Consider the following 119,623-nt stretch of genomic DNA (forward strand, 5'->3'; position numbering starts at 1 on the left):
CCTGGGCAACAAGAGTGAAACTCCATCTCACACACACACAAAAAGAAAGAACTGCACAATTGACGATTGTCTCCCTGTCAAGAGGGAACTGTGGGGTAGGCTTTTGACTGAGTTCAGTGGTTATTTGACCTCTCAGGTCAAGCCACTCCAGTCCGTTTGCATTTCTGAAATGTTCAGCAGTGGGAGTCTTCCTGCCTGGGTAGGTTGTTGGGTGGGATTTTTGGCTAAGATATGAGTAGATCTTCGGTTTGGCTTCCTGCGTCAAGCTGGTCTGGCTCCTTCTCTCCAATGCATGGAGGTGGGAGTTTCTTTGCTTGAGTAGGATTGTTGGGGTGGGCTCCGAGGCTGGGCACAGAGACTAGCTATCTAGGGACTCAAGCTAGCTTGAAACTCCCACCATGCTTCTGAAGGTGACTAGCTCAGCTTTGTGAGTGGGCTTTGAGACTGGCTGGTATCTCCAGTCTGGTGCCACTGCTGGCAAAAAACACAGAGATATTACCAAGATCCATGTGGTGGTCACTATGAACTCGGCCTCCTTTCATTGTTTCTACCTGGCCCTGAGTGGTCTAGCTATGCCGTTTCCCCAAGTGTTCCCCGTGAGGGGAGACCACAGTGGGCTTCCTCAGAATGTTCCTGAGAAACATCTCAGAATACTAAGGAAGATGAATGACTGCCTTAATTTCTCTTTTTCCCTAGTAGAAACTGTGGGCCAGGAAAATCTCCTCTCTCTGGCATTGTGCTGACTTGGGGAGAAAGGGGTGGCACAGTTGGAATAAGACCATTCTTCTTTGGGCAACAGAGTGAGACACAGTCTCTTAAAAAGAAAAAAAAAAAAGACTGTTCTTCTTACCCTTCTAATTCAGATTTCATTCAGCTCTGTGGACCATGTGTGTGTCTCAAACTTGTTTCCAAGTATTGGGGTTTACAAAAGGATTTTCTGGCCTGTGGATAATTGCTAGCTGAACTTTCTGTTGGTGAGGAGTGGAGCCTGACACTTCCTAAACTGCCATCTTGCTGGCATCATTCCCCTAGATACAGCTATTTGTCTCTATTGAAGTACATTTGGCTTCAACAAACATGGGTTAGGTGAAACAGCACAATAAATATTTATAATTTAAAAAATCATTTTAGACCAGGTAAGGTGGCTCACACCTGTCATTCCAGCACTTTGAGAGGCCAAAGGAAGAGGACTGCTTGAGACCAGGAGTTTGAGACCGGCTTGGGCAACAGAGCAAGACCCCATCTCTAAAAGAAGTAAAAGTAATTTTAAAATATCATTTAAATTCACCATATTAATAGAATAAAGGAGAAAAACCTAATGATCTCAATAGATAATAGAAATAGCATTTGATAAAATTCAGCAATCGTGTATGATTAAGAATTCTCAGCAAATAAACAATAATCAGCCTGATGTGCATCTACAAAAAACACCCTACAACTATCATAGTTAATGGTAAAAAAAAAACACAGTGTTTTTCCCCCAAGACTAAGACCAAGGCTGGGATATCCATTCTCACCACCAATATTCACCACTATACTGTGGGCTTAACAGTGCAATATGACAAGAAAAAGAAATACAAGGCACACAGAATGGAAAACAAGAAATAAAACTATCTTTATTTGCAGATAATAGTCACATACCAAGAAAAGCCTAAGGGATTTACAAAAAAGCTGGTAAAACTAATAAGTAGATTTAACAGTATTGCAGAACACAAAGTATTTCTGTATCCTAACAAAGAATAATCAAAAACTGGAATTTAAAAAATTATTTAGGTTGAGCATGGTGGCTCACACCCCATAATGCCAGCACTTTGGAAGGGTGAGGTGGGAGGATTGCTTGAAGCCAGGAATTTGACACCAGCCTAGGCAACAAAGCCAGACCTTGCCCATACAAAAAACAAACAAAGCCAGGCACATACCACCATGGAAAGAAAGCTACTTGGAAAGTTGAGGCAGGAGGATCACTTGAGCCTAGGAATTCAAGGCTGCAGTGAGCTATCAGCATGCCACTGCACTCTAGAATCAGTGGCAGAAAAAAGAAAACATCTGTGCACTGAGGTACATTATGAAAGCATTACATGACTGTTTGGGGAAAAACTCCAAATTGTGTTTCCTCTGCTCTCATACCAACACAACAATCATCAACACACAAGAAGACTTCCGTGACCAAATGTTTGAGCCTTTTTCCCACACACTGAGCAGTGGACATCAAGTGGGTGTCCTCCAATTTTATTCGGACACTATCTACTTGGAGATAGTGGTCTCACTATGTTGCCCACTATCTACTATCTCCAAGTATACAGATGCCACAGGTCGAGGGCTCAGTCGCCGAAACTGCCCCACTTCCCAGACACCAGTTGTAACTCTGGGTCTCTGGAAATTCTGACCAACTGGCTTCAAGTTGGGGTTCCCACAACCCCAACTTGGGGTTTGATTAATTTGCTGGAGCAGCTCACAGAACTCAGGGAAACACGTTTACCAGTTTATCATAAATAAAATCATAAAGGATACAGATGAAGAGATGCATAGGGTGCAGTATTAGGGAAGAGGCGCAGAGCTCTCCTGCCCTCCCTGGGTGTGTCACCCTCCAGGACACTCCATGTGTTCAGCTATTAAGAAGCTCTTGGAACCCAGTCCTCTTGGGTTTTTATGGAGGCTTCATTAAGTTGGCATTCTTTCCCCCAGCATATGGAGCAGGACCCTCTCTGGAATGAGGATTTATGACCCATAGTCCTATCTTGGGGAGGTGAAAGGAAGGCAAGAGAAGGTCAGAGAGATTCTGTTTCCTGAGGCCTGTTTGCAAGGCCCAACATGCCCAATATTATAACAAAAGCTTATAACAAGGGCTATGGGAATGATAAGCCAGGAACCCAGGATAAAAACATATATATATACCAAACACCACAATGACCCCATCTCATGGCATTTCACTCTTAGATTTTTCTTCTTCTTATTTTTTTTTTTTGAGACAGAGTCTCACTCTGTTGTCCAGGCTGGAATGCAGTGGAGCGATCACTGCAAATTCCACCCCCCAGGCTCAAACAATTCTCGCACCTCAGCCTCCCCATTAGCTGGGATTACAGGCCAAGCTGCCATACCTGGCTAATTTTTGTGTTTTTAGTAGAGATAGGGTTTCACCATGTTGGCTAGGCTGGTCTCGAACTCTTGGCCTCAAGCGATCCGCTGACCTTGGCCTCCCAAAGTGCTGGGATTACAGGCGTGAGCCATCATGCCTGGCTGGCATCCTTAAATTTTTAAAGAGCTGTGTACTTCACCTTCTAGCTATGCTTGCCTTTTACATGTATTAGGGCCCAGAAGCTGTAAATACTTACAAAAATGGTGAAATCTTACTAAAGATAAATTAGAATTATGATGACCATTATATGGAACATTCCCGATGAATAAGACTGTGCTTCTAAGGAGTGAGTTTAAAAATGAGGGCTCCTGAATCAGGCCCTCCCAGGGACACCTATTGATGTGCAAAAGCTTCTAAAAAGATTTCAAAAATGTTTGCCTCTTTAAAAGAACCCATGTAGAAGGCATATGAAAAGTTTAAGCAACTAATTTATAAGAAAATTGAATCTGCCAACCTTTTCACTTAGTTACTATTTTACTCCAAAGGCAAAAAGAAAGCTAGGTAATATTTGTAAAAATTAGGCCCTTGGGTTAAGCAGGTTTGCTTCTTTTTCGGAACTATCCACCTGAGTCCAGAAATAGGAACCCCTTTGCCTGCTCTATTTGCTAATGGGCTCTGCCCTGAACTCAGTAATCTAGTTAAGAAACAGAAGCTAAGTTGAAAAGACTGCCTATTGAATTAAATCAGTCTCCAAAATTTGCCTTTCTGGTATTTAGCCAGTTATTTTGAAACTCTTTGTAAAAATGCATATCTATAAAGGAAAATCAGTAGAAATTCTTACAATAGGTGAAAGCATTAATCCAAATAAACCTTACCTTTGACCATTTTGTCTTATCTGGGCTTCTTAGCTCAGTTGGACTTTCTATCTTGGCAAATACCAATATTTAGGCTTGAAATGTAAGTTCTCTGCCTTTGTGATGTAAATGTTCAACCTTGTGTTACCTAGGAACCATTTCTTTCAAAATGCAATTCAGGGTAGAAAGTTTTTAAATGATTATTAAAAAGGGGATGAATAGTGGACTGTGATGGGTTTAAAACAAAAGTTTAATCTACTCATGAGTGGATGGATCAGAGGAACTCACTGCTGGTCCCCTAACATTCCCAGGCTCAAAACCAGTCAGCGCAATTTACCCCAGTTTGGAATTTTTTTTTTTAATTGTACTTTAAGTTCTGGGGTACATGTGCAGAACTTGCAGGATTATTGCATAGTACACACATGCCATGGTGGTTTGCTGTCTCCATCCTCCCGTCACCTACATCAGGCATTTCTCCAAAAGTTATCTTTCCCTAATCTCCTGATCCCCCGCTGTCCCTCCCCTAGCCCCTATAGACCCCAGTGTGTGACATTCCCCTCCCTGTGCCCATGTGTTCTCATTGTTCAACACCTGCCTATGAGTGAGAACATGTGGTGTTTGGTTTTCTGTTCTTGTGTCAGTTTGCTGAGAATGATGATTTCCAGAAATTTTTTAAAGCCAGAAGCCAGAGATTCCATTGGGCAACCTAACTATCACTTAGGGTAATAATCAACCAGGTCAGTCAAGAAAAGGGCAAGGTCCCTTGACTCAATCCCCCTGTTGGAATGGGTATAATTAGCAAATTCATGTTTTAATGACCAGAACTCAGAGATTCCTACCTCACGGTATTTTCTACTTCTAATTTTCTCAAACCTTTGAGAATGTCAAAGAATAAAATCTCAACAAATTAAATTGTAAAGATCCAATTGGCTTTTATTAGTGATTCATGAACTGGGCAGCATCCAGGCTACAAAATAAACAGGAGCCCTACCAGGTATGACAGAACAGTCTGCATTTGTAAGGCAGCACTGGCAGGAGCAAGGAAACAGCATAGGAGAACTAGCAGACTGGTTAACATCAGGTTACTTTCCTTGTGTGGATTAAAGCAGAGGGGGCTTCCTAATTCTAATCATGCTGACTCAGGTTGACTGGACTCCCTTTGATCAGCTGCTGTGAATCTCCTGACTTTTTGAAACTGTCCTATTTTTAATTCACTTTGATTACACAGACTCCATTCATGGATGGAAAGGTGAGATCCTGAAGTTCCATTCAACATAAATGTATTGGAAAGTTTTTGTTAGATAGGGCTTGTTAATTTTGGCCTTGGGCTAGTCCTTTCCCATCTCTGATCTGCTGCTTCCTAACTTATAAAATACAGCTCAAATGCTCCTAACATTATGATTCTAAGAAATGTCAGGATTAGATAAATTGCTTAATAGCACAATAATATTAGAGAGTGGAAGATGAGAAGCAAAATAATTACACTGAGCAAGTATTTTTAACTGATTGGAATTAAAGATAAGAGCTCTTTTAAAGTTTAGCTTTCCCTCAACCCTCCTACCCTCAAACCACTGTTTGCTAGGGCCGCCATAACAAAATGCCACAGATTGGGTGGCTTTTTAATTTAATTTATTTTGTGAGGGTACAGACAGGGTCTTACTATGTTGTCCAGGCTGGCCTTGAACTCCTGGCCTCAAGCAATCCTCCTGCCTCAGCCTCTCACCATGGATGGCTTAACAACAGACATTTATTTCTCACTATTCTGGAGATTACAAGTCAACGATCAAGGTGCTGGTGATTTTGTTTCTTCTGAGGGCTCTCTCTTTGCTTGCAGATAGCTGCCTTCTCACCATGTCCTCTTCTGGTCTTTGTTCTGTGCACGCATCACCGGTATCTCTTAGGTCCAAGGACACCAAGTTGGGTTAGACTAACAGCCTCCTTGAACTTAGTCACCTCTGTAAAGGCCTCATCTCCAAATAGTCACATTAGAAAGAAATGGCAGTTAGGACTTCAACAAATGAATTGGGAGTTGCACAATCCAGCCCATACCAATGATCTAGTCTAAGGTTCCTGTTTCAAAACACTGCATACTTCTGAGGAGAAAATTATTTTGTTTTAGGACAATTTAAACATATTTTTAAATGGAACACATACTGCAATTTGTTAAATTACATTAGCAATATTTTCCTATGGCTAAGTCCACTTGGAAAGCTAGTTATCAAAATGAAAAATGATTGTTTAGTGCTCACCAGTATTAGTTTTTTGTGGTATTTGTAAAATGTACTATATAAGATTTTCTTTAAAATAAATATATAAAAATCAAATACATCATTAAGATTTTCATTAGTATACAATCCAAAGCTAAAAATTTCAGAACAGACTAGCTTCATTTTACATGACAAAAGGCTTTGAAAGAGCTACTTTTACTGCTTGAGCTGACCGGCTGCCCAAAATACTTTTCTTGGTGGAAGACAGTGAATGAAATGTAAGGCTCAGAGGGTAAAACCTTTGAAATATAAAAACACATACTGTCATAGAATCCCACTTAATGAAGCTTCTGTTTGATTAGCTTGCCATTTTAATTACAATTTCAAGTCTTATAGAGACAGAAATTCTATTTTTTTCAGAACAAATGTACATATCCTTATAATACAACAGGGAAGAAAACAAACATTAGATTTTAATTGTTGAACTTTTTTTACTTTTTGAGCCTAGCAGTCAACATATTTTTTTTCCTTTTCCTTCACAGTCTGGCATTCATCTGACTCATTAGCTTCTCCAATTTGATTGCTAGGGCCATGTTACCTTTAATCTTCAGTCTTCCTGACATGAATGCCATTGTTGGTTTTAGTTTCCCTAAAATGAGAAAATGAGAGAGGGAAAAGCAACCATTAGCACCCTCAGGGATATACTGCTTTAAGAACATGCATTATAAAAAGAACCGCTTTGCGTTCTACAAACCTCAGAAGCATAGAAATTTCTGTTACAGCATTTTATATCATTATCTTGGGAATCCCAATTCCTAGACTTAGATGTTAACAATATCCTATAATACAGAGGTAGCATGAAAACAACAATCAGCAGAAGATTATAGCAAATCTTTTTACGCTAAAAAGATTTTTTTTTTTTTTTGAGACAGAGTTTCACTCTTGCTGCCCAGGCTGGAGTGCAGTGGCATGATCTCAGCTCACCACAACCTCTGCCTCCCAGGTTCAAGGGATTCTCCTGCCTCAGCCTCCAGAGTAGCTGGGATTACAGGCATGTGCCACCACGCCCTGCTAATTTTGTGTATTTTTTTTTTTTTTAGTAGAGACGGGGTTTCTTTATGTTGGTCAGGTTGGTTTCAAACTCCAGACCTCAGGTGATCCGCCTGCCTCAGCCTCACAAAGTGCTGGGATTACAGGCGTGAGCCACCACGCCCAGATACACTAAAAAGATTTTTATACACTAAAGGATACATGGACCTCATATGAATTCTTGTAAACAAACACTGTCTATTTTAGTTAATTTTCCAACTTATTATAGTTCATTAAACTTTTAACATTTCAAGTTTAAGTTCAAAAAACCCAAGAGTATAAATGAACAAAATATTCTTAAGAAATGATCATTAAAAGTATAGTGTATGGACACAAAATATGTGTTAGCATTACTTTAACCATAGAAATGCCAGGGTATAAAAAATGTGAGCATTAAAACAGAATTATAGCTAATAACAGCATGTAATAAATATGAGCTCCATAGAGAGAAGTAAATTTGTTATCTGCTACTCTTATTCCAGTGTTAGCACGGGGTCTGTCACATAGTGGAATTAATGAGGAAACAGATTCATAAAGGATTTTGACTTGCCCAAGGTCACACAGCTTGTATGAGGCAGTGCTGCAACTCAAAGCCAGGTATGTCTGCCTCTCATTTATGACTTTTTTTTTCCTCTTTCTTTCTTTTTCTTCTTTTCTTTTCTGTTATTTTCTTTTTGAGACAGTGTCTCACTCTGTCTCCCAGGCTGGAGTACAGTGGTGTGATCATAGCTCACTGCAGCCTTGACTTCCCAGGCTCAGCTGAACCTCCTACCTCAGCCTCCTGGGACTGGGACTACAGGTGTGCCACACCAAGCTGGGCTCATTTTTTGTAGAGATGGAGTTTCACCATGTTGCCCAGGCTGGTCTCAAGTGATCCACCTGCCTCCCAGAGTGCTGGGATTATAGATGTAACTCACCTGGCCCAGCCTCATTTATGATTTTCTGTCTTACATTATGCTAATTGATATACATGACATATCTCCTAGAAGGCATAATATGTGTTTGTATATTAGTAGCTACCCTCCCTGCCCCTGTGCCCCACATAGGTTATTTGTGAGTTCATGTCTTATATATCTGTATCTGTATCTATATCTATCTATCTATCTATCTATCTATCTATCTATCTATCTATCTATCTATCTATTGAGAGAGAGCACTATTAAATGCCTTTAAATCATTCTAAATAGAGGTTGTAGCAAAGCCTCATAGAGTTATTACAGGTAGAAAGGATCAAGTCTTTTATTTTAATGAATAAACTAAGCTATGTTCTACTTCAAGACAATGTGATGTTAAAAACCCAATACTTACAAATAGTAAATGAAAGGGTAACTTTTATTTACATGGAAAATACTGAAAGCTCTTTATTCTTAAAGGAACAGAACAGCCCCTCCAAAAACACAAATATAGACATCCGGGTGTCCTTCAGCTAAATCAACTGGCTCCTGCTCTGTTAGTCTACAGTGAAGCCTACCATTCCACCCACCCCACTCACACACATCTTTCAATAAGCTTTGCAGAGCCCTGCCCAGAGAGACGAATAGGCATCAAATATAACCAAAACCAAACCAAAGCCAAAACATAAGAGCAACTTGGAGGAAACAGAATGCAGGCTCAGATGAAAGATAAGTAAAATAGAGTATGGAGAACAAATTAAAAATTCCATAATCTGTGTCCTCAGAGATAAAAGAAAATAATACAGCAAGGGATGGAGAAAAGGATGCAAGAGGAAAAAGAGGGGAGAAGAGCACAGGAAGCAGAGAGGAAAGAAGAGAGGATGAAGGGGAGGGAGAGAGGAGATAAAGGGAAAGGGGGAAAGTGATACCAGGGAAAGAGAGGGGATGGGATAAATTGAGAAGGAGGAAGAGAACAGTAAGAAAAGAAAAACCATCAGAAAACAAGATGAGCTCTTAGAGATTATAATTGTAGTCAACAAAATTAAAATGCAATAGGAATGTGGGAAAAAGAAGGTGAGCTGGTCTCCTAGGTGAAAAGAATTATACAAATATATGTGCCACAGGAGAAATGAGTGATTAAATCAGATGATCTTTTTCTTTAGAAAATCAGAAGAGAGAAAACTGAGAGAACTATCCAAGAAATAATATAAGAACTTTTCGGGCCGGGCGCGATGGCTCACGCCTGTAATCCCAGCACTTTGGGAGGCCGAGGCGAGTGGATCACGAGGTCAAGAGATCGAGACCACTCTGGTCAACATAGTGAAACCCCGTCTCTACTAAAAATACAAAAAATTAGCTGGGCATGGTGGTGCATGCCTGTAATCCCAGCTACTCAGGAGGCTGAGGCAGGAGAATTGCCTGAACCCAGGAGGCGGAGGTTGTGGTGAGCCGAGATCGCGCCATTGCACTCCAGCCTGGGTAACAAGAGCAAAACTCCGTCTCAAAAAAAAAAAAGAACTTTTCAAGGGGCTGGGAAAATGACAGAAGAAAAGACCATTTATTTTTTATCACTGTGAAATATCAGACTGCCACAGATAAAGATGTCTCTGATTTCAGAAACTTTCAGAAAGGGCAAGGGTGGATAGAAAAGGTTAAGAAGAACAGCATCAAATTCTCAATGATGATCTTAAGATGATAATGGCTTCAAAATTCTGAAGGAAAATGAATCTCAATCCAGACAATCAAGAGAGTTGATAGAATAATAGTAGTTTCAGATATACACAAAAATTATCCCTAATGTATCCTTTCTCATGAAACTACTGGAGAATGTGTGCCACCAAAATGAAGACGTAAAGCAAGAAAGGAGACATGGGATCCAGGAAAAAGGAGATTCAATGCAGCAGAGAGTTACATTTCTAGGACAATAGCTGTGCAGTAGGCTTAATGAGCTTCAGGTTTTGATTATAACACGAAGACAAAGGGCTCCAGGGAAAAAGCGAACTGACATGAGCTGATACATTTGACAAAGTAGAAAACTGCATCAAGAAGCTGTGGGAAGAGTACAGGAAGACTCTGCTTAGTGTTATGGACTGAATATTGGCATCCCCTCAAACTTCTTATCTCAAAGCTCTTGCCCTCAGTGTGATGGTCTCAGGAAGTGGGGCCTTGAGAAAATAATTTGGTTTAGATGAAATCATGAGGCTAGAGCCAGAATTGATGGGATTAGTGCCCATATAACGAAAGGAAGAGAAACAATTCAATGGCATTTAAGTCCAGGCACAATGTTGTGTACTACCACGCAACACATGTGGTATCTATCTAGTTTCAACACATTTTCATCATCCCAAAATGAAACCCTCAGGGACTCAGCATTAGCAGTTCCCCCTGCCTCCAGACTCTGGCAATCACCAATCAGCTCTCAGTGTCTATGGATGCACCTATTCTATATATTTAATGTAAAAGGATTCCTCCAATATGGGATCTTTTGTGTGTGGCTTTTTGCATTTAGTGTAACATCCCATGTTGTAGCTGTATGAGTACTTCACTCCTTTTTATGGCTGACTACTATTTCATTGTATGTATATACCACACTTTGTTTATTCATGTATTCCTTAATGGACATTTGGGTTGTTTCCATCTTTTGCCTATTGTGAATAGCACTGCTGTGAATATGCATGTACATTTATTTGTTTGAGTGCCTGCTTTCAATTCTTTTGAGTATTTATTTACGAGTAGAAATAGTGAGTTATTTGGTAATTCTATAATTAACTTTACCCATACATCTGTGGGTTTAACTAAACCCATGTCTCTATAGTCAACTGATCTTCAACAAGGGTGTCAAGACCATTTAACACAGGAAAGAACAGTCCATTCCACAAATGGTGCTGGGATAACTGGATATTGGTATATGGAAGAATGAAGTTGGACTCTCCTACTATCTACAAAAATTAACTTAAAATGGATCATAAACCTAAATGTAAGGGGTAAAAGAAAATATAGGGATAAATCTTCCTAACCTTGATTTAGCAAAGGATTCTTAGATATGACACTGGAAGCAAAAACCACAAAAAATAGGTAAGTTGAACTTCAAAACTAAAAACATATGCGTTTCAAAATATATCATCAAGAAAGTGAAAAGACAATCCACAAAAAAATGTGAAAGAGCATTTGCAAATCATATATCTGATGAAACATATCTGAAAATATATGAATAATTTCTTTTCTTTTCTTTTTTTTTTTTTTTTTTGAGACAGTCTCTCTCTGTCGCCCAGGCTAGAGTACAGTTGCTCACTGCAACCTCCACATCCCGGGTTCAAACGATTCTCCTGCTTCAGCCTTCTGAGTAGCTGGGATTACAGGCACCTGCCACCATGCCTGGCTAATTTTTGTATTTTTAGTAGAGACAGGGTTTCGCCATGTTGGCCAGTGTGGTCTTGAACTCCTTGACCTCAGGTGATCTGCCCGCCTCAGCCTCCCAAAGTGCTAGGATTACAGCCGTGACCCACTGTACCCAGGCCAGAATTTTTTTAAACTGAATAATAAAAGACAAATAACCAAATTTTGAAATGGAAAAGGACTTGAATGGACATTTCTCCAAGGAAATACCTTTGATCCATAAGCACATGAAAAAATGTTTGATATCATTTGTCGTTAGAGAAATGCAAATCAAAACAACAAGATGCCATTTCACATCCACTAGGGTGGCAATAACGAAAAAACAAAATAATAAGAAGCGTTGATAAGGACAAGGATATGGAAAAATAGAAATCCTTGTACATTGCTGGTGGGAATGTAAACAATGCAGCCACTATGAAAAACCTTTTGGCAATTCTCTGAGAAGTTAAACATAAAATTATGTTATGACCTAGAATTCTACTCCCACATATATAGCCAAGGGAAATGAAAACATATATCCACATAGAAACATGTATATTAATGTTTATCAAAGCATTATTCATAATAGTCAGACAGCAGAAACCACCTAACTGTCCATCAGCAGATGAATGGGTAAATGAATTGTAGTATATCTGTATAATGGAATAATATTCAGCCGTAAAAAGGAAATGAGGTACTGATACATGCTACAGCTTGGATGAACCTCAAAAACATTATGCTAAGTAAAAGAAGTCAGATGCAAAAGGTCACATATTGTGTGATTCCATTTATATAAAATACTCAGAATATGCAAATCAATAGAGAAAAAGCAGATTAGTGGTTGCCAGGGGAGGTGAGAATGCGAAGTGTTTGCTTATGCTTACATATGGTACAGGTATTCTTCTGAAGTCTCACTCTGTCGCCAAGGCTGCAGTGCAGTGGCATGATCTCGGCTTACTGCAACCTCTGCCTCCCGGGTTCAAGCTATTCTCCTGCCTCAGCATCTCAAGTAGCTGGGACTACAGGTGCATGCCACCATGCCCGGCTAAGTTTTGTGTTTGTAGTAGAGCCAAGGTTTCAGCCTGGGCCAGGCTGGTCTCGAACTCCTGACCTCATGATCCGCCCGCCTCAGCCTCCCAAAGTGCTGGGATTACAGGTGTGAGCCACCATTGGCCAAAAACAGTTTTTTTAAGGGACAACAAGTGTTGATGAGTAGGTAGAGAAAATGGAACCTTAATATATTGCTGATGGGACTGTAAAAATGGTATAGTCATTGTAGCAAATAGTTTGGTAGGTTCTTAAAAAGTTAAATATCAGCTGGGTGCTGGCTCTTGCCTGTAATCCCAGCACTTTGGAATGCTTAAGTGGGAGGATTGCTTTAGCCCAGGAGTTTGAGACCAGCCTGGGCAACAAAGCGAGACCCTATCTCTATTTTAAGTGAAAAAAAAAAAGTTAAATATCAACTTAACATATGACCTAGCAATTCCATTCTTAAAAATCTACCCAAGAAGAATGAAAACAAATATCCACACTGCTACATGAATGAGAATGTTCATAGCAGCAATATTCATAATAGCCAAAAACTTGAAACAATCCAAATGTCCGTCAGCTGGTGAGTAAATAAACAACAGGTGGTATATTCATACAATGGAATACTATTCAGCAATAAAAAGGAACTGAACTACTGATACCAGCTAGAACATATAGATGAATGAATATCAAAAGCCTATCCTAAGTAAAAGGAGCTGGATGCAAAAGACTACATATTGTTTTATTCCATATACATAAAATGTCCAGAAATAGCAAATTTATAGAGACAGAGAGCAAATTAGTATTTGGCTGCCTAGGGGGTTGGGAGTGGAAACAGGATCAACTGCAAAGAGACATGAGAGAATTTTTTGGTGTGATGAAATGTCCTCAAACTGGACTGCAGTGATGGCTGTGCAACTATAGAGTCATTAAAAATCACTTAATTATGATGGTAGATTTTTTTTATGTGAATTATACCTCACAATACTGATTTAACAAAAGTTTTTTAAAAAGCTACTAAGCTCAGTGTTTTAATACACAAACATACATCCCCTCAAAAGTTTTTTAAAAAGCTACTAAGCTCAGTGTTTTATCCACACATACACCCTCCTCGTGTAAAGTAATATTGTTTAATTTACTTTATTTCTATCATACCGCTTTACCATATAGTGGCCTCTATTGGTCAAAAGGAGAGATTCTGATTATTTGGTTACTGATTGCTTTAATTTTTTTTTTTGAGACAGAGTCTTAGTCAATCACCCAGGCTGAAGTGCAGTGGCTCGATCTCAGCTCACTGCAACCTCTGCCTCCAGGGTTCAAGCGATTCTCATGCCTCAGCCTCCCAAGGAGGTGGAATTACAGGCATGTGCTACCATACCCTGCTAATTTTTGTATTTTTGGTAGAAACAGGGTTCTGCCCTGTTGGCCAAGGTGGTCTCAAACTCCTGACCTCAAGTAATCCATCTGCCTTGGCCTCCCAAAGTGCTGGGATCACAGGCATGAGCCACCATGCTTGGCCTAAATTTTTATATTTATAATGTATCCACTGTATAAATTAGGTATAGAAATAGCTATGATTTCTTCAAAGAGAATTCTTATGATATAAAGTCTAAATTGTGCCCATTTAAAGGAAAGCAGATGGGAAAAACAGTTAAGAATAAAAGGACACAGGAAGCACAAGCAAACTCACTTGCTCCCAATCTAAACCATACCTATAAAATATACTTGATAAGAATAACTAATGCTTTTTTAAAAAATGATTCATATAATTGACTGACCTCATCCAGTGAACCCAAGACCACATTCAAAGAAAGATACTAATGGAAAGCCTGTTATTTCAAGTGTATGCTATATAAGTGAAATGTAAATTAAAGAAGTCACGGCCAGGCACAGTGGCTTACGCCTGTAATCCCAGCACTTTGGGAGGCCGAGGTGAGCGGATTGCCTGAGCTCAGGAGTTCGCGACCAGCCTGGGCAACATGGTGAAACCTCGTCTCTACTAAAATACAAAAAATTAGCCCGGCGTGATGGCATGCGCCTGTAGTCCCAGCTACTCAGGAGGCTGAGACAGAAGAATTGTTTGGACCCAGGAGGCGGGGGTTGCAGTGAGCCCAGATTGTGCCAATGCACTCCAGCCTGGGCCACTCCAGCCTGGGCCACTCTCAAAAAAAAAGAAAAAAGAAAAAAAAAGTTACTTGATTTTTTTCACCTTTGGAGGGCAGACTAGCATAATAATTAAGAGCATAAGCTTTGGAGTTTTCAAATCCTAGCTCTATTTTCTCACGCATCAGCTGACCTTGGGCTTATTATTTAACTGATCAAAGCCTCAGTACTTACTGGTATAAAATGGAGAACATATTTTATTGGAAAGGACTATTGGGAGTATTGCTTAACCCACAGCAATCACATAATAAATAAATCATACATAATTATTGTTATTTCTTTTCAGAAGTTGACAATAAATTTTTATTTTAAATGGTCTTCATGTTAAAACAAATATTTATAAGATTCAGATTCACCAAACATTCAGTGAGCATTTATAAAATGTGTCCAAAGCACTGTGTTTAAGCTCTATGGAGAAAAAGTTGTGGGAACACTGAAGAAACACTAAACAAACTATTAAAAATCATTAAAAGGGCTGGGAGTGGTGGCTCACGCTTATAATCCCAAGCACTTTGGGAGGCTGAAGCCAGTGGATCACTTGAGGTCAGGAGTTCGAGACCAGCCTGGCCAGCATGGTGAAACCCTGTGTCTACTGAAAATACAAAAACTTAGCCGGGTGTGGTGGTGGGCGCCTATACTCTCAGCGACTCTGGAAGCTGAGTCAGGAGAATCACTTGAATCCGGCAGGTGGAGGCTGCAGTGAGCCAAGGTCCTGCCACTGCACTCCAGCCTGGGCGACAACAGCAAAACTCCATCTCAAGAAAAAAAAAATCATTAAGGGGATAACCACTGATAAACATTGAAAGGTGTTATAATGTATTAAGTGAAAAAGATTGCCAAACAATAGTAATGGGTATGATCCTATTTTTATAAGTACACGTGTATATTTACATATACTGACACATACACAAATATACGTATGTATGATGCTAAACCAAATTATGCAAACCATAATAAGATGGCCATAATATACCACAATATACATATATAGATGCTAAACCATAATTTGGTTTGGTTATCGTTTAGCATCATACATATGTATATTATGGTCATCTTTCAGTGGTATGGTAAAAATAATGTTATTTTCTTTTTTCTTAAGTTTATTTTCTCTTTTTTTGAGAGAGGGTCTCATTCTGTTGCCCAGGCTGGAGTACAGTGATGTTATCTTGACTTACTGCAGCCTCAACCACCTGGGCTCAGCTAATCCTCCCACCTCAGCCCCTGGAGTAGCTGGGGACTACAGATGCACATCAGCACGCCCAACCAATTTTTGTATTTTCTGTAGAGAGGGGGTTGCCCCATGTTGCCCAGGCTGGTTTCGAACTCCTGGGTGCAAGTGATCCTCCCATCCTTGGCCTCCCAAAGTGTTGGGTTTACAGGCATGAGCCGCCATGCCTGGCCTATATGTTCTAATTTTTATATGAATGTTTAACACTACTATAAAAAAAGGGAAAAGTTGAAGAAATGCTGATTATTAGTATACCACATACAGATTGGCTCAGATGGAATGTAGGCAATTAGCATCCTGGATTAGAAGTGGAAAGAAAGACTTAGAGGGCACAGAATACACTGTGTTCCCGTTTAGAAAGATTAAAACAGAACAAAGTCTGAATAACATTTATAATTCATTCCATGAAAGACTCTTTAGATCAGAGTGTTATGCTTAAAGTGCTGCTTCTAATTTTTTAGAATTTGAGTTAATTAACTTATCATTTGGAGTAGTGTTCTAAGAGTATAAAAGAGAAAATTATCCTTAATTTCTGGCATAGTTAGAGGTAAATGGACAGAATAGAAAATCAAACAAAAGGTTTTCTGGGTTCAGGACTCCACAGAAAGCAGGGTCACGAGGCCATGGCCGAGGGCTGGTATGTGTTTCCTCCCTATTGAAACAGCTGGCAAGACTGAAGCACGAACTTACTCTCAATAAGCGAGTTGCTGCTACTGAGTTCAGTGCCTCCAGCGACTGGGGTGTTAATGGAAACATAATACTTTAGTCCAGCTAATACGATGAAGCCCACCCAGGAGTCCCTTTGAATTATCTCTCTGTTCCCAATATTATATTACTGGCTTCTCAGTAATGAAAGAAAATCAATCTGACGTCTACCTTCCACTTGTGAGAGGAGGGAGAAGTGGCAATGGAGACAACAGTAAGAATAGCCTTCCCAAAACTAAGATCCCACTGCTGCCAACATGTGTAAGTCTTGATCATTTAGGAAGGGATAAAGCAAAATGTCAGAACTAAATTTTCTCTGAACAATAAAGTAAACTAGTAAACTGGAAAACTCACCTGAAAACATTTTTACAAAGTCATCAGTAGACATACTCATCACAACATCTGCCTGATCAGAAGGCTCTCCATATCCGACATTCCCGCCCTTGCTTTTCAGATCAAGAAACCATGTGCCACCATCTTCACCTAGAGAGATAAACATATAGAAATAAATTTCACAGGAGCCCTTGTTCTCCTTAGATTTAATAATTACTACAATTAGAATAATCTTTAAAAATGCTGTTTCCCAAGTTAAAATCCCCAGACCTCCATCAGTCAAATTCAGCAACTATTTATTAAGCACTTCTAGGTATTCTGCTAGTCTCTGAAGATTCTTCGATAAAAAGAAAACCATGGTTCTACTCACAAAAGAGGAAGTAGAGAGTGATGTAGGAGCACATGAAAGGGTCAAGATACCCAGAGTAGGAAAACTCATAAAAACAAAAAGTAGAACAGTGGTTCCTGGGGATTGGGGGATGGGGGAATGCGAGTTATTGTTTAATGGGCACAGAGTTTCACTTGGAATGATGAAAAAGTTCTGGAGATAGATGGTGATGATGGTTAAAAACAATGTGAATGCATTTAATGCTACTAAGCTGTACACTTAGAAGTGGTTAAAATAGGCCGGGCGTGGTGGCTCATGCCTGTAATCCCAGCACTTTGGGAGACTGAGGCAGGCAGATCACTGGAGATCAGGGGTTCGAGACCAGCCTGGCCAACATGGCGAAACTCCGTTTCTACTAAAAATACAGAATTAGCTGGGTGTGGTGGCATGCATCTGTAATCCCAGCGACTCTGGAGGCTGAAGCAGGAGACTCTCTTGAACCCAGGAGGTGGAGGTAGCAGTAAACTAAAATTGCACCACTGCACTCCAGTCTGGGCAACAAAGCCAGACTCCATCTCAAAATAATAATAATAAATTTTTTTAAATAAGAAAAGTTAAAAAAAAGCTGACTACCTTCAGACTGACCTGGTTAATCTGAAAGACAAAAATGGCAAGGTGCCTATTGTTGATAAATTACTGTATCACACTACCTGTTTATGATCCATATGCCCTTCTAAGCAGGATTTTCTATCAAATATGCCAAAGACTTATATATAATGCTGGGAGTATTTGTAATGAAATTTTACTTTACATATGTCCATACGCACTGATCTTAATCTAACAATAAAAATCACTGGGAGGCCGAAGTCAGAGGATCACTTGAGCCTAGGAGGTCGAGGCCAAAGTGAGGCACGATCATGCCATTGCTCTCCAGCCTGGGTGACAAAGAGTCTATCTCAAAGAAACAATAAAACCAATAGTTATATAAGTTATATATGTCTCTTGAACCCAGGAGGTGGGTTATACAGTTATACAGTTATAGTTGACATTCAAGAGTAAGGGTCGTCAATGCAGCCCACTATCCAGGTGATCCCTGTTGGAGGCTGATTTTCTTCCAAAGGAAACACCCCATTTTGTTTCATAAAAACTTCAGATTACCAGATGCAGTCCTTACCGGAGAGTTCAAACAGATAGATTCCTTGAGTGGCTTTAACAACATCATCACTGAGAGAGTCCTTAACAATTCTAAATGTTTCTTCCACAGCTCCCAAACGTGGTTTTGGTTGCGGCTGTGGTTTCTCTTCTTTGAATTCTGGAACAGCACCTGTAAAATATTATTCAAGCAAATGACCTTAATACTTTGGCAGTGAAGGACCACACACAGAATTAATTAATCAGCAGGACAGACTTGCTACCAATTAGACCTATTTGACCAAAATGACTTTAAATGCATTAATTGGCATCTAAAAGCATGAATCAAATTGACAGAATAACAGTCAAACACACATCAATTATGACTACAAATGTAAATGGTTTATACTCTCCAAATAAAAGGCTGACTTTCAGATTAGATGAAAAAATACTACTATACTATAAATATTTATCATAAACAGACCTTCTATAATCTGAGCACTTTGTGACACCAAGACAGGCAGATTGCTTGAGCCCAGGAGTTCAAGACCAGCCTGAGCAACATGGAGAAACACTGCCTCTACAAAAAGTACAAAAATCAGCTGGGCATGGTGGCTGTTGCCTGCAGTCCCAACTAGTTGGGAGGCTGAGGTGAGAGGATCACTTGAGCCTGGGAGGCAGAGTCTGCAGTGAGCTGAGATTACGTCACTGCACTCCAGCCTGGGTGACGGAGGGAGATCCTGTCTCAAAAAAATAAATAAAAATAAATAGACCTAAACGCAACTACTGGAGTATTACGGATGATAACCAATCCCTCCTTTATCAATTTCTCTGAGTTCTAAAGCCAAATAAGCACAAAAAGACATTGGAATCAGAAAAATGAAAATCAAAATATCAATTGTGGAATTAGTGGAGCTAACCTGGAGACTGTAGCTTGAATGAACAGCCAAGTGTACTTTCTAATCACTCTACCTCTAAATTCAATCTATTCACCTAGTCCTTCCACCCACGGATTGACCCCGCATCCTCCCATCAAGGGTTAGAAATGCTCTGTAAGTAGAGATCATGTGAAACCTGAGGACAGCCTGCTCAGAAAGGACAGAATGCTCAGAAGGGTCTGAACCACACAAGCTCAGTTTCTTCTCCCCATCCCACTTATTCAGATTGTCCCTCCCACTAGATGAAAAGGGAGGTTAAACTATTAGTCCCTGACTGACAGGCTGCCTTCTCTGGAAACACTAGGTCACAGGAATGGAGGTTACCTATAACATTTTAAAACTTGTATTCACTTAACCCATTGTCTATAACAACTCAACATATGATCAGCCAGGAGAAAAGAGCAGTTCATAGGACTGCTTTGCTCCCATATCATGATGCTGTCCCCTAATACTGTCTCTGCTCCTTTATTTATTATTATTTTTTATTTTTTGGGGGGGTACAGAGTCTCTCTTTGTCACCCAGGTTGGAGTGCAGTGACTCGTCTTTGGCTCACTGCAACCTCCGTCTACCAGTTCAAGCAATTCTCCTGCTTCAGGCTCCCGAGTAGCTGGGACTACAGGTGCCCACCACCATGTCTGGGTAATTTTTGAATTTTTAGTAGAGACAGGGTTTCACCATGTTGGCCAGGATGGTCTCAAACTCCTGACCTCAGGTGATTCACCCACCTTGGCCTCCCAAAGTGGTGGGATTACAGGCGTGAGCCACAGTCACCAGCCTCTCTGTTCCTTTATTTACCATCCTAGAATCACACGGGAGCCACTGAGTAGTTGCCCCCGAGAAACAGGTAAGAATAATTCATTAATTAAATTAAATCCAAGGCCAACCAATCTGTTCTCTAGGCTGAAAGTTAATCTGTTTCTCAACTCAGATTATACGTAGCCATCTTGTCCAATACAATTCCTCAAAGGTTATTAAATGAAATCGAATTGATGGCGTCAAGATACTCCATAGTACAAAGTAAGCTATTAATTCATAAAGTATACTGAATATAAACTGCCTTCCATTATGATGTTTCCACAAATTAAAAAATCATTTTCCTTTTATAAGTTAAAGTAGAAACAGATATTAGAGATGAAAGCCTTAAGATCCGATGGAACTAATAAGATATAGACCTAAGGAATTTTTTCAGCCTGTTTTATTATTGTTTTAATATTTACTACAGACAGTGTACCCCTTTATTGCCTGAATAGGGGGCAATCCACTTCTCCTGCCTTGCCCTTAGCATGGCACTGCTTTTTATTGACATGTAACATACATTCAGAAACAGCGATCAGACGTATACAGATCAAAATGCATATAAAAAAGTGAAAACATCGTGTCATCACCACTTAGGTCAAGAAAGAGGACATTACAGATATCCCAGAAGCCCACTCCACAACCCCTCCTAATTGCTAACACCATATATTAGTTTTGTCTCATGTTCGTCTTCAAATAAATGGAATCAATCACATGGCATCTATTCTTTTATGCCTGCCTAACCTTCAAAACTCTTCCAAAAAATGCAAGAGGAGGGAACAATTTCTAATTCATTATGTGAGGCCAGTATTACCATGACACCAAGCCAGACACAGACATACAAGAAAACTGACTAATGTAGACAGACAATATGCGAATGCATATACATGCATACATACATAAAATTCAGCCGAGAAGTGATGAGTTCTACTTTAAAAAGAGCAAGAACTGGGATAGAATGTAAGACTGTTTTAGATAAGGTAGTTTTTGAATGGACACTGAATTAAGCAATATAAGGCTGAACATATAAATACATACACACATACATATTTATCTTATCATTTGAAAACATAAATTTGGCCAATAGTTCGTTTTCACCAGTTAAATTTGAAAAAGGTGTCACCCATGCTTCAGCGATAATACCTAATACTTTATAACCTCCATAATACTTATTTGAGCAATGCCACTTCCCAGTTATTTTCCACATGTACACCAGTGTAAGTGAATGAGGCATATTACTATTAATATGAGGTATTATTATTTAGAAGCCAATTTTAAAACTGACCTATGAATTCCAATTTCTTTCTTTCTTTTCTCTTTCCTTTCTCTTTTTCTTTTCTCTCTCTCTCTCACTCCTTTTTTTTTTTGCAGGATCTTGCTCTGCCACCCATGCTGAAGTACAGTGGCACAATCAAGGTTTACTGCAGCCTTGACCTCCTGAGCTCAAGCTTCCTAAGCATCTGGGACCACAGGCATGTGCCACTATGCCCAGCTAATTTTTTTGTATATTTTGTACAGACAAGATTTCACACTGTTGGCCAGGCTGGGCTCAAACTCCTAGACTCAAGTGATTTACCTACCTCAGTCACCCCACCCTGGGATTACAGACATGAGCCACCACATCTAGCCTCAAAAAATTGTTTTTGAAGACATGGAAAACATTCACAATAATTAAGTAATGTCAAATTAAATGGGAGTCTATGTAGTTAAACATAATATGAATAAAGCGTCTTTCTTCAAAATAAATGAACCAACTGGTAAAATATTTATTTCTGGGTATATGTTTTAAGTTATATGTGCAAAAAAAAAGTGGTTGAAAGGAAATAAGCCAAAACATAGATGTATTTATAATTGGATTACAAGTGACTTTTAAATTTTTCTTTGAGCTGTTCTATACCTTTTTATATTTCTGTATTAAGCTTTTCTTTTTAAAATTGTTTTAATTTTTAATTTTTTTAAATTATACTTTAAGTTCTGGGGTACATGTGCAGATCATGCAGGACTGTCACACGTGTATACACATGCCATGGTGGTTTGCTGCATCCATCCCCCCATCACCTACATTAGGTATTTCTCCTCATCTTATCCCTCCCCAATCCCCCCACTCCCTGCTATCCCTCCCCTAGCCCCCCAACCCCCAACAGGCCCCAGTGGGTGATGTTCCCCTCCCTGGTTCCCCACTTATGAGTGAGAACATGCGGTGTTTGGTTTTCTGTTCTTGTGTCAGTTTGCTGAGAATGATGGTTTCCAGCTTCATCCATGTCACTGCAAAGGACATGAACTCATCCTTTTTTGTGGCTGCATAGTATTCCATGGTGTATATGTGCCACATTTTCTTTATCCAGTCTATCACTGATGGGCATTTCGGTTGGTTCCAAGTCTTTGCTATTGTGAATAGTGCTGCAATAAACATACGTGTGCATGTGTCTTTATAATAGAACAATTTATCATCCTTTGGGTATATACCCAGTAATGGGATTGCTGGGTCAAATAGTATTTCTGGTTCTAGATCCTTGAGGAATTGCCACACTGACTTCTACAATGGTTGAACTAGTTTACACTCCCACCAACAGTGTAAAAGCGTTCCTATTTCTCCACATCATCTCCAGCATCTGCTGTCTCCAGATTTTTTAATGAGTGCCATACAAACTGGCATGAGATGGTATCTCAGTGTGGTTTTGATTTGCATTTCTCTAATGTCCAGTGATGATGAGCATTTTTTCATATGTTGGTTGGCTGCATAAATGTCTTCTTTTGAAAAGTGTCTGTTCATATACTTCACCCACTTTTTGATGGGTTTTTTTTTCTTGTAAATTTGTTTTAGTTCCTTGTAGATTCTGGATATTAGCCCTTTGTCAGATGAGTAGATTACAAATATTTTTTCCCATTTTGTTGGTTGCCAATTCACTCTAATCATTGTTTCTTTTGCTGTGCAGAAGCTCTGAAGTTTAATTAGATCCCATTTGTCTATTTTGGCTTTTGTTGCCATTGCTTTTGGTGTTTTAGTCATGAAGTCCTTGCCTATGCCTATGTCTTGAATGGTATTGCCTAGGTTTTCTTCTAGGGCTTTTATGGTGTTAGGTCGTATGTTTAAATCTTTAATCCATCTGGAGTTAATGTTTGTATAAGGTATAAGGAAGGGATCCAGTTTCTGCTTTCTGCACATGGCTATCCAGTTTTCCCAACACCATTTATTAAACAGGGAATCTTTTCCCATTGCTTGTTTTAGTCAGGTTTGTCAAAGATCAGATGGTTGTAGATGTGTGGCATTACTTCCGAGGCCTGTGTTTTGTTCCATTGGTCTATATCTCTGTTTTGGTGCTAGTACCATGCTGTTTTGATTACTGTAGCCTTGTAGTATAGTTTCAAGTCAGGTAGTGTGATGCCTCCAGCTTTGTTCTTTTTGTTTAGGATTGTCTTGGCTATGCAGGCTCTTTTTTGGTTCCATATGACGTTTACGGTGATTTTTTCCAGTTCTGTGAAGAAGGTCAATGGTAGCTTGACGGGGATAGCACTGAATCTATAAATTACTTTGGGCAGTATGGTCATTTTCACTATATTGATTCTTCCTAACCATGAGCATGGAATGTTTTTCCATCTGTTTGTGTCCTCTCTTATTTCCTTGAGCAGTGGTTTCTAGTTCTCCTTGAAGCGGTCCTTCATGTCCCTTGTTAGCTGTATTCCTAGGTATTTTATTCTCTTTGTAGCAGTTGTGAATAGGAGTTCATTCATAATTTGGCTCTCTGTCTGTTATTGGTGTATAGGAATGCTTGTGATTTTTGCACATTGATTTTGTATCCTGAGACTTTGCTGAAGTTGCTTATCATCTTAAGGAGATTTTGGGCTGAGATGATAGGGTGTTCTAAACATACAATCATGTCATCTGCAAATAAAGACAATTTGACTTCCTCTTTTCCTAATTGAATACCCTTTATTTCTTTTTCTTGCCTGATTGCTCTGGCCACAACTTCCAATACTACGTTGAATAGGAGTGGTGAGAGAGGGCACCCTTGTCTAGTGCCAGTTTTCAAAGGGAATGCTTCCAGTTTTTGCCCATTCAGTACAATATTGGCTGTGGGTTTGTCATAAATAGCTTTTATTATTTTGAGATGCATTCCATCAATACCTAGTTTATTGAGAGTTTTTAGCATAAAGAACTGTTGAATTTTGTCAAAGGCCTTCTCTGCATCTATGGAGATAATCATGTGGTTTTTGTCTCTGGTTCTGTTTATGTGATGGATTACGTTTATAGATTTGCGTATGTTGAACCAGCCTTGCATCCCCGGGATGAAGCCGATTTGATCATGATGGATAAGCTTTTTGATGTGCTGTTGGATTCAGTTTGCCAGTATTTTACTGAAGATTTTCACATCAATGTTCATCATGGATACTGGCCTGAAATTTTCTTTTTTAGTTGTGTCTCTGCCAGGTTTTGGTATCAGGATGATGTTGGTCTCATAAAATGAGTTGGGGAGGATTCCCTCTTTTTGTATTGTTTGGAATAGTTTCAGAAGGAATGGTACCAGCTCCTCTTTGTATATCTGGTAGAATTCGGCTGTGAACCCATCTGGACCTGGACTTTTTTTGGTTGGTAGGCTATTAATTGCTGCCTCAACTTCACACCTTGTTATTGGTCTATTCAGGGATTCAACTTCTTCCTGGTTTAGTCTTGGGAGGGTCTAAGTATCCAGGAATTTATCCATTTCTTCTAGATTTACTGGTGTATGTGCATAGAGGTGTTTGTAGTAATCGCTGATGGTCATTTGTATTTCTGTGGAATTGGTGATGATATCCCCTTTATTATTTTTTATTGCATCTATTTGATTCTTCTCTCTTTTCTTTTTTATTAGTCTGGCTAGCAGTCTATCTATGTTGTTGATCTTTAAAAAAAAAAAAAAAAACAGCTCCTGGATTAATTAATTTTTTCAAGAGTTTTTTGTGTCTCTATCTCCTTCGGTTCTGCTCTGATCTTGGTTATTTCTTGTCTTCTGCTAGCTATTGAATTTATTTGATCTTGCTCCTCTAGTTCTTTTAATTGTGACAATAGGGTGTCAATTTTAGATCTTTCCTTGCTTCTCATGTGGGCATTTATTGCTATAAATTTCCCTGTAGACACTGCTATAAATGTGTCCCAGAGATTCTTGTACATTGTGTCTTCATTCTCATTGGTCTCAAAGAACATCTTTATTTCTGCCTTCATTTCATTATTTATCCAGTAGTCATTCAGGAGCATGTTGTTCAGTTTCCATGTAGTTGTGTGGTTTTGAGTGAGTTTATTAATCCTGAGTTGAAATTTGATTGCACTGTGGTCTGAGAGACTGTTTGTTATGATTTCCATTGTTTTGCATTTGCTGAAGAGTGATTTACTTCCAATTATGTGGTTAATTTTAGAGTAAGTGTGATGTGGTGCTGAGAAGAATGTATATTCTGTGGATTTGGGGTGGTGAGTTCTGTAGATATTCTATTAGGTCCGCTTGGTTGAGTTCAAGTCTTGGATATCCTTGTTAATTTTATGTCTTGTTGATCTGTCTAATATTGACAGTAGAGTGTTAAAGTCTCCCACTATTATTGTGTGGGAGTCTAAGTCTCTTTGTAGGTCATTAAGAACTTGCTTTATGTATCTGGGTGCTCCTGTATTGGGTGCATATATATTTAGGATAGTTAGCTCTTCTTGTTGCATTGATCCCTTTACCATTATGTAGTGCCCTTCTTTGTCTCTTTTGATCTTTGTTGGTTTAAAGTCTGTTTTATCAGAGACTAGGATTGTAACTCTTGCTTTTTTTCTCTCCATTTGCTTGGTAAATCTTCCTCCATCCCTTTATTTTGAGTCTGTGTGTGTCTTTGCACATGAGATGGGTTTGCTGGATACAGCACACTGATGGGTCTTGATTGTTTATCCAATTTGCCAGTCTGTGTCTTTTGATTGGTGCATTTAGTGCATTTACATTTAAGGTTGATATTGTTATGTATTTAATCCTGCCATTTTGATACTAGCTGGTTGTTTTGCTCGTTAGTTGATGCAGTTTCTTCATTGTGTCAATGGTCTTTACCATTTAGTATGTTTTTGCAGTGGTTGGTACTAGTTGTTCCTTTTCTTATTTAGTGCTTCCTTCAGGAGCTCTTGTAAGGCAGGCCTGGTGGTGACAAAATCTCTCAGCAATTGCTTGTCAGTAAAGGATGTTATTTCTCCTTCACTTAGGAAGCTTAGTTTGGCTGGATATGAAATTCTAGGTTGAAATTTCTTTTCTTTAAGGATGTTGAATATTGGCCCCCACTCTTCTGGCTTGTAGGGTTTCTGCCCAAGAGATCCGCTGTGAGTCTGATGGGCTTCCCTTTATGGGTTACCCGACCTTTCTCTCTGGCTGCCCTTATCATTTTTTCCTTCATTTCAACCCTGGTGAATCTGATGATTATGTGACCTGGGGTTGCTCTTCTTGAGGAGTATCTTTGTGGTGTTCTCTGTATTTCCTGGATTTGAATGTTGGCCTGCCTTGCTAGGTTGGGAAAGTTCTCCTGGATAATATCCTGAAGAGTGTTTCCCAGCTTGGTTTCATTCTCCCCATCACATTCAGGTACACTGATCAAACATAGATTAGGTCTTTTCACATATTCTCATATTTCTTGGAGGCTTTGTTCATTTCTTTTCACTCTTTTTTCTCTAATCTTGCCTTCTCATTTTATTTCATTGAGTTGATCTTCAATCTCTGATATCCTTTCTTCAACTTGATCAATTTGGCTATTGAACTTGTGTATGCTTTGCGAAGTTCTCGTACTGTGTTTTTCAGCTCCATCAAGTCGTTTATGTTCTTCTCTCAGCTAGTTATTCGAGTTAGCATTTCGTCTAACCTTTTTTCAAAGTTTTTAGTTTCTTTGCATTGGGTTAGAACATGCACCTTTTGCTCAGAGAAGTTTGTTATTACCCATGTTCTGAAGCCTGCTTCTGTCAATTCATCAAATTCATTCTCCATCCAGTTTTGTTCCCTTGCTGGTGAGGAATTGTGATCCCCTGGAGGAGAAGAGGCGTTCTGGTTTTTGGTGACTTCAACCTTTTTGCGCTGGTTTCTTCCCATCTTCGTGGATTTATCTACCTTTGGTCTTTGAAGTTGTTGACTTTTGGATGAGGTCTCTGAGTGGACATCCTTTCTGTTGATGTTGAAGCTATTTCTTTGTTTTTTAGTCTTTCTTCTAAAAGTCAGGTCCCTCTGCTGCAGGACGGCTGGAAGTCCACTTCAGACCCTGCTTGCCTGGGAATCACCCGCAGGAGCTGCAGAACAGCAAGGATTGCTGCCTGTTCCTTCCTCTGGTAGCTTTGTCCCAGGAGGGTATCTGCCAGATAACAGTCAGAGCTCTCCTGTATGAGGTGTCTCTTTGGATATACGGGAGTCAGGGAGCCACTTGAGGAGGCAGTCTGTCCCTTATCAGAGCTCAAGTGCTATGCTGGGACCTCCATAGCTCTCTTCATAGCTGCTGGGCAGAGATGTTTAAGTCTACTGAAGTGGAACTCACAACTGTCCCTTTTCCCAGGTGCTCTGTCCCAGGAAGGTGGGGCTTCATTTATAAGTCCCTGACAGGCTGCTGCCTTTTTTCAGAGATGCCCTGTCCAGCAAGGAGGGAGTCTAGTCACAATGTGCCTGTAGAGGCCTTGCTGAGCTGCTGGGGCTCAGCCTAGCTGCTGTGTGAACTTCCTTGCAATTTTGTTTACACAGGCAAGGTTAGAACTGCCTCAGTAAAGGCAGACTGCTTCGGTAATGGCGGACGCCCCTCCCCACACCCAGCTCCATGGTCCCAGGTTGAGCTCAAACTGCTGTGCTGGCTGTGAAAATCTCAAGCTGTGCTGGCTGCAAAAATCTCAAGTCAGTGGGTTTCAGTTTGCTAGTCTTTATTTGGGTGGGACCCACCAAGCCAGATCACTTGGCTCCCTGCCTTCAGCCCCCCTTTTTTCTTCAGGGGAATGAGCAGTTCTGTCTCACAGGTGGTCCAAGCCCTGACTAAAATGGCCACCCAGTTTTGTGCTGGAAACCTGCGGTGCTGGTGTTGACAGGCGTCAGCGGGAATCTCCTGGTCTGTAGGCTGTAAAGACCATGGGAAAAGCGCAGTATCTGAGCTGGAGTGCCGAAGTGTCTGGAAAAGTCCCTGATGGCCTCCCTTGGGTAGGAGAGGGAATCCTCCAGTCCCTTGCACTTCCCGGCTGAGGCAATGCCCCACCCTGCCTCTGTTCGCCCTCCTTGGGCTATACCCACTGTTCAACCACTCCCATTGAGATGAACCTGGTACCTTGGTTGGAAATGTGGAGCACTTGCCTTCTGTGTCACTCTTGCAGGAACTACGCTCTGGAGCTGTTCCTATTTGGCCATCTTGGTGGAAGTTCCCTAATTTTTAATTTTTTAATTTTTTTCTTATTGTAGAGATGGGGTCTCTCTATGTTGCCCAGGCTGGTCTTGAACGCCTGTCCTCAAGTGATCGTCTTGCCTCTGCATCCCACAGTGTTATGATTACAGGTGTGAGCCCCTACACCCTGACTGTACAAGGCTTTCCATATAGACTAATTTAAAATGCTGTCAAAATGGAGTAAATTATATAACAAAATCTATTGGATGTAGCCAAAACTATAGTAAGGGGATAAATGCACAAAGTTTATTTCATTATTTTAAAAGAAATAAAATAAAGTATTAGCCCAACAAGCAAGAACAGGAACAAAAGCAACCTCAAAGAAAGCAGGAAGGAGAAAATAACAAAGCAAAAGTAAAAAATTAAGGAATCAGATGGTTGCACAATTCTAGGAAGATGCTAAAAATCACTAGACACTTTAAAATGGGGAATTTTTTTTTTTTCCTGAAACAGAGTTTCACTCTGTTGTCCCGGCTGGAGCGCAGTAGTATGATCTCAGCTTAGTGCAGCCTCCACCTCCCAGGCTCAAGTGATCCTCCTGCCTCAGCCTCCCGAGTAGCTGAGATTACAGATGTGTCCCACCACATCTGGCTAATTTTTTGTGTTTTTAGTACAGATGGAGTTTTGCCATGTTGCCCAGGCTGGTCTCAAACTCCTCAACTCAGACAATCTGCCTGTCTTAGCCTCCCAAAGTGCTAGGATTACAGGAATGAGCCACCACACCTGGCCTAAAATGGTGAATTTTTTGGTGTATGTAAGTTATATCTCAAGTTGTTATTAAAAAGATTATGAACCAGAAAACAGAAAAGCAGTAAAATTTAAAATGAAATAAAATTTAAAGTCTGGTGCTTTTGAGAAAAAAATAAGATACCATAAAATCAGCAACTAATCAAGAAAAAAGAAAAATAATTTTTAAAAAAGAGGAAAGAGATAAAATAGTTTGAAAACTTTAAAAAATTTAAGTGAAATACTATATGTCAACCCTTAAATAGGTTTTGAAACTTCAAATGGATAATTTTGGGGTTTTTTTTTAAAAGCCTATAATTGAATAAAATAAAAGTTTTGAAAGAAGTAACTTCAGAAAAGACCCAAATGATTTAGTAGGTATTTCAAACCTTCAAAGAAAAGAGCATAGAAAGAGAAAATTACTCAATTCATTTACCATATTCAAAATGTAACAAGTTTATTACACCAGAAAAAGTAGACACCAATGTAACTTCTCTGATTAAAAAAAAAAAAGTCCATCTTATACAAATGTTAACACCTTACTTATGGTAAAATCTGAAGATTTTATCATTAAAATTAAGAATAAAATAAAGATAATTAAAATAAAATAGTTTTAATGAACTTCTTGGAAGTTCAAGTCAGTGTATTAAGATATATGCCAGAAACAATCCTAGGAAGACATTATTATTAAATGTAGACAAGAAGTTTTACCACGTAGAAAATTCAAGATAATTAATAATAATTGCAGCAACCAATAGTTATAGGGGCTTACTATATCACATGTACAATGTGATGTACTATCCCTCTTATTCCTCACAATAATTACACAAGGGAAGTAAGAGGTGAGAAAGCTGTTACAGAGACCTGAAGTGATATGCCCAAAATGACAGATATAAGTGGCAGGCACCAGATTTGAACCAAGGCCTGTCTTACTCCAAAGTTTATGCTTTCAACGAGTACCCTCTCTGTCTCAGAAACTACCAGAAGTCTTTAAAAACAACAACAACAAGCTCATGATGGTGACAGACACGGAACATACAAAAGTTAATTTTCCCCTTTTTATTTTTAACTTGCCTTGTTCCAGAAAGCATTTCAATTTGTTTAATAAAAACAAATGCAATTCAAGATTAAATCCAGGCAGTCTGACTCCAGAGCCTGCAATTTTATCCACTGAGTAATAAATGTTTCCTCCATATTTTCTTCTATGTTTAGCAATCTAATTTTTATATAGCCAACATAAAAGCTGAGCACAATGCCAAGATGTGAAACTCACCAGAAGTTGACCAAGCAAAGGCTGCTAAAGCAAGGGCAGCGAAGATGCAGGCTTTCTTCATGTTTCCATAGGCAGGTCATGTGTTTCGTTTTAGCAGTTACACCAGAGAGAACTGATTCTGTCATATAAATAACTGCTGGAACCCCTCCCTTCCTAGTGTGTGACTACTTCAGGTGATTTGTGTATTAGTCAAGATAAATCATCTACGTATGAGGTGCCAAGGAGATTGCAGCAAAAACTTTAGTTTATCCCTGAAAGACATTTGCCAAGAGATAAATTGCATAATTTATCACCTGGATTATTGAGACGTAAACATGATGAGTTTGCACAAGAGAAAAACACTTCGGAAGACAAAAAACAAACCTGTGATAGATTTTAAAGGTGCAGCCATCAGACTACAAATATGTAAGCCTGACTGGGAAGGAAACATTTATAGAATTCCAATACCCAAAAGAAGGTAACATATGGCTAGCAGTCCCTGACACAGGCCCTCCTAACTTCATGCTGAAAAAATAAAAAAATGTACACAAACAAAAAAGGGGAAATACTGAACATCACCTAGACTGACACACAATCTACTGTCTGAATTTAGGAAGAGAGGTTCAGCAGCTCTAAGGCACACAGAGTCAGCCTAAGAAAGACAGGTCTCCTGTGCTTTCTCTCATGAAAGATCTCAAAGAAAGAATACCTCTGCCTACCTGAACAAAGAAGAAAGACTCACACTGGATCAGACTCTGGGCTTGTACCAACTAGAAGATCAGGAATTGTCTCTCTGTTTTACAGATGCTACTTTTCAAGACACACTCAATATGATTCCTCATCCTCATCTTTCAAATCCAGTTCCAAAGATTGTAGCTCCCAAATAAGAGAAGCAGGCAGTAGGGGAGCCCTGCAGTGGAATATCCTGGGAAGTACATGCCCCAAGGCATGGCTGACAAGGACGGGGAGGGGAAGAACCTTGGCAGCAGGACATTATCCAGGAGAGAGTAGTTTTTGTGTTTTTGATGTGTTTCATGTTGCTTTTGAGATAAGGTCTTACTCTGTCCTCCAGGCTGGAGTGCAATGGCGTAATCACAGCTCACTGCAACCTTGACCTCCTGGGCTCAAGTGATCCTCCCGCCTCAGCCTCCCAGGTACCTGAGACCATAGGTACGTACCACCATGCCTGGCTGCTGTTAAAATTTTTTTGTAGAAGTGGGATCTTGCTACTGCTACATTGCCCAGGCTCATCTCAAACTCCTGGCCTCAGGCGATCCTCCCACCACAGCCTCCCAGAGTGCTAGGTTTACAGGCATTAGCCACTGAGCCAGGCCTGGAGAGTGGTTTTAAACAGAGGAAGTAAAGGAAGGTCACATGTCAGCCTTGCACACTGGCCTGAGGTGCCCAACAGATGCTAAATCAGAAACTACAGCTCAGAAAAAGGAATTCCTCCAGATGGACAGAGAGTGGAGTCAAAAGCAACCTATACATCCCTGCCTGTTGACTACACTAGCTCTAGAGATATCTCCTAATATGAGGACAAGTTAATGGAAAAAAAAAATAACCTGATGCCTGTGAAAAAAATAATGTGCCACAAGGGCAATGGAGGCTATTCTGAAGAGCAAATAACTAAAAATAATTTACCATGAAACCCACAAGAATTTCTCCACATGAAAACTATATCATTATGATGTGTCAATATAGATTTATCAATTGTAATAAATATACCACTCTGGTAGAGGATGCTGATAACGAAGGAAGTTAGGCATGTGTGAGGCAGGCAAGTATATGGGATGTTTCTATACCTTCCTCTCAGTTTTGCTGTGAATCTAAAATTGCTCTAAAAAATAAAGCCTTGGCTGATCACAGTGGCTCATGCGTGTAATCCTAGCATTTTGGGGGGCCATGGTGGGCAGATCACCTGAGGTCAAGAGTTCAAGACCAGCCTGGCCAACATGGCGAAATTCCATCTCTACTAAAAATACAAATATTAGTCGGGTGTGGTGGCACACACATGTAATCCCAGCTACTAGGGAGGCGGAGGCAGGAGAATTGCTTGCATCTGGGAGGTGGAGGTTACAGTGAACTGAGATCATGCCACTGTACTCCAGCCTGGGCAACAGAGTGAGACTCTGTCTCAAAATAAATAAATAAATAAAGCCTTAAAAAAAACTATATGAAACAGGGATAGAAAGTCACATATAAGATGAAAAGACAATAGGATAAAATTAAAAAGGAAGTGAGAGAAATACAAGCACAATAGCAAATTAAAGTAACCATTTGAGAGAGCGTGGAACAGAAACTAAGCTGTAGGACACCTTATCAGACTGCTCTTTTTAATACAGAGGACAAACTTAAAAAGACTCCAGAATGCAGAAGAGAAAGTCGGAACTAATGAGAAATGGTGCTAACTACAGGGAAAGGGAAAGGGAAGCCAAGGTAAGAATAAGTGTTTCTGAGAATCCAGAACAACTGGAACAGAAGCAATTAAAACTACAACTAAAGGAAAACAGGCCCGGCGCCATGGCTCATGCCTGTAATCCCAGCACACTGGGAGGCCGAGGCAGGATGATTGTTTGAGGCCAGTAGTTTGAGACCAGCCTGGACAATATAACAAGACCTCATCTTAACAAAAAATTTAAAAATTAGCTGGGCGTGGTGGCATGCACCTCTAGTCCCAGCCATTAGGGAGGCTGAGGTGAGAGGATAGTTTGAGTCCAGGACTTTGAGGGCTGCAGTGGGCTGTGATCGAGCTGCTGCACTCCAGCTTGGACAACAGGGCAAGACCCAGTCTCTAAAACAAATAAAAAATAAAAATAAGAATAAACTGGAAGTCAAAAAAAAAAAAAAAAAAGACTAAGTGGGTTCCCTGTGTTCTGGTGGAGAGTAGAGGTGGGGGAATCAATGAAGAAATGATGGTATTGCATTTTTTTTTTTTTTTTTTTTGAGATAGAGTCGCACTCTCTCACCCAGGCTAGAGTTCAGTGGCTTGATCAGAGCTCACTGCAACCTCAAATTCCTGAACTCAAGTGATCTTCCCTCCCACCTCAGCCTCTAACTGGCTGGAATTACAGGCATGCACCATTACATCCAGCTAATTTTTGTATTGTTTTGTAGAGACAAGGTTTCGCCATGTTGCCCAGGCTGGTCTTAAACTCCTGGGCTCAAGCGATCCTCCCACCTCAGCCTCCTCCCAAAGTTCTGGAACTACAGGCATGAGCCACCATGCCTGGTTGATACTGCTTTTAAGATGGTGGGGGGGAACCCATCAATTTAAAACTATATACACAGTCTATAATAATTACATATATATCATATAAGAGCTAACATACACAGGGACGAATACTGGAAAAGGTCCAATGGAATGGTAACAAGGATTATTCTAAGTTGTGGGTGCAGTAGAAAGGTGAACCTTTCCCCCTTTGGAAATGGGGGATACACATGGTTCTCAGAGAAGTGAACTATGAGAGGACATAAGAAATAAGCTGAGTGTGTACCTATGCAACAATCTTGCATGTTCTTCACATGTACCCCAAAACCTAAAATGCAATAAAAATAAAAATAAACATAAAATAAAATAAAATTTAAAAATAAGCTGAAAGAGGTAAGTTATAGCCCAGGCCACTATCTATATGACTATATTAATATATCTACAGAAAATGTAAAGTAAAATTGCTATTAACTGAACCACACAGAATCGAAAAAAGAGAGCTACAGACCTAAATGCTCCTGCAGCATTAGGTGGGGGAAGTTAGCCAAAGGAATTTGAGTCTTCTGACCTTAAGGGTGAGAACACTGCTTATGTGGAGATGGCTAAAGGCAAAGTTATCCCTATCAAAGCCTGATGCCAGGAAACAATGACTTTACATTCTACCTATCTAACCCCCTTGTTCTGATTCCATGGTCATGAAATGACCTTCTGCTTATGATTCTGTTCCACGCATAATTATATCCAAAGGAAGAGAATGTGCTGATCAAGCAACTACATGTTTACCCTATGAGATGGCAACTCCTTGTTATAAATTAATAAACTGGATTATCCGGGGAAAGAATGTGCTAATTTATCTATTTATTTGAGACAGTGTCTTGCTTTGTTGCCCAGGCTGGAGTGCTGTAGCTCAGTCATAGCTCACTGCAGCCTCAAACTCTTGAGCTCAAGGGATCCTCCTGCCTTAGTCTCCTGAGTAGCTGGAACTACAGGCATGTGCTACGCTGCCCAGCTAATTTTTAAAAATATTTTTTGTATGGACAGGATCTCACCATGTTACCCAGACGAAGAATATGCTAAAATTTAAAAGACTAAGTATTTAAGCGTGAGGAAAGCTATTTAAGCTTACTGGTTAAAGACATGAGCTTTGGAATCAGAGAAATACAAGTCTTTTGTTTCATTTTGTTTTGTTTGTTTGAGACAGAGTTTTGCTCTTGTTGCTCAGGTTGGAGTGTAATGGCATGATCTCGGCTCATGACAACCTCCACCTCCCGGGTTCAAGTGATTCACCTGCCTCAGCCTCCCAAGTAGCTGGGATTACAGGTGCCCACCACCACACCTGGCTAATTTTTGTATTTTTAGTAGAGATGGGGTTTCCCCTTATTAGTCAGGCTCATCTCAAACTCGCAACCTCAGGTGATCCACCTGCCTCAGCCTCCCAAAGTGCTGGGATTACAGGCGTGAACCACCATGCATGGCAGAAATATGAGTTTAAATCTTGGCTCTGCCACCTGCTGGCTGTGCAATCGCAGATGCAAAATGAGATTATTATCTGTCTTGAGGGAGCATAGGCATTAAACAGGACAATGCATACAAAGTACTGAGCAGTGTTTGGCACTTAGTAGGTGCCCAGTAAATATCTGTTGAATAAACAAAATGAATATACATGATCAATAAGTGGTTCTTATTATTTAAAATTTGGAATTTAAATGAGCTCAGTTCATGCATGCCTTCCTTTAAAAGACAGATCCAATCTTAGGGCATTGGGCAAAAATCAGAGTTTTGGACTTAACTAACTTGAAGATCAGATTCTTCCAGACTTTGATAAGCTCTCTAGGTATTTTCCACCATCCTGTAAAAGGTCTTTTGAATAAAGACTGACAGTCTTGTTTTTTCTGATTTTAATACCCTGGATAGTAGGATTATGAGTAACTATTTCCTTTCTATTGTTTCAAATTGTCTATAATACAAAAAAGTCTTTTTTATTACCTAAGTATTTTTTTTAATTACCATAAAAATTTGGAAAAAGAGCCGGGAGCAGTGGCTCACGCCTGTAATCCCAGCACTTTGGAAGGCCGAGGCGGGTGGATCACGAGATCAAGACCATCCTGGTCAACATGGTTGAAACCCCGTCTCTACTAAAAATACAAAATTTAGCTGGGCATGGTGGCGCGTGCCTGTAATCCCAGCTACTCAGGAGGCTGAGGCAGGAGAATTGCCTGAACCCAGGAGGTGGAGGCTGCGGTGAGCCGAGATTGCGCCATTGCACTCCAGCCTGGGTAACGAGAGTGAAACTCCGTCTCAAAAAAAGAAAAAAATTTGGAAAAAGAAAAGATAAAGAATAAAGGAAATAAAGCTGGAAATAAGGTTTGGCACTAAAATGCATTGCAATAAGGTGCCACAGATTTGCTAATGATAGCAAGGAAATTCGTCCCTAAATTTTCTATCAGCCTTCTTAAAAAAGAAAAAATCTGTGAGAGTCACAGCATCTATAAGATCAGAATAAGGACCCAGAAAAAGCACAGCCATTCTTATGAGAAAACCATGAGAGAAATTCTTCATCCCACAGTTATTCATTAAAGTGTTTCTTCTTTCAGTAAGCCACTGGAAAAATGCCAGAACACAAAGTCTAAAATGTAAACTCTGGACCAACTCAAGGGAAGTATTGTTTCTGAACTACAGAAACAAAACAAAGTAAAACCCACACCTCCTTTGAAGTTAATTTCTTCCATAAAATAGTCGCATAACACAAACTGTGGAAATTGTGTTAGATGTATTTGATATACAACACATTTTTCCGCAAAATAACATATCAACATGAAATACCTAAAGACAGTGTGAAAGAAAATAAACCTGAAAAAAAGAGTTTTTTTAGACTTTTTTTTAACCAAATGCAAAGAATATATTAATAACTTCTTTTTTTTTTTTTTTTTTTTTGAGATAGGGTCTTGCTCTGTCACACAGGCTCGAGTGCAGTGGCATGATCATGGCTCACTGAAGCTTCAACTTCTTAGGCTCAGGTGATCCTCCCACCTCAGCCTCCTGAGTAGATGGGACTACAGTCTCATGCCACCACGCCCAGCTTATTTTTTTTGTCTTTATTTGTAGAGACAAGGTTTTGCCATGTTGCCCAAGCTGGTCGCGAACTCCTGGACTCAAGTGATCCATTTGCCTCAGCCTCTCAAAGTGCTGGGATTACAGATATGAGCCACTGTGCCCAGCCTTATTATTAACTTCTTACTGGTAGATGAACAAAACAACCTTCTTTACTAGAATTAACTGAGATCTCACATTACTTGTTTAGTTTAAATTACAAAATAGTTTAAAAACAGAAGGCAGAAATGTCACTGTTATAGGATCAATTCCATATTTTGGAAGAAATACGTTAAGTTAGTATCTACATTTTCTAACATAAAATATAGTCTAGATCTTACCAGTTGATTCCATTTTCTTGGTAATTGGTTCTGGGTATTCATCTAAGAAGAAATCTGGTAGCAAAGGATGACCTGAAAATTGACCCCGAACCATTAGGTTAATGTAACTACAATATATTAAGATTTTAACATCTGTTTAATAAACATATGTTTTATTAAAAATCATTCTGGTGTAATAGAAAAGGCCTCCGTGAGAACTATCAAATGACCTCATCATTAAATTAATTTTCTCATAATTCAGTTATCCTCCTCTCCTCTGATAAATTTTATCTTCCAGATTTAATCCTCAAAAGATCACCTGTTCTATAAAGCCTTTCCCTGCTCTCCCAGGGACCTCTGCCCTTCTCATCCTGCACTGCTCTTCTGACCCACATTCTTCCAAAGTGCTCAGGATTCATTTCTTACCTGCCCTTCTAAGAGCACAGGGTCCCTTCTTAAGAAGGACTTTCTTCTCAGCATTAGTGCGTTTGGGCCTTTTCTCTCTTCTTCCTCTCATTCCAACATCATGAAAACTAAGCTATCCTATTCCATCCTACTCCACTGGGTTGTTATTATTATTATTATTATTGAGACAGGGTCTCACTGTCACCCAGGCTGGAGTGCAGTGGCACGATCTCGGCTCACTGCAATCTCTACTTCCTGGGCACAAGTGGTCCTCCTCCCTCAGCCTCCTGAGTAACAGGGACCACAGGCACAAGCCACCATGACCAGCTAATTTTTATTTATTTTTTTGAGACGGAGTCTCGCTCTGTTGCCCAGGCTTGAGTGCAGTGGAGTGATCTTGGCTCACTGTACCCTCTACCTTCCAGGTTCAAGCAATCCTCCTGCCTCAGCCTCTTGAGTAGCTGAGATTACAGGTGCCTGCCACCACACCTGGCTAATTTTTATATTGTTTTAGCAGACAGTGTTTCACCATATTGGTCAGGCTTGTCTCGAACCCCTCACATCATGTGATCCACCTGCCTCGACCTCCCAAAGTGCTGGGATTACAAGTGTGAGCCATCACGCCTGGCCACTAATTTTAATTTTTTGCAGAGATGGGGTTTTGCCATGTTGCCCAGTATGGTCTTGAACTCCTTGGTTCAAGCGATCTGCTGGCCTCAGTCTCCCAAAGTGCTGGGATTTTAGGTGTGAGCCACTGCACACAGCCTCCACTGGGTCTTATTTTCAGCTAATGGTTGTGGTTAGCAAATAGGTTTACTGTTCTAATTACACTGATAACTCTAAGACATAATCACTAGGAGATTAAAAGGCCACAAAGCCTTCAAAACTGTAGTACAATGAGATGTTAACAATCTCAGTTGTTCTCCCTCCCTTCCTCCCTCCCTTTCTTCCTTCCTTCCTTTTTTTTTTTTTTTTTTTGAGATGGGGTCTTGCTGTTTTGCCCAGGCTGGTCTCAAACTCCTGGGCTCAAATCAGCCTCTTGCCTCAGTCTCCTGTCTTTCTCCCTCTTTTTCAGAAGTTTAAGCAAACTTCTGGAGGGCAGGAATGAATTCATCTTTGTTACAGCCTCATATCATAGTATATGGTCATATTAAGTTCTCAATACGTAATAAGATTTTTAATTTAAATAAAAATTTTAAATTTGTGCACAATTACACTGTGCCTTTAAAACTTAAAGTAATAATTACATTCCTGGGCACCAGGACCCAGAAGATCTGAATCTGGTCAGGTTCTGCCACCTACTACCCGTCTGCTCTTAGGCAAAGACTCAATCTCTCTGAGCCTGTTTTTCCACTTGTAAATATTAACTACTAAATATTTTGAGTGTACTATATGCCAGGCACTGTGACAAACACATACATTACCACATTTAGTCTTTACAAAAGTCTTTTATGAAATGTATCGTTTTCTTAAGTTTACCTATACGGAAATTGAGGCTGAGACAGACAAACTGGGTAACATGCTCAAAGCTGCATAGCAGTGAGCAGCAGAGCCGCAGTAGGAACCTGGGTTGTTCCATGTTCCTAATCACTAAACATTACATCCCTTACAGAATTGTTAGGAGGCTAAATAGATAATGCATATAAGAGTGCTTTGTAAAACTATAATCCGCTATTTAATTCAGTTTGAACTGCAGAGATGAGCAGGGATGATACAAATATAAACATGGCTTGTGTCATTTAGAAGCTCAGTTTAATGAATAATATTTAAAATATATTTTAGCACAAATAAATGTAACTCCCATGTATGGCTATATTAGAATACATCATATTCTATATGCTAAAAATCCATTATTATAATCATCATCCACAGTTTCAGAGAGGGAGAGTTATTTAATAAGATGGCTTTCTGGAAGCTTCTCCAATCACTTTACTGTCCATGAGACAGACTCTGCCCACTCATCTACGCCATCTGTCATTAAGCTACTCTAAGAGACTGCACTTAAGAGACAAATACTTGGCTGGGCATGGTGGCTCACGCCTGTAATCCCAGCACTTTGGGAGGCTGAGGCACGTGGATCACAAGGTCAGGAGTTCTAGACAAGCCTGACCAGCATGGTGAAACCCCGTCTCTTCTAAAAATACAAAAATTAGCTGGGCATGGTGGTACATGCCTGTAATCCCAGCTACTTCGGAGGCTGGGACAGGAGAATTGCTTGAACCAGGGAGGCGGAGGTTGCAGTGAGCCAAGATTGTGCCACTGCAATCCAGCCTGGGCAACAGAGCAAGACTCTGTCTCAAAAAAAAAAAAAAAAAGACAAATATTTACAGAGTTCCTCATAAATACTTTTAATCTAAAAAATTCTCTACTGGGCCAGGTGCGGTGACTCACACCTGTAATCCTAGCACTTTAGGAGGCCGAGGCAGGCAGATCACTTGAGCTCAGGAGAGTTCAAGATCAGCCTGGGCAACATGGTAAAACCCCACATCTACAAATACAAAAATTAGCCAGGTGTGGTGGCACACGCCTATAGTCCCAGCTACTTGAGAGGCTGAGGTAGGAGGATTGCTTGCACCAAGGAGGTGGAGGTTGCAGTGAGCTGAGATCACTCCACTACACTCCAACCTGGGTGACTGAGTGAGGCCCTTTCTCAAGTAAATAAATAAATAAATAAATAACCCACTACTGTATCATCTATCATCACATAATCTTAAACAAAATCTTGATTCTGTGATTTTAAGGCCAACTTTAAAAAATAATTTTCATTTCTTATTTTGAGATTTGGAAGTAGCTAGTAGCTGATCTTTCTGTGCTTATATACATCACTTCAAAAGCCCTCAACTCACCTCTATGTTTCATTCATTTCTTTTTTTAAGTTGTGTTGGTATGGGTTTTTTCCTTCATTGTAAAGACAGCTTTTAAAAGAACATATTCATTTTATAATCACACAAACACATACAAAAAACAGATGTGTTCATTCCAGAAAACATGGAAAAACGTATCACTACTTTTAAAAACCAGAATAGTATTACCTGGTTTAATTGCATAGGCATCAAAATTTTTTATTCCTTCTTCTTTTAAGATATTTTCATCAATGACAAAGTTGCCGGTAAAACTTTTCGGCTTTTTGAAGATGGCATATGCTGCATCTGCAATGATATCAACTTTTCTACACTGGCTTTCGATACCAGATCCTCCCAGCATATCCATAGCAGCAGTGTGTATGGCTGGAGAGAAAACACACACACACAGAGACAGACACTCGTAACTCCAAATCAAATAATAAAACAAGCACCATCCTTCACAATTATCAAGGCGAATCCCTTCATTTCTCAGTTGATGAAAACAAGGTCCACAGTGCTTAAGAGATTTGCCAAATGTTCTACAGAGAGAACTGGGTAGAGAACACATGTTCCTGTGCAACACTGCCTTATACTACAGACTCAACCTTAAGACGCAAAGTAAAATTCAATGAACTTTCTGATTTAGAATGCTCAAGAATTTGCATGCCTTTTAAAGGAATAACTGAAGAGACCTCTAATAGCTTCCAATTGATTCTCCTGATAACAGCTGAGTACTGCCTGAAAACAGTCAATACCAACAGTCTTAAGGTGAAAGATTTCCTTTCACATAAACATATGGAGTGCATATGAGGCTGAAAACATCAGCACTGCCTGTGATGACTCCTCCTCTGGGAAGAGAGCCTGTTTTGCTTCTTTGACACCTGTCAACCACCACCAAACACATGCACACACTTGTGTGGGTATCCACTGAACCAACGATCCCACTGATTATAAAGTGCACCATTACTTTAGGGACCACTAAGGAAACTAAAAAGCTGCCAATTAAACTATGACATATCATTCATTGTATGATACAGACAGGTATCAGAGATGTACAAATATGAAACATGGGCATCTCAGAATAAACGAAAATGGTATAAATTGTTTAACCTAGTCAGTAAAAATAGGTTCCTTGAAAAACACTCAATAAATATTGGCTGGATTTCTGGTTTTTTTTTTCAGATTCAGACAATACTGCTTTGTAGAAAATATTAGAAAACAGCCGGAAAAAAAAATAAAACAAATAAACAAAAAAAAACAAACAAACAAAAAAGAAAAGAAACAAACAAACAAACAAAAACAACAACAAGAAAACAGCCGAGTGCAGTGGCTCATGCCTGTAATCCCAGCACTGTGGGAGGCCAAGGTGGGTGGATCACATGAGGTCAGGAGTTTGGGACTGGCCTGGTCAACATGGTGAAACCCCATCTCTACTAAAAATACAGAAATTAGCCAGGCATGGTGGCAAGCACCTGTAGTCCCAGTTACCTGGGAGGCAGAGGCAGGAGAATCATTTGAACCTGGTAGGCGGAGTTTGCAATGAGCTGAAATCACTCCACTGTACTCTAGCCTGGGTTACAGAGCAAGACTCTGTCTCAGGAAAAAAAAAAAAAAAAGGAAATAAAGAGAAGTAAAAGGAAAAATTGCTTAATTAATTATAATTTCCCTATCCAGGGATAACTGCTGTTAATGTTTGCATATAATTTTTTCTGCATTAGGTATACTTTTAAAATTATGTCTCTTATATAAAGTAACTTGAAACTCTACAATTAACAGTACATTATTAATTACACATTCTCAACAGTAACATCTCAATTTGCTTATATATATCCTAGTTTACATCAAACAGGAAAAGTCTATTTATTTATTTTCCAACATAATTCATAGTTCACAGAAAGTCACTTTATGTAAACATACTTTAGGTTTGAGAGTTTCTAGTTCTTTAGATAAAACTTCTTTCCATACATTGTTAAAATATAATTTTAAATTATTACATACTAGAATAACTTACATACTTTTGACTATAAGATGAAATGTCTATAGCTTTTAAGAGCCATTGGCCCTTTTTCATTCATTCAACATAGTTATTGAGCACTTACTATAAGGCAGGTGCTATTCTAGATATTAACGACACAGGAGTTGACAAAATAGACATAAAGCATTACCTTCATGGAACCTACATCCTTATTTTTTTTAATGTTCAATTAATTTAGGGAATTTCTTGAAAGCATTGAGTTAGAAGACACTTTTCTATTTCATAACTAAAAAATCATTTACGAGGAATAATTTTTTTTTTTTTTTTGAGATAAAGTCTCACGCTGTCACCCAGGCTGAAGGCAGTGGTGAGATCATGGCTCTCTGCAGCCTTGATTTCCTGGGCTCTCAAATGATCCTCCTACCTCAGCCTCCCACCACATCCAGCTTATTATTATTATGATTATTTGCAGAAATGAGGTCTTGCTATGTTTCCCAGGCTGGTCTTTAACTCGTGGGCTCAAGCCATCCTCCTGCCTTGGCCTTCCAAAGTGCTAGGATTACAGGTGTGAGCCACTATACCCAGCCCAAGAAATAATTTTTTTCCTTAACCAACAGCTCAAGAGCAAGAGCTCTGGTCTCACTCTTGAGCTGATCCTTTATAAATAAAAAAAATATATAGCAGCTGGGTGTGGTGGCTAGAGCCTATAATCCCAGATATTCTGGAGGCTGATGCAGGAAGATGGCTTGAGCCTAGGTATTTGAGGCTGCAGTTAGCCATCTGCAGTGAGCCACTGCATTCACTTTCTGGGTGACAGAGTGAAACTCCATTTGTTTATCTAAAAAAACAAAAATTAAAAATAATTAAAATAAAATAAAGAATAGCACCTGCCATTCATTAAGTATACCCTGTGCTAGGCATGCTGTTATATATTTTACATACATCATCTTAATTAATTCTTAGAACACTGAGGTAGGTCCTGTTGTTATTCCCATTTTACAGATAGAAGCACTCAAGCACAGAGAAGTTAAGTAACTTGGCCAAGGTCACAGAAGTTAAAATTCAAGCACCCAGCAGCCTGACTTCAGAGCCAGGCTCTTATCCATGATGCAACTAAATGGGTCATACCTTGTTAACCAAAGTTCTTGGAGTTCAGTTATCATCTCACTCCTGAAAACTGCAGAACTTTTCTGTACATAATTGAGCATAATCTATTTTGAGACTATATGCATACATGCACACCCCTAATCTCCATGTAAACTACATGAATTGTACAAGAATCCTTAAAAACTCTAAATTAGAAGTCTAATAAATATATGTATAAGTATACACATGCTGTGTGTATGTGTGAGTGTCTATAGAATAAGAAACGTTCCTCCAACCTATCATTACTTTAACAATCTTTCTAGGAAAGATACAAAGAAGGTACAACTAGACACTCAAAATCAAGAAGTGGGCCATTGAGTATTTCTCAACAAAGATTTTGCAATGCCAACAAGCTAACCCAACAGGTTAGAAAAACTGATAACCATAAAAGCAGGTTAACAGTAGGATCAATCAAATGAAATTCACCGATGATTTCTGCAAAAGAAAATAAGCAAGATTTATAATGAAGGCAGATAAGCCATGGATCACAAGAGTCACAAAATCAACCCTAAAACTTAAGTCTTATTAAGATATAACTGGCCAGGCATGGTGGCTCATGCCTGTAATCCCAGCACTTTGGGAGGCTGAGGCGGGTGGATCACAAGGTCAAGAGTTTGAGACCAGCCCAGCCAAGATGATGAAACCCCATCTCTACTAAAAATACAAAAATTAGCTGGGCATGGTGGCATGTGCCTGTAATCCCAGCTACTTGGGAGGCCGAGGCAGGACAATTGCTTGAACCTGGAAGGCAGAGGTTGCAGTGAGCCAAGATTGTGCCACTGCACTCCGGCCTGACGACAGAGTGAGACTCTGTCTCAAAAAAAAAAAAAGAAAGAGAAATAACTGAGGCTGGGCACAGTGGCTCACGCCTGTAATCCTAGCACTTTGGGAGGCTGAGGTGGGTGGATCACAAGGTTAGGAGTTCAAGACCAGCCTCACCAACATGGTGAAACCCTGTCTCAAAAAAAAAACAAAAACAAAACAAAAGATGAGAAATAACTGAAGAGACATCTAATAGCTTCCAATTGATTCTCCTGATAACAGCTTACAGGTTACTGCCTGAAAACAGACAGTACAACAGTCTTAAGACCAATCAAAGATTTCCTTTCACATAAACATATGGAGTACATATGAGGCTTAAAATATCAGCATTGCCTGTGATGACTCCTCTGGGAAGAGAGCTTGTTTCACCTCTTTGACACCTGTCAGTCATCACCAAACACATGCACACGCTCATGTGTCTATCCACTGAACCAACGATACCACTGATTGTACAGCTCACCATTACCTTAGAAACCATTAAGGAAAGAAAAAAGCTGCCAATTAAACTATGATATATCACCCATCATAAGATACAGACTGATAGCAGAGATGTACAAATATAAAACACAAGCATCTTAGAAACAATGAAAATGGTATAAACTGTTTAACCTAGTCAGTGAATAGGTCCCTTGAAAAATAGGGAAACTAGTTTTGATTTCTAGCACTGGACAGGAAGGAGGTGAGCTGCCACCTTGTTGCCTCACCCTCCCTGGCTTATTTGTAATAAAGTCCAGGTGACAGACATCTGCAGCTGCTCTGTGAAGCTTCTGCTACCTTCCTCTCTGCAGTCATTACCAAATCAGTAGCTGCCATTCCCAGACTCCACACCCCAAGCCCAAATAAAATCCACCCAAAAGTGGACTTTCCTGCTTCTACCACACTTGTCCAGACCAGTCACGAGGTAAGAGGAGTAGGCATTGTGAATAGTAGCCATCATCTCTCTCTCCTTTCCCACCCTCCATTTCAGCAGGAACCATGAAACAGATCTTGTAATAGAAAAACACTGCAATTCTGGAGGTGACCTAGAGGAGACCTGAGATTCCATGTTGTGAAACAACTGGAGGCCGGCCCTCTGATCCCTTCTCTGGATGTGCTGAGTTCAGCAGGGTGAAAGTGCTAAACCCAGGAGGAGCAATGAAGCCGGTGTTGAGAAGGAACACGCAGCTGAGTGAAGCCAAGCAGCAGACCAGGACGCTGCTCTGATTGTGGATAATATATGCTACACTGCATCCCCTCTGTTAACTACCATAAATCTCCTTTTCCTTGAAAGGCAATAATGCTGGGAGATTACTTCTGGTTCCAGCTGACATAAAGAGCATCATCTAAGACGAGGAGATGAGTGTTTTCTTTTAAATAGAGGCCTCTCTAACAGCCAAGAGCCTGGACACCCTCTCAAACCCAGTTTCACTTCTCCATTTGCATCGCCTCACTCATGAATCATGTAATATTCTAGCTAGCTTTCCTGCCTCTTCTCTCAGCAATCTCATAAGCCATCCCATATTCAGATGCCAGATTAAACTCCCTAAACCTCATCAACAACCATATTACTTCACTGCTCCTATTTTTCCCAGTTTATTATTAATCATCTGCTTCCTTTTTGCATTTATGAAATTTATTGTCTAGTGAAGGGAGACAGAAATAAAACAATCACAGAAATAAATATTTGATTCCTTTTCTTTTCTTTTCTTTTTTTTAAAGACGGGGTTTCACCATGTTGGTCAGGCTGGTCTTGAACTCCCGACCTCAGGTGATCCACCCGCCTTGGCCTCCAAAGTGCTTGGATTACAGGTGTGAGCTACTATGCCTGGCAAATTCCGTTTTTTGTTTTTTTTTTCTTTTGAGACAGAGTCTCACTCTGTCACCCAGTTGGGGTACAGTGGCAATATCTCTGCTCACTGCAACCTCCGCCTCCCGGGTTCAAGCGATTCTCCTGCCTCAGCCTCCTGAGTAGCAGGCATGCACCACCATGCCTGGCTAATTTTTGTATTTTTAGTAGAGACAGGGTTTCACCATGTTGGTCAGGCTGGTCTTGAACTCCTGACCTTGTGATCCGCCCGCCTCAGCCTCCCAAAGTGCTGGGACTACAGGCGTGAGCCACTGCACTCAGCCTCGATCCTCTGCTTTTAAGATTCTTCAGTGGCTCTCCACTGAATATAGGTTAAAATTCAAGCTCCTAAACTTGGCAGACAGATCATCCATCTCATCCATCTTCCTCACACCCTCACATCCACCCAACATTCCAGTCAACCTGTATAACTTGAGTTGCTCAAGTTCAGTGGGAAATAAGCCCACACCCTATCATACATACACCACCAACTCCTGTGGTTCCCCAACACAGACAGTATTTTCCCATACTGCAACCTTTGCATGTGTCGCTCCCTCTGCTGAGAAATGTCCTTCCCAGTTCTCTTTTGAAAAATTCCAACATCCCCTTGAGATCTCACTTCAATTGTTTACCTGCTTTTGAAAATCTACTTCTCTGACCCTTTATCCTGAGTTACTTTGTCTCAAAAACACCCTATAGGTCAGCCATGGTGGCTCACACCTGTAATCCCAGCATTTTGGGAGGCTGAGGCGGGTGGATCACTTGAGGTCAGGAATTCCAGACCACCCTGGCCAATGTCATGAAACCCCCATCTGTACTAAAAAAATACAAAAATTAGCCGGGCATGGTGGTGTGTGCCTGTAGTCCCAGCTACTTGGGAAGCTGAGGCAGGATAATCGCTTGAACCAAGGAGGCAGAGGTTGCAGCCAGCAGAGATGGTGCCACTGCATTCCAGCCTGGGTGACAGAGTGAGATTCTGTCTCAAAACAAAACAAAACAAAAACCCAGTACATAGTTCATCATACAATGCACCACAAGGAACGTGACTGTAAATTGGATTTAGTGTGTCATCAAGTCTAGGACCAAATAACTGACCAAATGACTGGCTCCAAGATGTCTAGTAAACCTTCTAAAATGAGTGTCTCCAGGCTAAAGCAAAGATCTCGCAATAAGCTGATTTTTCCTGCTGCTCCTGATAATACCCTCTATATTCCCTGATATATAACATTCTCCATATTATATAAGCTTTGTCCAGAACATATTTTGGAGCTAGGCAGAAGGTAAACATATTGCACATTCATTCACTCATTTACTCATTCATCAAACAGTTACTGAATATCTACAATGAGTATAATAAAACGAACAAAGCAGGCACTGACCCTATCCTCAACAAGTTTTCATTTTAACAAAAAAGACAGGAAACGACCATAATTATAAATTAATAATTACAAACACTGTAAGTGATGTGAAGAGGATGTACAGACTACCAAATTCAATGGTCAGTCCCATTTTGTAAGAACTATCAGTATAATCTGACACAACTGATCACTCCCTGTATTAGTCTGTTCTCGCACTACTATAGAGAAATACCTAGACCGGGCGCAGTGGCTCACACTTGTAATCCCAGCACTTTGGAAGACTGAGGCAGGCAGATCACATGAGGTCAGGGGTTCAAGACCAACCTGGTCAACATGATGAAACCACATCTCTACTAATAATACAAAAAAATTAGCTGGGTGTGGTGGCAGGTGCCTGTAATCCCAGCTACTTGGGAGGTTGAGGCAGGAGAATTGCTTGAACCCGGGAGGCAGAGGTTGTAGTGAGCTGAGATCGCGCCACTGCACTCCAGTCCAGCCTGGGCAACAGAGTGAGACTCCATCTCAAAAAAAAAAACATGAGACTGGGTAATTTATAAAAGAGGTTTAACTGGCTCACGGTTCTGCATGCTGTACAAGCATGGCTCCAATGTCACTTGGCTTCTGGGGAGGCCTTGGGGAGCTTTTACTCACGGTGGAAGGTGAAGCAGGAGCAGGCACGCCACAAGGCAAAATCAGGAACAAGAGAGTTGGGGGAGGGGAGTTGTGCTACACATTTTTAAAAACCAGATCTCTGCAAGGTTTCAGCTTCTTCCTGGTTTAGGCATGGGAGGGTGCAAGTGTCCAGGAATCTATCCATTTCTTCCAGGTTTACTGGTTTATGTGCATAGAGTTGTTTGTATTAATCTCTGATTGTAATTTGTATTTCTGTGGAGTCGGTGGTGATATCCCCTTTATTGTTTTTTATTGCATCTATTTGATTCTTCTCCCTTTTCTTTTTTATTAATCTGACTAGCGGTCTATTTTGCTGATCTTTTCAAAAAACCAGTTCCTGGATTTATTGATTTTTTGAAGGGTTTTTTGTGTCCCTATCTCCTTCAGTTCTGCTCTGATCTTAGTTACTTCTTGTCTTCTGCTAGCTTTTGAGTTTTTCTGATCTTGCTCCTCTAAGCTCTTTCAATTTTGACGATAGGGTGCCGATTTTAAATCTTTCCTCGCTTCTCTGGTGGGCATTTATTGCTATAAATTTCCCTCTAGATACTGCTTTAAATGTGTCCCAGAGATTCTGGGACAGCGCGGGGGTGGGGAGGTCGGGGAGGGATAACATGGAGAGAAATGCCAGATGTAGGTGACGGGGGGATGGAGGCAGCAAACCACATTGCCATGTGTGTACCTATGCAACAATCCTGCATGATCTGCACGTGAACCCCAGAACCTAAAGTACAATACAAATAAATAAATAAATAAATAACAGATCTCACAGGAAGATCACACCTGTAATCACTATGGTGAGGGGAGTACCAAGGAGGATGGTGCTAAACCATTGATGAGAAATCTGCCCCCATGATCCAATCGCCTCCCACCAACATCGGGGATGACATTTTAACATGAGATTTGGGTGGAGAAAACATCCAAACCATATCACTCCCCATGCTCCTTAGAACATGTTCCTCAGTTGGCTTTTATCTCCTCTTTGGATTTCCTCTTAACTTATTCTCCTCTGCGGGTCTTCCTCTTCTTCCCAACCTTTCAATGTTGAAATGGCCAATGGTCCTTTCTCTTCTACTCACTCCCTAGATGGTATCATGTAGTTTTGTGGCGTTTTGTACCCTCTATATGCTGATAACCCAAAGATTTTTATCTCCAGCCCGGACTGCTCTCCTGACCCCCCCATTCACAAGCCCAGCTGCCTGACTGTCCCCACTCAGATGTTCAAATACAATGCCCCACACTGAATTCCTAAGCTTGCCCTCCATCTGCTCAATCTGCAGCTTTACCCATCTCAGTTCCTGGCAACTCCACTGTTCTAGTAACTCAAGCCAGAAATCTGTTTTTTTTGAGCTGGAATTTTACTCTGTCACCCAGGATGGAGTGCAATGGTGCGATCTCGGCTCAATGGAACTTCCACTTCCCGAGTTCAAGTTATTCTCCTGCCTCAGCCTCCCGAATGGATGGGACTACAGGTGTGTGTCACCATGCCAAGCTAATTTTTTGTATTTTTAGTAGACATGGAGCTTCACCATGTTGGCCAGGTTGGTCTCGAACTCTTGACCTCAGGTGATCCACCCGTCTCGGCCTCTCAAAGTGCTGGGATGAGCCACCGAGCCCGGCCCAAGCCAGAAATCTTGGAGCCACCCTTGACTCTTTCTCTCACATCCCAAAGGCAATCCATCAGCAGACACTGTTGGTTCTACCTTGAAAAGACCTCAGAATCTAGCCACTCTCCACCACCTTCACTGCTGTCATCCTGGCCACAGCCACCAAATTCCATGCCTCAGTTACTGCAGTAGCCTCCCAACTGTTTTCCCCCTTTGCCCCTCAAGAATCTAAGTACAGAACAGAACAGCCAGAGAGATATTTTAAATATTTAGGTTTGATCAGGTCCCTTCTCTCCTTGAAAACCTGAAACAGCTCCTCATTTCACCCAGAGTAATCTAAGACCAAGTCTTGGCAAGGGCCTATAACATCTGACCCCCATTTCCTTATGGACATCACCTCATTTCCTACTCCTCTCCCCTCACTCTGGTGACACTGGTCTTCTCCCTGCTCTTGCATCATGCCAGCCATACTAGTCCACAGGACCTATGCACTGGCTACCTCCTCTGCCTTGCATGTTTTCCCTTAGATAACCCATGGCCAACGGATCCCCAAGACTAACCGTATTACCGCCCCCAAGTCTATGCTCAAATATCACCTTCTCAGAAAGGCTGAACCTACCTTCCCTGGTGGTCTGATGGTTAGGACTTGGCACTCTCAGAAAGGCTAAATATTTCTTTTTTTTCTTTCTTTCTTTTTTTTTTTTTTGAGATAGGGTTTTACTCTGTTGCCCAGACTGGAGTGCAGTGGTACGATTATGGCTCACTGCAGCCTTGAACTCCTAAGGCTCGAGTGATCCTCCTGCCTCAGCCCCCTGAGTAGCTGGGACTACAGGCGCACACCACCACACCTGGCTACTTTTTGTATTTTTCGTAGAGATGGAGTTTTGCCATGTTGCTCAGGCTGGTCTCAAACTCCTGGGCTCCAGTGATTGGCCTGCCTCAGCCTCCCAAAGTGTTGGGATTACAGGCATAAGCCACCCCTCCTGGTCTAAGGCCAAACCTTTCTACCCTATTTTAAATTGCCACCTTCCTTCCTCAATGCCTGAGACTACAATCCCCCCTCCTTTGTTCTATTTTTCATAGCATATTACCTCGTAGCATACTATACACTTTGCTATTCATCATGTTGTCTATTGCCTCTCTCCCAATTAGACTACAAGTTCCATAAGGACAGAGATTGTTATCTCTTCTGTTCTCTGATGTTATCTTCAGCAAGCAGAACACAACTTGGCACAAAATAAGTATCCAATGAATATTTATTGTATGAATAAAATTTTAAATTCTTAAGAGTCAAAGCAAGCTTTTTCTGACTCTGTTATCCTGGGATCCCAAAGACCTACAGGCTAGGGAAGTAGAGGAAAGGGACAGGGGAGGACAGAGTACAAACGATGCTAACAAACTCTGAAGTCTGCCACACTAAATAGTTAACTCTGACTGTGTCACATTCATCTTAGTACCCATGTTGCCTTGCACCTAGTAGATAATTAATAAATTATCTGTCAAATGCGTAACAAGCGAATGGTATGGAGAACTGTGGCCTGGCATGTAAGAATGAATGTTTGGAAAATGAATGAATGGAAAATGAGAAGTCAGCTGGGTGCAGTGGCTGGTGCCTGTAATCCCAGCACTTTTGGAGGCCGAGGTGGGCAGATCACCTAAGGTTAGGAGTTCAAGGCCAGCCTGGCCAACGTGGTGAAACCCCATCTCTACTAAAGATACAAAAATCATCCGGGCGTGGTGGTATGCAGCTCTAATCCCAGCTACTTGGGAGGCTGTGGCCTGAGAATCGCTTGAACCCAGGAGGCAGAGGTTGCAGTGAGCCGAGATTGCACCACTGTACTTCAGCCTGGGCAACAGAGTGAGACTCCATTTCAAAAAAAAAAAAAAAGAGAAAGTGACAAGTAACACAAAGGAGGTACAAAGAGGGGAAATAATGTGTTAGAACTTTGTTACCTCAGAGACCTCCCTTTCTAACCAACTTCCTCTCTATATCAACTTTAATGACAATAATGATATGAGGGACGGTGATTGAGAAAGGGTCAGAAAAGGCAAAGAAGTTGAAAAAGAGAGGCACAATAAAGTGTGAGCTTTTAAGTTTTCTGGCTGAGACCCATAATAGGTAACATTTTCATATATAATACTTACATATGAAACAAAAGCTATGAAACAATACTGACACTTCCTCCATGCAATGCACTCTAATATTTTCTATTCAATTCCATCAGAAATAAAACAACAACAAAACAACTCTGGCTGCTGCTCACTAAATCAATTTCACGATCCACTATATTGATTTCATGCCTCACTAAACTGATTTCATGACTCATCAATGAGTCTCGACATACAGTTTGAGAAATATTGAAACGGTGCCTTTTTTACCCTCATCTTTTTTCCCCACTGCAAAGAACATCACTCTTCAGAAAATCTTAAAAGAACTGTTTGCTACAGAAACATAATAGAAACAAAGAAACCATAAAACATGGTTTTGGTCCCACAGTGGGGACCCATCAAATTGCAGAAGAAAGGAATTTAACCAAATTGATTTCTGGAGTCCAGAAGAAAAAGAGAGATGGTGTTGGAAAGCTGGCTGCAGTCATCAAATATTCCAAGAGTTACCTCACCAGCATACCCCAGTACTCAGTAAATTCTACCCAGAATCCCTTGTTTCCCATCATCTATACTACAGGCCATAGAATCTTTCAGTACTGCTTGGAGCTGAGGAATTCCCTTTATCCAGTATATAGCAGATAGGAAGCAGTGATGAAAAGAAATCCTTCATTTGTTCCTAAACTAGAACTCTAGATATGTTTCACACAGCTGTATGTGGCAGTACAGTTCAAAAGTACCACCAGGGGTTTAATAATACTTTGCATAAATGCTGGATTAAATATGCTTTTAAAACCTAACTTCTGGGCCTGGCACGGTGGCTCACACCTGTAATCCCAGCACTTTGGGAGGCCGAGGCGGGCGGATCACAAGGTCAAGAGATTGACTGAGACCATCCTGGTCAACATGGTGAAACCCCGTCTCTACTAAAAATACAAAAAATTAGCTGGGCATGGTGGCGCGTGCCTGTAATCCCAGCTACTCAGGAGGCTGAGGCAGGAGAATTGCCTGAACCCAGGAGGCGGAGGTTGCGGTGAGCTGAGATCGCGCCATTGCACTCCAGCCTGGGTAACAAGACCGAAACTCTCTCTCAAAAAAAAAAAAACAAACCTAACTTCTACCAAGCTAGACATACACTAGGTAAAAAGGCCAAAGAAGTATCCCCAGTGCCCATGTCTGCTGCATGATAACCATCCAATAAATAGTTGTTGGATGATGAATGAATAAATAAAATGCCAGAAGAAAAAAGAGTGGGAATAAACAATATACCAACATGAGGGTCCTTAGAGGATACAGAAAGATGTTAAATGATGCAACTGGGAAAATCAGGAAAATCTGAATGACAGAAATCCTATAAGATAAATGACCTGGTTTTTCAAGAAATAAGTGGTAAGAAAAAAAATCAGTGTAACTGCTTTAGATTAAAAACACTTGAGACATATGAAATGAATGCAATGTATGGAACAATTTAGAACTTGATGTAAATAAACCAACTGCAAAGAAAACATTTATGAGACACGTGAGGGAATTTGAACACCGACTAGTTATTAGATGATATCAAAGTATGTTTCTTAGCTATGATAATAATTTTGTCTTTTTAAAGAGCCCTAATAATTCAAAAATACATATTAAAGTATATACAGATAAAATGATGCTATGATTGAAATCTGCTTAAAAATAATGTGGTGAGGAGGCAGCTGGGCACGGTGGCTCCTGCCTATAATCCCAGCACTTTGGGAGGCCAAGGCGAGTGGATCACTTGAGGTCATGAGTTCGAGACCAGGCTGGCCAACATGGTGAAACACCCTCTCTACTAAAGATACAAAAATTAGCCAGGCATAATGGAGGGTGCCTATAATCCCAGCTACTCAGGAGGCTGAGGCAGGAGAATCACTTGAGCCTGGGAGGCAGTGGTTGCAGTGGGCCAAGATCACGCCACTGCACTCCAGCCTGGGTGACGGAATGAGAAACTGGTAAAACCAGATTGGCCATGCGGCAAAATTGCTGAAGCTGAGTAGTACATGATGTACTACTCTCCCTACTTGTATACATGTTTGTACATATATTTGACTTTTTTCATAATTAAAAGTTTGAAAAATATGCAACAAACGGCTTTAGAGTTTATTTATAATACCTAATTTTATATAAGAGGAAACTAAGTATAGACAGCTACTGCAGCTCACACAGCTAAGAACGACATGGGCAATACAGAAACGGAATTATTTTATTTTTATTTTTTGGAGGGACTGATTCTTTATTTCAAAAAGACACTTGTCAATATTCAGTATCAAAACAGTTGCCTATTGATTTTTCTTTCTCCTAATCGGCCCCAAAGAGACCACATCAAAGGCAAGAACATTTTAAACCAATAAGCTGCAGGATGTACACCTAACAGACCTCATAGAAACCTTACCAGGGCAGGGCATGGTGGCTCACACCTGTAATCCCAGCACTTTGGAAGAGCAAGGCAGGTGGATCACTTGAGGTTAGGAATTCGAGACTAGCCTGGCCAAAATGGTGAAACCCCATCTCTATTAAAAATACAAAAATTAGCCAGGCCTGGTGGCATGCACCTGTAGTTCCAGCTACTCGGGAGGCTAAGGCATGGCAATCGCTTGCATCTGGGAGACAGAGGTTGCAGTGAGTTGAAACTGTGCCACTGCACTTCAGCTTGCACGATAGAGCGAGACTCCGTCTCAAAAAAGAAAGAAAGGAAGAAAGAAACCTCACCAGAAAATGGGAGCTGGTTAGGGAAAGAAACGTTAAAAGATCAGCAAACTGCCAGCCCACGGACTGTAGAGGCTGTCACAGCCAGATACGGGTGCCACAAACCAAAAGAAGCAAAGAGAAACTGAATAATTTTAAATACTGATGTGACATTTGGATGTTTTATAAAAATTAGTTCTGGCAGGGCACAGTAGCTCACGCCTATTATCCCAACAATTTGGGAGGCCAAGGCGCAAGGATTACCTGAGCCCAGGAGTTCGAGACCAGCCTAGGTAACATGGCAAGACCCTGTCTCCACCAAAAAAAAACTAAAAAATTAGCTGGGCATGGTGGGATGTGCCTGTGGTCCTAGCTGTTTAGGAGGTTGAGGCAGGAGGATGGCTTGAGCCCAGGAGGTCAAGGTTGCAGTGAGCTATGATCGTGCCACTGCACTCCAGCCTGGGTAACTGAGCAAGACTTACCTCAAAATAAATAAAAATCAATCCAATCATTTATTTACCTGAACTATATTATATGGTTACTTGAGAATCTGGAATACAGAATAAATGTGCTAATAAGAAAATTAAACAAAATGTGACACTGAGAATAAGAAAGTTCAAAGCTTCTCACAGAAGAAAAGATACAAGCGGAATTCATTTCCATAATTAACAGATTATGGAAACCTATTTGAACTTTACAACCAAGAGTCCACACATTTGAAGAGAGTACCTAGGTAGACTACTTCTCTGGTTGCATTATATTTATACGATTTATCTGCCCTAACAAAATTTGTAAACTACTAAGGGCAGAAACAATATGTTATTGCTTAATTATCTAGTAGTTCCAAGTTTGGGATACCACTAAAAAGTAATATTTCAATTTTAATAAGCATTTAAAAAGCATGTAGATTTTATGGTAGTTTAGTAGGAGTTACCAACTTAACAACTCCACTTAGTAGCTAGGAACATTACAAAAAAATTTCCAGCAAGTTAAGTGAGACCTTACTGCTTTAACGATCATATTTAATACTAATACAGCATTATGCAGTAGAAAGGATGCAAGAACTGAAGTTAAAAAAAAAAAAAGAAGAAGAGGCTGGCACAGTGGCTCATGCCCATAATCCCAACACTTTGGGAAGCTGAGGCAGGTGGATCACGAGGTCCGGAGTTCGACACCAGCCTGGTCAACATGGTGAAACCCCATCTCTACTAAAAATACAAAATTAGCTGGGCATGTAATCCCAGGTACTTAGGAGGCTGAGGCAGAAGAATCACTCGAACCTGGGAGGCAGAGGTTGCAGTGAGCAGAGATCGTGCCATTGCACTCCAGCCTAGTTGACAGAGTAAGACTGTGTCTCAAAAAAAAAAGTAAGAAACTGCATATATTTAATGATGAAAAGAAAAGCATTCCCATTATTGACAAGAACACAACAAATATACCTCCCATCATTGTTACTATTCAACACTATTCTAAAAGGATTAGCTAATCTAATAAGAAATGGAAAAATAATTTAATATATAAGGAAAAGGAGAAACACAATTGTCACTTTTTGTGATAAGACTTCAAACTTAAAAGAATCTAGGAGAATCTACAGAAAATTTTTTAGTATGAATAATACAGTTCAGTTTACTAGTATATTTATAATAAAGATATATAGTTTTTATATTTATACTTTAACAAATTAGAAAACATATTGAAAACAATAAAAATATAAAATATCTAGTAATATATTTAATAAAAAATGGATAGAACTAGTCTTCTGCTTCTAGAAATATGTTTTCTTTTTTTTACTGCTGGGGGCCGGCACCCCTAACATTGCATTGTTCATGGATCAACTATATGATGAATTATATACTCTATAGGGCTGTCTTATTACAATAAAACTATAAATAAGCAATAAATATTTTTTAAAAGCATTGCTGGGCTCTCAAAAAATCAAGAGAAAACTACCGGTGAAGGGCAGAGAGGAGAGAGGAGAGTACAGTAAAGCAAGAAAAAAGAAATTAAGGATGTAAGAATTTGGAAAGGGATCAGAAATAAATGTTATTATAGATCATATGATTACCTGCATAGAAAATGAAGAGACTGTAGATAAATTACTAGACTCAGCAAGAAAGTTTAGAAAGATAGCAATCTATAATGTTTAATTGCAAAAACATTTCTACACCCTAGCACCAAATAGAAAATAATTTTTTTAAAAGATACCATCTAGGCCAGGTACAGTGGCTAACGCCTGTAATCCCAGCACTTTGGGAGGCCAAGACAGGTGGATGATCTGAGGTCAAAGAATTCGAGACTGGCCTGGCCAACATAGTGAGATGCTGTCTTTACTAAAAATACAATAATTAGCTGGGCGTGGTGGTGGGTGCCTATAATCCCAGCTATTTGGGAGGCCGAGGCACAAGAATCGCTTGAGCCTTGGAGGCAGATGTTACAGTGAGCCAAGATCACGCCACTGCACTCCAACCTGGGCAACAGAGTGAGATCCTGTCTCAAAAAACAAACAACAAAGATACCATCTAGAATTGTAGCTGCCTCAAAATGAAATGGGTAGAAAGTGTTCCCTTCCCCAATCTTCCCATGCTCATATGAGTCCTTTAGAATTCAGTGACTTCCCGTCTGGTACAGTGGCTCAGATCTGTAATTCCAGCACTTTGGGAGACTGAGGCAGGTGGATCACCTGAAGTCAGGAGTTTGAGACCAGCCTGGCCAAGATGGTGAAACTCCCTCTCTACTAAAAATACAAAAATGTGATGGTCATGGTGGCACATGTCTGTAATCCCAGCTACTCAGGAGGCTGAGGTATGAAAATCTCTCGAATCCAGGAGGCAGAAGTTGGAGTGAGCCAATCACACCACTGCACTCCAGCCTGGGGGACGAGAGAAACTCTGTCTCAAAAAAAAAAAAAAAAAACAAATTCAATGACTTCCACATTTCCCTCTTCCCCAAATTCTAGGTTTTGAAGACAGTGTAGTGCTTTTGGCTAGAGACTATTATTAAACTTTTATCTTATCCTATCTCTTCAATATAGAGAGTTCTTATTTGGTACCTGTATTTCATATTCCCAGTTATTCTATATGATCCATTTATACTTCACCATATATTAAATATACTACAGGTTATTTGCTAGCCATTATTTCCTCTCCCTTTTATTTTTGCTTCTATCTTGAAAAGTCTCTGCTCTGACAGATTTGCTGCTTGGTTAAGAGCCCTTGCTACAAGACTCTTCTCAAGTGTGGTAGCATATCCACATATCTTCCCTTCATCTTGTCAATAAATAACTATCTTGGCTGAGTCCCTTTCTATTAGTAAGGTACAGATGTTACTCCACTGCTTTCTAGTTTCTGGCATTGAAGATAAAAGACTGCAATCTTTTTCCTTTGTAAGTAACATATATTCTGCCTGAAGGCTTGGAAGATTTTTTTTATCCTTGAAATTCTGAGGTTCTCCCAGATGTCTTTTTCACCCTCATAAATTCTGCCTCGAATCTGGTAAACCTTTCCGTCTACATGCATATCAGTCTTTCTTCTGCTCAAGGGAATTGTTTCTTATTATTCATTCAATTATTGTTTCTCCTCTATTTGTTCTCTTTCCAGACCTCCTTCTAGGACTCCTGAAATTTGCATGTGAAGTTCCCCAGATGTGTCCTCTAAGTCTCTCTCCATTTTCTTTAGGGTGTTTTTGCTCTTCTGAGATATTTCTTGCACCAGAATATTCAAGCTGCTTACTCAGGTGTTACTCAACATCCAACCTTTCAACTACTATATACTAAATATATATATATAATATATATTTAAACACAATCTATTTTTAGTTCCAGAAAGCATTTTTCATATGATAATTCAATCTCTTAGGTCATGACTTTTGTTTTTAAATTGAGGTATTTTCTGTTTTTTTTAGCAGTTTTATTTCACTGAAAAATGCTATTCTGGGTGTTCTATTTATTTTTTTCTATGTCTGGATACTGGGTCCTCTTAGCTGTACTGCAATTTTTCTTTTTACCCTTAGATAGTTTTTTTTTTTTTTTTTTTTGAGACAGAGTCTCACTCTGTCTCCCAGGACAGTTGAAAGGATGCCAGCCGTGCCAGCATAGTAAGTTATCTTATCAGAAGTACCAATCATTGAATCTATTTTGGGACCTGAATTCTCCCAGGTCTCCTCACTTCCACACCTCAGGGATAGGAAATCCTTATCTTGCCTGTTGAGCCACCCTGTTGAGTCCTCAGCTCTCCATGATCTAAGCCCTCTCCAGGAACTTCTGAGTATCTGTTCTCTCTCAAGTTATCTCACCTGGCTCCATTCTGTCCTCTAGCTCAGAGAGAACAAAGTCTTTCACAAGCTTCTCAGTTCCTTCTCTTACAGAATCAAGTCTCACTTACTCCTTCCTAGTCCTGCCTGTCCCCACCCTAGCAGCTGCTCCAATCAGGGGAAAGGGAAGGACAGCAGGGACATGACTTCCAGTAGTTGTCTTCCTAGAAATCCCCCCTGACGGCAAATTCAGTGAAAAAGATTCCAATTTGCCCTCAATAGAAGTGTTTTCAAAAAACGTAATGAGGCCAGTGCAGTGGCTCATGCCTGTAATCCCAGTACTTTGGGAGGCCGAGGAGGATATATCACTTGAGTCAAGGAGTTCAAGACAAGCCTGGCCAACATAGCAAAACCCCCTTTCTACCTAAAAAAAAAAAAAAAAAGAAAAATTAACGTAATGAAGAATATGAAGACATTCCAAAGGAATCCAAAAATATCATGCATTTACAAATATCTGAGTGACTGCTACGGGCAGAGCACTACCCTAGAACAGAAACACCAGTGTTGATCCCTAAGGTGATTCTTTGTACAGGGGCCACACTGATTTTTCTGTTTAAATTCCGATGTGAGTATAATCAAGGTTCTGTTGAATTTTTGTTTGTTTGTTGTTTTTCTGAGACAGGATCTCACTCTGTCCTGTCTCAGAAGGCTGGAGTACAGTGGCATGATCACAGCTCACCACAGTCTTGATCTGCAGGGTTCAAGCCATCCTACAATCTTAGCCTCACAAGAAGCTGGGACCACAGGCATGCTCCACTGTGCCCAGCTAACCTAATTCTTTGTTGCCGAGGCTGGTCTTGAACTCCTAGGCTCAAGAGATCCTCCTGCCTTTGCTTCCCAAAGTGTTGGGATTGCAGGCATGAGCCACTGCATCTGGCCTGTAATCTTTTAAAGAATGAAATAAAAAGGTGATTCCCACTATGCATTCTCTTTTTTCTTGTTGTTTTTTAACCCACTTCCCATTTAGGAAAAAAAAAAAGTACAGCTTACTGCCAGAGCTCATTTAATTTTACATAAACACAGACTTTGAGGCTGAAGCAAATCTGATTTTCAACATGAAAATATAAAAAACTGTTGAGTTATTCTTAAACAGACCTTGTCTTTAACCCTAATGTAACAGAAATGTATATGATGTTACATTAGAATTAGAGACAAGAGTATTCTCGGGTGAGATGGGAAATGGGTTGAGACAGGGTCTCACTCTGTTGCCGAGGCTGAAGTTCAATAGCATGATCATGGCCCACTGTAGCCTTAAACTCCTGGGCTTAAGTGATTCTCCTACCTCAGCTGGGACTATAGGTGTGCGCCACTACATCTAGCTAATTTTTTTTTTTTTAAAGAGTCCTCACTATGTTGCCCAGGCTGGTCTCAGACTGGTAATCATCCCGCCCAATCTCAGCCTCCCAAACTGCTAGGATTACAGGAGTGAGGCACCACACCCAGTCCCTCTGTGTATTCTCTTTATCATTAGGCATACTTTTCGGGGATGTGACTGCCATTTACATATTTTGTTGTTGTTGTTGTTGGGACAGGGTCTTGCTCTGTTGCCCAGGATGGAGTGCAGTGGTGCGATATCAGCTCACTGCAACCTCTGCTTCCTGGGTTCAAGTGATTTTCATGTCTTGGCCTCCCAAGTAGCTGGCTGATTTTTCATATTTTTAGTAGACACGGGGTTTTGCCATGTTGCCTGGGCTGGTCTTAAACTCCTGGCCTCAAGTGATCTGCCCACTCCGGTCTTCCAAAATGCTGGGATGGCGTGAGCCATCTGTAACCACACCTGGCACCATTTACACTTAAGATGAAAAGAAATTAAAGTTTTCATGGGCATTACCCACTAGTACATGGAAAAATGTAGAGTGAAATGTTACCGTCTCTTTTTCTTCCTTTAAGCTACTTTGATATAAGTGGAGAGTAAGAACCTATAAGAAAGATAGGCTTTCCTTTTCTCTAATTTTTGCTGGCTTTCCCTCATTTTAATATATCTTTTTTTTTTTTTTTTTTTTTTTGAGACAGAGTTTCACTCTTGTTACCCAGGCTGGAGTGCAATGGCGCGATCTCGGCTCACCGCAACCTCCGCCTCCTGGGTTCAAGCAATTCTCCTGCCTCAGCCTCCCGAGTAGCTGGGACTACAGGTGTGTGCCACCATGCCCAGCTAATTTTTGTATTTTTTAGTAGAGATGGGGTTTCACCTTGTTGACCAGGATGGTCTCGATCTCTTGACCTCGTGATCCACCCGTCTCGGCCTCCCAAAGTGCTGGGATTACAGGCGTGAGCCACCGCGCCCAGCCTCATTTTAATATATCTTATTGCCCAGCAAGGAAGCCATCAACTTCTGTTATAGCATTTGCACACAAAGCCCAGGCATACGCAGGTTCTTCTGTCCTCTCACAGGGCTCCAGGTATTCTGTGAATTCAGAAGAATTCATGTGAAAGTAAAGATAATCCAGCTTGTTCTAAAGGAAAAAGGCAAGGGCGGTAAGAATACAAAAATGTTAAAAAGCATTTGTTAGAATGTGTGAGGAGAAAATAAAAGTATGAGAATCTGCAGAATTTAGGAAGGTTCCAGAAACAAAGATGGAGAAAGAGTTGGTGAAGTGCAGTATCTCCTGTTGAACTTCAAGACTTTTATAGTGTTCCAGTGGTCAGTGTTCCCACAAAGGCTTTGGCTGAAGAGTCACTCCTGTAGTCTAAGCCAAGACTGGAGGATGATTGAAAAGGATCTTACGTTGTACAATAAAAAGCTGAACTTGTTTCCCAACAAACAGATTAAAGTTAGTGTTGATAGTCTACACACTCCTACCCCATCACACCCAAGGTGCACCTCAAGAGTGTCAAGGACAGACCGGGCGTGGTGGTTCATGCCTGTAATCCCAGCACTTTGGGAGGCTAAGGTGGGCGGATAACTTGAGGCCAGGAGTTTGAAACCAGCCTGGCCAACATGGTGAAACCCCATCTCTGCTAAAAATACAAAAAATTTACTGGGCATGGTTGTGTGCACCCCTAGTCCCAACTGCTTGGGAGGCTAAGGCACAAGAACTGCTTGAACCTGGAGGCAGAGTTTGCAGTGAGCTGAGATCATGCCATTGCACTCCAGCCTGGGTGAATCTGCCTCAAAAAAAAAAAAAAAAAAAGAATGCCAAGGACAATAAGTGAAAATCTTAACAAATGAAGTTTTTTTAAAGTACATACCTGTTTTAGGCCATAGTGCATTGACTGCAATTTCACCTTTAAATTCTTCTGCCATTCCAAGCACACACATAGACATACCATACTTAGCAATGGTATAAGCTGAAAGAATCACAAAAAATAATAATTTAATTATAAAAGAAATTATTTTAACCAATTTCTTTCTATTACTATTTTCTTCCTGATATATGAGTACGTGTGTGTATACATATACATGTGTATATATATGTATATACATACAACACACCCTCGCACACATATATATCAGGAAGAAAATAGTAATACACGCACATGTATATATACATAAGTATATATATATGTATACATATGTTCTTTTTTTTTTTTGAGACAGGGTCTCACTCTGCCACTCAGGCTGGAGTGCAGTGGTGTGATCATGGCTCACCACAGCCTCTACCTCCTGGGCTCAAGCTACCCTCCCACCTCAGCCTCCTGAGTAGCAGGGACTACAGGCGTATGCCACCAAGACTGGCTAATTTTTCAATTTTTGGTAGAGACAAGGTTTTGCCATGTTGCCCAGCCTGGTCTTGAACTCTTGGGCTCAAGCAATCCACCTGCCTCGGCCTCCCAAAGTGCTGAGAATACAGGTATGAGTCACTGCACCCAGAGTCCCTGATATATTTTTAAGAATCCTTTTCAATAATATAATATAATGTATAATTGTATAAATGTACTATTTTCTAATGAAAAGTTTTTATAGATGTGAACTGAGATGAAATAATTTTATATATATTCCCTCCTAATATTTGATTAAAATAAAAGTGACAGTAACATACTTTCATTTTTCTTAATATTATGAGGGTAAATTACATTGTTATCTCTTAATATGTTTTTCCTTTGCTTTCTTTTTTTTTTTTTTTTTTGAGACATAGTTTCACTCTGTCACCCAGGCTGGAGTGCAGTGGTGAGATCTTGGCTCACTGCAAACTCTGCCTCCCGGGTTCAAATGATTCTTGTGCCTCAGCCTCCCAAGTAGCTGGGATTACAGGTGTGTGCCACCATGCCCAGCTAATTTTTGTATTTTTGTAGAGACAGGGTTTCACTGTTGGCCAGGCTGGTCCCAAACTCCTGACCTCAAGTGATCTGCCTGCCTCAGCCTCCCAAAGTGCTGGGATTACAGACATGAGCCAACGCACCTGGACTCTGTTTTTTTTTCTTAGAATGAAAGTGATTATTTTAAGGAAAACTACCGCTAGTAAAACAACAATAATAAAAGGCTGCAGTGCTTGCTTCGGCAGCACAGGTACTAAAACTGGAACGATACAGAGAAGATTAGCATGGCCGCTGCGCGAGGATGACATGCAAATCTGTGAAGGATTCCATTTTAAAAAAAGGCTGCAAATGTATTTAACCTAGTCAATGAAAGTGGAACTTCTTTCAGTTTTGCTTTGTGGATCCCCATTCCAAGTGCCTTTCCAAATGTTAGTGAATTATGCTGAAATAAAAACTAAGTGTTTGATACAACTATTTTAAAGGAGGCACCTATACATACATAAATCTTGTTGCTTAGCATATTTGCTTTAAACCATTAGTTTGCTATGAAAAGTAATAGGGTTTTTTTTTTTTTTGGTCATGTTTTTTGTTTGTTTGTATTTTTAGAGTCAGGGTCTCGCTCTGTCACGAGGCTGGAGTGCAGTGCCATGATCATAGCTCATTGCAGCCTCAAACACCTGGGCTCAAGCGATCCTCCCATCTCAGGCTCCCAAGTAGCTAGGACTACAGGTGCACACCTGGCTAAGAAAAATAAAGTATCTCATAGATAGTTTTTAACCAACTTTACTGAAGAATAAATTATACACAACAAGGCCGGGCGAGGTGGCTCACGCCTGTAATCCCAGAACTTTGGGAGGCCAAGGCGGGAGGATCATGAGGTCAAGAGAGCAAGATCATCCTGGCCAACATGGTGAAACCCCATCTTTACTAAAATACAAAAATTAGCTGAGCATGGTGGAGCGCACCTGTAGTCGCAGCTACTTGGGAGGCCAAGGCAGGAGAATTGCTTGAACCCAGGAGGCAGAGGTTGCAGTGAGCCGAGATCCCGCCACTGCACTCCAGCCTGGCACCTGGCGACAGAGCGAGACTCTGTCTCAAAAAAAAAAAAAAAAAAAAATTACACACAACAAAACACACTCATTGGGAAGTGAAAGAGCTTTCTGAAATGGTAAAAATCTGTATCTTGATATGGGTGTTGGTTACATACATTTGTCAAAACTCATCATATTGAACCATTAAGATCTGTGCATTTTATTGAATGTAAATTATGCCTCAATTATAAAAATTACACATAAAAGATTAAGAATCTACCTTCCAAATGCCACATTATAATTTGGCATAGAAAATTCAATGCTGAATGTTATGTGCAGATGTGATTACATCAGGCATACACAGATTTAATTCAAAACAAATTAAGCACAAACCATCCCCTCACCCTAACACCTACCACAGTGCTGTTTGAACCAAATTGGATTTAGGTTCAGTGGTGGACTGAGATTGAGGATATGAGCAACTTTGCTCTTTTTCAAATAAGGAATACATACTTTAGATCTGAAAGCAAAAGAAAATACAAATCAAGTTAATAGCTTTCTAACCATTTCTCCACTTTTTTTTAAAAAAAGAGCTGGGGCCTTGCTCTGTTGCCCAGGCTGGAGTTCAGGGCTCAATCACAGTTCACTGCAGCCTTGAGCTCTTGCGCTCCTGGGCTCAGGCAATCTTCCCGCCTCGGATTTCTGAGTAGCTGGAACTATAGGTGTGCGCCACTACGCCCAGCTGATTTTTATAATTTTTTTAGAGACAGGGTCTAGCTTTGTTGCCCAGGCTGGTCTTGAACTCCTTGGGCTCAAGCACCTCCTACTTCAGCCTCCCAAAGTGCCAGGATTACAGGTTTACAGGTGTAAACCACAGCGCCCAGCCAACTTCTCCATTTTTTTCTTTTTCTTTTAATTTTAAGACAAGGTCTCTTGGCCAGGCGTGGTGGCTCATGCCTGTAATCACAGCACTTTAGGAGGCTGAGGCAGGCAGATCACAAGGTCAGGAGTTCAAGACCAGCCTGGCCAACATAGTGAAACCACATCTCTACTAAAAATACAAAACAGCTGGGTGTGGTGGCAGGCACCTGTAGTTCCAGCTACTTGGGAGGCTGAGGCAGGAGAATCGCTTGAACCCTAGAGGTGGAGGTTGCAGTGAGCCGAAATCTTGCCACTGCACTCCAGCCTAGGTGACAGAGCGAGATTCCGTCTCAAAGGGAAGAAAAAAAAAAAGACAGGGTCTCCCTGTTGGCAGGCTGGAGTGCAGTGACATGATAACATCTCATTGCAGCCTCTGCCTCCCTGACTCAAGCAAGTCCTCTCACCTCGGTCTCCTGAATAGCTGGGACTATAGGTGTGTGCCAGCATGCCCAGCTACCTGGATAGTTTTTGTATTTTTTTTTTTTTTTTTTTTTAGAAATAGGGTCTTGCTATGTTGCCCAGACTTGTCTCAAACTCCTGGACTCAAGCGGTCCACTCACCTCAGCCTCCCAAAGTGCTGGGATTACAAGTGTGAGCCATCATGCCTGGCCAATCCACTTTTAAAGATATATTTTAAATCACTCCTACAGAGTAGAACTTGCTCAGAAATCTGTAGGGGACTATTTGTTTGCTTTGTTCATAGGGTACTTTTGTTTGCTTTCTAAAATAAAGACAGAAAAAGCAACTAATTTTCATCCTTTGAAATTCTGCTTAATGGCCTGACAACATGATCTGCTTGATGGAAAAAAACAATTCCTTGACATACTAGCCTTAAGCCCCACTTCATCTGCAACCACAACCATCCCAAATTCTGCCTCCCCAACACACACAAGTAATTTTCAGAGACAGTTAATGCACTTGTCGGTCAGCACAGTGGTAAATAACATGAGTGTTCAAGTCAGACAGACCAGTGTCCAAATTCTGCTTCTGCCCTTCATTGTGTGACCTCGGGCAAATTGTGTAGCTCAATTCTCTCCTCTGTAAATGTTGGTAATACTCGATACCTTCTATGATTGAGCAAAAGATTAAAATTAGATGATTTATATAAGATACTTAGGACAATGTATATACTAAACGTGAAATAAACTATCGCTGTTTTTAGTATAACGTATGCTGATTTTTTCCTCTTAATAGGCGTAGTACTTCCACTGCATTGGAACTATAATTTAGTAATATAACACTCACTACATTCCCAAATTTAACTTTCACCAATATAAAATATGCCTTTGGGTCCAATGTATAGCTTTATTTTTAAAAAGTCACTCATTAAGGTAGGTAATTTATTTTATAAAAGATTCAGACCAGTATTTCTAAAATGTTAATTTTTTTTTTTTTTTTTTTTTTTTTTGAGACGGAGTTTCGCTCTTGTTACCCAGGCTGGAGAGCAATGGCGCAATCTCGGCTCACCGCAACCTCCGCCTCCTGAGTTCAAGTAATTCTCCTGCCTCAGCTTCCCGAGTAGCTGGGACTACAGGCGCGCGCCACCATGCCCAGCTAATTTTTGTATTTTTAGTAGAGACAGGGTTTCACCATGTTGACCAGGATGGTCTCGATCTCTTGACCTTGTGATCCACCCGCCTCAGCCTCCCAAAGTGCTGGGATTATAGGCGTGAGCCACCGCGCCCGACCTAAAATGTTAATTTTTATACAATGTCAACAGCTAAAATATTATAGCTTAATTTATAGCTTTATTTTAGCTATAAATTTAGCTTTCATTTACATTCATTGACTTCTAGGACTTCTAGGACTCTGAACTAGTTCTTTCTTTCTTTTTTTTTCCTTTACCCTGAACCAGGAGCTGTGAATGAACTAGTTCATTCTTCTTTCAGGTCAGTTTTTAAATTACCAAATGTACAACACTGGTGTTAACAACAGCAACACCTTACCAAGCTTACTAAACCAAATACAGTCAATACCACAAGAGGGTTTTTGGTAGATGCTGTTTTCATTTCCAAAGATGCTTCACTTTTATGGAGGTGAGGTGAAGTGGGGCAAACAACATTACAGCTGAGTTTCATTCAAACAGTGAAACTGTAACTCGAAGCATCAAGAAGAAACGGATCTATTCCCAGTCAGTAAGATCATATTTTACACTCAAAAGAGAGAGCTCATTTCATTTACATTCTAAACATAAACTTTCCCTTAATCTATGGGATAAAACCTTTCCGTCTGCACTTTGCTGGCCCAGACCTTTATACTGTTAATCCTACATCAGATGCATCTGTCACAGTAGCATGCCTTCTTATAGATTATATTGAAAACACTTAGCACCACACTTAGATACTAATACCTTCAGCCTAATAAAATAGTTACATTTACAGAAAACTTACTATGTGCCAGGTTCTGCTTTTATTACTTTTCGTGAATTATTTTACTTAGTTGGGGTTGCAAACTCAAAGGCCTGTAAGGCATTTGAGTAAACGAATAAAGTGAGCAGGGCATAAGAAAAATCAACTGTTGAGAGATGCAACTGAACCGTACTACGAAGCTTCTATAAGCATTTAACATGGTACAAACAATGTAATACTGGAGTGTATAAAATAAATTAAAATTGAAAAATATAAATTAAAAAAAAGAAATATCCTCTGTGCGTTACCAAGGGAGTAAAAATAAAATAAAATAGAAATATTTCATTATGAATTTTCATTTTATAGCATACCTCTCATGGAAGGCCAAAAATCTGAAACTTTTCTTTGACCCAAAGGTCAGTGTGAGGTCTTTCATTTGGCATTGCAATCTGCTTTTAACTGGGAGCAACATTTAATTTTATTTAGTGGGTTTTTTTTTTAAAGTAGCTGTTTATAAAGGTAGGAACTTTCAATAGTGAATAGAATCTTTGTGCTAAAATTTTAATTTTAACTTTAACTTAAAAAAAAATAGAGACAGGGTTCACTATGTTGCCCAGGTTGGTCTCAAACTCCTAAAACTCAAGTAATCCGCCCACTTTGTCCTCCCAAAGTACTGAGATTATAAGCGTAAGCCACCTCACGTGGTCTGTTTTGTTTTTGACTGAACATTCACATCTAAAAACGTGGGTTAAGACATCACTTTCATTTTTGAAAAATGACCTCAATATAGGAAAGTGGACCAAATTATTCTTGCCAAATGGGCTATCCAAAGACATAATTTCACAAGGAAAAAACAAAGAGAATCATACATTTACGTACACATCAGTCATAATGTCAGTTTAAAAGGTCAAGTCTATAGTTAGGACTACTAATTTTGACAAATCTACATAAAATTCAATGCTTTACTTGTATTGATCATCTCTTGGAAAGAAAACATGTACATTTTTAACTTTGTTAGCAGGGAGCAATTCCTAGTGAACGAGGCAATAAACAATTTCTGTACCCTTGCGTAATATATACCTACATTTGTTTCGATGTTAATAAGTCTAAAGTTAACACTGACCAGTATCTATAGTTATGATTGCTCTTTTGACAAATCTACCTTAAACTTTCCAAGACATGTCAATACCTTAGAAGTCATTTCATGTCATGAATACCCAGTATAAAACCTTTTTAATCACATCAAAATTCTTCTGATGCCATAATATATCTAGGCATGTAGTACAAGTTTAGTAACCCTTATGCTTGGGACCAGAAGAATTTCAGATTTCATTCTGAAATATCTGCATTATACTCAACAAGTTCAACATCCCCACTCCGAAAATCTGAAATCCTTAATGTTCCAGTGAGCATTTCTTTTGAGCGTCAAGTTAGCACTCAAAACGTTTCAGATCTCAGAGCATTTTGGATTGGGGATTTTCAGACTACAGATACTCAGCCTGTATATTTATATCTGTGGCTTCATCATCTATAATAGAAACTGCCACAAAGCATTAAACTTATTCACACAACATGCCCTTAACTAAGCCATAGTTCAATATGCTGAGCAATAGTATTCCTGGTTAGGTTTATATTTTTAAGCATTTGTTTAACAAATACTTACATTCAACTGAAATTCTTTCACAAAGTTGCCAGCTGTAAAAGATTTTGATTCCCAGATAATTTTTTCTAGTACCATGATAGTATCACATAGCAACATTGCCCATTTTATTTGAAAATAAACACAAACTCTTGAAAAATGAATTCTTTTTCTAGTGCAAGTTTTTCATCACAATCTATATGCTTGCCAAAATTCTTTTTTTCTTTTTGAGACAGAGTCTCACTCTGTTGCCCAGGCTGGAGTGCAGTGGTGTGATCTCGGCTCATTGCAGCCTCCGCTCCTGGGTTCAAACAATTCTCCTGCCTCAGCCTCCGGAGTAGCTGGGATTATAGGCGTGTACCACCACGCTCGGCTAATTTTTTATGTTTTTAGTAGAGACAGGATTTCGCCATGTGGGCCTGGCTGGTCTTGAACTCCTGACCTCAGATGATCCACCTGCCTTGGCCTCCCAAAGTGCAGGGATTACAGGCGTGAGCCACCACGCCCAGCCATTTGCCATAATTCTTACTGTGGTATGATTCAATATGGTTTCATTCAATAGAGACATACCTTACATATTGAATTTATAGAAATATGCCTCATATCTACAAACAAGTAAGCTTTCACCCATTTTACTTGAACATACGGCCCTCTTGGCATAAGTCTCATTTTCCCACTTCAGAGAGAGATGTGGTTATGATAAATATTTCACTTTCCTCTTTCATATGAGAAAAACAACAGTGCAAGCACGATGATATGATAACTTGTTAGCCTGTTCTCAGCATCCAGAAGACAATAGAGCTCAGTCCCCATCTAATGAGGCGGTTGATACCCTGTCACTCAGCTGCAGCAACTAATAACTGTTGCCATGTGGTAATGCTGTCTCTATGTGGCCAGATCTTCCCACATTTCAAGAAAAGCCAGAAATCTGAACTTTTGTGTAAATCTTCTAATTTTTTCAACACAAGCAACCAATAAAGTTTTTGAGACAGGGTCTCACACCATTGCCCAGGCTGGGGTGCGGTAGCGTGATCTCAACCAACAGCAACGTCCGCCTCCCAGGTTCAAGCAATCCTCTCACTTCAACTTCCTGAGTAGTTGGAACTACAGGCACGTGTGCCGCCATCCCCAGCTCATTTTTCTATTTTTTGTAGAGACAGGGTTTTGCCATGTTGCCCAGGCTGGCTTTGAACTCCTGGGCTCAAGTGATCCATCTGCCTCAGCCTCCCAAAGTACTGGGAATACAGACATGAGCTGCCACGCCTGGCCCTAACTAATAAAACTTTGTATGTAGGTAACTAATGAAAACAATTTTGTTTTAACACTATCTGGGCCAAGTCTTGCAGACCCAACAAAACACATCTGAGGGCAAAATTCAGGACACTAACTTAACAACTTAAGACATTTAACCCTCATGACCAACCCTGTAACAAACTACTTTATTCCTGCCATTTTAAAAGTAAAGAAACTGAATCTCCAAGAAGTAAAGTTACTTGTCCAAGGTCACAAAATAGAAAGTCATGAGGGGTGGGTGTTAGGATTTGAATCCAAGTAGTCTTACTCCAAAGCCTAGGCTCCTAACCACCTGTTGTACATATAACAAGATACACAGAAGGTACAGAAGCAAGTTCTACGCTATGTATCCACACGGAAAATGATAGAACCAGAGGGCAAATAAACAAATAAATAAATGGAAAACAAGATGGGTTGTCTGACAAATCCAGAACAAATCAGGACCATGTTCTCTTTCCTTCGGTATTATACATTTCCCTGACAATGCCCAAAAAAGTATTAGCCTTTTTATTGGTCACATTAAAGTGTGATTCATAATGAGAATGGCCTTACTGTCATTTATATAACTAAAACCCAAGTCTTTTTTTTTTTTTTAACCCCAGGTCTTTTTGAGAGGAAGGATACTATTGTTGGCTTGAGAAATCAGAAATAATCCTAGGAGAGGACTGTGTCCTATGAAAGACACAGTACACATGTAAGTATTTACACATGCAAATATTTGAGAAAATGCTTGAGCTACACTTTAGTCCTTTTTTTTTTCTTTAGAGACAGAGTCTTTCTCTGTTACCCAGACTGGAGTGCAGTGGCATGATCACAGCTCATTGCAGCCTCAAACTCCTGAGCTCAAGGGATCCTCTTGCCTCATCCTCCCGAGTAGATGAGACCACCACCACGGTCTCAGTAGGCACACTCCACTATGCCTGCCTGATTTTAGAAAAACTTTTTTCTGTAGAGACAGTGTCTTACCATCTTGTGCAGCTCAGTCTCGAACTCCTAGCCTCCAGTGATCCTCCCCTCGCTGGAAGTGCTGAAATTACAGGTGTGAGCTACCATGTTCAACCTACTTTAGTCTTTCCTAAACTTATAGAGAAAAGGAACTCTGCATAAAATGATCTAAAATATTATTGGGCCAGGCATGGTGGGTATACACCTCTAATCCTAGCATTTTGGCAGGCCAAGTCAGGTGGATCACCTGAGGTCAGGAGTTCGAGACCAGCCTGGCCAACATGGTGAAATCCTGTCTTTACTAAAAATACAAAATATTGCTCGGGCATGGTGGTGAGTGCCTGTAATCCCCATTACTCCGAAGGCTGAGGAAGGAGAATCACTTGAACCTGGGAGGCAGAGGTTGCAGTGAGCCAAGATTGCACCATTACACTCTAGCCTGGGCAACAAGAGTGAAACTTTATCTCAAAAAATAAAATAAAATAAAATAAAATAAAATAAAATAAAATAAAATAAAATAAAATAAAAACTATTGACTGAATGGAGGACTTTTAGATCTTTATAAGGATTGACCAGATTTTGAACTACCGTGCTAATTTGGCTCAAATCTGTTTACAACGAAGTAAGTTCCCTGAGAAGACACGGCAACATCCTCCCCCACAACTCTTCTTTATAACTTACGCAAGGTAGGTGCCTCTGGTGTTCACGCTCATCATCAAATCCATTCTCTTGGTAGGTGTTTCCAATGTGTTGGTCAAGCTAATGGCACTGGCATTATTTACCAAAATATCAATTCCTGTTTTCAAAATAATCAATTTCATTTTAAGACTTTTTATCACACACACACAAAAGCACTTACTCTCTTTTGAACTCTTAGTTGATTCACAAATACAGTCACGTACCACACCTAACATTTCAGTCAACAATGAACCATATACATGACATGGTCCCTTAAGATTATAATACTGTATTTTTATTCTATCTTTTTTCTGTCTAGATATGTTCAGATACATACTCACTGTTGTGTTACAAATGCCTACAGTACAGAAACATGTTAGACAGGTTTGTAGACTGGAAGCAACAGACTATCTAGGTTTGTGTAAGTACACTTTATGTTCACACGATCATGAAACCGCCTAACAATGCCTTTCTTAGAACATATCGCCATCATTAAGCAATGTGTGACTATACTTCTTTTAGATAATATGACTGACCACCTACCAGTGCAAGACTGGTAGCTGTTTCAAAATAGCACCTGTATGACTGTCACTAGCACAATGGAGATATAGTCAATCGCCAGAGCTCCATGTGAAACAACACGGAGGCTTAGTTTTTAGCGGTTTGTAACTTCCGTTCTCTTACCTCCTGGTTGTCCCCCTGTCTCCATAAACCTTGGATAAAATTCCTTAAAGTCTTTCTTCCTCTGTAGCATAAAGTTTCAAAGGCCTGTCCTCCTTCCAAGCATTGTAGTCCCCCTTCCCACCAAGACCCCTCACTTAAAAGGAAAGGCTCCTTTCTAGCCTTGGGAACTGGGAAAAGAGAAAGACCTACTGTTTCAATCCTAGGCAAATCATAAAAGTGGATCTATTTTGTTTCAGTGGCTCATACGTACACACACACACAAAGTAAATCTGGAGTAACTACTATTTCTGCAAATTCTATCAGTTTCCACCTATAAGCAACGTGTTTTGTTCATAGTTACATGCTTAGTGAAATAACATTAAAGGAAAATGGTAAAATACAAAAACTATGTCAAACATTTTTCTTTGCTTCTACCTGGTCTTCATTAGTCTTTGTAAAGTGCACTTAATGATGGTTGTATAACAATATAATAAACTTGGTTGTCATTGAACTGTACACTTAAAAATAGTTAGGATGGTAAATTTTACACTATGTGTATTTCAACACAATTTTTAAAAATTAAATACTAAATGCAAGGCTGGGCACAGTGACTCATGCCCGTAATCCCAGCACTTTGGGAAGCTGAGGCAGGTAGATCCCTTGAGGTCAGGAGTTTGAGACCAGCCTGGTCCACATGGTGAAATCCAATCTCTACTAAAAATAGAAAAATTAGCTAGGCCTGGTGGCAGGCGCCTGTAGTCCCAGCTACTCAGGAGGCTGAGGTTGGAGGATCACCTGAGCCCAGGTCAAGGCTACAGTGAGCCACAATCATGCCACTGCACTCCAGTCTGGGTGACAGAGTGAGACTTTGTCTCAAAAAACAAAACAAAACAAAAAAGAAAAGAAAAGAAAGAAAGAACTAAAACTAAATGAACATGGGAGAATGAAAAGCCTCAGCTTTCTCCCCTTAGCTCCTCCCTAAAAACTAGTGGATTAACTAATTATGTCAAATCCTAAGTGGCACCAGTTAACCACTTTTACTACTAGGTGACGTTATTTTAGATAAAATATCCTGCATTTGAATATGGCACACTTTACATTTAGGGCCATATCAGTTCGACAAAACATAATTTTGCATTTTCTCTCCTCTTCTCACACAGGCATTCACATTACTTTGGGAAAGGCTGCTGGCTAGGGGTAAGATTTTGGATTTAAGGGAAGAGGCTCCACTTGAGCCAAAGCTCTATGCTTCAGTCCAGGACCCCACAGCACTGTGTACTGGGATTACAAGCACGGCCTTGCTAACACTGAAGCATTATTACCTCATTTTCCACTGGCCAGTGTCCCTCATATGTACATATGGTCCTCCAGAACATTAGCGGGGAGAGTGGTAATGGTTTAAGCAGGACTTGAACATGCCTAGATGCCCTACTATGATACCATGAAACTTAGCTCAATCCCCAACACCTCCCTTCTAGGAACTTGTGAACTAATTGGGGAGAAAAGAAATACTAAGATCTAAAATACTACAAGATAAGAATCAAACGAATGTTTTAAGAAATCAGAGAAAGAAAAATACACTTCTGATGAGTTGGCATGGTGAGGGAACTGACTTTGTGAAGAATGAGATTTCAGCATATAAAGGAAGAATTTTTTCAAAAATAAATGTATAAGGTACAAGTGTGTTTTCTCACATACATAGATTGTGAAGTGTCTGGGATTTTTTAGGGTATCCATCATCCAAACAGCAAACATCATACCCACTAAGTAATTTCTCTCTTTTTTTTTTTTTTTTTTGAGACTGAGTTTTCGCTCTTGTTACCCAGGCTAGAGTGCAATGGCGTGATCTTGGCTCACCGCAACCTCTGTCTCCTGGGTTCAGGCAATTCTCCTGCCTCAGCCTCCTGAGTAGCTGGGATTACAGGCACGTGCCACCATGCCCAGCTAATTTTTTGTATTTTTAGTAGAGATGGGGTTTCACCATGTTGACCAGGATGGTCTCGATCTCTTGACCTCGTGATCCACCTGCCTCGGCCTCCCAAAGTGCTGGGATTACAGGCGTGAGCTACTGCGCCCAGCCATTAAGTAATTTCTCATCATCCATCTGCTTCTCTCTTCTTTCTTCCTAGTTTCCACTGTCTGTCATTCCACACTCTCTTTTTTCTTTTTTTTTAAACAGAGTCTTGCTCTGTTACCCAGGCTGTAGTATAGTGGTACAATCTCAGCTCACTGCAATCTCCATCCCCCAGGTTCAAACAATTCTCCCACCTCAGCCTCTGGAGTAGCTGGAATTATAGGCATCTGCCACCACGCCCAGCTAATTTTTGTATTTGTAGTAAAGACGGAGTTTTACCACGTTGGCCAGGCTGGTCTCAAACTCCTGACCTCAAGTGATCTGCCCACCTTGGCCTCCCAAAGTGCTAGGATTACAGGCATGAGCCACCACATCCAGCCTCATCAGGTGGTTTTAAACCATGTTCTACATGAGCAAATACATATTTCTCCAAAGACTCAGAAAATTCGAAACTCAAAACAAATTTTAAAATTAACGTTATAGTTATACCTTTATTTTACCAATATTCAATAATTTTTTCAGAATGAAAGTATTACCTCCAAATTTCTCAACTGCTTTCTCCACCGCATCACTGATTTGCTGTTCATCTCTCACATCAACAATACACGGCAAGGCCTTTCCTCCAACTGCTTCAACTAAAGATACAAAACCAAAAAGCGTTAAAGCATTTAAATATTATACCTTTCATTCCAATGTCACTGTCAAAAGAAAAAAGTACCCTGTTTCAGAAAATCAATATAAATAACTCTATCTTACCACCAGTGACTTTACCATATAGTAGGACAGACTAGCTAGGCCAATACTATTAAAAAACAAAAGCAAAGGTTTCCTGGGGGTTTCCTTGTAGTTTTTTTTAAAAAGTTAAGAAAGTATTATCCTAGCACTTTGGGAGGCCGAGGTGGGTGGATCACCTGAGGTCAAGAGTTCAAGACCAGCCTGGCCAACATGGTGAAACCTCATCTTTAAAGAGAAAAAAAAAAAAGTTAAGAAAGGAAGTTTTTTGTTTGTTTGTTTTTGTTTTTGAGTCAGGGTCTCACTCTCTTGCCCAGGCTAAGGTGCAGTGGCACAAACACGGCTGACTGCAGCCTCAATCTCCCGGGCTCAAACGATCCTCCCACCTCAGCTTACCAAGTAGCTGGGACTACAGGCATGCACCATCAGGCCCGGCTAATTTTTCTATTTTTTTGTAGAGGCATGGTTTTGTCATGTTGCCCAGGCTGGTCTTGAACTCCCGAGCTCAAGTGATCCACCTGCCTTGGCCTCCCAAAGTACTAGGATTACAGGCATGAGCCACCTCACCCAGCTGAAAGTAATTTTAAAAACTTTTTATTGTGGAAATATTCTAAAGTATATAAAATTGTAAAGATACTATAACAAACTAATAAGAATCCATCACCTATCTTCAGTGATTGTTAGTTTTGTCAGTTAAGATGTTTACCCTTCCTTTCCCCTATTTTATTTTTGCTGGTGTGTTTTAAAGCAAATCCCTTGGCTGATGCCCTTTTCAGCCTCAGTCAACCCGCACCCGGGTGGGGGCGGGGGGGAAGCAAATCCCTGACATCATTTCACTCATAAGCACTTCATATGCATTCCTCTAACATAACCACAGTGTTCTGAATCTGACTAACAAAACTAGCAATGTCAACTGAAGTTGAATTTTTAAGCCCCCTCTCCTGCCTCTGCGTCTAGCACCATGCCTTAAATAGAAGCATGTGATAATTATTTGTCAACTAAAAGTATTAAAATGATGACTTGCAAATTGTGCAGTGAATAGATAACATGGAAAGCTTTTTCAAAGAGTTTACGCCACTCAGCAATCAAATTCTCTCCTCTCCACTCCACTCCCCAACTACCCCTCCCATCCAAGAACCATTGACCTCATAAAATAAGATTTTTTTTTTTAAGTGACTGAGTCTCACTCTGTCACCCAAGCTAGAGTGCAGTGGCGTGATTTCGGCTCACTGCAACCTCCACCTCCTGGGTTCAAGTGATTCTCCTGCTTCAGCCTCCTGAGTAGCTGGGACTACAGGCATGCACCACCATGCCTGGCTAATTTTTTGTATTTTCAGTAGAGATGGGGTTTCTGCCATGTTGGCCAGGCTGGTCTCAAACTCCTGACCTCAGGTGATCCACTCATCTCAGTTTCCCAAAGTGCTGAGATTACAGGTGTGAGCCACCTCGCCTGGCCATAATATTTTTAACTGGAGTCTCTCACATTGCTTAAAAGTGCTGGAAGAGAAAAATGGACAGAAGCACTGCCCCAAGGTGACAACATAAATACTTCTTTAATTAGATAAAATTATTTTCAAGGTAGCTTTCAAATAGCTTTAACTAAACTCTCCAGCAAATTCTCCATGTATTGAAACCCTAGGAGGACATTCATCAAATGGCACTGTCACACTCACTTTCTTCAGCAGCAGTATAGATTGTGCCCGGAAGTTTTGGGTGCGGGTGGGTGGTCTTTGCAGCAATAACAATATTTGCTCCATCCTTTGCTGCTTTCAATGCAATAGCTTTGCCAATGCCACGGCTTGCACCCGTGATAAAAACTGTACATCCTGCTAGCCTCCTAAAACAGAACAAATATCACCTTATTAGAATACCCAATTATTTACTGACAAGTATCAGAAGCTCATGCATATATATATTCTTTTCTTTTGAGACGGAGTTTCGCTCTTTTTACCCAGGTTGGAGTGCAATGGCACGATCTCAGCTCACTGCAACCTCCATCTCCTGGGTTCAAGCAATTCTCCTGCCTCAGCCTCCCAAGTAGCTGGGACTACAGGCGTGCGCCACCATGCCCCGCTAATTTTTATATTTTTGGTAGAGACGGGGTTTCACTATGTTGACCAGGATGGTCTCGATCTCTTGACCTCATGATCCACCCGTCTCGGCCTCCCAAAGTGCTGGGATTATAGGCGTGAGCCACAGCGCCTGGCCCATATTTTCACATTATATGTTTCCTCCTCTGTGAAATTTTCTCTAAACCTTCCCCATGCCCATCAAATGGCAGATAACTCCACTGCACTCTCATGGCACAATGACATAAATTATTTATGACAACTGCAGTTGGCCAGTCTTGCTGTGATTTGGCAAACAAAATCTGTTCAAATGCAAAGTAAGTCTTAAAGAGAAGTGAAGAATTATAAAACAAATTACATAAACATGCATTATTCCCCCACAGAAAAAGTGTTAATAAAGCTTTTTTTTGAGTGTTGGGATTATGAATAAATTTTATATTATTTATATTCTTTAATATTTTTCAATTTTTTTACAACGACTAAATACCACTTTGAAGAAATTATCTAAAAACAAACAGTTGTTCAATGAATGTTCATAAAAGCCAGGGTGGAAACAACCCAAATGTCCATCAGCTGATGAATGGATAAGCAGAATGTGGTGTAGCCATGCATACAATGAAAAAATGTTTAGCAATAAAGTATTGTTATGAGCTATAACACGGATGAACCAAAATCATTTTGCTAAGTGGAAGAAGCCAGTCATGAAGGACCATATATTATATCATGCCATTTATATGAAATGTCCAGAATAGACAAACCTATAGAGACACAAAGATCAGAGGTTACCTAGAGCTGGGAGTGGGAGGGATTGGGGGCTGACAATGGAGGGTTGAAGCGTTTCTTTCTGGGATGATGAAAAGTTTTTAAAATTGTCTGTGGTGATGGTTGCACAACTCTGTGAATATACTAAAAGTCAATGAATTGCATATTTTAAATGGGTGAACAGTATGGTACATGAATCGTATCTCAAAAGAGCTGTTAAATAAACAAACAGAAAAATCGCAAATTGCTGAAGGTTGATCTGAAATATTCTGATTCAAATGTGCTGACGTTTCCCTGAGCCCTTTTCATTATTTGTGTGCTTTTTTTTGTTTGTTTTTTGTTTGTTTTTTTAAATGGAGATGGGGTCTCACCATCTTACCAAGGCTGGTCTCAAACTTCTGTATTTTATTTTATTTTATTTTTGAGACAGGGTCTCACTCTGTCACCCAGGCTGGAATGCAGTGGCGTGATCATGGCTCACTGCATCCTTGAACTCCTGAGTTTAAGTGATCTTCCCATCTCAGCCTCACAAGTAGCTGGGACTACAGGCACACACCACCATACCCAGCTACTTTTTTTAATTGTTTGTAGAGGCAGGGTCTTGGTATGTTACCCAGGCAGGTCTCAAACTCCTGGCCTTATGTGATCCTCCCACCTCAGCCTCCCATCATTTCATTAAGCTCACTTAAACTTTCTGCCTACTCAGTTGCTAAGTGAGAAGGAGACATCTAAAATAATTTCCTAGTAAACTCATAAAAAAGAATAAAATAAGAAAGTAAGACAACAGCAAGGGAAAGCGCTTTCTTGTTTACTTTTTAAGGGCGAATTTAAAATCTGCTTAAGGAAAAGAATGGAGAGTGAAGAGCAAAAGTGACAATGACAAAGGAAAAGGTACAACCTGAGATTGGTAATACATTAGCAGGTCTGTTAATAAAAGAACATAAAGCTCTTGCATGACTGAGAGGATTACACTCCAGAAGTAAGAGGTCAGAGGTAAAAATGGGAATCGGTTTTAAAATGAGGAGTAACTAGTTTGGTGAGAAGGAAGAAGAGTGATCATGCCACTGCACTCCAGGCTGGAGACAAAGCAAGACTCCGTCTCCAAAAAAAAAAAATACAAAACTTAGCCAGGCATGGTGGCACACACCTGTAATCCCAGCTACTAGGGAGGCTGAGGCAGGAGAATCACTTGAACCCAGGAAGCGGAGATTGCAGTGAGACGAGATCGCACCACTGCACTAAAGCCTGGGCAACAGAGCAAGACTACATCTCAAAAAAAAAAAAAAAGAAAGAAAGAAAGAAAGATCTTGGTTTAACTCAAAGGCTTACAGAGCAAGACTCCATCTCAAAAGAAAAAAGAAAGAAAGAAAGAAAGATCTTGGTTTAACTCAAAGGCTTATCACACAAAAATGCAAAAGCCTTAAGAGACTGATAACTGGCTTCACAAATGTTTCTTCATGTTAAATAAATAGTATAATCAACGTACATACGCAACATGAAAACTGTGGAAAATACTTGTAACGTGATAAAAGACAATTTGTTTTTTTTTTTAATTGAGACAAGCCTCACTCTGCCACCAGGCTGGAGTGCAGTGGCGCGATCTCGGCTCACTGCAACCTCTGCCTCCCAGGTTCAAGCCATTCTCCTGCCTCAGCCTCCCAAGTAGCTGGGATCACAGGAGCGCGCTACCACGCTTGGTTAATTTTTGTATTTTTAGTAGAGACAGGGTTTTATTGTGTTAGCCAGGATGGTCTCGATCTCCTGACCTCGTGATCTGCCCGCCTTGGCCTCCCAAAGTGCTGGGATTACAGGCGTGAGCCACCACGCCCGGCCTAAAGACAAATTTTTAAAATACACAGAGCCCTCAGAGATTAATCAAAAACCTCATTTGTTGCCGGGCGCAGTGGCGTGTGCCTGTAGTCCCAGCTACTCGGGAGGCTGAGGTGGGAGGATCGCTTGAGCCCAGGAGTTCTGGGTTGCAGTGCGCTATGCAAATTGGGTGTCCGCACTAAGTTCTGCATCAATATGGTGACCTCCCGGGAGCGGGGGACCACCAGGAGGGGCGAACCGGCCCAGGTAGGAAACAGAGCAGGTCAAAACTGCCATACCGATCAGTAGTGGGATTGTACTTGTGAATAGCCACTGAACTCCAGCCTAGGCAACATAGCGAGCCCGTCTCTAAAAAAAACCCCAAAACCTCATTTGTTAAGCCAAGCAAATATAAAGATACATAGATGGCTTTAAACCAGGGTTTCTCAACCTCTGCACTACTGACCTTTTGGACTGCATAATTCTTTGTTGTAGGGGCTGCTTGTGCATTGTAGGATGTTTACCAGCATCCCTGTACTCTACTCTCGAGATGCCATTAGCATCCCCATTCAATTGTGACTATCAAAAATCTTCTCCTATATTACCAAATGTTCTCTGGGGATCAAATTGTCCCTGGTTTAAATATACAAAAAGATCCAAATCCACACTTGTGATAAATGCAAATTTTAACAATAATGAGGTGACACTTTTTTCTCTAGTTAGATTTTCATCATTAACTATTTTGCAGTTAGCCAACATGTGGGATTAGGAGATCTCATTTTTTTTTTTTTAATGGTAACAATGTTTTTTATTGTGCAGCAGGGGCTGCTGTCCCATCATCATGGTCTATGCCAACCCATGGAAGGCTTGGCATATATACACAAGTAAAACTGTAGGCTTGAAGTCTTTAGTTTTTATCCCATTTGGTTTTTAGAGGAAATTAAGATTGAGAATAAGACCTCGCATCTTGGAAACATAAAGAGGAAATTGATGCACACATCACATTAGAATGACACTTACTGTGGACATATTTTTCTTCTTTAATATACGACTGCTAACTTTCTGAAATGTTTACTGTCAGTATTAAAGCTTTGGAAATTATTGCAAAAAAACCAGCAACCACCTTTAAAAAGGTCAATTACATTCTGGAAAATTTCAGTAAATAGGAAGGTTAGGTTACTTGAGAAAAGCAGGTATAGGGTGAAAAAAACTGTTTTCTATTCACTGGCATTGGTTTTCAAAATGATAGCCTACCAAATTGAGTGTTACCTGGGTAAAAACGTAACCTTTTAAAACAGGTTGCATTGTGATATAATTCTGTGTTTGTGAACCTGAAAGAAAAACTTTTCTAGATCATGAACCTAATTTACCATGTGGAAAATCACTTAAAAAAAAAGGGGGGAAAAATCCACGAAGAGGACCTCTCTTTTTTTTTTTTTTTTTTTTTTTAATTTGGAATGCTTCATGAATTTGTGTATCATCCTTGCACAGGGGCCATGCTAATCTTCTCTGTATCATTCCAATTTTAGTATACGTGCTGCCAAAGCAAGCACTGAGGCCCTCTCTTTCTGTAAACATGAGCCTTAAAAAAAAAAAAAAAAGACAATGATGACTTAATTTAAAGTATTAAGGTGAGAAATAAGGGACCTGTGTTCTAGTTCTGGATAGATAATTAATGTATGTAATTCAGTAAGGCCTCTCTGGATCTAAAGTATCCTATTAATAAAATAGGAAAACGAAAGGTAGGCAAGAGAAAAAAATTAGAGAATCTTAAGTTTCCTATAAGGGTAGGAGTCAGCAAACCTCCTCTGAAAGGGTCAGAGGGAGCCGTGGTGGCTCAGGCCTGTTGTCCTGATGCATAAGGAATCGAGACTACGAGTTCAAGGCCAGCCTGAGCAACATAAGAAACTCTCATCCGTTAAAAAAAAAATTTCGCCAGGCGCTATGGCTCATGCCTGTAATCCCAGCACTTTGAGAGGCCAAGCAGGTGGATCACCTGGGGTCAAGAGGTTGAGACCAACCTGACCAACATGGAGAAACCCCGTCTCTACTAAAAATGCAAAAATTTGCCAGATGTGGTGGCACATGCCTGTAATCCCACCTACTTGGGAGACTGAGGCAAGAAAATCGCTTGAACCCGGGAAGTGGAGGTTGTGGTGAGCTGAGATCATGCCATTGCACTCCAGCCTGGGCAACAAGAGAGAGACTTGGTCTATGGTCCTCACTACTTGGGAAGCTGAGGTGGGAGGACTGCTTGAGCCCAGGAGGTTGAGCCTGCGGTGAGCTGAGATCATGCCGCTGCACTCTGGCGTGGGTGACACAGTGAGACCCTGTAGTTCAGAGTGGCTGGGGAGGCCTCAGGAAACACAATCATGGCAGAAGGTGAAGGAGAAGCAAGGCATCTTCATCTTAAGGCAGCAAGAAGGTGAAGTCAGGAGATCTCATTTATCCTTTGGTTGTGCACCTCTTCTGGAGGGTTATGTGGCAATATCTATCAAAATATAAAGTGCATTTACTCTCTCTCTCTCTCTCTTTTTTTTTTTTTTTTGAGATGGAGTTTCACTCTCTCACCCCGGCTGGAGGGCAGGGCAGTGGCACGATCTCAGCTCACTGCCATCTCCGCCTCCCAGGTTCAAACAATTCTCCTGCCTCAGCCTCCTGAGTAGCTGGGATTACAGGTATCCACCACCAGGTCCAGCTAATTTTTCTAATTTTGTATTTTTAGTGAAGACGGGGTTTCACCATGTTGGCCAGGCTGGTCTCGAACTCTTGAGTTCAAGTGATCTGCCTGCCTCTGCCTCCCAAAGTGCTGAGACTATAGGCGTGAACCACTGTGCCAGGCCACATTTACTCTTTGATCCAGCAATTTCACTTCTAGGAGTTTATCCTACATATACACTTACATATGTGCAAATAGATAAATACAAGTATAATCATGGAAGCAAAGAGAATATCCAAAAAACTGGAAAGTCTAGTATCCAACAATGGGGAACAGGTTAAATAAACAAGGGTATTATTCATACACAGGTTAAGTAACCCAGTCTGAAAATCTGAAATCCCAAACACTTCTGGAACCAAGCATTTTGAACAATAGATACTCAAGCTGTTACAGAATATTATGCAACCATTGAAAAGGAAGAGAGCCAGGCACGGTGGCTCATACCTGTAATCCCAGCACTTTGGGAGGCTGAGGTGGGCAGATCACAAGGTCAGGAGTTGGAGACCAGCCTGGCCAATATTGTGAAACCCCGTCTCTACTAAAAATACAAAAATCAGCTGGGCGTGGTGGTGCGCAACAGTAGTCCCAGCTCCTCGGGAGGCTGAGGCAGGAGAATGGCTTGAACCTAGGAGGTGGAGGTTGCAGTGAGCCGAGATCGCACCACTCCACTCCAGCCTGAGTGACAGAGCGAGACCCCATTTCAAAAAAAAAAAAAAAAAAAAAAAGGAAGAGGAAGATCTGCATGTACTAAAAATGTATGTCCCTGGGTCACAGTGGTGCATGCCTGTAATCCCAAGTACTCCAAGGAAGGATCATTCAGCCTAGGAGTTCGAGGCTAGATGCCAGTGTGGGCAACATGGGAGTCCCTGTCTTTAAAAAAACAACAACAAAGAAAGAATGTCCTAACACATACCAACTAAGAGTAGCAAGAATACAGTTTGCTACTATTTTTAAGAAGGTGTGTGTGTGAGTGAGTGTGTGTGTCTGGATGTATACAAAATATTTTACACATGCACGAAATAGAAACATACCATAAGGTAAGTGAGGGACTAGATTTTATGGATGGGAGACTTACTTTTTTTTTTTTTTTTGAGACCGAGTCTTGCTCTGTCACCAGGCTGGAGTGCAGTAGCGCAATCTCGGCTCACTGCAACCTCCGCCTCCTGGGTTCAAGTGATTCTTATGCCTCAGCCTCCCAAGTAGCTGGGACCACAGGCGCGTGCCACCATGCCCAGCTTATTTTTGCATTTTTAGTAGAGACGGAGTTTCGCCATGGCCAGGATGGTCTCGATCTGTTGACCTCGTGATCCGCCCGCCTTGGCCTTCCAAAGTGCTGGGATTACAGGTGTTAGCCACCGCGCCTGGCAGGGGAGACTCACTTTTTACCCTATACTCTTTGAACTGTTTTAAGTCTTTGGTTATATGCCTGTATGTTTCAGGCAAATTACAAAATCTGTCAACACATCACCCAACTCAAGATACCCACACCTTACATAAACCAGAAAGTAGAATGGTGGTTGCCAATGGATGAGCAGAGTCGGGTAAGAGGAATTGTTTGATGGGTAGAGTTTCAGTTTGCAGATGAAAAAAGTTCTGGAGATCGCACAACGCTATGAATCTACTTAACACTACTAAAGTGCACACTTAAAAAATGGTTAAGATGGCAAATTTCATACGTATTTTAACATAGTTTTTTAAGGTGAAAAAAAATCCCCAAAAGATACCCATGTTTTCAGATCAGTTTAATTTGCTTCTAATTTGGAAATCCGTTTTCAAACACTCCATTATTACTCGAGAATTGAGCGTTCGGAACAGGTGGAAACTCATTAAACGCTGGAGCTGCTCCTACGACCTTTCACCTAGAACTCGCACGCATTCGGCCAGGCAAGTCCTCCTGCTAAACTCCAGGGAGGGCCGGCACTGGGGCGGCAGGGTGACTCACCCTCGGCCTTTTACCCGTGGAAAAGGTTTCTACATTGCTGGCACCCATAATACAAAACTTTGTGTTCCTTTTCACGTATTACCGCAGATTCTCTCGGTGCACAGCGCCCAGCGTGGACCATAGCTCAGAGCGTGCCCAGGCAGCCTCCTTGACCTCCCACCACCGGGTCGGCCAGCCCAGGCGATCCACTGCAGCCCCACCGAGACGCGCCCTCCTCCCGACAGGGTCTCTCCCCGCGCCGCTCCCACCCCCTTACCCGGTGTTGGGTAACATGATTTTCGTAGATCAGAGGAGATGGCAGGGACAAGGGCGGCGGCGAGCGGAGAGTGAAAGTCAGACAGTCCCTCCGCATTTATCCCCGCCCCGGCCCCAGAGGCCCCGCCCCGAGGCCTTTGAGGGAACTGGTGCGCTGAAAAGCCGGGATCGCCGAGTGCGCCTGCGTACGTAGTGGGCCTGCGGGTCTCCGCGTCCCGCTCCGCCACCTTCCAGCTTGATCCCTGAGAGCGGGCTCTCTGCGCAGGCGCTTTGAGGTACAACTCCGCCCCGCCCCTTCCACGGGTCCTAAGGTAACAATCAGTCTCTGGTCAGCGCCTAGCGTGTGTGGAGCGTCAGCCGCTACTTCCGCCTTTTCTCGGTCTCTACGGGTTTTTCCTCGCGCCGCTATGATCCAGTGCCGGCTCCGAGCTGGGAGGGTGGCTGAGCCCTGCGCTAGGGCCCGGCCTCTCCTCGGAGAGCCCTCTGGGGGATGCTTTAGCTCTGGGTCTTCTAGCCCCTACGTCCGAGCCTGGCGCTCCCTCGGCCCCTCCTTAGGAACGCTTGCCCTCGGCAGAAATTGCCTTTGTGACTACAGCCGACCAGCGTCGCGTTTCCACTCTCCCGCCGAATCTGGACCCAAGCCAGCTTCGCTTTGTGCGGCAGTAGATAGCTTGTGTTAAGGCGCCAGCTTCTTGGAACAGAGCTCTTTGCAAAAGTCGCGCTGAAGAATTCACAGTCAGAAGCTGAACTTGCAGAAGAAATTTTTACTTCTGGAATGAGTGTTGAAATGAGATCAACTCTGGCATTCAGTTTCGCTTTTGGGATTACGCCTTGGACTAACTCAGCTACCCTGATGAGCTGAAGACTAGTATATTTGAAAGAAGACACGAGGAACTGTTTTGTATTTTGTAGGGATAGAACAAGACCTGAGGAGATTATTATATGAAGACTAGTTAAAGAAACTAGCCTGGAGATGGCTTATGTACTCTGTCCTTTGTTTTTGTTTTGTTTGTTTTTTGAGACGGAGTCTCGCTCTGTCGCTGGAGTGCAGTGTCGTGATTTCGGCTCAATGCAACCTCTGCCTACACCGGGTTCAAGCTATTCTCCTCCCTCAGCCTCCCAAGTAGTTGGGACTACAGGCACACGCCACCACGCCCGGCTGATTTTTTTTTTTTTTTTTTGTATTTTTAGTAGAGATAGGGTTTCACCATGTTGGTCAAGCTGGTCTCTAACTGACCTCAAATAATCTGCCCGCCTCAGCCTCCCAAAGTGCTGGGATTACAGGTGAGAGCTACCGTGCTAGCTTTCACTACCTTTGTTATAGGCCCTAAATGACTCTATTTACTCATGCATATCACCTGCCCGACTCCTACAGGCATTTGAATTTATTATTCATGATATGATCTTTAGAGACTCCAGAGGAATTTACAAATATATTAGCATCTACTAAGTGATTGCTGATCACCTGAGATACAGCAGAACAAAAAAGACAAGATCTCTTCCTATGGGAGGTATGAGTAGCCAGTGTGTTCTTTAGACTGTTTTAAGTATTAGGTGTTTTTTTTAGAAAAAGTGTGATAGAGACTGTTAGATGAAAAAACTTACTCTCCTCTCGTCCCTAGGAGCATTTGCTGAAGGGTGTATATATCTGTCGAATAGAGTGAATTATTGGTGATGAGGTGACATTTCCTTATATCATGTAAAATGTTCTCTCCTTTTTGAAAGCCACAATGTCCTCAGTTGTTAGATTCCCCTTTCTTGAATTTGTGTGCTTCTCTTTATTTCCATTTGTTAGAGAAAGAGAGCTCAACTAAGAGGCAAAACAAAATACCTTTGCCAATTTTTCAGTCATAACATTGATATTTTGTAAGCCTAAATACCTGTACTTACACTATGTTTATACTTTGGGATGGCTTTCACAGAAGGCAAATTTATTCCTAAATTTAAATTAGAGGTAGTTTTACTAAGCAAGTTTAAATCCACTGTATTCAGTACTTTGGCTAGGGTTAACTTAAAGTGTGATTTGGAGTTACCCATGACCTACTTCATTACCTTGATTAACCCAGCATTAGATTAATACTAGAGGTGGGGAATGGGTGAAGAAGGAGAGGACTTGTGATCATGGCTCACTGTAGCCTCAACCTTCTGGGCTCAGCCTCCCAAGTAGCCAGGACCACAGGCATGTGCTACCACACCTGGCTAATTTTACTTTTTATAGAGACAGGGGTCTTACTTTGTTGCCCAGATTGGTCTTGAACTCCTTGCCTCAAGCAGTCCTCCCACCACACAGCCTTCCAAAGTGCTGGGAAATATTTCAACCCATAAATCAGTTGGCCAGGGCCAGAGACACAAGTGGATACGGACATATGGGGAAGTAATGAAACATTGCATACCTACCTACCACAGGTCATTTAAGCTGTGTAAATGTAGAGCAAGTAAATTGGCATTCATAATTCTGGGAAGAAAGGGATCATAAAACTTTCTATTTTATAAGTTTTGTGATGGTTAATACTGAGTGTCAACTAGATTGGATTGAAGGATGCAAAGTGTTGATCCTGGGTTTGTCTGTGTGGGTGATGCCAAAGGACATTAACATTTAAGTCAGTGGGCTGGGGAAGGCAGGCCCACCCTCAATCTGGGTAGGCACCATCTAATCAACTGCCAGCGAATATAAAGTAGGCAGAAAAAATGTGAAAAGGTTAGACTGGCCTAGCCTCCCAGCCTATATCTTTCTCCTATGCTGGATGCTTCCTGCCCTCAAACATCAGACTCCAAGTTCTTCAGTTTTAGGGCTTGGACTGGCTCTCCTTGTTCCTCAGCTTGTAGACGGCCTATTGTGGGACCTTGTGATCCTGTGAGTTAATATTTAATAAACTCACATGTATTAGTTCTGTCCCTCCAGGAACCCTGACTAATACAGGGCTTAATTAAGGCTTCTCTTTCTGGGATGTAGTGTTCTAGGTGGGTTGAACATCTATTTTGAACCCAAAGACCTGAAAAAAAAAAAAAAAAGATCAATATCTAACCCATGCTCTCTGAGATTTGAAGATAGAAATATCTTTTGAGGCCAGGCACGGTGGCTCATGCCTGTAATCCCAGCACTTTGGGAGGCCAGGTCAGGCAGATCATTTGAGGTCAGAAGTTCAAGACCAGCCTGACCAACATGGTGAAACCCCAACTCTACTAAAAGTTGGGCATGGTGGTGGGTGCCTGTAATCTCAGCTACTCTGGAGGCAGGAGAATCACTTGAACCCAGGAGGTGGACATTGGAGTGAGCCTAGATTGCGCCACTGCACTCAGCCTGAGGAACAGAGCAAGGCTCTCTCTCAAAAAAAAAAAAAAAGAAGAAAAGAAATATCTTTTGAGGAGATTCTGACAAATGCCTAGTGGCAGAAAGTATAACAAGCTCCTAAAATAATATTAACTTGAAGATATGCGACATCTAGGCTCATGCCCAGGGCTCTACATGAAAGCCTATGAATTCAAGGAAGTACATATATTTTCATGGCAGCATTATTCATAATAGCCAAAGGTGGAAACAAAGCAAATGTCTATCAACTGATGAATGAATAAAGATGATATGGTGTACGTATTCAATAGAATATTATTCAGCTATAAAAAGGAATGAGTACTGATACATGCTAAAATATGGATGAACCTCAAAAACATGGTGCTACATGAAAGAAAGCAGACACAAAAAGTCACCTATTTTATGATTCCATTTCTATAAATGTCTGTAATAGGCAAATCTGTAGAGATAAAAAGCAGATTGGTGGCTGCCAGAGGCCAAGGGAAGGGGGCAGTAGAGAATAACTGCTTAATTGATAAAGAGTTTCCTTTTAGGGTGATGAATATGTTCTGGGACTAGATAGACGTAGTCATATCTCTGTGGTAATTATACTAAATGTCACCGAAATTCTCACTTTAAAATTGTTAATTTCATATGTGAATTCCACCTCGATTTTTTAAATTTAAATATAAATAAAGGTGCAGTGGCTCATGCCTATAATCCCAGCACTTTAGGAGACCAAGACAGGAGAATTTCTTGAGGCCAGGAGTTCGAGACCACCCTGAGCAACATAGTGAGACCCTATCTCTACAAAAATAATTTTTTTAATTAGCTGGACCTGGTGACATGTGCCTGTAGTTCCAGCTACACAGGAGGGCTGAGGAGGGAGGATCGCTTGAGCCCAGGAGTTTGAGGGGGCTGAAGCAAGTTATGATTGCATCACTACACTCCACCCTTGGTGACAGATAAGACCTTGTCTCAAAAAAAAAAATTATGGAAGAAAAATTTTGAACATAATGTGACTGATGCAGAAAACTCTTTAAGACCCAGCCACCTTTTTATGATTGTACTTTGGAAAACAGTAGCTAAGCAATGAAGAATAAACCAGCTCAAGCAACAGAACATGACTCCATCTCCACAAAAATGAAAAAAATTAGCCATTAGCCAGATGTGGTGGTGCATGCCTGTGATCCCAGCTACTTGGGAGGCTGAGGCAAGAGGATTGCTTGCACTTGGGAGGTTGAGGCAGCAGTGGGCTGTGATCATGCCACTGCATTCTAGCCTAGGTGACAGAGTGAGGTTCTGTCTCAAAAAACAAAAATAAATCAATTATGGGCCGGACGCGGTGGCTCAAGCCTGTAATCCCAGCACTTTGGGAGGCCAAGGCGGGCGGATCACGAGGTCAAGAGATCGAGACCATCCTGGTCAACATGGTGAAACCCTGTCTCTACTAAAAATACAAAAACTAGCTGGGCGTGGTGGCGCGCACCTGTAGTCCCAGCTACTCGGGAGGCTGAGGCAGAAGAATTGCTTGAACCTGGGAGGCGGAGGTTGCAGTGAGCCGAGATTGTGCCACTGCACTCCAGCCTGGCGCCTGGCAACAGAGTGAGACCCTGTCTTAAAAAAAAAAAAAATCAATTATAAACTAAAAAATGAAGGTGTAACTTGTACGACTACCTTGGGTACCAGTGGGATCTGGTAAAAAAGAAAAATCTACTAAAAACTTCTCCAGTTCTCATTCTCCTTGGATTTTGGAAGCAGAACTGATCTATGAATTGAGAAATATACCAAAGTTCTTGAACAATTTGTGGAGGAGAGTGATCTAATAAGTTAATTTTGCATTCTACAAGGTGATAATTTTGTGTCTTTTCATGTGGAATGTCCACCAACCTCTTCTGGCAGTTTCATAATTAAGTAGAAGCAGATGCATTGGAGGTTCATGTGAAAAATCCAAGTGTGGTTAGTAGGAGCAATCCAGTATTTAGAAAATAAGACAGCAAGTAGTAAGTCAAGGACATAGAATGAGGCAGCAAGAAGTCTAGCAGTAGGAAACATGTTGAAATCTGGACAATAAGTAGTTGAGCATTTCCCTCCCCCCCACCCCACCCCTTCTCCTCCAGTAGTTGGGTTTTAACCACAGAGGTTGGGGAGAACTGCAATCTTTAGGAAATGACTCATATGATTATTTCAGGTGCTATCCCCAAAACAGGTGAGTAAGACAAGGATGTCTACTTTAAGCACTTATATTCAACATTGTATTGGGGGCTATAGCCAGAACAATTTGGTAAGAAAAAGAAGAAAAACACCCAGACTAGAAAGGAAGGAGTAAAAGTATCTTTACTTGCAGATGACATGATCTTCTATCTAGAAAATCCTAAGGAATCCACAGAAAAACTATTAGAGCTAATAAATGAGTTTACTAAGGTTGTAGGAGACAGAATATTAAAAAATCAACTTTGTTTATGTACACTAGTAATAAATAATCCAAAAAGGGAGTTAATAAAGAAATTTCATTTACAAGAACATCAAAATGAATAAAATACATGGAATAAATTTAGCCAAAAAAATGCAAGATTTGTACACCAAAAACTACAAAAGAAAACTATAAAAGATTGCTGAAAGAAACTAAAGAAGACCTAAATAAATGGCAAGGCATTCAATGTTCATGGACTGAAAGACTTAAAATTGTCAAATTACAATACTCCTCAAAGCAATCTACAAATTTAATACAATCCCTGTCACAGCTATGGTAGTTTCATTCATAGAAATGGAAAAGCCAGTCCTCAAATTAATGTGGACTTGTGAGAGATACCCAATAGCCAAGACAATTTGAAAAAGAACAACAAAATTGGAGGATTCACATTTCCTTTTTTTTTTTTTTTAATTGAAACAGGGCCTTACTCTGTCACCAGGCTGGAATGCAATAGCACAACCTCGGCTCACTGCAACCTCCACCTCCTGGGCTCAAGTGATCCTCCCACCTCAGCCTCCTGAGTAGCAAGGACCACAGGCATGTGTGATCACACCGCTAATTTTTTGTATTTCTGGGGGACATAGGGTTTTGCCATGTTGCCCAGGCTGGTCTCAAACTCTTGAGTGCAAGTGATCCATCTGCCTCAGCCTCTCAAAGTGCTGGGATTACAGACGTGAGCCCTTATACCCAGCCCACCCTTCCAGATTTTAAAACTTACTGTAAGGCCGGTTGCCTCAGTTGAGAGCTGAATGAACATGCCCCTCTCTCTCCGCGCCTGAAAACTACGTCACCATTCTGAGCACATTACTCAGCATTTGCCCTCTCCACGCGGGCTCCCCGTACCCGTTTCCACATTCCAATCTCTGCCCTGCACCCGCCGAAATTTTGAAAAAGCCCGCCAAAGACCTGCCCTATGGCAAGCTGGCCCCGTACCTCCTCGACCAGCCCCTCGTCCGTGCCTGGTTCCTTCATAACCAATGGAAATCTCTCCGCTTTGTTCACCTCGTCCGTCCCTAGTCCTTTCATATCCAATGAAATTAACTCCTCTTTGTTTCCCCGCAGTCAATCAGCTACCCCTACTCCCTGTAAAACCCCACGTCCCAAGAAGAGAAGCGCGACTTCTCCGGCCCCTCCTGTCGGACTGTAGAACCTCGCCCAGGAGCTAATTAAATTTCTTTATTCCAATAACTGGCCTCAGTTGCCTCATTCAAACCTTACACTTACTATAAAGTTACAATAATCAAAAATTGGAGCAGTGACATCAGCAAGATGATGGAAGAGGATCTTCCAGCACTTGTTCTCTTGTGGAAACATTATATTAGTCCATTTTCATACTGCTATGAAGAAATACCCGAGACTGAGTAATTTATAAAGAAAAAGAGGTTTAATGAACTCACAGTTACACATGGCTGGGTAGGCCTCACAATCATGGTGAATGCAAAGGAGGAGCAAAGGCATGTCTTATATAGTAGCAGGCAAGAGAGTGTGTGCAGGAGAACTGCCTTTTATAAAACCATCAGATCTCATGAGACTTATTCACTATCATGAGAACAGCATGGGAAAACCTGCCTCCATAATTCAATTACCTTTACTGGGTCCCTCCCATGATACCCACATGTCATGCTACAATTCAAGATGAGATTTGGGTGGGGACACAGACAAACCATATCATTCTGTCCCTGTCCCCTCTCAAATCTCCAGTCCTCACATTTCAAAACACAATCATGCCTTCCCAACAGTCCCCCAAAGTCTTAACTCATTTCAGCATTAACTAAAAGTCTATAATCCAAAACCTCATCTGAGACAAGGCAAGCCCATTCTGCCTATGAACCTATAAAATCAAAAGCAAATTAGTTACTTTCTAGATACAATGTGAGTACAGGCATTCAGTAAATACACCCATTCCAAATAGGAGAAGTTGACCAAAATGAAGGGGCTAAAGGCCCCATGCAAGTCCAAAATCCAGTGGACTAGTCAAAGCTTAAAGCTCTGAAATGATCTCCTTTGATTCCATGAATCACATCCAGGTCACAGTGATGCAAGTGGAGAGTTACCATGGTGTTTGACAGCTCCACCTCTGTGGCTTTGCAGGGTGCAAACTCCCTCCCAGCTGCTTTCACGGGCTGATGTTGAGTGTCTGTGGCTTTTCCAGGTACACAGTGCAAGCTGTTAGTGGATCTAATATTCTAGGGTCTAGAGGACAGTGGCCCTCTTCTCACAGCTCCACTAGGCAGTGCCCCAGTGGGGACTCTGTGTGGGGGCTCCCACCCCAAATTTCCCTTCCACACTGCCCAGCAGAGGTTCTCTATGAGCGCTCTGCTCCTGCAGCACACCTCTGCTTTGACATCCAGGTGTTTCTATACATCCTGTGAAATCTAGGTGGAGGTTCCCAATTCTTAATTCTTGACTTCTTTGCACTGCAGGCACAACACCATGTGTAAGCCATCAAGACTTGGGGCTTGGACTCTCTGAAGCAATGTCCTGAGCTGTACATTGGCCCCTCTTAGCCATGGCTGGGACAGAGGGCACCAAGCAGCAAGGCCCTGGGCCTGGCCCATGAGACCATTTTTACCTTCTAGGCCTCCTCGTGATGGGAGGGGCTTCTGTGAAGAACTCTGACATGCCCTGGAGACAAATCCCCATTGTCTTGACAATTAACATTTGGCTGCTGGTTACTGATGCACATTTCTGCAACTGGCTTGGATTTCCCCTCAGAAAATTGTTTTTCTTTTCTATAGCATCATCCATCTACAAATTTTCTGAACTTTTATGCTCCGCTACTCTTTTAAATACAAGTTCCAATTCCAAACCATACCTTTGTGAATGAACAAGACTGAATGCTTTTGTGAAAATCACTAAGCCAAAGGGAAAAGTCAAGCTGGAACTGCTTAGGGCAAACCTGTCTCCCGTTCTATTCAGTCATCCCTCTGCTCACTGAGATAAAGGCGTATCTGATTGCCTCCTTTGAAAGACTAATCAGAAACTCAAAAGAATGCAACTATTTGTCTCTCACCTATCTGTGCATTTTTCCTCTGCACCATTTGTCTCTATGTATAAAAATGCAGATTCACTGAGCCAGACAAAGCCATAAATGATATTTTTCCCTACCCTCCTCTTACAGGAAAATTGTCTATGTCTCAATATTCTGCCCTTTCCCCTTCAAATTTGGAGCCCTAAAAATCATCTTTGGAGAAAGGCATAGACCTGTCTCCCCGGTGTGCGTCCTTAACTTTGCCAAATAAACCTCCTAAAATAATTGAGACTTGTCTCGTCATTTTTCTTGATTCACATCTGATAACCACAGAGGGATCCTGTGTGAAGATGACCCAACCTGCAGCAGCTCTCCCATCGTTGCTTGGTACAAGCTTGAGCACCTTATAGCTAAAACCAATAGGATGATTACCTGAAGTTCAGGACTGCTTTCCTCCAGGGATCCGTGATCTTCCAACATTTTTCAGTTGGGGGTCTGAGGTTTATTTGCTGCTAGAAAGACTCCTTTTTGAGGATGTTTCTACTTGCTTCCATCAAGGAAGGTGAGCCTGTCTGCTTCCGCATTGGTGGAGACTGGTCTTCAGCGTGGGCCCCCATCACTAGGTAAGAAACCAGTTTGGGATTCTGTCTTGCAAATTCTTTTTAAATCACTAAAGTTAGCATTAACAACCAGTGAGTGTTAATTTCTGCTTATACTTAAGAGTGCTCAGAAATCACATAATTTCTGTGATCACTGTTGGTTTTTTTCTTCTGTTTCTCTTTTTATTTGTTTTGTTCATTGTTAGTTTTGCTTGTTTTGTTGTTTTTTTCTGTCTCGTTTTTTTGTGTGTGTGTGTTTTGGTCCTTTCCCTTATTGGATTTGACCAACTCCACTCCCTGTAGCTCATGAGTGTGGAATCCTCCACGCTGAAGAAACAAGAGCACTTTGCTCCTCTCAGATTTGGTGCATTCTCAGGCAACTGAGAATCACGTGAGGGTGTCTGGGAGGAATGCTCCCTAAGATGTGCAGCAGCTCTAAGAAGCCTTCCCCCTGAGAAGAACATACTTAGGGTCTAATCTCAGCTAGCAGGTGTATACAAGGAGCTGACCCCTTGCGCACCTTGAGCGCCGACACACTGTGGCAGGTAGCCATGACATAGGTGGACTGAACCCATTCAGGGGGTAATGGCCCTGAAAAGCTAGGTCTGCAAGCAGCACACTTTGGGTCTGACACACGTCCTGACTTGGTCAAATCTGAAGGGGAACTCTAAATTATGGGGAACAAGGTCCCTAAATTAGCTAAAACCCCAGCAGCTGCAGAACATAAAGTTTCCCCTTTAGAAACTCTGGCAGGGTATATGCAAAATACTTATGGCAAATCATCATGCAAATATTTAACCAAGTGGACCACTGTAACTAGAGCAGATTTTAAGTTACAATGGCCTAAATGGGGATCATCTGCGATGCCCAAATTAGTTTATCTGTGAACCAGGATGGAAAATGCAGGCACAAAACTAAATAACCAGAATGAAAGAACTACTTTCAATGGTACCTGAAGAATAGCAAAAGGCAGGGAAGATCGCCTCAGCTTCTTACAAGAGGCCAACTAACAATTTAGAAATGCTAATTAAGAACTCTCTGGTCTTTTATCTCTTTTAAAGAAATCCTCTGGGCGGGGGGGGGGGGGGGGGGGGGGTATGGTGGTGCACATCTGTAATCCCAGCACTTTGGGAGGCTGAGGTGGGCGGATCACAAGGTCAGGAGATCAAGACCATCCTGGCTAACATGGTGAAACCCCATCTCTACTAAAAATACAAAAAATTAGCTGAGTGTGGTGGCATGTGCCTGTAGTCCCAGGTACTTCGGAGGCTGAGGCAGGAGAATTGCTTACCTAGGAGGTGGAAGGTTGTAGTGAGCCAAGATTGCACCACTGCACTCCAGCCCAGGTGACACAGCGAGACTCCGTCTCAAAAAAAGAAAAGTCCTCTGAATCCCTTAATTCTTCGTTGGCACCTCCCCCACTTCCACCTTCACCCCCAAACTACCCTAACCTCTCTGAATTTCCCAGACCAGATCTGTTCCCTCCTTCTCCTGCATATTCCAATCTACTGTCTTCTCTTCCTTATCTACCCCTTGCTCAACAGAAGGTAGCAGGGAGTCTAACTTCAAAGATTTTACCTCCCACTGATTCTCTGGTAGCCCCAGGGGCAGCCTCTCATCTGAACTATGCAGAGAAGAGGGACCCTGCAGGGACATCTCTCATGATTGTCAGTTTCAGGAACAACCAGTAACAGGTAGGGAAACCCCGGTGATTGTCTACCAACCCTGGTCAAAGGCTGTTAGGAGGCTTAAAGAATTTCCTGACCTTCATAAAGTTCCAACTGGGTTTGCCCAAGAATTTGAGCTTATTATCAGAACCTATGGTCCCAGTCAATCAGACCTTTATGAACTAGTCCACATGTTGGTCTCAGAAGCTAAAGCTAAGGAACAGCTGGAAAAAGCAGTGATTGGACTCTATGGCAGATTTGACCCCTGAAGGCCCAATAGAGCCACAACAACCAGCCCCCAAAAATCCAGAAGACAGGAGCAAAGATGTGCAGGAATGAGCAACTGCTCTGTTAAATATCATTCCTTTAGTGTTCCAAAGCGTTGTAGATTGGAATAAAATCCAACAATGCCACCAGAACCCAAATGAATCAGTTGTAGCTTATTTCACACGTTTTGATAAACTTTGAGACAGTATTGCGGGATGTCAGCTGATAGCTTTGAAAACAATGAAAATGGGCCAAGCACGGTGGCTCACATCTGTAATCCCAGCACTTTGGGAGGCCAAGGTGGGTGGATCACCTGAGGTCAGGAGTTCAAGACTAGCCTGGCCAACACGGTGAAACCCCGTCTTTACTAAAAACACAAAAATTAGATGGGTGTGGTGGTGCCCGCCTCTAGTCCCAGCTACTCAGGAGGCTGAGACAAGAGAATCACTTGAACCTGAGAGGCAGAGGTTGCAGTGAGCCGAGATCACACCACTGGACTCCAGCCTGGGCAGCAGAGCAAAACCCTGTCTCAAAAAAAAAAAAAAAAAAAAAAAAAATTATTAAGTGCAAATTTCTTAAATGGACTAGATTTTACAAGCCACCCTTGTAAAATGTCACATGACAAATTGGGCCATTGTCAGAACTAATGAACTAGTTAACTTAGCTGACCAATTATTCTGCACTATGATAAAAAAGGAAAAACAAGTTATGAATTTATAGCTAAAGCAATTAACTGCTCAAACCTCTCAGCCCCAGAAATACTTTAAGCTCCCTGGGCCTGAGGACTCTTCTCTCCCAGTCTGTTACTACTGTAAAATACTGGGACACCTTAAAAGGGACTGCCTTAGGCTGAAACAAAAGAAGGCAGGAGGGTGCAACTCAGGAAGACTAGGGATGCTCTGAGAAAATACTGGGGTTTCACCTCTCCAGATAGTCTACCCTGACAAAAATTGGGAGAGATTAATATAATAATAGTAAACCATGAGGGCCGGGCTCAGTGGCTCACGCCTGGAATCCCAGCACTTTGGGAAGCTGAGGTGAGTGGATCACAAGGTCAGGAGATCAAGACCATCCTGGCTAACACAGTGAAACCCGGTCTCTGCTAAAAATACAAAAATTAGCTGGGCATGGTGGTGCGTGCCTGTAATCCCAGCTACTCAGGAGGCTGAGGCAGAATTGCTTGAACCCAGGAGGCGGAGGTTGTGGTGAGCCGAGATCGCGCCATTGCACTCCAGTCTGGGTAACAAGAGTGAAACTCCGCCTGAAAAAAAAAAAAAAATTAGTTGGGTGTGGTGGCGCATGCCTGTAGTCCCAGCTACTTGGGAGGTTGAGGCAGGAGAATTGCTTGAACCCGGAAGGTGGAGGTTGCAGTGAGCCAAGATCATGCCATTGTACTCCAGCCTGGGTGACAGAGCAAGATTCTGTCTCAACAATGCAAATTAATTAATTAATTAATTAACCATGAACTTAAAACTGCGTTAATTGACACAAGAGTGACTATATCTCTGATAAATCTCACCTTATTTAGAAATCCCATTCCTCAGATAATGAGAAAATTAACATGCTGGGTGTGTCCAGTAAAACAATCTCATGTTTTAAGTCCAAACCTATACCTTACCATTTTATCGGGTTTAGCTCCCCGCCTCGGGCTTTAAGTGTGATATGCTCGGTCAATCTGTTCGGCCATGATCTCCTCAACATCCATAATGTCCATACCTTTTTTTTTTTTTTTTTAATCAAAAGGTGAACTTTTTTAAGATTTGGAGCCAAGAGACCAAAAATACCAAATTAAAAAACGTCCTGATAATGTACCACAATTTAGTATTAGTAATGTTAAAATATCATCTTGTGACCGGGAAAGTGAAATGGAGACAAAGAAGAAAATATCAGGGGAGAAGAGAAGAGAGAACATTGGAATAAAGAGCGGAAAGCAGTATAATTCCTTTAACCTTCCCCAGTCTTCCTATTCTTCTTTTTTTTTCTGTTTTTTTTTTCAATGAAGTCTTGCTCTGTCACCCAAGCTGGGGTGAAGTGGCACAATCTCAGCTCACTGCAACCTCTGCTTCCCAGGTTCAAGCAATCCTCCTGCCTCAGCCTCCCGAGTAGTTGGGATTACAGGTGCTCGCCACCATACCCAGCTAACTTTTGTATTTTTAGTAGAGACATGGTTTCACCATATTGGCCAGGCTGATCTCCAACTCCTGACCTCAAGTGTTCCACCTGCCTTGGCCTCCCAAAGTGCTGGGATTAGAGGGATGAGCCACTGCGGCCAGCTCCCAGTCTTCCTATTAATCCCAGAAGTGGAGCACTTGCCCAAGGATGTCCCCTCCCACTATGGTCGCAGTCAAATACAGCTATAGGGAAAATATTCTCAGCCACTCCAATAAAGGTAGAGATAAACCCAAAGAAACCCCTATCCAACCTTAAAAAATACCCTCTAAGACAGGCAGCCATACATGGAATTGCCCCATCACACAAGATTATCTGAGAAAGGGGCTCATTATTCCCTGCACAATCCCCTGCAACAGCCCTATATTCCCTGTAATTAAACCAAGCGGAGAGGATGGAGATTTGTGCAGGACTCGAGAGCAATAAACAATATCGTATTACCCAGACACCCAGTATTCCCCAACCCACACATATCCTTCTCTCAGCTATACCTACTACCAGCCAGCATTTCTCAGTTTTGGATCTCTGCAGTGCCTTCTTTAGTATTCCCGTAGATCCTGACAGCCAGTATCTGTTTGCCTTTCTTGGAAAGAATGGCAATATACGTGGACTGTAATGACCTGAGTGTCTATAGAAAGTCCCACTTACTTTTCCCAAATATTAAAAGCTGATTTAGGCTGGGCATGGTGACTCACACCTGAAACTGTGGAAACTGGATGCCAAATTGGTCCCTTATGGCCCAACCTCTGCGTGCATTCCTAAAAAATGAACAACCTGATCCCATCGTGTGGACTCCAGAAGGACAATTAGCTGTACAACAAATGAAGGAAATTCTAACTAATGCCCCAGGCTAAGGGCACCCAAACTACAAACTGTCTTTTTCCCTTTTGTACAGGAAATCCGAGGTACTGCATCCGGGATACTGACCCAGAAACATGGCGATCATCAGAGGCCTATAGGTTATTCCAGCCAACAGCTGGACCCTGCGGCTTGAGGGCTGCCTCCTTGTGTCACAGCAATAGCAGCCACGGCCATTCTGTTGAAGAAATAATTATGGGTTCCCCGCTTACCATTTTTGTGCTGCATTCTCTTGAGACCCTCGTAAACGCTCCTCATCCTGAACATTGTCTGTCAACCAGTTAGCCTCTTATAAAATTTTGCTTTTATCATCTCCCAATATTTCTATTTCCCGCTGTAATAATCTTACTGCGGCCACTCTCTTGCCAGGCACTTCCTACGAAATCCTTCGTGCCTGTGTTCTCATTACTGACTTCCTTCTCATCCCCAGGACAGACCTACAGGTGGCGCCACTGGATAATGCTGAGATAGAATGGTATACAGATGGGTCTTATTTAAGAGAAGAGGGTGGAAATTTTAGAGCAGGATATAGCATGGTTTCTTTACTAGAGGTAATGGAAGCTGGTCCTCTTCCCCAAGCCATAGCAGCTCAAGTGGCCAAATTGATTGCCCTGACCTGAGCTAGTCAATTGACAAAAGACAAAGCTACAAACATTTAAACTGACAGCCACTATCCTTTTGGGGTTGCTCATGATTTTGGGATTCTAAGGAAAGAAAGAGGATATTTGGCCGGGTGCGGTGGCTCACACCTGTAATCCTAGCACTTTGGGAGGCCGAGGTGGGTGGATCACCTGAGGTCAGGAGTTCAAGACCAGCCTGGCCATCATGGTGAAACCCCATCTTAAAAAATAAATAAATAAATAAATAAAATAATTTTTAAAAAGAGGACATTTAATGTTCTCAGGGAAACCCATAAAAAATGGACAACAGGTATCAGAGCTGTTAGAAGCTATTCTAAAACCAAAATGTTTGGCAATTATAAAAATCCCAGGTTGGCCGGGCGCGGTGGCTCACGCCTGTAATCCCAGCACTTTGGGAGGCCGAGGCGGGTGGATCACGAGGTCAAGAGATCGAGACCATGCTGGTCAACATGGTGAAACCCCGTCTCTTCTAAAAATACAAAAAATTAGCTGGGCATGGTGGCGCGTGCCTGTAATCCCAGCTACTCAGGAGACTGAGGCAGGAGAATTGCCTGAACCCAGGAGGCGGAGGTTGCGGTGAGCCGAGATAGCGCCATTGCACTCCAGCCTGGGTAACAGGAGCGAAACTCCGCCTCAAAAAAAAACCCAGGTCATTCAAAATTAGACACCACAGAATATCCAGGTAAACAATTGGCTGATGCCACAGCGAAAAGAGCAGCATTCGAGCCACCAGCCCCAATCTGGAAAATGGCCATAAAACCTGAAACACTAAAAACGTTTGAAAGAAACCCAGAGCGTAGCTCCTACAAAAGAGAAATCTACTTGGAAACAGGAAGGGGGATACTGGTCTCCCAAAACTGAAATATTGTACGGACCTAATAAAAAACTCATTATTCCAATGGGATGTCAGGTGCCCCGTATGGAATATGTTCATAATCTAACCCATTAGAATCCAGATAAAATGATATCCTGGTGTAAACAATATTACTGGAAACCATCCTTCATAGTGGCACAAAAAGTTTACTCTTGATGTGTTATTTGTCCCAAATATGACCCAGGGAAGACCCACCATGGGGCCCAGTGCCATCTTTCCCTTCCAGCTGGACCTTTTGAGGTTGATTTTATCCAGCTGCTATCATCTCAACATTACAAGTATGTTTTAGTGATGGTCTGCATGTTTTCCCTTTGGCTTGAAGATTTTCCCTGCAGGCAAGCAATAGCCATGGCAAGCAACAGCAGTGGCACTTGGAAAAATCCTACTAAAAAAATTATTTCACTGTGAGGAGTCCCCTGTGAACGTCACAGTGATAGGGAAACTCACTTTAGTGGCCAGATTATTTAAAATATTTGTAAAATTTGGCCCATATTTCAACATTTTCATGTACCTACTGTCCCCAGTCCTCACGCCTGGTAAAGAGAACCAATGGAAAAATTAAAATATAATTGCTGGCCAGGCACGGTGACCCAGGCCTGTAATCCCGGCACTTTGGGAGGCTGAGGTGGGTGGATCACCTGACATGAGGAGTCTAAGACAAGCTTGGTCAACATAGCAAAATTCCATCTCTACTAAAAACATAAAAATTAGCTAGGCATGGTAGCATGTACCTGTAATCCCAGCTACTTGGGAGGCTGAGGTGGGAAAATTGCTTGCACCTGGGAGACGGAGGTTGCAGTGAGCTGAGATCACCCCACTTCACTCCAGCCTGGGTGACAGAGCAAGTCTCCATCTAAAACACACACACACACACGTGCGTGCGCGCGCACACACACACACACACAAAATTGGCTAAGTTCACAGAAACATTTCACCTCCCCTGGCCCAAAGCACCTCCACTAGTGGTGCTTACACTCCAATCCACCCCTTTTGGAAAACATCAACTGTCCCTTTATGAAATTATAATGGGAAGGCCCATGTGTATGGGAATGAAAATAAACAATCCAACTTTTCTCAAGGGAGATATATTGTAATATTGTGAAGGACTCATTATCACCTTAACAAAAAGCCAAGATTTGTTAAGGAATTCCTTTCACAGTGTGCTCCCTGAAGATAAGGTACCTAGGTTGGGCACAGTGGCTTATGCCTGTAATCCCAGCACTTTGGGAGGCCAAGGTGGGTGGATCACTTGAGGTCAGGAGTTCGAGACCACCCTGGCCAACATGGTGAAACCCTGTCTATACCAAAAATACAAAAATTAGCTGGGCATGATGGCACATACCTGGAATCTCAGTTACTTGAAAGGCTGAGGCACAAGAATCATTTGAACCTGGGAGGTGGAGGTTGCAGGGAGCCAAGATCACACTATTGTATTCCAGCCTGGGTGACAGAGCACAACTCTGTCTCAAAAAAATTTTTTTTTAAATTATAAATACAAAAATTAGCCGGGTATGGTGGTATGTGCCTATAGTCCCAGCTACTAGGGAGACTAAGGTGAGAGGATTATTTGAACCCAGGAGGCAGAGGTTGCAGTGAACCAAGGTTGTGCCACTGCACTCCAGCCTGGGCAACAGAGACTTTGTCTCAACAACAACAAAAAGTAAAGGCCGGGCGCAGTAGCTCACGCCTATAATCCTAGCACTTTGGGAGGTCGAGGCAGGTGGATCATGAGGTCAAGAGATCGAGACCATCCTGGTCAACATGGTGAAACCCCGTCTCTACTAAAAATACAAAAATTAGCTGGGCATGGTGGCGCATGCCTGTAGTCCCAGCTACTCGGGAGGCTGAGGCAGAAGAATTGCTTGAACCCAGGAGGCGGAGGTTGCGGTGAGCTGAGATCGCGCCATTGCACTCCAGCCTGGGTAACAAGAGCAAAACTCTGTCTCAAAAAAAAAAAAAAAAAATGAGGAAAGCCTACAGGAATTATGGAACATCATCAAATGAACTAATATATACATTATGGGAGTTTCAGAAGGAACAGAGAAAGAAAAGGGGGCAGAAAACTTATTTAAAGAAACAGTGACAGAAAATTCCCCAAATTTGGAAGAGAAATGAACATCCAAGTCCATGAAACGCAAATAATCCCAAATAGATTAAATATAAAGAGATTTTCACTGAGGCCCATTATAATCAAATCATCAAAAGTCAAAGATAGAATTTTGAAAGCAGGAAGAGAAAAACAACTCATTACATACAAGGGAACCGTCATAAGATTATCAGTGCATTTCTCAGTGGAAACCTTGCAGGCCAGGAAACCATGGGAATATATTAAAAATGTGGAAAGACAAAAAAACCTGCCAACTAAAAATACTATACCTGACTAAGAATACTATACCTGCCAACTAACAATACTATACTGTTCTGAAGGTCAGTAATGCTGTCCTTCAGAAATAAAGGAGAAATAAGAACCTAGACAAAAATAAAACAAACAACCCCCCCAAAAAAACAAACAAAACCTGTGGGAGTTCATCACCACTACATCTGCCTTACAAGAAATGCTAAAGGGAGTTCTTTGTGTTGAAACAAAAGAATAATAGCTAACCAAATGAAAACATATGAAAGTATAACATTCACTGTAAGGGTAAAAATAGTCAAATTCAGAATAATATAGTAATGGTGGTACATAAATTACTTTTAACTGTAGTTTAAAAGATTTTTATGTATTAAAAATATAGCTGTAATAATTTGGTCAAGGATAAACAATATATAAATTGTAACATCAATAACATGAAATGTGAGAAGAAAATTTAAAATGCAAAGTTCTTGTATGTGATCAAATTAAGCAAGTGTCAACTTAAGATAGACTGTGATAAGATATTTTATATTAGGCTCATGATAACCACAAAAAAAAAAAAATATAGTATATACACAAAAGACAAAAAGAAAGAACTCATGCAGGGATGATTTCTTTAGTGTGGATTCTTTTTTTTTTTTTTTTTTTTGGGATGGAGTTTCGCTCTTGTTACCCAGTCTGGAGTGCAATGGCGCGATCTCGGCTCACCGCAACCTCCGCTTCCTGGGTTCAGGCAATTCTCCTGCCTCAGCCTCCTGAGTAGCTGGGATTACAGGCACGCGCCACCATGCCCAGCTAATTTTTCGTATTTTTAGTAGAGACGGGGTTTCACCATGTTGACCAGGATGGTCTTGATCTCTTGACGTCGTGATCCACCCGCCTCGGCCTCCCAAAGTGCTGGGATTACAGGCGTGAGCCACCGCACCCGGCCTTAGTGTGGATTCTTTAGTGTGTTCTGATAGCCATTGTCACTACACACTTCTTTGAGTCTTTACATCTCTTCCTGCTGCATTTTAAAGCATTTTCATAGTAAGTAGTTTGGCCTAAAAACATTTTTATAGCAAAAAAAAAAAAAAAAAAAAAAAAAAAGGCAGGGATACTGAAAAAAAGAAAAAGAGAAAGAGAAAAGAATTCAGGCGTACCATTAAAAAGAATAATCAAGCTGGGCGCGGTGGCTCACGCCTGTAATCCCAGCACTTTGGGAGGCTGAGGCGGGAGGATCATGAGGTCAAGAGATCGAGACCATCCTGGCCAACGTGGTGAAACCCTGTCTCTACTAACAAATACAAAAATTAGCTGGGCATGGTGGCGTGTGCTTGTAGTCCTAGCTACTAGGGAGGCTGAGGCAGGAGACTTACTTGAACCCAGGAGGTGGAGATTGCAGTCAGCCGAGATTGCACTACTGTGCTCCAGTCTGGCAACAGAGCAAGACTGTCTCAAAAAAAAAAAAAAAAAAAAAAGAATAACCAAATCACAAAGGAAGACAGGAAGAGAGAACAAATGGATTGAGAGAACTATAAAACAATAAGAAAACAGTTAACAAAATGACAGTATAGTTTGAGCATCCCTAATCTGAATATCTGAGATCTGAAATGCTCCAAAATATGAAACTTTTAAAGTGCCAACGTGACGGGAAATTCTCACTGGAGCACTTCAGATTTTGGAATGCTCAACTAGTAAAACATTTGCAAATATTCTCAAATCATAAAAAAAATCTGAAATCCAAAACACTTCTGGTCCCAAGCATTGTGGATAAGGGAAACTCAACTTGTAGTAATTCTATCAATAATTACTTTTTTATGGAAAAGTTAAAAATATAATTTATTGAAAGATATGCATCCTCACAAACAATAGCAAACAATCCAATCTAAAAGTTTAAATAAATGTCAATAACTTTAAAGCTATAATATATGTGTGTGTGTGTGTGTGTGTGTGTGTGTGTATATATATATAAAGCTGAAGTCACTGCCTTGCATAATTTTACACTGCGTCCAATATTTTATGGAGGACAGTCATTCTTAAGGCAGAAAAATTGAATTTGACATGTAATGACTTGGTTCTTACATCCAAGGGTCAAACTAGGAGTAGACTGGAGCAGACAGATTCTTTGCTAACAAGGATTTATCTGTGGTGACAATTTCATTCTTAGAGTATGTTACAAAAGAGACATAAATATGAGAGAAGATAAGAATATGAATCTTAAGACACACAAATATGATTTTTCAATGATTGGTCAATGAGACTAGACATTCTATTATGATGTAAAATGACTCCCATGACAAACAAACTTTAACATATTCTTTCTGAGATCACAAGCGTGTGCCACCAAGCCCTGCCCAGATATCCTTATTCACTAGATATACTTATTCACAAAAGAATGAGTTTGAACCCACTCCATCTCAAAAGTTATATACAAATTAATTTTTCACAGTCTTTATGGTTTTACTTCAACACAAATAAAACGTGCACGTGATCTGTCTATTTGCTTTCTTTGTTGTGCAGCCTGGCATTGTGACTGGTGACACCGATGGCCCCCTGGGCTGCCCTTTCTGTGATGGCTTTGCGGTTCTGGAGGAAACACCGTGAGTTATCTCAGAACAGTAAGGTTTGCTGGACGTCAGCAACCCTTCCAATTCCTTGACAATGTGTACTAGAAACTTCTGGAAGCTGCTGGGAAACATGTGCTTTGTTTTCTCGTTGCTCCCATATAACCAATGTTGGGTCCTTGAATCTTCTATGAACCCAGTTGTCCATGTTTCTGGGTTTCCACCAGTTACACTTAACTTTGACATATTGTTCTGACTGGTGGTGGATGAACTTCTTGCTCCTCTTTTTGCTGATCTTGGGGTTCTTAAGGGGTCCGATGGTGGCCATGATGCTGAGTAAGAGACCGCTCTAAAAATTAACCCCAATAGATTAATTTTTGGATCAAAGACCTTAATGGATCAAAGACCTTAAAGGTAAGAGCTAAAACTGTAAAGCTCTTGGAAGAAAACATAAGGGTAAATCTTCATGACCTTGAATTTGGCAATGGATTCTTGAATATGACACCAAAAGCACAAGCCACAGAAGGGAAAAAGAGAAGATACATTGAACTTCATAAGAATTCAAACAATTAATTTGTGCATCCCAGGACACTATCAAGAAAGTGAAAAGACAATCTAGAGAATGAGAAAAAATACTTATAAATCATATACCTGATAAGGCTCCAATATCCAATATATATACAGAATTCTTACAACGGCAACAGAAAAATGAACAACACAATTAAAAAATGGCCAATGATTTGAGTAGATATATTTCTTTTTTCTTTTTTTTTAGACAGGGTCTTGCTTTGTTGCTCAGTCACAACCATAGCTCACTGCAGCCTCAACCTCCTGGGATCAAGTGATCCTTCTGCCTCAGCCTCTTGAGTAGCTGAGACTACAGGCTTATGTGGTGTTTTTTTTTTTTTTTTTTTTGAGATGGAGTTTCGCTCTTGTTACCCAGCCTGGAGTGCAATGGCGCAATCTCGGCTCACTGCAACCTCTGCATCCTGGGTTCAAGCAATTCTCCTGCCTCAGCCTCCCGAGTAGCTGGGACTACAGGTGTGTGCCACCATACCCAGCTACTTTTTGTATTTTTAGTAGAGACAGGGTTTCACCATGTTGACCAGGATGGTCTCGATCTCTTGACCTTGTGATCCACCAGCCTCAGCCTCCCAAAGTGCTAGGATTATAGGCGTGAGCCACCGCACCCGGCCAGGCTTGTGTTTTTTGTAGACTCTGTCTCACTGTGTTGCTCAGGTTGGTCTCAAACTCCGGAACTCAAGCAATCCTCCCACCTCAACCTCCCAAGTGCTGGGATGATAGGTGTGAGCCAAAATGCCTGGCCCTGAAGAGAGAATTTTCTAAAGAAGATCTACTAATGGCAACAAGCACATGATAAGATGCTTAACAGTATTTCTTTGGGAAACGCAAATCAAAACCATAATGAGATTCCACTGTACACCCACCAGGATGACTATAATTTAAAAAATGGAAAATAACAAATGTTGGATGGGAGGTGGATAAATTGGAACCCTCATACATTACTAGTGGAAGTGTAAAATGGTGCAGTAGCTTTGAAAAACAGTTTGGCAGTCTCTCAAGTTAAACATAGTTACCAGGTACTGAATGTCCACAGTCAAAAGAGCAATTCCGCTTTTAGGTATGTACACCAAAGAGAAATGAAACATGTTTAGAGTCACCACCAGGTGGCACTGTTATTTTAAAATTCAAAATTGTATAATGCCACAAAATGTTAATTTATTAACAACATTGTGACATAATATTATAATTGACTCGGGTTAAAGCAAAAATAACATAAAGTTTTCTATAGCTCCCAAAAAAAGAAAATAAGAGAAGGTAGAAATTTTAAATGTCTTAATGAAAATAATGCTTTGAATCATTAAGACAGGATATGATATTCTTACCCATTTTATATTACTAAGGAGTTTAAAATTACCATAAAATGAACAAAGTTATCTTCACTTGTTTGTGACTTCTAAAGTCTATAAAGTTTATGCCAGGTACGGTGGCTCATGCCTGTAGTAATCCTAGCACTTTGAGAGACCGAATTGGGCAGATCACCTAAGCTCAGGAATTCGAGACCAGCCTGGCCACCATGGTAAAACCCCGTCTCTACTGAAAATACAGAAAAATTAGATGGGTGTGGTGGTGCATGCCTGTAATCCCAGCTACTCGGGAGGCTACTGAGGCACAAGAATCATTTAAACCAAGGAAGTGGAGGTTGCAGTGGGCCGAGATCTCATCACTACATTCCAGCCTGGGAGACACAGTAGGACTCTGTCTTAAAAAGACAATAATAAAATAAAAACATAAAGTCTATAAAGTTTAATTATCCACTGTTAAAAAGTAATATTCAGATATATAGAAGATTGAAAATGCCTAATTAAATTGAAATATTAAAGGATATGACACTGAAAACTTTAAGCTTAAGTTATCAAATAAGGACTCTCCAAACCCTGAGTTTGCATTATAATTTTTTTTTTTTTTTTTTTTTTTTTTTTTAAGACAGAGTCTCGCTCTGTCACCCAGGCTGGAGTGCAGTGGCACGATCTTGGCTCACTGCAACCACTGCCTCCTGGGTTCAAGCGATTCTCTTGCCTCAGCCTCCCAAGTAGCTGGGACTACAGGCATGCGCCACCACACCCAGCTAATTTTTGTATTTTTATTAGAGACAGGGTTTCACCATGTTGGCCTGGATGGTCTCCATCTCTTGACTTTGTGATCCACCCACCTCAGCCTCCCAAAGTGCTGGGATTACAGGCATGAGCCACCGTGCCTGGCCAATAATCTATTTTTTAAAGTGTGTAATTTAGTAACATTCAAATTTGTTGACCACATCCCCCAAAAGGAAATAAATTCTTTATTCAGACCCAGTACAAATGTTTATTCTATTTAATTTGAATCTTATCTTGTTAAAAAAAAGTTGATTATAACCTACTAAATAAGTTCGATGACTCATTAATGGATCATAACCTACTGTTTGAAAATACTGCTTTAGTGGTTTTATAACTTGCTATTGAAATTTTTCCATTTGACTTTTAAGATGTTTTAGATTTCTCCAGTGAAAAATAATGTTACAAATTAATGGTCAGAGGCCAACGACAATATAATGTGACTAAGCAGATGCTTTCAATGGCCTTGAGAGAGTTTCAGATCTCTTGAAAATCTCCATTTCCTTCACCCACAAGACAGCTCACCCTGTCTCAGAATTACCTTCTGAGAAATCTCTGTGGGCCAGAAACTGTAGCTTATGCCTGTAATCCTAACACTTTAGGAAGCCAAGGCAGGAGGATCACTTGAGCCCAGGAGTTCGAGACCAGCCTGGGCAACAGTGACACCTTGATTCTACAAAAAAATTTAAAAAATTAAGCCAGATGTGGTGGTTCATGCTTGTAGTTCCAGCTACTTTGGAGGCTGAGGTGGGAGGACTGCTTGAACCCAGGAGTTTTAGGCTCCAGTGAGCTGTGAGAGCATCACAGCACTCCAGCCTGGGCAATGGAGCAAGACCCTGTCTCGGAAAAAAAAAATTCCTTCGGGTTTTGAGGGAGTGGCAGTTGCTTCTGATAATGTACCAAGCCTTCCACATAGAACTCGTAGCTGTGCCTTTTCTTGCTCCATGAATTATTGCCAGTCATTGTTTAATTAGTAACTGTTGAATATTAACCTGATTGTTGTATTTTAATGTCTATATTTTTCTGATTCATGATTCCAACAAGCTAGAGAAACTGAAAGTCCTCTTTAATACTACCCTTCAGAAATAATCATTGTTAACAATTTGGCATGTGTCCTTTAAGACTCTGAAATCTTCGTTTTAATATTTATAGTTTTTTGGTTTTTTTTAGAAAGAAAGAAAGAAAAAAAGAATGAAGAAGAGGAAGAAAAAGGAAGAGAAAGAGAGAGAGAGAATGGGAGTATTGCTTTCTTGCCCAGGCTAGAATGCAATTTAGTAATGGGTATTGAAAACCACTTTTATACCAATAATTATACTTAATGATGTAGACAGGAAGGAATAAGGGAAGAAAATAACAAACAAGCAGCTAACCAATATTTCATTTAAACCTATGAAATGCTATGCGATTACTGAGGAGTGATTTACTTCCAATTATGTAGTCACTTTTGGAATAGGTGTGAGGTGGTAATGTATGTTTTGTGTATTTGAAGTGGAGAGTTCTATAAATGTTTATTAAGTTTACTTGTTCCGGGTCTGAGTTCAAGTCCTGGATGTCCTTGTTAATTTTCTGTCTGGTTGATCTATAGAATCATTAGCTCTTCTTGTTACATTGATCCTTTTGCCATTATGTAATGTCCTTCTTTGCCTCTTTTGATCTTTGTTGCTTTAAAGTCTACTTTATCAGAGGTGAGAATTGCATCTCCTGCTTTTTGTTTATTTGTTTATTTTTACTCTCTGTTTGGATGGTAAATGTTCCTCCTTCTCTGTTTTGAGTCTTTGTGTATTGTTGCATGTGAGATAGGTCTGGATGCAGCATACCGATGGGTTTTGGCTTTTTATCCAATTAGAATATATATAAGTTTAATACTGGTATTTGATGCTAGCTGGCTGTTTTGCCCATTAGTTGATGTAAATTTTTCATTGTGTTAATGTTCTTGCTTTTTGATATATTTTTGGAAAGGCTGATATTGGTTGTTCCTTTATATGTATAGTGCTTCTTTCAGAAGCTCTTGTAAAGCAGGTCTGGTGGTGGTGAAGTCTCTAAGTACTTGTTTGTTCGCAAAAGATTTAATTTTTCCTTCGCTCATAAAGCTGTTTGGCTGGACATGAAATTCTGGGTTGAAAGTTCTTTTCTTTAAGGATATTAAATATTGGTCCCCACTCTTTTCTGGCTTGCAGGGTTTCTGCTGAGAGATCTGCTGTAAGTCTGATAGGTTTCCCTTTATGGGTAACCTGACCTTTCTCTCTGGCTGCCCTTAGTATTTTCTCCTTCATTTCAACCCTAATAAATCTGGCAATTATGTGCCTTGGAGTTGGTCTTCTTGAAGAATATCTTTGTGGTGTTCTCTGTATTACCTGGAGTTGAATATTACCCTGCCTTGCTAGGTTGGGAAAGTTTTCCTGAATGATATCCTGAAGAGTATTTTCCAACTTGGATTCATTCTCTTCGTCACATTCAGGTACACCTATCAAACGTAAATTAGGTCTTTTCACATAGTCCTATATTTCCTGGAGACTTTGCTCATTCCTTTTTATCCTTTTTTCTCCAATCTTGTCTTCTCGTTTCATTTCACTGAGCTGGTCCTCGACTTCTGATATCCTTTCTTCTGCTTGATCAATTCGACTGTTTAAACTTGTGCATACTTCGTGAAGTTCTCGTGTTGTGTTTTTCAGCTCTATTTATAGTTTTTAAGCATGGGGAGGTTATGTATACTGTATTGTTTTGAAAAGTGTTTTTTTGTTTGTTTTTGAGACCAGAGTCCCACTCTGTCACCCAGGCTTGAGTGCAATGGCACGATCTTGGCTCACTGTAATCTCCAGCTCCCGGGTTCAAGTGATTCTTCCACCTCAGCCTCTTGAGTAGCTGGGATTACAGGTGCATGCCACCACATCTGGCTAATTTTTGTATTTTTGTAGAGACGGGGTTTCATCATGTTAGCCAGGCTGGTCTTAAACTTCTCACCTCAGGTGATCCACCCATCTTGGCCTCCCAAAGTGCTGGGATTACAGGCATGAGCCACTGCGCACGGCCTGCAACCTATATTTGGCCTACTTAGTATATTACAAACATCTTTCCACGTTTACATCTGAAACTTTTTTTTTTTGAGACAGAGTCTCACTCTGTTGCCCAGGCTGGAGTGCAGTGGTGCGATCTCAGTTCACTGCAACCTCCGCCTCCCGGGTTCAAGCTCTTCTCCACCTCAGCCTCCCGAGTAGCTAGGACTACAGGCGCCCACCACCATGTTTGCTAATTTTTTTTCATTTTGTATTTTTTAGTAGATACGGGGTTTCACCATGTTGGCCAGGCTGGTCTTGAACGCCTGACCTCAGGTGATCCACCTGCCTCAGTCTTCCAAAGTGGTGCGATTACAGGTGTAAGCCACCTTGTCAGGCCTAAAACTTTTTTTAAAAGTAGGTGCAGTCAGGTGTGGTGGCGCACACCTGTGATCCCAGCACTTTGAGAGGCTAAGAAGGGAGACTGCTTGAGTCCTGGAGTTTGAGACCAGCACAGGCAACATTGGGAGACTCTGTCTCTACAAAAAATTATTAAAATTTTAGCTACGCATAGTGGCACATGCCTGTGGTTCCACCTACTCAGGGGACTGAGGTGGGAGGATCCCATCCCTTGAGCCCAGCAGGTCAAGACTATGGTGATTGTGCCACTGCACTCCAGCCTGTGTGACAGAGAAAGACTCTGTCCCCGCTCCAGCCCTTCCACAAAAAGGATGCATAGTTTTCCTTTTCATGAATGTACTCCAAATTGATTTCCCATTCTCATTTGTGATTAATATTTGTTTTTTTGAGACGAGGTCTTGCTACAGGTTCATGCCACCTTGCCTAGCTGTTATGATGGACATTTAAGTAGTTTTAAAATTTGTTTTTATTATAAATGGCATTTGCAATAAAAAGCTTTTGTGTATCCATCATTGCTCACTAGTCCTATCTCCATAGAATACATTTCTAGAAGTGATAGTGTTTGCTCAGAGGATAGACACACTTAATATTCTTAGCAAGGTTGTACTAATAATTTATACCAGGATTTCTCAACTGTGGCACTGTTGACGTTTTGGGCTGGATAATCATTTTTTGCGGGAGGCTGTCATGTGCATTATAGTATGTTTAGCAATATTCTTGGCCTGTACCCACTATGTGCCAGTAGCATCAGTGGCACCCTCCTTCCAGTGTGTGTTTTTTTTGAGACAGTCTCACTTTATTGCCTATGCTAGAGGGCAGTGTCTCGGTCTCTGCTCACTGCAGCCTCCACCTCCCAGGTTTAAGCGATTCTCCTGCCTCAGCCTCCTGAGTAGTTGGGATTACAGGTGAGTGCCACCAGGCCCGGCTAATTTTTTTTTCTTTTCTGAGACAGAGTTTCTATCTTGCTGCCCAGGCTGGAGAGCAATAGCGCGATCTTGGCTCGCCACAACTTCCACCTCCCAGGTTCAAGCGATTCTCCTGCCTCAGCCTCCCAAGTAGCTGGCATGTACCACCATACCCAGCTAATTTTGTATTTTTAGTAGAGATGGGAATTTCTCTATGTTGCCCAGGCTGGTCTCAAACTCCTGACCTCAGGTGATCGACCTGCCTCAGCCTCTCAAATTGCTGGGATTACAGGCATGAGCCACCACGCCCAGCCTTTTTGTATTTTTAGTAGAGACTGGGTTCCACCACGTTGGCCAGGCTGTTCTTGAACTCCTGACCTTAGATGATCCACCACCTCGGCCTTCCAAAGTGCTGAGATTATAGGCGTGACCACTGCACCTGGCCAAGCTTTTTGCTTATATTTGTAAAACATACCTAACATAAAATTTATCATTTTAACTGTATTGAAGTGTACAGTTCAGTGGTATTGAGTACATTTCCATTGTTGAGCAACCATTACCATCTATCTCTAACTCTTCCAGTTTTGTCAACCAAAAATACCTCCGGAAATTGCCAAATGTCCTCTGGAGGCAAAATTGCTCCAGTTGTTTACACCTTCTCCAAGGTGAATAAGAAGTCAAAATGTCGATGTCATTAAAAAAACAGATAGTCTAAGAAGCTGCGATAGATTAAAGAAGAAATAACAACTTAATGCAATACATAATCCTGAACTGGTTCCTGTATAGAAAAAAAAATTGCTGTAAAGAACATTATTGGCAAGCAGGGAGAGAGACAAAGGAAAGGAGAGGAGAGGGGAGGGGAGAAGAGGAGAGGAGTGGCTCACGCCTGTATTCCCAGCACTTTGCAAGGCCAAGGCAGGTGGATCACTTGAGTCCAGGAGTCTGAGACCTGCCTGGCCAACGTAAAACCCTGTCTCTATAAAAAAATACAAAAATTAGCCAGGTGTGGCAGTGCATGCCTGTAATCTCCCCTACTCTGGAAGCTGATGTGGGAGAATTACTTGAACCCAGGAGGCCAAGGCTGCAGTGAGTTGTGATTATGCCACTGCACTCCAGCCTGGGCAACTCCCCCCACTCTGCCCCTTGGCAAAAAAAAAAAAAAAAAAAAGAGTTCCTAGCCATTTTGTAATCTTAAGAATGATGAAAGCCATATATTACATAATGGAACCAAAAGAAAACTGGGTCTTTGATGAACATGAAATGGAGTGTCATACCAGTCCTGAAACCACTACTTCTGGACTTGCTTTGCATGAGAAATACATTCGTATCTAGTTTATCTAGTTACTGAGTTCTCTGTTGTATGCAGCTGGACCTAACTCTTAAGTGATACTCAGTCTCATGATAAAATTATCACAAGAATGTAAACCACCACAAGGGCCTTGAGCACAACCAAATCTTTACTGTTGCCCCTTGTCTTCACATCTGCATATCTTTCTCAGAGCACTGATGTTCAAATTTCCTTCTTTAACATTTCCTTTAATATCTCCCTCCTCCTTTCAGGAGATTCCAGGCCCTGCTCACAGGGGTTGGTCTCATATCAGGATCCATCCTCTTTTCCCAAGCCAAACATTTTGTCAGGTCTGAATTAGTCATTTGATTTAGAATATGGCTCTAGCAAGAAAATCCACAGTGGGTGTGGGTAGTCCAAGTTCAGTTCCCTTGGAGATATTTCCACCTAATTCCTCCTGGTGTCCAGTAAATAACTATTATTTTAAACACACCCACATCTCCCAAAGACAGGCATTAATTCTGGGGAACGGTATTGTACTGTGAGTACACGTACTTTTTCCATGCTGAGAAAGAGAAACATTTGACTCTTCTATAATCAATGGAACTTTACCCCTGCTCACTATAAAGATAGTGTTTTATTTTGCAGAATGATGTCGGTTCTTTTTTATCTTCTAGTTTTCAGACTGTGCCTAACCAGGCATTAAAAAAATTTTTTTTGAATGTTTGAAATTTGCTTAAAAATCAGGCCCCCAAATTGAGCTATCCAGCTCTCTTACTTGTCACTGCTTTGCTACACCAAGATCAAGCTTTGGAAATACCCCATGTATTTATTCTGTGCCAAATTAAATTTTTGTAGGTGTCATCCTCCTACTACCCTCTACTAAATTAAATTCTTGATTAAGGTCTCCTACTCCCACTGCTCCAGAAGAGAGGCAATATGAGGACTTATTATCCTCTGATACAAGTAATCCTCCACCCCCAGGGGGTGGTGTGGAGAGGAGGTTTGCTTTTCCACTTATGTGAATAACATATTCTTCACAGAGCAGCTTTCCAGATTGTTTTTTGTTGTTTTGTTTTGTTTTCTGCTGCTGACCTTTTGCTTGTTTGCCTGTTCAAGGTGGAACATTTGCCGGTTCCCCCTGGGATCATCTGCAGTTAAATATTTTTCAGAACCATATCGGCATGGGAGAACAACAGCTTGATCCAGTTGTTTGGCATTCCAGAAGCTTTACCACTGACCCTGTGGACTGTGGTTCGCTTTTTGCACAGGGCTATTATTTTCACTAAAGACAAATCAGGAAACATAAAACAGATATACTCTAACCAATCCATCTGGCTCCTTGTTGAACAGATATGTCAAAAGATTTAGAGGAGAGTTTGAATTTGTGGCCAAAATGAAGGCTTTGTTGTAGTTGTAAAATAAAATTTATGGTTCCTGGCTGGGCGTGGTGGCTCATGCCTGTAATCCCAGCACTTTGGGAGGCTGAGGCAGGCGGATCACGAGGTCAAGAGCTCAAGATCAGTCTGGCCAACATAGTGAAACCCCATCTCTACTAAAAATGCAAAAAATTAGCCAGGTGTGGTGGTGTGCGCTTGTAATCCCAGCTACTTGGGAGGCTGAGGCAGAAGAATCACGTGAACCCAGAAGGCGGAGGTTGCAGTGAGCTGAGATGGTGCCATTGCACTCCAGCCCAGGCAACAGTGTGAGACTCCATCTCAGAAAAAAAAAAAAAAAATTTGTGGTTTACTATTAGTGATGTGGTTGGTCTCAGATACCTGAAAAGGAACTATTTTGTCCATTATAACAGCAATTACAATATTATAAGCATCTATGTATATGTATTTTTTTTTAAGACAGAGTCTTACTCTGTCGCCCAGGCTGAAGTGCAGTGGCATGATCTTGGCTCACTGAAACCTTTGCCTCCTGGGTTCAAATGATTCTCCTGCCTTAGCCTCCTGATTAAGCTGGGATTACAGGTGCCTGCCACCATACCTGGCTCATTTTTTTGTATTTTTACTAGAGATAGGGTTTCACCATGTTGGTCAGGCTGGTCTTGAACTCCTGACCTCAGGTGATCCGCCTGCCTTGGTCTCCCAAAGAGCATCTATAATATTATATTTATTGACTTCAAATATCTGTAGACAAATGGAATGCCAAGACAGGAAAAGTAAATCAACTCTATTAGTACAGTAGCTAACTTCAGGCCCCAGAGATGGAGTTATACATAACAGGTTAAGTGGAAAAGAAAAAAATTAAAAAAGGAAAGAGAGTTGTGCCAGCCACGGTGGCTCATGCCTGTAATCCCAGCACTTTGGGAGGCCGAGGCGGGTGGGTCACGTGGTCAAGAGATCGAGACCATCCTGGTCAACATGGTGAAACCCCGTCTCTACTAAAAATACAAAAAATTAGCTGGGCATGGTGGCGCGTGCCTGTAATCCCAGCTACTCAGGAGGCTGAGGCAGGAGAATTGCCTGAATCCAGGAAGCGGAGGTTGCGGTGAGCCGAGATCACACCATTGCACTCCAGCCTGGGTAACAAGAGCGAAACTCCGTCTCAAAAAAAAAAAAAAAAAAAACTGAAAAAGAGAGTTGTCCCTTTTTCTCTGCCACCTTACTCACAGCTGTTTCTTTCACCTTCACTTCTTCACCTTCACTTCTTTGAAAAGATTAATGTAAATCATAAGTTAGTGAACTGGTTAGGACTAGGTAAGTTAGAGGAGAATCATGTCAAGGGCTGGTGAAAGGACAGTATCCATGGCTGTTTGGTAAGAGTGAAAATATTTTGGCTGGGTGCGGTGGCTCACGCCTGTAATCTCAGCACTTTGGGAGGCTAAAGCAGGCAGATCACCTGAGGTCAGGAGTTCAAAACCAACCTGGCCAACATGACGAAACCCTGTCTCTACTAAAAATACAAAAGTTGGCCAGGTGTGGTGGTACATGCACCTGTAATCCCAGCTACTGGGGAGGCTGAGGCAGGAGAATCATTTGAACCTGGGAGGCGAAGGTTGCAGTGAGCCGAGATCGCGCCATTGCACTCCAGCCTGGGTAACGAGAGCAAAACTTGGTCTCAAAAAAAAAAAGAAAGAAGGAAAAGAAAAGAAAATTGTTCAGAGTGTATCTGAATAACCACAGTCCAGATTCCCCTAATGTTAACATTTTGCATGCGAGTAACTTTCTTACTTTCTGTCCTCAAAATGAGCCTCAAGATACCCCAGGCTCATCCTGCATTTTCCCCTGATCCAGGCCTGGAACAAACAACTTCTCTGAATAGTCTTGGTTCCTTTTTTATTAGCCAATGGTATTTAGAAACTAAAATATGGGCAATGCTGGGCACGGCGGTGCACACCTGTAGTTCCAGCTACTCAGGAGACTGAGGTGGGAGGATTACTTGAGCCTGGGAGTTTGAGTTCAGTCTGGGCAATACAGTGAGACCCGCCCCCACCAAAAAAGTTGCTGTAGTGTCATTGTTTGATCCTTTCAACAGGTAGAACTTGTAAATATAAGTATATATACCAGCCCATGCCTGCACGTTTATTTTTAATCTCTCTTTTCTTCTTCTTTTTTTTTTTTTGAGACAGAGCCTCACTCTGTTGCCCAGGCTGGAATCCAGTGGTGCAATCTCGGCTCACTCCAACCTCTGCCACCCAGTGCAAGCAATTCTTCTGCCTCTGTCTCCTGAGTAGCTGGGATAATAGGCATGTGCCACCATGCCTGACTACTTTTTGTATCTTTAGTAGAGACGGGGTTTCACCATGTTGACCAGGCTGGTCTCGAACTCCTGACCTCAAGTGATCCATCCGCTTTGGCCTCCCAAAGTGCTGCGATTACAGGCATGAGCCACTGTGCCCAGTCTAATGTCTTATATTGTGTATTATAGAGTATATTCAGGCTTCTGTGAGGAGGATTGTATTAGGGTTCTCCAGAGAGACAAAATCTATGAGATACACACACAGGCAGAGACATATGAGAGGGGACTTCTGGAGGCCACGTTCCATGATAGGCCATCGGCAAGCTGAAGAACTAGAGAAGCCAGTAATGTGGCTCTAAGTCCAAGTCCAAAGGCCTGAGAAACTGGAGGGCTGCTGGTGCAAGTCCTGGAGTCCAAAGCCTGGAGAACTTGGAGTTCTGATGTCTAAGGGCAGGAAAAGGAGTGTCCCAGCTTCAAAACAGAAAATTTGCCTTTCCTCTCCCTTTTTTTCTATCCAGGCCTCAGCCAATTGGCTGATGCCCGCCCACATTGGGTGAGGGCAGATCTTCCTCATTCAGTCCACTGATGCCAATGCCAATCCAGAAGCACCCTCACAGTATACCCAGAAATAATGCCTTACCAGCTATCTGGTTGTCTCTTAAAGCAGGCAGGTTGACACCTAAAATTGGTCATCACAGGGACATACTCATTCTAAAGGAATTCAGGGAAAACAAACCAAATCAACTGTGGATATTCAGCAGAACTATGTAAAGGACTTTGTGAAAGGTTTCTGAGAGAAAGCACACCTTACTTGACGGCTATCTACTTACTGGAGTTGCTTCATGTTCACTTCCCACTTCACTATCCCCACCAAGTAATTGAAAGATGAAACAAGAATATGAACCATTGATATTTAGCCTTTCAGGTGACTTAAAAACAAAAACAAAAAAATAAATAATGCACAGGCAAGCAGAGATGAGATTTGTGAGCCCTTAACTCACACTGTTCTTTAGGAAACTGCATATGAGAATATTACTGCCATCATTCCAAACAAACAAACAGACCAAAAACCAAAAACACTTTCCTTGCCTGATACAGACAAGGGAAAAAATTCTAGCAAAGGTCAGACACGGTGGCTCACGCCTGTAATTCCAGCACTTTGAGAGCCCGAGGCAGACGGATCACTTGAGGTCAGGAGTTTGAGACCAGTCAGGTTAACTCGGTAAAACCCTGTCTCTACTAAAAATACAAAAATTAGCCAGACATGGTGGTGTGCACCTATTATTCCAGCTACTCGGGAGGCTGAGGCAGGAGAATTGCTTGAACCCAGGAGGCACAGGTTGCAGTGAGCCAAGCTCACGCCACTGCACTCCAGCCTGAGTGACAGAGCGAGACCCTGACTCAAAAAAAAAAAAAAAAAATCTAGCAGAAATTTTGCCAAAAAACAAAAAAACACAATAAATCCAAACAAAACCAAAAACCCTAATTACACTTTTAAAGAGGAGCAAATATGGATAAGAAGAAAACATTAGGCCACGCATGGTAGGTAGCTCACGCCTGTAATCCCGGCACTTTGGGAGGCTGAGGCAGGCGGATCATGAGGTCAAGAGATCAAGACCATCCTGGTCAACGTAGTGAAACCCCATCTCTACTAAAATACAACAATTAACTGGGACGGTGGCATGCACCTGTAATCCCAGCTACTCAGGAGGTTAAGGCAGGAGAATTGCTTGAAGCTGGTAGGCAGAGGTTGAAGTGAGCCAAGATCGTGCCACTGCACTCCAGCCTGGTGCCTGGTGAAAGAGCAAGACTCTGTCTCAAAAAAAAAATAAAGAAAGAAAACATAAGACAAAATATATATATTTTTTGAGACGGAGTCTTACCCTGTTGCCCAGACTGGAGTGCAATGGCACAATCAGCTCACTGCAACCTCTGCCTCCCGGATCCAAATGATTCTCCTGCCTCA

At 41.2% G+C, this 119,623-nt stretch overlaps 1 protein-coding gene and 2 non-coding genes across 4 annotated transcripts; 1 reads left to right on the plus strand and 2 right to left on the minus strand.

The window, feature by feature from the left end:
• Nucleotides 1–1,593: 1,593 nt before the first annotated feature.
• Nucleotides 1,594–85,081, minus strand: HSDL2 (hydroxysteroid dehydrogenase like 2). Of its 2 annotated transcripts, XM_064378917.1 has the most exons (11): nucleotides 84,981–85,081; nucleotides 77,097–77,260; nucleotides 75,228–75,326; nucleotides 71,958–72,072; nucleotides 64,547–64,650; nucleotides 62,092–62,190; nucleotides 40,570–40,764; nucleotides 37,154–37,225; nucleotides 18,455–18,604; nucleotides 16,974–17,102; nucleotides 1,594–6,786 (listed from the first exon to the last, which is right to left on the minus strand). In XM_064378917.1, exons 1-11 carry the CDS (start codon nucleotides 84,995–84,997, stop codon nucleotides 6,674–6,676), a joined length of 1,257 nt encoding a protein of 418 aa, XP_064234987.1. In that variant the 5' UTR covers nucleotides 84,998–85,081; the 3' UTR covers nucleotides 1,594–6,673. The 2 variants fall into 2 exon arrangements, with proteins under 2 accessions (XP_064234987.1, XP_064234988.1); XM_064378918.1 differs by lacking the exons at nucleotides 64,547–64,650; nucleotides 71,958–72,072.
• On the plus strand, nucleotides 63,329–63,435 carry LOC135277296 (U6 spliceosomal RNA). Its single transcript, XR_010344923.1, has one exon. It is a non-coding gene; the product is annotated as a U6 spliceosomal RNA (small nuclear RNA).
• Nucleotides 81,510–81,616, minus strand: LOC135277279 (U6 spliceosomal RNA). Its single transcript, XR_010344899.1, has one exon. It is a non-coding gene; the product is annotated as a U6 spliceosomal RNA (small nuclear RNA).
• Nucleotides 85,082–119,623: the final 34,542 nt, after the last annotated feature.

Source organism: Aotus nancymaae, unplaced genomic scaffold (genome assembly GCF_030222135.1).
Source record: "Aotus nancymaae isolate 86718 unplaced genomic scaffold, 86718_ANA_hifiasm-v0.15.2.pri h1tg000003l, whole genome shotgun sequence".
In the NCBI taxonomy this organism is placed as follows: Eukaryota; Metazoa; Chordata; class Mammalia; order Primates; family Aotidae; genus Aotus; species Aotus nancymaae.

Bases quoted from the DNA above. Each gene is read 5' to 3' on its own strand.
- HSDL2 (XM_064378917.1), bottom strand. The intron at 62,191-64,546 runs GTAGGTGTTAGG...TGATTCTTTCAG, and splicing joins TTGGTTCAAACAGCACTGTG to CTTATACCATTGCTAAGTAT. The intron at 6,787-16,973 runs GTGAGTTTTCCA...TTCTCATTTTAG, and splicing joins CTTTGTAAAAATGTTTTCAG to GGAAACTAAAACCAACAATG.